Below are 144,179 nucleotides of genomic sequence, written 5' to 3'. Positions count from 1 at the left end.
TAAAAGTTCTCATTATGAGGAAAATATTTTTTTACCTACATGAGTTGATGAGTGTTTATTATGGTAATTATTTGACAATATATATGTATGTCAAGTTGTTATGCTATACACCTTAAACTTACACAGTGCTATATTTAGTTATATCTTAATAAGACTGGAACCAAAACGTGCTCACATGCTCACGAAAAGTGAGAAATGAGATCCAGTCAAGACCCAGCTGTGAAGCTGTGTGAGAGGACCCATAGTAAAGGCCGTGGAAACCCAAGATCTAGACCAAATGGCAGATGCAGCTGAGTTTCAGCCAGAGAGAGAGCTGAAGTAATTGCAAAGTCAGTAGGGGAAGCCACAGAGTTCTCCAGAATCACAGCCATTCCTGAGACAATGCCAGCATCCAATGTTGTCATCAGTGCCACCATGAGCCACACACACATTTCCAACCACAAGGTGGTGCATAAGCTAATCCCAGTGGAAAGATAGACATGGTGAACAGGAGTGCAATAAATTTGACTGCGTGCCCAAAAGAAACAGAACTCTGAATTTTTTTAACGGGTGAATTATCTAAATTTCAAGGTTAAGCTTTCCCTAGATAGAAATAAGGACTCATGAGCCAAGTTTAGTTACAAGAAAATAAATTTCCATTTCCGCTTAACCAAGCTTGTGATTGTGAAAAAAAAAAATCATACATTAAAGCTTTGGCCACTTCTTTGAACATGAAAAACTTGCAAGTTTTAAGAAGAGCGCCTTCTATCCCTGGGAATTAAGAAAGTCTTAGCCATGCCAGACATCACTAAAAGGGATGGTGAATATCTCACTTTGTGGTCTCCATGGAAGCTGAGGAGTCTTCATAAGTGATTTAGTGGAATGAGGGAGATGTGGTTGAGTACCATGTATGTGAAAGAGGGAGGAAGTTGGAGAGAGCACTGAGGGCTAAATTCAGTAAATTTCCAGCTATGTATCTTTCCATCAATGCACGGTTTGCAGAAGTTATGCAAACAACTTGAGTCATTGACCAGTCATGGCTCAGAAAAGCATAATTGTTTGAAGCCATGATTAAAAAGTGGTGTGTTTGTTCACAAAATAGAAGGATAAGGCAATTGACTTAAAATGTCCCCAAATTGGGGCTTCTTGTAAGATAGTGGAGTAGGAGGATCCTAAAGTCACCGCATCCCACAGACACACTGAGATAATAGCCATATCAGTGCAAGATTGAAAACAAACTGAACACTGGCAGCACAGACTGTCCACAGTTAATTGTCCAAATGAGACCACATTAAAAAGGGGAGGAAGGGCAGAGCTGCAGCTGGGAACCAAACTCCCAAGGAATCTAACTACAGATGAAAGGTAAACCACAAGCATTAAGAAGGGAAAGAATCAGACCCCATACTAGGTATCCCCAAGAATATACTTATCCTGATGAGCACTGAGAAATGTATAGAATTGTTGACTCATTATATAGTATACTTGAAACTATAACACTGTGCATTAATTATTCTTCAGTTTAAAAAAAAAACTGTAATAGGGGCACCTGGGTGGCTCAGTTAGTTAAGCGTCCAACTCTTGGTTTCGGCTTAGGTCATGATCTCACAGTTTGTGAGTTCGAGTCCTGCATCAGGCTCTGTGCTAACCATGTGGAGCCTTCTCGGGATTCTCTTTCTCCTTCTCTCTCTGCCCCTCCCCCACTCGTGCTGTCGCTTTCTCAAAAATAAATAAACTTAAAAATACATATAATAGACATACAAAAAATAGAGAAAGAAGTCCAAGCATCACATTAAGAAAGTCATCAAACCACAGAGGAAAAAAGAGAAGAAAGGAATGACCAAAAAACACCTACAACACAGTGAAGAAAATGGCAAATGTACATACCTATCAATAATTACTTTAAATGCAAATGTGTAAATGGTCTAAATTCTCCAATCAAAAAACATGCTGACTGAATGGATAAAAAGAAAATACCCATCTATATGCTGGCTATAAGAGACTCACCTCAGACCTAAAGACACACACAGACTGAAAACGAAGGGAAGGAAAAAGATATACCATGCAAACAGAAGCAAAAAAAAAAAAAGCCAGTGTAGCAACACTTATATCTGACAAAAGACACTTTTTTTTAACGTTTATTTATTTTTGAGACAGAGAGAGACAGAGCATGAACGGGGGAGGGCCAGAGAGAGAGGGAGACACAGAATCTGAAACAGGCTCCAGGCTCTGAGCGGTCAGCACAGAGCCAACGTGGGGCTCAAGCTCACAGACTGGGAGATCATGACCTGAACTGAAGGTGGACGCTCAACCGACTGAGCCACCCAGGCGCCCCCAAAAGACACTTTAAAACAAAGACTGTACCAAGACACAAAGAAGGGAATTATATAATAAAAGATCAATCTAACAAGATGATATGACAAATGTAAAGATCCATGCACCCAACGTAGGACCGCCAGATACATAAGGAAAATATTAGCAGACATAAAAGAAGAAATTGATAGTAATACAATAAAGAAAGAAAATATAACAGACAAAGAAGAAATTGACAATAATACAATGACAGTAGGAGACTTTAACACACAACTTACATCAATGGATAAATGATCCAGACAGAAAATCAACAAAGAAATAGTGGCTTTGAATGATACATTAGACCAGATAGACCTAACAGATATATTCCTAAAATTCCATCCAAAAAAAAGAAAAAAAGAACCTACATTCTTTCAAACACACATGGTACATTTTCCAGAAGACATCACATGTTAGGCCACAAAACAAGTCTCAATAAATTTAAGAAGACTGAAATCATATCAATTATCTTTTATAACCACAACAGTATGAGACGAGAATTACAAGATAGAAATGGGGAAAAAATGCAAACATATGGAAACTAAACAACATACCAATCAACCAATGGGCCAACAAAGAAATCAAGTAGGAAATTGTAAAATACATGGAGACAAATTAAAATGAAAATACCATAGTCCAAAATCTTTGGGAAGCAGCAAAAGCAGGTCTCAAAGGGAAGTGTATAGCAACACACATCTACCTCAAGAATCAAGAAAAATCTCAAATAAACAATCTAAACTTAAAGTAACTAGAAAAAGAACTTACAAAGCCCAAAACCAATATAAGAAAGGAAATAATAAAGATCAGAGCAGAAATAAATAAAATAGAGACAAAAAAAACCATCGAAGAAATTAATGAAACCAGAACTAGGTTCTTTGAAAACATCAATTAAATTGGTTACCTTTAGCCATAAGCATTAAAAAGAGAAAGAGAGGACTCAAATAAAAGCAGATATGAAGAGAAATAACCAACACCATGGAAATATAAATGATTATAAGAGAATACTATGAAAAATTAGATGCCAACAAATTGGACAAATTAGAAGAAATGAATACATTCTTAGAAACATATAACCTTCTAAAACTGAAGAAGGAAAAACAGGAATTTGAGCAGACTGATGATTAGCAATGAAATACAATCAGTAATCAAAAATTCTTTAAAAAAATAAAAGCCCAAGGACCAGATGGCTTCACAAATGAAGTTCTACTAAACATTTAAAGAACAGGGGCGCCTGGGTGGCTTGATCGGTTAAGCGTCCGGACTTCCGCTCAGGTCATGATCTCACGGTCGGTGAGTTCGAGCCCGTCGGGCTCTGTGCTGATGGCTCAAAGCCTGGAACCTGTTTCAGATTCTGTGTCTCCCTCTTTCTCCGCCCCTCCCCTGATTCATGCTCTATCTCTCTCTGTCTCAAAAATAAATAAATGTTAAAAAAAATTAAAAAAAATAAAGAACAGTTAGTACTTATTCTTCTCAACCCATTCAAAAAAAAGAGGAAGGGAATCTTTCAAATTCATTCTATGAGGCCAGCATTACTTGATACCAAAATAGATAATGATAAAGACATTGCAAAAAAGGAAAACTACAGGCCGGTATTTCTGACGAAGGTAGATACAAAAATACTCAACGATATGTTAGCAAACAAAATCCAACAATACATTAAAAAATCATTCACCACAATTAAGTTGGATTTATTCCAGGGACATAAGTGTTGCTCAATATTTGTAAATCGATCAACATGATGCATCACATTATCAAGAGAAAGGACAAAAACCATTTATGATAATCTCAACAGATGCAGAAAGATAATTTCCTAAATAAAAACATCCATTCACGATAAAAAAAAAAATCTAAGCAAGTTAGGTATAGAGGGTGTACCTCAATATAATAAAGGCCTTATATGAAAACCCATAACTAACATCATACTTCATGGTGAAAAACAGAGCTTTTCCTCTAAGAACAGGAACAAGAGAAGGATTTCCACTTTCACCACTTTTATTCAACATACTACGGTAAGTCCAACCCACAGCTACCAGAAAACAAAAAGAAATAAAAGGCATCCATATTGGTAAGGAAGAAGTAAAATTGTCACTATTTGCAGATGTATATAGAAAATACTAAAGACTCCACCAAAAAACTACTAGAACTGATAAGTGAATTCAGTGAACCCACAGGATACAAAATCAATATAAAGGAATCCATTGCATCTCTATACACTAATGATGAAGTAGCACAAAGAGAAATTTTAAAAAAAAATCTAATTTACAATTTCACCAAATAAAATAAAATACCTAGGGATAAACTTAACCAAGAAGATAAAAGAGCTGTATTCTGAAAATGTAAAACATTGATGAAAGAAATTAAAGATGACCCAAATGGGAAGATATTCTATGTTCATGGATTGGAAGATTTGGTTTTGTTAAAATGTCCATAATACCCAAAGCAATCTACACATTCAATACCATCCCTATCAAAATACCAACATCTTTCACAGAACAAGAACAAATAATTCTACAGGAACCACAAAGACACTAAATAGCCAAAGCAATCTTGAGAAAAAGAACAAAGTTGGAGGTATCACAATCCCAAATTTCAAGATATACTAGAAAGCTGTATTAATCAAAACAGTATGTACTAACAAAAAAAGGAGACGCATAGATGAATGAGAGCCCAGAAACAGACTCACAGATATATGGTCAGTTAATCTAGAACAAAGAGGTAAGAATAAACAATGAATAACAGATAGTCTCTTCAACAAATAGTGTTGTGAAAACTGGACGGCCACATGTGAAAGAATGAAACTGGACCACTTTCTTACACCACGCACAAAAATACACTCCAGTTGGATTAAAGACCTAAATGTGACACTTCAAATTATAAAATTTCTAGTATAAAACAAAGAAGATATTTGCAAATGACTTATCTGATAAAGGATTAGTATGCAAAATATATAACTTATAAAACTCAACACCTCAAAAATGAATACTATAATTAAAAACTGGGCAGAAGACATGAAGAGACATTTTTCCAAAGACATTCAGAAGGCCAACAGACACACGAAAAGATGCTCAATATCTCTATCAGGAGGGAAAGGTAAATCAAAACCACAATGAGATATCACATCACACCTGTCAAAATGGCTAAAATCAACAATACAGGAAGCTTCAGATTCTGTATCTCCCCGTCTCCCTCCCTCTCTGCCCCTCCTCTGTTCATACTCTGTCTCTCAAAAATAAATAAATGTTAAAAAAATTTTTTTAAAGAAATATTTTTCTAGATATGTCTTCTCAGGTAAGGGAAACAAAAGTAAAATTAAACTATTGGGACTACACCACAATAAAAAGCTTTTTACAGGGACAAACCAAATGGCAACCTAGTGATTGGGAGAAGACATTTGAAAATGATATAAGGGTTAATATCCAAAATATATAAAGAACCTACACAACTCAATACCATAATAATAATAATAATAATAATAATAATAATAATAATAATTCAATTTAAAATATGGGCAGGGAACCTGAACTGAAATTTTTCCAGTGAAGACATACAGATGGCCAACAGATTCATAAAAAAATATTCAACATTACCAATCATCAGAGAAATACAAATCAAAACCACAATGAGATATCACCTTATACCTGTCAGAATGGCTAAAATGAAAAAACACAAGAAATAAGTGTTGATGAGGATGTGGAGGAAAAGGGCCCTCATGCACTGTTGATGGGAATGCAGACTGGTACAGGTGCTGTGGAAAACAGTGTGGAGGTTTCTAAAAAAATTAAAAATGGAAGTACTGAGTGATCCAGTGTTTCCACTGTTGGGTATTTATCCAAAGAAAATGAAAACTCCAATTCAAAAACATATATGTACTCTTATGTTTATTACAGCATTATTCATAAGAGCCAAGATATGACAGCAACCCAAGTGTCTATCCACAGATGAAAGGTAAAAGGATATGTGATATATACGTGTGTGTGTGTGTGTGTGTGTGTGTGTGTGTGTGTGTGTGTGTGTACACAATGGACTATTACTCAGCCATATAAAAAGAATGAATTCTTGCCATTTGCAACAGCATGGATGACCTAGAGGGTTTTATGCTAAGTGAAATGAGTCAGAGAAAGACAAATACCATATGATTTCACTCCTATATGGAATTTAAGAAACAAAACAAGTGAGCAAAGAAAAAAAGAGACAAACAAAAAAAATAGACTCTTAAATACAAACTAGTGGTTGCCAGAGGGGAGACGGGATGGAGGATGGATGAAATAGATATGGGGATCAAGAGTACACTTATCTTGATGAGCACTGAGTGATGTACAGAATTGAATTATTATATTATACACCTGAAACTATAACACTGTATGCTAATTATACTTCCATTTTAACAAGCACATAAAATGTCCCAAAATTGGATGCAGCTGAGATTACACTGGCATTTGTGGAAAAATTTCAGTGGTTTCACTGGGGAAAGGCAAGAGAGTTTTGTTATGGATTTAGTTCCGTTTTTAGTAGGAAAAAAAGAAATTGGAGAATGAAGAAAATAGAGACGAAAGAAAGGCTGGGGTTACCTGTTAGAGACTGTATTGCACTGGGTAAAGACATATGCACAGGTTGGATACTTTCAGTAGAGTCAGAATGCATAAGTTCTAAAAAAGCTAAGTATTTTTTATGCGTATTCCCGAAGTCATACAAGTTAATGACCTATGGTTTCTGATGCTAAGAGCACCTAACTGAAATCACAGGCTGCCGGCAAAGGCCCGCTAAGGCTGTGCATATGCTGGTTATCCTCCGCACCTTTAGAAAGATTTCAGGGCCTCTGGGAAGACAAACTCAGCATCCTTTGTCTTAAGTAGTTTTCCTAAAGGCTGTTTTCAGGTAACTTCTTCCTCAGAGATTAGGTTGTTAAACAGGATTTAGCTTGTTTTGAGAGTATTTATCACTAAAGATCTTTTCTTCTGCCATAAAGTCTGCTTATAAAGGTGTTAAAATGGATGTTGACTTTAATTAAATTTCTTTCTAAAATAGTTCTTCAAATACTAAGCCTAATATGTGACAAAATCAAAAGACATATTCTCCTCTTGAGTAAAAAATTTTTATTTTCCACCTAGTTCTGCCAATACACACTCTTAATATATGTATGGTTAATTAAGTTTTTTCCTTTCCAACCTAAGGCCAGGAGGATCATAAGCAGAGCTCTCTGGCACATGTAAAGTTTATTCACTCCTTTACTTCCTCCATAGAACAATCACATTACCTCTACTGGAGTGCATAAGCCAAGAAATAGCCATTCAGTGGCTATTAAATTCGTATCTATAACTAGCTATTTAGCTATCAAGAGAGAGGGAGAGAATGTGGGAGACACTATATATATGTTGACTATTTCTGTATGTACACACATATGCACATATATATACATATATGTGCACATATATACACATATATATGCACATATATACACACAAATACAAGCATATATGTATGTGTATATGCATATATACATATGTGTGAGTGTTTCAGTGATATGAAAGAAATTTTGTTAGCCTTTTGTGGGTAAGTTCCTGAGATGCAAAGGAAGTTATTGTCTAGTGGAGATAAAGATACACAATGATCACTTAAACTGATTCTGGCCTTGTCTGCAAAAGGTGAATGATCAATGGTTCAATTCATCATAAGGTCATGAGAGTTATATGGTCTTATTAGTGTTTTAGAAAAACTAATCATGGGGAAGATTAATTTGAGGAAAGCAAAAATTAAAGAAAAGCTGAAAGATCATTATAGAGACATATTAGTTTTCTATTGCTGCTATAACAAATTATCACATACTTGGGGGCCTAGGCAACGCAAATTATCTTACAGTTCTAGTGGTCACAAATTTAAAACTCAGTTTCATCAGCTCTGCACATCTTCTGGAGGCTTTGTAAGAGGAATCTGTCCATTGTATGTTCCAATTTCTAGAACCCACCTACATTTTATATCTTCTTTGGAAAAATGTCTATCCAAGTCCTCTACCCATTTTTAATTGTGTTAATTTTTTTAGTTTTGAGGGAGATCTTTACATATTGTGAATATCAACTCCTTACCAAATATATGGCTTGCAAATATTTTCTCCCATTCTATAGGTTGACTTCTCATTCTGTTGGCTATCTCCTTAGATGTGCAGTTTTAAAGCTTGACTAGTCCATTTTGTCAATTTTTGCTTTTGTTTCTTGTGCTTTTCAGTGATATATCTAAGAAATCATCACCAAATCTAATGTCATGAAGATTGTCCCCAATTTTTTCTTCTAGGAGTTTTATAGTTTTAGCTCTCACATTTAGGTCTTTAATCCATTTTTAGTTAATTTTTTATATGGTGTAAAGTTAAGGGTTCAACTTCATGTTTTTGCATATAGCTATCCAGCTTTCCCTGTGTCATCTGTTGATAATATTGTCCCTTCCACATTGTGTGGTCTTAGCAGCCTGTTGAAGATCATTTGACCATGCACACAAGGGTTTATTTCTGGGCTGTGTATTCTGTTCTAGTGTTCTATATGTTTAGCTTTATGCCAATATCACACTGTTTTGAATACTGTAGCTTTGTAATATGTTTTGAAATCAGTGAGTAGGAGACTTCCATATTTGTTCTTCTTCAAGCTTGTTTTGGCTACTCAGAGTTCCTCAAGATTCCATATGTGTTTCCTCTATTCCTGCAAAAATGCCATTGGAAGTTTGCTTTGAATCTGTAGATTTGTTTTGGGTTGTATGGACATTTTACCAATATTATGTCACCCCCATCCATAAACATGAGATGTCTTTCCATTTATTGGCATCTTATTTAATTTCTTTCAGCAATGTTTCGAAGTTTTCAAGTGTAGAAGTCCTTCTCATTCTTGGTTAAGCTTATTCCTATTTAATTCCTTTTGCTGCTATTGTAAATGGCTTTTCTTAATTTCCTTTTTGGACTGTTCATTGTTAGTGTGTAGAAATACAACTAATTTTTATTTGTTGATTTTGTACCTGGAACCTTTTCTGAATTTATTAGTTCTAATATGTTTTATCAACTCGAGTTTTTTACATATAAGATCATATCATCTGTAAACAGAGACCATTTTACTTCTTCCTTTCCAACTTGATAACTTTTATTTCTTTTTCTTGCCTGACTGCTCTAGTTTGGCTTCCAGTACTATGTTTTTGTTTTGTTAAGTTTATTTCTTTATTTTGTGAGAGAAACAGAATGCAAGTGGGGGAGGGTTGGGGGGGGGGAGAATTCCAAGCAGACTCTGCACTATCAGCACAGAGCCCAGTGTGGGGCTTGAACCCACAAGCCATGAGATCATGACCTGAGTTAAAACCAAGAGCTGAATGCTTAACCAACTGAGTCACCCAAGCACCCCAGCTTCTAGTACTAGAAGCAACCAAGGTTGCTAATAAAAGAGGGGAGACCTTGCCTTGTTTTTGATTTTGAGGCAAAGCTTTCAGTCTTTTACCATTGAGTATGGTAGCTATAGACTTTTCATATATGGTCTTCTGTGTGTTGAAGTACTTTCATACTATTTCTACTTTGTTGAATGTGTTTATCACGAAAGGATATTAAATTCTAATACTTTTCCCACATCAGTTGAGATGATCATGTGGTTAGTCCTCAACTCTTTTAATGTGGTGTTTTACAGTAATTGATTTTGTAATTGGTTGATTACATACATCGATCTTCACATGTTGAATCATACTTGCATTCCAAGAATAAATTCCACTTGACCATTTGTATAATCTTTTCATATGATGTTGAATTTGGTTTGCCAGTATTTCTTGAGGATTTTTTGCATCAATATTCATCAAGGATATTGGTCTATAGTTCCCTGGTAGAGTCTTTGTCTGGCTTTCATATCAGGGTAATATAGAGACTCATAAAATAAATTTGAAAGTATTTCCTCTGAGAGGAAAGTTTGAGGAAGAGTTTGAGGAAGAGTTTGAGGAAGACTGATGTTGATTCTTTGAATGTTTGGTACACTTTTCCAGTGAAGCCATCTAGTCCTGAGCTTGTTGTTGTTGGTTCTGGGAGGTTTTTCATTCTGATTCAACCTCCTTACTAGTTAGAGGTCTACTGTTGTATTATCATTATTTCTTCATGATTCATTTTTGGTACGTTGCATGTTTCTAGGAATTTACCATTTTCTTAGATCATCCCGTTTGTTGGTATATGATTGGTCAAAGTATTCTCTTATAATTTTTTTTATTTCTGGAACATCAGATGTAACGTCCCCTTTTCATTTCTGGTTATGTTTGTTTCAAGTTTTTAATTAAATTCCGGTTAGTTAACATACAGTGCAATATTCGTTTCAGGTATAAATTTAGTGATTCATCACTTACATACAGCACCTGGTGCTCATCCCAACAAGTGCCCTCCTTAAGTGCCTTCAGTGCCTGTCACCCATTTAACCCATCTCTCCACCCACTTCCCCTCCAGCAACCCTCAGCCTGTTCTCTGTAGTTAAGAGTCCATTTTAATTATTGAGCCATTTCTCTTTTGTTCTTAACCTAAGGATTTGTGAATTTAATTAATCTTTTCAAAAATCCAGTTCTATTTCTCTTACTTTATCTCTACTCTCTACATTGTTTATTTCTCATCTCATCTTTATTATTTCCTTCCATCTGCTAACTTTGGGTTTCATTTGTCCTTTGTTGTCTAGTTCTTTGAAGCATAAAGGTAGATGATTTTAGATATTTCTTCTTTTTTAGTATCAGTATGTACCACAATAATCTTTTCTCTTAGTGTTGTATTTGCTGCATCCTGTAAGTTCTAGTATGTAGTGTTTTCATCATTTTCATGTGTCTCAAGATATTTTCTAATTTCCCTAATGATTTCTTCTTAGACCCTTGGGTTAAGAGTGTGTTTTTTACCACCTATGGGTAAAAATTTTTCTCATTTTTCTCATGGTAAATGAGAATTTTTCCTCATTTTTCTCATTTACCATTTCTCATTGGTAAAAAATTCATGTTTCTCCTGTTATTAACTTCTAGTTTCATTCCACTGTAGTCAGAAAAGATATTTTGTATGATTTTAATCTTCTTAAATATGTCAAGACTTGTTTTGTGGCCTGATTTGTGGTCTATTATGGACAATGTTCCATGTGCACTTGATAAGAGAATGTGCACTTGAAAAGAACAGCAGAATGTTCTTAGGTTCTGTATATATCTGTTAGTTCTGCTGTTCTTAGGTTCTGTATATATCTGTTAGTTCCAATCAGTCTATAATCTTAGTCATATCCTCTGTTACCTTACTGATCTTCCGTCTGGCTGTTTTATCCATTTTTAAAAGTGGGATATTATAGTCTCCTACTATTATTGTGTTTCTGTCTATTTCTCCTTTCAATTCTGTCACCATTTGCTTCATATATTAATGAGTTGTAGTGTTTGTCAGTTGTGTAACTTTATATTTAAATTTATATTATAATTTTCATTATGCTTTATAATTTTTCTGGTGAACTGACCCTTTTATAATTATGGAATGTTCTTTGTCTCTTATGACAATTTTTGACTTCATCTATTTTGTCAAATATAAATATGGCCAACCCCACTTTTTATCAGCATTTGCATGGAATTGCAAATTTCTATTCTTTCATTTTCAGACTATGGGTATTCTTCAACCTAAAGCTGGCCCCTTGTAAAAAGCATATAGCTGGTCTTATTTATTATCCATTAAGCCATGCTGGGTTTTTTGGGGGGTGTTTAATCTGTTTACACTTAAAGTAATAACTGACAGGGAAAGAATGACTATTCCTAGTTTGTTCATTGTTTTCTGTGGACCTTGTAGCTATTTTGACCTTCATTTCCTTTCTTACTATCTCATTTTGTATTTTGTTTCTTTTCTGTAATGATGGTTTTATTCCTTTCTCATTTTCTTTTGTGGATCTCCTACGCATATTTTCTTTGTGGTTATCAGGTGTATTGCATAAAATGTATTAAAATTATAACAACCTACTTTAAACTGATAACTTCAATTACATAAAAATATCTACTCTTAGATCTCTGCAAATCCCACCTTTATGTTATTGATGTCACAATTCATATCTTTTTATATGGTGTATTCATTTATACAGGTTTATATTGTACTTGCTTAGCTTTTAAATTCTGCATCAGAATTAAAAGTGATTTATACACCATCACAAAACTACAGGATTCTGTATTTGTCTGCGTATTTACTTTTATCAGAGATCAATATACTTTCATATGGTTTTATGTAGCTGGCTACCATCCTTTTGTTTCAACTGGAAGGACTCCCTTTGGTATTTCTTATAGGGCAAGGGTAGTGGTGCTAAATTCGCTCAGCTTTTGTTTATCTGGGAAAGTTTTGCCAAATACGACATTTTGGGTTGGCAGTGTTTTTCTTTCAGCACTTTGGATATATCATCCTGTTCCCTTCTGGCCTGCAAGGACTCTGATGAGAAATCTGTAAAAAGTGGACTTTTATCTTTCAGCTTTCAAGAGCCTCTCTGATGTGACTTTTGACAGTGAGATTATAATGTCTTCGGTATGGGTCTCTTTGGATTTAATTCTAATTGGAGTCTACTAAGCTTCCTGAGCTCTTTCTTCCCTCAAGTTTGAGGCATTTGGGCCATTATTTCTTTAAATAGGCTTTCTGTCTCTGCCTCCTCCTCCTACGACCCCATAATTCATGTATTTTTGTCCTTTTGGTGGTCTTTCAGAAGTCCCTTAGAGCCTCCACACTTTCTTTTTTTCTGACTCAATACTTTCAAAGGTCTTATCTTCAACTTCAGTGGTTCTTTCTTCTCCTTCATCAAGTCTACTATTGAACCCCCTTTAATGGATGTCTCAATTCAGAAATTATATTCTTCAGTTCTAGAATTTGTTTGGTCTTTTTTATAATTGCTGCCTCTTTGCTCATATTCTCACCTTGTTCACGCATCCTTTTTTTTTTTAGTTGTCTCTGTTCTAAGTGAACATCTTTAAGATGGTTATTTTGAATTCTTCATTAGACCATTCATAGACATCAGCTTTATTAGGATCCGTTTCTAGAAATGTGTTTTGTTCCTTTGATTGGGCCATGTTTCCCTCTTTGTTTATATGGCTTGTGATCTATTGTTGAGATGTGTATGATTTAAAAAAAAAAGGCACCATCTCCCAATCTTTACAAACTCATTTCATACAGGGGAAGACCTTCATTAATCAACTTAGCTAGAGATTCCAGGCATTTGTCAAATCCTTTGAGGGATGTGTCTTTGGGTTTGCCCCTATTTCTTCTCAGGAATCCATAATTTCTTACTCTCTCTGCTGCCTGATTGCTGTGCTTCAGTCTCTCTTGTTCTGTAACAAGCCCCAGTGCTTCTATTTGTCTTCAGCGGCCCCCAACCTGGCATCTAATATACACCACAGTATCCATCAGTTCTCTGAGTCAGGCAATATGGAAACCGGCCCTTTGGACAGCCCCCTACAAAGCCAGAATGTTGGACACATATTCAATTCTTTTCTTCCCCTCTCAAGGAAGAAGTCAGGTGTTGAGAGTTTTCTCCCAATAGTGCCATGCTCTACTGGGAGAGGAATTTGGCCAGGCTAAAAGTAAGTAAATTTCCTGCCCATTATAATGTGACTCTTCTTGGCTTTGTATTCACTTGGGATGCTGAAAGATCTTGACTGGTTTCTGGAGTTCAAACAAAAGCAATTTTGTTCATATTTTGCTGTTGAGTCCATGTATCCATGGGGGAATGTGGACTTAGGCCTCAAATTCCACCATCTTTCAGACATCACTTCCTAAATTTCCTCCTTTTTATAAGAAGACAGTCCTATTGAATTAGGACTCACCCTAAGGATCTCATCTCAACTTGATTGCCTCTTTTAAAAACCTGTTTCCAAATAAGGTCGCATTCTATGGTACTTCAGGTTAGGACTTCAACATCTGAAAATGGAGATAATACAATTCAACCATAACAGATGGGAGGAAATAACATTTGAAAATTACTTGAACAATATAATCTACAGGTCTTGTGATGGTAAAAGTAGTGAAGGAGATAAGTTGAATGACAGATATAATGGTATGCCATTAAAAGATAAGAAATGCAGGGCACCCGGGTGGCTCAACTGGTTAAGCATCTGACTTAGGCTCAGGCATGATCTCATGGTTCATGAGTTTGAGCCCCACATGGGGCTATCTGCTGGCAGTGCAGAGCCCACTTTGGATCCTCTCTCCCTCTCTCTCTGCCCCTCCGCCATTCACATGCACACGCTCTCTCAAAAATAAATAACCATTTTAAAAAAGGTAAGAAAAAGGGGCGCCTGGGTGGTGCAGTCGGTTAAGCGTCCGACTTCAGCCAGGTCACGATCTTGCGGTCCGTGAGTTCGAGCCCCGCGTCAGGCTCTGGGCTGATGGCTCAGAGCCTGGAGCCTGTTTCCGATTCTGTATCTCCCTCTCTCTCTGCCCCTCCCCCGTTCATGCTCTGTCTCTCTCTGTCCCCAAAAAAAATAAATAAACGTTGAAAAAAAAATTTTTAAAAAAAGGTAAGAAATGCATTAAACCACATCACAAAGCTACAGTAATCCAAACAGTATGGTGTTGGCATAAAAACAGACACATAGATCAATGAAACAAAATAGACTGGAAATAGACCAATGCATATAGGGTCAATTAATTTATGACAAAGGAGCCAAGAATATACAATGAACAAGACAGCCTTTTCAATAAATGGTGCTTGAAAAAGTGGACAGCCACACACAAAAGAATGAAACTTGACCACTTTCTTACACCATACATAAAAATTAACTCAAAATGGAGTAAAGACTTGAATGTAAGACTTTAAATCTTAAAATTCCTAGAAAAAAACAAAGTATGCTTGTTGACATCAATTTTGGTCATGATTTTTTTGGACTGACACCAAAAACAAAGGCAACAAAAGCAAAAATAAATTACTCGGGCTAGATAAAACTAAAAAGCTTCCGCAAAGCAAAGGAAATCATCAACACAAAATGAAGAGGCAACCTACCAAGTAGGAGAAAATATTTGCAAACCATATATCTGATAAAAGATTAATTACAGATATATAAAGAACTCCTATAACAGCAAAAAAATCCCCCAACAACCCAATTTAAAAATGGGCAGAGGATGTGAAAAAACATTTTTCCAAAGAAGACATCCAGATGGCCAACAGACACATGAAAATATACTCAACATCACTAATCCTCAGGGAGATGTTAATGAAAACTATAATAGGATATCACCTTACACCTGTTAGAATGGCTTCTATCAAAAAGACAAGAAATAGCAAGAGTGACAAGGATGTGGAGAAAAGGGAACCTTTGCACTCTGTTGGTAGGAATGTAAATTGGTGCAACCCCTATGGAAAATAGTATGGAGGTTTCTCAAAAATATTAAAAATATAGCTTGAGGAGTTAAACTGGCAGAGAAAGTGGGGGGACCCTGGGCTTTTCTAGTCCCTCAAACACAGTGTATTGAGGTAAGATTACTTGGAACAACCAGGAAATTGATCTGTGGACCGGCAGAAGTATCTCCACTGTTGGAGGGAGACAGCGTGGCAAGTGCAAGGTACATGGAAGTGAATTGGGAAGGAGAAAAATGGCAGTACCTTGGAGGGGAGGGAACTCTTTCACTGGGGAGACAAAAAGGAGAGAAAGAGAGAGGGCTGCCGAGAGTACAGCATCGGGTTTGCATAAAAGGAAAATTCATCTGGACTATGGACTGGAAAGCAAGAAGTACTGACTGTCGCAGTACTTTCATTGTTGTTGTTGTTTTGCATACAGCATTTGGAACTCAAACTCTGAGGTTTGGGAAGTGCATGACTTTCTCCACAGCAGAGCTGTGGCATGTCCTCCTGGGGAGGAGGGAGCTGGCCCTGGAGTTCAGAGCATGACATAGAGATCTCTGGGGAACATTGGGAGAGAATATTTCCCCACATGGAGTACTTTTGGAAGAGGGCATACTGCCCCTCCAAGGACAAAAGACCCGGCGATCACCAGCAAAAGGCCTTTCATCAGCAGGGGACAGAGGGAATATAAGCTTTGCTGCTTTTAGTGGTGCTACACTATAGATCCCATGCACCGCTCCGGGGTGGGACTGTGGGTGAGCTGACTGTCCTTGCTATTCTGTGAGGGCTGCCTGAACAGTGGGGGATGTGAGATTGGGATGGCACCGTTTTCCCCCCAACACCAATCTAGTGGTGGCGGGACATGCTTACGCCAAATGGCACCCTCCCCACCCCCATGCCTGGCAACTGCCTACTTACTGGAGCAAGACTGACTCTGAGGCAATGCAGCGGGCCTCTCCTCCAGAAGACCCGCACAGCCAGCACCCTGCATACATCACGTGTACTGAACACCGAGACAGTTCTGGTGGAAATAGGACTGGGCTCACTTTTTTCTCTTTCTCTTTCGACTTTTTTTTCTTTCGGCATCTGGCTCATTGTCTTTGTTTGTTTGTTTTAATTTTCTTTTCTCTTTTTTTTTTTTTTTTTTTGGATCAGGCTTCTTTATTCTTTTCTTTTTCTTTCTTCTTTTTTTTTCCCCCTTTTTTATTGGTGGGAATCAGTCTTATAGTGTTTTGATGATCTGTTTTGGTTTTTTGTTCCCTTTCCTTTTCTTTTTTTGAGATCTGGGTTTGGTCCCCCCCCCCTTTACCAGGCTTATTTTAATGAACAAATCTAACCACACCTAAGCTAATTAAAGGTCCAAATACTACCCACTGCAAACAAGGAGGAGCTCTGCAGAGGACTCATCAGTGACGAAAAACAGCCAAAACACAACAGCAGAGTGCACACAGCATACACCAGAAACACTTCCTAAAGTGCCAGGCCCCGGAAGATGTATTACCCCTTTTTAATATAGTAATATTCTCAGGTACAAGAAATATAACAAGCTTCTAAAAGATGCCAAAGACAGCAACTTAGCCAAAAATGACAAGATGGAAGAATTCTCCCCAAACAAAAGGTCAAGAAGCAATCACAGCCAGGAACTCGCTCAAAACAGATCTAAACAATATATCTGAACAAGAATTTAGAACAACAGTCATAATGCTATGAGTTGGGCTTGAAAAGAGCATAGAAGAGGCCAGAGAAACCATTGCTGCGGAGATCAAGGACCTAAAAACTAGTTACACGGAAATAAAAAATGTTATAACTGACATGCAAAACTGACTGGATACACTCACAATGAGGACTGAAGAAGAAGAGACAATAGGTGATATAGAAGACACAATTATGGAAAACAATAAAGGTGAAAAGAAGAGGGAAAGGAAACTGTTAGATCACAAGCAGAGACTTACGGAACATAGTGATTCTATAAAATGAAACATTATCCATACCATAGGAGTCTCAGAAGAAGAAGAGTGGGAAAAGGGGACAGAAGTTTTATTTAAACAAAGTATCGCTCGGGGTGCCTGGGTGGCGCAGTCGGTTAAGAGTCCGACTTCAGCCAGGTCACGATCTCACGGTCCATGAGTTCGAGCCCCGCGTCAGGCTCTGGGCTGATGGCTCGGAGCCTGGAGCCTGTTTCCGATTCTGTGTCTCCCTCTCTCTCTGCCCCTCCCCCATTCATGCTCTGTCTCTCTCTGTCCCAAAAATAAATAAACGTTGAAAAAAAAATTTAAACAAAGTATCGCTGAGAACTTCCCTAAACTGGGGAAGGAAACAGGCATTCAAGTCCAGGAGGCACAGAGAACTCCCCTCAGAATCAACAAAACCAGGTCAACACTGCGAATATCATAGTGGCACTTACAAAATGAAAAGATAAAGAGGATTCTGAAAGCAGCTAGGGACAAAAAGTCCTTAACCTACAAGGGTAGACACATAAGGTTAGCATCAGATCTGCCCACTGAAATTTGGCAGGCAAGAAGGGAGTGGCAGGAAATATTCAATATGCTGATGGGGAAAATATACAGCAAGAATTCTTTATCCAGCAAGGTTGTCATTCAGAATAGAAGCTGAGATAAAGAGTTGCCCAAACAAAAACTAGAGTTCATGACCAATAAACCAGCCCTGAAACAAATTTCAAGAGGAACCCTTGAGTGGAGAGAGACCAAAAACAACAACAACAAAATCCACCAAAGCAACAAAAACGACGAGGGACCAGAGAACATCACCAGAAACACCAACTCTACAAGCAACACAATGGCACTAAATTCATATCTTTCAATAATCACTCCGAATTGGACTAAATGGTCCAATCAAAAGACATAGGGTATCAGAATAGATTTTCGAAAACAAGATCCATCTGTATGCTGCCCACAAGAGACACATTTTAGACCTAAAGACACTTGCAGATTCAAAAGTGAGGGGATGGAGAACTATCTGTCATACTAATGGATGTCGAAAGAAAACGAGAACTGCCATACTTATATCAGACAAACTCGATTTTAAAACAAAGACTGTAACAAGAGATGAAGAAGGGCAAGGTATCATGATTAAGGGGTCTAGCCATCAAGAAGATCTAACAAGTGTAAATATTTATGTCCCCAATATGAGTGCACCCAAACATATAAATCAATCAATCACAAGCATAAGAAACTCACTTATAATAATACAATAGTAGTAGGGGACGTTAATACTCCACTTACAACAAGGGAAAGATCACCCAAGCAGAAAATCAACAAGGAAACAATGGCTTTGAATCACACACTGAACCAGATGAACTTAACATATATTCAGAACATTTCACCCTAAAACAGAATACTCTTTCTTCTCGAGTGCACATGAAACATTCTCCAGAACAGATCACATTCTCGGTCACAAAGCAGCCCTCAACAGATACAAAAAGGTCAAGATCATACCATACATATTTTCAGATCACAACACTATGAAACTTGAAGCCAACCACAAGAAAAAATGTGGAAAGCCCTCCAATACATGGAGGTTAAAGAACATTCTACTAAAGAATGAATGGGTTAACCAGGAATTAAAGAAGAAATTTAAAAATACATTGGGGCGCCTGGGTGGCGCAGTCGGTTAAGCGTCCGACTTCAGCCAGGTCACGATCTCACGGTCCGTGAGTTCGAGCCCCGCGTCGGGCTCTGGGCTGATGGCTCAGAGCCTGGAGCCTGTTTCCGAATCTGTGTCTCCCTCTCTCTCTGCCCCTCCCCCGTTCATGTTCTGTCTCTCTCTGTCCCAAAAATAAATAAATGTTGAAAAAAATAAATAAATAAAAATACATGGAAACCAAATGAAAATGAAAACACAACAATCCAAATCCTTTGGGATGCAGCAAAGGCAGACCTAAGAGGAAAGTATTACAATTCAGCACTATCTCAAGAAGCAAGCAAGGTCCCAAATACACAATCTAACCTGACACCCAAAGGAACGATAAAAGGAGAAGCAAATAAATCCTAAAGCCAAAAGAGGGTGATAATAAAGATTAGAGCAGAAATAAATGATATAGAAACAAACAAACAAAAAAGCAGAATATATCAACAAAACTAAGACCTGGTTCTTTGAAAGAATGAACAAAAGTGATAAACCCCTGGCCACACTTATCAAAAAGAAAAGAGACAGGACCCAAATAGATAAAATCATGAATGAAAGAGGAAAGATTCACAACCAACACCACAGAAATATAAACAATTATAAAAGAACACAATGAAAAATCAGATGCCAACAAACTGGGCAATCTGAAAGAAATGGACAAATTCCTAGAAACATAAAAACTACCAGAACTGAAGGAGGAAGAAATAGAAAATTTGAACACACCCATAACCAGCAAAGAAAATGAATCAGTTATCAAAAATCTCCCAACAGGGGCGCCTGGGTGGCTCAGTCAGTTAAGCGTCCGACTTCGGCTCAGGTCATGATCTCACAGTTCATGGGTTCAATCCCGGCATTGGGCTCTGTGCTAACAGCTCAGAGCCTGGAGCCTGCTTCAGATTCTGTGTCCCCCTCTCTCCCCTCACCCCTGCTTGTGCTCTGTCTCTCTCTTTCAAAAATGAATAAACATAAAAAAAATTTTTTTAAGAAAGAAATAAAAGGCATCCAAATCAGCAAGAAGGAACTCAAACTTACTCTTCACAGATAACATGATACTCTTCACAGATAACATGATACTCTACATGGAAAACCCAAAAGACTCCACTAAAAAAAAAAAAATGCCAGAAATGATATATGAATTCAGCAAAGTCGCAGGATATAAAATCAATGTACAGAAATCGGTTGCATTACTACACAACAATAATGAAGCAGCAGAAAAAGAAATCGAGGAAATGATCACATTTACAATTGCATCCAAAACTGTAAGATATCTAGGAATTAACCTAACCAAAGGGGAAAAGATCTATACACTGAAAACCATAGAAAGTTTATGAAAGAAGTTGAAGACACAAAAAATGGGAAAACATTCCATGCTCGTGGATTGGAAGAACAAATATTGTTACAAATATTGAAAACTATTGTTAAAAAGTCAATACTACCCAAAGCAATCTACATATTCAATGCAATCCCTATGAAAAGAACAGCAGCATTCTTCACAGATCTAGAACACACATTTCTAAAATTTGTATGGAACCACAAAAGACTCTGAATAGTCAAAGCATTCTTGAATAAGCAAACCAAAGCTGGAGGCATCACAGTTCTGGACTTCAAGCTATATTACCAAGCAGTAATCATCAAGACAGTATGGTACTGGCGCAAAAACAGGCACTCAGATCAATGGAACAGACCAGGGAGACCCATAAGTGTATGGCTACCTAATGGTAGCCATAAGTGGACCCATAAGTGTATGGCAACCTAATCTTCGACAAAGCAGGAAATAATATCCAATGAAAAGAGACGGTCTCTTCAGCAAATACTGGAGAAACCAGACAGCAGCATGTAGAAGGATGAAACTGGGCCACTTTCTTATACCATACACAAAACTACAAGTGGATGAAAGGCCTAAATGTGAGACAGGAAACCATCAAAGTCCTAGAGGAGAAAACAGGCAGCAAAGTCTTTGACCTCAGCCAGAGCAACTGCTTTCTAGACATGTTTCCAAAGGCAAGGGAAACAAAAGCAAAAATGAACTCCTCACCAAGATAAAAAGCTTTTGGGTGCCTGGGTGGCTCAGTCAGTTGAGCATCAGACTCGATTTCAGCTCCGGTCATGATCCCTCAGTCATAGGATCAAGCCCCATGTCAGACTCCACGCTAAGCATGGAGCCTACTTAAGATTCTCTGTCTCTCTCCCTCTGCCCCTCTCCTCTGCTCATTCTCTAATTAAAAAAAAAATTTTTTAAGATAAAAAAACTTCTCACGGTGAAGGAAAAAAATCAACAAAACTCAAAGGCAACCAATGGAATGGGAGAAGATATTTGCAAATAACATCAGATAAAGGGTTAGTATCCAAAATCTATAAAGAACGTATCAAACTCAACACCCAAAAAACAAATAATCCAGTGAAGAAATGAGAAGAAGACATGAACAGACACTTTGCCAAAGAAGACATCCAGATGGCAAACAGACACATGAAAAAATGCTCAACATAACTCAGCATCAGGGAAACACAAATCAAAACCACAATGAGAGACCACCTTACACCTGTCAGAATGGCTAAAATGAACAACTCAGGAAACATGTTGGCAAGAATGCAGGAAAAGTGTAACTCTTGCACTGTTGATGGGAATGCAAACCGGTGCAGCCACCCTCGAAAACAGTATGGAGGTTCCTCAAAAAAATTAAAAATAAAACTACCCTATGATCCAGCAATTGCACTCCTAGGTATGTATCCAAAAACTGCTGCTTCGAAGGGTCATGTGCATCCCAATGATTAAAACAGTGCTATCAACAATAGCCAAATTATGGAAAGAGCCCAAATGTCCATCAACTGATGAATGGATAAAGAAGATGCAGCATATACACAACGGAATATTATTTGGTGATCAGAAAGAATGAAATCTTGCCATTTGCAACAATGTGGATGGAACCGGAGTATATTATGCTAAGCTAAGTAAGTCAGAGAAAGGCAAATATATGATTTCCCTCACATGTGGAATTTAAGATACAAAACAAATGAACATAGGGGAAGGGAAGGAAAAATAAGAACATAGAAGGAGGTAAACCATAAGGGAGTCTTAAACACAGAGAACAAACTGAGGGTTGCTGGAGGGGAGGTGGGTGGGGGGATGGGCTACATAGGTGATGGGCATTAGGGAGGGCACTCGTTGGGATGAGCACTGAGTGTTGTATGTAAGTGATGAATCACTGGATTCTACTCCGGAAACCAAGACTACACCGTATGTTAACTAACTTGAATTTAAATAAATAAATTTAAAATTAAAAAAAAGAAGTGAGAAGATAGGGGGAAAAAATTAAAAATACAACTACCATATGATCCAATAATTCTACTCTGGGTATTTATCAGAAGGAAAATAAAAACCCTATCTCAATAAGATCTATGTACCCTATGTTCACTGCAGCATTATGTGCTTTAACTGAGACATAGAAGCAACCTAAGTGTCCATCAATGGATGAATGGATAAAGAAGATGGTGTGTGTGTGTGTGTGCATGCGTGCGTGTGTGCGTGTGTGTGTGTGTGTAGTTCCAGAAAGAGGAAGGAGGGAGGAATATCATTGAGCATTACAGGAAGAAAATCTTACCATATGTGGCAACATGGATGGACATTGAAGGCTTTATGGTAAAGAAATAAGTTAGAGAGAGACAAATACCATAGATCTCAGGTATAGGTGGACCTAGAAAGTGAAGGTGGTAAAAGGGGGAAAAAAAGGAAAAAGTTAGAAGCGCAAGAGGTTTGGTATGGAATGTTTCTGAAGAATAAAAAGGAGAGGAAATCTAATTAGCTGAGGAGAGCCGCCAAAAGTGGATATAAGGATGATAGGGAAGGGCAGAAATGGAAACAGTGAATATGGGTCCTCACCCACTTAACCCACTGAAAAACTTAAGACTGAGACAGTTATGAGAAGCCTTTCAAGAATAAACCTCTCCAGAGTCAGTTTATGTTCCTCAGCTCTACAGCTAACAGAGACCAGGAAGCCAGTCTCCTGTATACTTCAGGAGGGCAGAAGCAAGTCTGATATTCATGAACTTTGGAGGATTGACCCAACCCAGCTAATGGTTTACAGACGCTTGTTTTGGAGTTCTCAGTTGTGTCTATCATTTTTGGCTTCAAGACCGTGAGGTCTAAGGTTCTGCACAATCAGCCTGCAAAAAAGAAAACCAAAAAACAAAAACCAAAAAAGTCCCGTCTACCACAAAACCATAATGCACAAAACCATATTTAAGGTACTTCTGAACCTTACATAGAAAGGTGGGAATGTTTAGGTGGTTCCATAAGGACTCCGCTACGGTAGCCTGTGAGAATAAAAATGCGATGCTTAGCACCGTGCTGATGTGCAATAGGAAGGTAAAGGTATTAGATTTGGTGGAGGAATTTGGCTTTTATTCTGCACAAGATAACAGAACTGTAAGCTCTTTCTCCACATGCAGAACACAGCCCCTGGGTAGCTCTGGTCTCACACAGAGTTCACTCTCTAGTCTAGCTAATTCCCTCAAAGTCTGGACCAGGCTTTGGGAGTAAAGGCCATGTAGTCTGGAGCACATCCCTCTGTCCAGGGATTTTACTTCTTTTCTAAGACACTGGGAACGATGACTTATCGTCCTAAGAGTTTGGGCTGTAAAGGAATAGCTTCTGGGCAGAAAACTACTAAAAAGACTGCCTGTTTGAAGATAATAGTAAAAGTCTATGAATATTATTTTTCTATTGAGGTGTAATGACATGTAACATATTAGTTTCAGGTGTACAACATAATGATTCAATACTTGTATACATTGTAAATGATTACCAGAGTAAGTCTAGTTACTCTCCATTACCATACAATTGCAAAATATTTTTTCTTGTAATGAGGACTTTAAGATTACTCTCTTAGCAACTTTCAAACATGCAATGTTATAGTATTAACTATAGTCATCATACTGTACAATTACATCCCCATGACTTATTTTATAACTAGAAGTTTGTACCATTTGCCCTTCTGTGAATTTTAATTACTTTCTAAGAGGTGGTATCATATAATGGCTGGTGTCCAGATTCTGGGCACTAACCAGGATCAAATTTTGTCTCCCTAGGGATGCCTGGGTGGCTCAGTCGGTTGAGCGTCCGACTTCTGCTCAGCTCATGACCTCGCGGTCCATGAGTTCGAGCCCCGCGTCAGGCTCTGTGCTGACAGCTCAGAGCCTGGAGCCTGTTTCGGATTCTGTGTCTCCCTCTCTCTCTGACCCTCCCCCGTTCATGCTCTGTCTCTCTCTGTCTCAAAAATAAATAAATGTTAAAAAAAATTTTTTTTTAAATTTGTCTCCCTAATTTACGTGTTCTATGACCTTGGGAGAGTTATTTAATTCTCTGCACACAATTTCTTTACCTGTGAAATGGGTCTGATGCATTTAGGAAAGATACTTAATATCTAGTTAAAACATAATGTTACTTATCATGATTATCATTATCCATTTTGAATGTCTCTTGAGAGAAAAAAAATTTAAATATATGCATACTTGTTCGTATTTGCATAAAGAAACTCCGGAAGTATATATAAGAGATTCTTAAAAGTGGTTACCTACAAAGGTGGGGTGGAGGATGAGAATTGGGTAGGACCAAGCATATGTGTACAAATACATACATACACTGAACCATGTGAAGATACCTAATGTTTCAGTTTTCTGTGTTTATCTAATAGAGATTGAAATTTGATCTCGGTATATACCAAAGGATGCTCACAGTTTAAAAGGTGGGGTTGAAAACTTAAAAATTTTTAAAACTCCTCTACAATGCCACATACATGCGCGCTTAATGCTGCCCCCTAAAAAATTGGAATGGGATTTTTCTTGGTACATTCCAACTTATAGGTGGGATTCAAACCTCTCTCTTCCCCTTCCTTTTCCCTTTCCCTCCCTCCGCCTCCTTTCCTCTCTCACTGTCCCCAGAGAATGTGTAGGATCAAGAAGACTGATAAATCATGGACCTAGAAATTTCCTCTAACTCTAGATATCCCTCTTTAAATTGCTTTCTCTTTCCCTTATTTAGATAGAGTAAGATCGCTCTGGGGCCCGTTGAGTATGGACAGCTGACATAATAATGGCTTCCATTACAAGCTTAGAGGCTTGACTAAAAATATCTACCTCCTCTAATCCTCAGCTCATGAGGCAGGTACATGATGAGGAAACCAAGCCACCAAGAGTTCAATATTGCAATGATAATTAGTGCTGAGCCAGGATTAGAACAAGACTGTCTCCAGAGTCTGAATCAGTTAGTCTCTGTTACCTTGGCTTAGCCCTAGGCATTGGGTATGAGGTACTTGCCTCACTTGTTCGCCTCAGCCATTCTTCCTCACTGTCAGAGGTATAAAATCCATGATTTGGTATTAGGGAGAGGATCTTGAAGGCTCATGGCTTGGTTTCAGTGAAAACCATGGGTTAGTCTCTCATCTGTATGTCTTCCTCTCCATGTGGTCCTTCCTGTACTACCATCAGGAAATGGCACTGGGTGGGGGGGGGGGGGGGCAAAAACTTCATATACGCAACATGAACATTGCCTAAACATTCCCTTTGCCCATCTTCCTCCAGGAGTGGTGGCTCAAGCTTCAGAGCTCCTAGGTTCCAGGCTATCAGAACCTCTTCACCTCTAACACTGATCTGCACAAGGACATCATCCAGGTGACATATCAGAGCTGCTTACGAGACTCGGGTAAAGATGCCAAATAAAGAAATATTGGCTTCTATTTCAGTATTTGCCAGAATCTTTGTATTGAATTCTTTACCCTGCTCCCACCAAACTTGGATTTCTAGATGGAGAAGGTCGGAGAATCCTTCCCAAAGGATATGGCTCTGGTATTCTCTCTTTGTAGCCCGTTTTGGCAACCCTGATCGTATCCCCTAGGCACTTACCATTTCCATGCATGCTGCTCCAACTTCAAGTTCCCAATTCCTGCAGTCTCTGCCTGAGAGCAAAAAAAAAAAAAAAAAAAAAAAAACCAGCATGCCTTGGTTCCATGAGTAGCCAGTATGGAACTGTGACTGATGGGTGGTGAGACCATTCTAAGGCACACGTTCTGTTTCCCAGAGTTCCCCAGCAGAATTAAGCTCTCTTTGCCCACAGTAGAAATGTAATTGTTTATACACCCTTTATCAGCTTCCTTCTCCTGTCTAAATTATCTACTCTCCCTATGCTGTTTCCTGAGATCACGTCCCAAATAATGATTTGCAATCAAAACCTTATCTCAGGGTCTGCTTCTGTGGAAACACAAACTAAGATACTCTTTCCATTTCAAGCAGACTCAGTACAGCCGTTACCAGCCACATCACCTGCCATATCCACCCCAGGTAGAATATATAATACACCTAGCCCGTGTCTAACATGTAACCAGTGCTCAATAAACATCATTGGATACAATCAGGCATGCGCACTGCATTCCTCTACAAATTTTACAGACATTCATTATAGAGTATATACAGCTTTCGTTTTCTGGCGCTATAAGTAACCACAAAAAGGAACGCAAGAGTTTTTTGTACTTAAACAAAAAACAAACGAATAATTCTGATGTATTCCATGGTGCCCTGACAAGGAGAAAAGGGATCAAATACATTAGGTACTTGATCACTTGCCTGGCCAGTCTTTGAACAGTAAGACAAAACACAAAAAAAACAAAAAACCCACAAACAAACAAAGGGAAAACTCATTGCATGTCAAGCTCAGATTGTTAGATTAGACTTTCCATATTTGACCTCTCCCTCTCCAGGCTACGTTTGCTAAAGCTCACAAAATGCAAAGGAAGCTTAACGCAGGTTGTCAGGCTATGCTTGGTTGGACTTGGTATGCTGACATGGCTGAGTGAGCTGTTAACGTCAACATCACCAAGTTAACTCTGTCTTGGCCCTCCAGGGTTCAAAACACTCAGGGATTCCAGTTTAGACAACAGTGAAAAGCACCCTAGTTACCCTAAAGGGTTGAAACTCTGCAAGAAAATCAGCAACGCACAGCTCTAGAGAAACTAGAAGAGAGATAGTAGAATAAAGCCATGAAATGAATCAAGAACAACTTGGTATCTTCCCAAAGGGAAAGAAGGAAATGGGGAAACATGGTCATTGTTCTATTCTACATCATTCGATTTCAACTGACCACGAATCATACCATCCTATATTTGTACAGTTCTGTAGGCTCTCAAGGCGCTCTTGAGTCCATTATTAGACTTATTCTGACAGCATTCTGTCCTCTGCTTGTCATGTCTCCATCATATTTGCAAATTATACATATTATGTAGCAAGTAAATTACATATATCATGCATTCCATTTTCCAATCACCCCATAAAGTATATTCTAACAGAATTTTCATTTTACATGTGAGGAATCCGCGGTTCAGCAAGGATTGACAGTTTTCCCAAAACCTCACAACCAGAAAATTGCAGAACTGCCATTTAAAGCCAACTCGGCTGGCTTCACGTGCTCACTTTTACCACTAAACGCACCATCGAGTGGGGCGCATGGGCAGATCAGTCAGTTAAACATCTCTCCAGGTTCCTGAGTTCAAGCCCCATGCTGGGCTCGGGGCTGGGCTTTAAGGCTACTTAAAAAAAAAAAAAAAAAAAAAAAAAAAGTCACCATCAACTAAGCATACACACAGTGCCACCTTCTAGCTGGGTCACTTTAACTTCTTAAACTTTCAGTTTCCCGTCTGTAAGCTGGGGAAGCTGCATGTGATTTGTTCTGACCTTGCTCTAGCTCTAAACTTCTATGATGTCACCTAACATGAGGAAGAAGGTGCAGGAAGCAGAATGGCAGGAGCCTTAGAAGATATTAATGTAATTTCAGAATGTGGTCACCAGGTGACAGCATTGTACTTCATCTTGACGTAGCCCTCAAGGACATTTTGCCACCAAGAAACTCCACCCATGTGCCTATTGTGAAAACAAGTATCTTTCTCCTACAGGTACTCTGCTTAGCACAGATGTATCCAACACGCAGACTGTCTATAAGCTTGGGGCCAAGTAGTACAACAGCCCTCCAGGCCTCCTATTTAATTTGATCTCTCCAATTAAAAAAGAACACCCTAGGGTGCCTCGGTAGCTCAGTCAGGTAAGCTTCTGACTTTGGTTCAGGTCACCATCTCACCGTCCGGAGTTTGAGCCCCGCATCGGGCTCTGTGCTGACCGCTCAGAGCCTGGAGTCTGTTTCAGATTCTCTGTCTCCCTCTCTTTCTCCGCCCCTCCCCCACTCACGCTCTGTCTCTCAAAAATAAACATTAAAAAATAAAAAATAAATAAATAAATAAATAAGAACCCTTTAGGGACACCTGGGTGGCTCAGTCTGTTGAGCATCCAGGCTCTTGAGTTCAGCTCAAGTCATGATCAGGTTTGTGGGTTCGAGCCTCACATCAGACTCCGTGCTGACCGTGAGAAGCCTGCTTGGGATTCTCTCTCTCTCTCCCTCTCTCTCTCTCTCTCTCTCTCTCTGTCCCTCTCCCACTCATGCTCACGCTCTCTCTGACTTTAAAAAAGTCAGAACTTCATCGACTTCCCTACACTTATTTTGTCATTTATTTCATCTCAATTTATATGTATTGGGGTTGGGTATAAAAATATTTTTTCTGCTTAGGGGCCTCAGTCTGACTTTGTTGTTGGAGTCAGAAATCCCTTATAAACCAAGGGACTTATAAACAATGCATATTTGCATATTTTTTGATATTCATGAATGATCCTTTCGGAAATATTTAGTAATAAAAATGGTTTATTATTTTGAAATGAGTAGTTTTCTCAGTCTTCCTTTTGTAGACAAAACTGTGAAAATACTTTTTACTCAACCTAGCTTCTCAAACCTCTCTTAAAAGATCCAAGACTTTCAACCCTATGAAACTTTTCTCTTTAAAAAAAACATTAATGTTTGCTTACTTTTGAGAAAGAGAGAGAAAGAGAGAGTGCAAATGCGAGAGGGGCAGAGAGAGAAGGAGATGCAGAATCTAAAGCAGACTCCAGGCTCTGAGCTGTCAGCACAGAGCCCAACGCAAGTCTCAAATTCACGGACGACAAGATCATGACCTGAGCTGAAGTCAGATGCTTAACCAACTGAGCCACCCAGACACCCCTCCCATGAAACTTTTCTGAACAGAGACCCCTTCTTTCCCTCAAATACCATATTTTTTTTCAACGTTTTTTATTTATTTTTGGGACAGAGAGAGACAGAGCATGAATGGGGGAGGGGCAGAGAGAGAGGGAGACACAGAATCGGAAACAGGCTCCAGGCTCTGAGCCATCAGCCCAGAGCCTGACGCGGGGCTCGAACTCACGGACCGCAAGATCGTGACCTGGCTGAAGTCGGACGCTTAACCGACTGCGCCACCCAGGCGCCCCTCAAATACCATATTTTTTTTTTCTCTGTTTTCAATTCTAGACTCTAAAACCTCCAGGTCTGGGCAATTTCCACATCAGAAGTAGGATCCCAGAGACCCTCTTGCTTGCCGTCAGCCTGGAACACTGAATGTGAAGACAGTCGGCCCCTGCAACACATGCTTGGTTCTCATTAAGGTTAACAGGTGCTACTCACCCACAGTGACCCAGAGAGGTTGGACCCAAACTTCATGCTGCACAGAAATTCTCACCATGAATGTAGGCTCTGAGGTCCAGGGTTTATTTAATTAGAAGAGAAATAAAACCTTAAATGCATTTCTCACTGAAAAATGTTAAGTGACCATACAAGGAGGATAAGGAACATATACGCAATGACACAGGGAGTGCTACTAAACAGGGCTCCACCTATGAAGAACCATGAGAACAAAGTGTCATTTCACAGTCTCAAATTTCCTTTCAGTGAGGGAACCCAAGGGAAAAAAACCCACAGGAAAAAAAAAGGATAAAATTTATAGGAAGCTATTTAAAGAGTGATCATTAAAAATACCAGTGACAGTGACACATTATTTCTAACATCTCTGGGGCTTCCTTTGGATCACGAACACACACAGTAGAAAAACTTATTTGTCACTAGGAGAGAAGGATGCCTGCTCTTTGCATTTGAAAATTCTCTTCAAGCTAACTTGATAGGATTGAGAAGGGCAGGAGGCAAATGAGATCTCAAAATTTCATGACCCCTACAGACCTCTTCGATTCCGTCTTTCGCTTGACCTGACCTACGGGATATATTTATTTTCATGACCCTAGCACACTCGTGTTGGATTTATTATTACCTTCTCTCCTGGATTAAAGATAATACAGCTCTTATGTCATTACCTCACTGTCTGGTTTTCAAGGTAGATAACCAATTACCATTCTCCCCTTCTTGGAGAAAGTATCACATACCCACAACCTTGACACTGTAGTGATTTCAAGCCAATACTTTAATTTTCTTCAGAAGGCACAACCCCCAATAATCATAACCAAAGAGAGTTGTACTGTGAATCTATCAAGTAGGTGATTCAGGCACATAAAATGATCCCTAGAGAACTGCTTGGGCTGTAGACAGGTACTGCCTAGTGTAAATTGTTTGTCATGTTTAAATGAACCACACACACCAGAATTTACTAACTCAGAATTTCTGATCATTCCAATTGCATAGAGCTGCCATACGTTTATTCATTCAAATTTTCATTCAACATCTAGTGCCGGCACTCTCCTAGCGATTAAGAACGAAGTTGTGCCATTCGCAAGGTGGGGGAACTAGAGGGTTTCGAGCTAAGCGTAGAAATAAGTCAGTCAGAGGAAGACAAATATCATATGATTTTACTCATATGTAGAATTTGAGACACCCAACAGATGAATATAGGGGACAGGAAGGAAAAATAAGATAAAAACAGAGAGGGAAGAAAACCGTAACAGACTCTTAAATACAGAGAACAAACAGGGTTGCTGGAGGGGAGGTGGGAGAGGGGATGGGTTAAATGGGTGACTGGCATTAAGGAGGGCACTTGTTGGGATGAGCACAGGATGTCCTATGTAAGAGCTGAGTCACTGGGTTCTATTCCTGAAGCCAAGACTACACGGTACGTTAACTAACTTGAATTTAAATAAAAAACACAACAAAAGAACAAAGTGGCGAGTAAATCCAATGCTCACTCATGTGGAGGTTAGAGGCTGCAGTTAGCGTCCCTGGGAAACATCCAGGGACTTGTTTGAGCCTGGGTCCACGGAAAAGAAGAGAGGTGGGAAAACAGGAGAGATATTTAGGAATTCACATTGGCAGAACTCAGCAATTAGACACAGGGCTGAGAAGAATGTGTCAAGAACACGTCCTGTCTGCTTTAAATTTACCTAATTAACTTGAGAGTGTAAAACATAACAGAGACAGGGTAACTCAAGTCACCACGATTTTTAAGAGGACTTTGAAGACTACTGATAAACATAAAAATATAGTGGAGCATTTGCTCATCATGTCAGGAAACTGCCTGCTTGGTATTTCTGAAGTTTAGATTTCTTAACATGAAAATAACATACCACTTTAGAAAGACTCTTTATGGCGTGTGTTTGACGTGATCTGATTTCTGCCCAGTGCTCTGAATGTCAAAGCGAAGAAATTCGATGAAGCGCAGGTAAATGGCGGGAGTAACTACAATGCGCTTAAGGTAACCAATTGCCTCATCATCTAAACAGAAAGACTCTTTAGCCCATAAGCCAATGGCGCGCAAAAAAAAAAAAAAAAAAAAAGAGAGAAAGAGATAAAAGTATAATTGGAATTAAGATTTGCAAAGTCTTTTGTTTAGTACAAATCAATTAAAGAAAGTATTGAGTATAATCAATTCATATCGATTAAAATAAAGGGCTATACTGCGAATAAACAAAAACCATGTGGTATTCCAAATATTTAATACTGTAATGAATACATTTTAACATCATTTTTGCATAAAAAATTAAAATTATTTTAAAAGGTAAAGAAAACTGTAAAACATTTCCGGAAATTTTGTTCTGGAAATCTTGTTTGACCTGTGAGCAGGTGTGGCAAAAATCACCATCAGAAGTGATCTTTGAAAAGATCCACCAACGTCTTCTGCTTACCCTAGCTGTATCTTCCTTTACAAATTCTGTTTGACCATACACCTGGAATATCTCTTGCTCCGGAGTGAATGACCTTGGTTCCATGTGATTCATAAGATTTCCATAACATCGAACAACATCTGACAGGATCATTTTTCATAGGTCTATCGCAAACACCTCCACACCATCTGGATCACAGATGGACCGCTGGGACATTACCGCCACCCTATTGCACAGCCTGGAACACCACACTATCGTCGTGCCCTAAAGCAGACTGCCCCTCCGTTATTTTAGCAGCGTAATTACAAAATGGATGACCATAACAGTAAGATTCTTTTAGAACCATCCTGAGGTTAGGATGCCTCCGGCATTTGTCTTGCCAAATAAACAAACTTCTGCACAGCAACAGGTATTCTACTGAGAGCACGTGAGCTCAACGCTGAGAAATGGTTCCTGTCCTCGGAGAACTCACCATCTATTTGAGAAGCAAAGACTAATGTGCGGAAAATAGCAGCAAAGCCTTCTAGATACGCTCAGTGAATCAGCAGGGCCTTTAAGTTATCCGGACGTTCAGGCGGACAGACTGGGCCGCCAAGGATACTTCACCGAAGGCTAAGTTGTGAATAAAAACAATAGAAAAATCCATCAAGAATAAAACAGGAGGGAAAGACTGGTCCTAACTTTCCCTCTCCAAATCTATACATACATACATACATACATACATACATACGTACATACATACAATCCAAGGCACCAAAGAATGGTTGAAAAGAGCTCATGAGAAAGAAGCAGGGTGATTATGAGGAATCAATGTAGGCTCATCCACAGTAACAAATGTACTGGTGGGGGTTGCTGGAAATAGGGGAGGCTATGCAGGCGTGGAGGCAGAGAGTGTATGAGAAATCTCTGCCCTTTCCACTCAATTTGGCTATAAACTCGTAAGTGCTCTTAAAAAAGTGAAATTTAATTTAATTAAAAAAAAAAAAAAAAAAAAAAAAACCTTTCTTTAAAAACTGTGTCCCTCCAGTCCCGGGCCGTTCAGACAACCTGGAATGCTCTCTGCTACCACGTAGCTGGCTTTCTGGCTCCAGGCAGGGCCCTGACCCATCTTCTGCTCCATTTCCCCGAACATCACAGTGGTAATTCTGTGTGTTCTACTTACAGGAAGTTGGCCCGCATTTCCCAGTCTTCCCCTGTGTTTTTCTCCTGATGAACAGTGGGTGGATTTGTGAGGAAAGCATTCTGTCTGTTTCATTTGCACTCCGTGAAAATGTGCTCGCGGCTAGGCCAACACGAGCAGCTCTAATTGTTCCGAGCGGGTCCACACAGTGTTACCCAGGGGGTAAGAGCAGGGGTTGTCTGAGAGGACTCTGCTAGCTCAAGAGCAAGCTCTCTGCTATCCAGCACCTTGATATGTCTGGCAATGTTACCACAACAAAGCCTGGGAGCGGTCTAAAGGGGGCCAGACTTCTAAACTCGTGACGGCTTGTTTGTATGCCCGGCTTCCAAAGAAGACAGTCCTTTGGTCCAAGGAGTGTGTCGTGTTCTGAAAATGGAGTCCCATCACCGGCCATGGCTATTTTATCAATTTGCCCCATTATACAATGCTTAGCATAACGGATGGAGAAACGATCCACTTTGGCCTCTGTCCCAAAATAAATAGGACATTCAGCGCCACATTTATACATGTTTGGAATGGAGGAAAAATGCCCTGCCAGCGAAGGGAAAACGTTGAAATTTTCAATCCCAATCCAAGAAAGAATTACTGCCCACAGTTTGGACCAGAAGCTTATGGAGATGGCCATTTGGCCCCTTCTGTTCAGGTCCCAGCCCACAGGATCCTTACTCAGAAGTGAAGATGCTAAGACATAAAGACTGTGTCTACAGAAGAAAGGACAAGAATTAACTAATCACTCATGCAACCCATCTGACCTTGCCTGCTGTGAGGGGCTGCATCCTCCAGGTTCCCCCAACACTTCACAGCATTAGAGTCCCAGACGAGGGAGGTCATAGGCTTTTAGAGATCACAGAGTTGGGCAAAAATCCACAGGGCCACCCTAAATCCTTGATGCTCTAACTCCTGCTTAATGGGGATGAAAAAGGAAAGCAGACTATTTCCTCAAGCGGTGGAAAATCCTTGCTGTGCCGCAAGTCCGGAATTTATCCTTAAGAGACATACATAAGGGAATGCTTTGGAGGGAAAACAAGAAAAGAGGGTAGAGAAACAGTGCCATTTCTCTAAAGAACCGTCTTTCCTGGTGGTGGTCTGCCCTAAAACAGTGCCCCAGTGGTCATTCTATACGCCATCATTAGCCAGATCTATAATACATTCTGTCATATCTAGCAGAGAGATCAAGGAAAGGAGATTCAACCAGAATAGCCTTCAATTATTAACGGGTACTGGAAAAGTACCTGTCATTGTAACACCTTTGAGTTTTTAACAAGAAATACCGTATCAAATAACTGAATGAACGATGTGAGCATGGATAGGACCCTATTCACATTTGGGGGATTGTGAAACACAGATATGCTGTCTATCATCAAGGATCCTTTAGAATACATACACGCCAGCACTGAGCCAGATTAAGGATGAGACATGAAGGAACCTCCAGTTAGAGAGGATGACACAATGGCTCAGTTAGAATATAATGTGTTCTGTGAAGTGATAGAGACCACATGTAGGAGATAATAGGGGCATAAAGTGGGGCATCTGACCCAGGGTTTTCAAAGAATTCGTTCCTGAGTTATGCTCCATGAGCAGAGAAGGAAGTGGACCTTGGAAGGGTTCAGACCATGGTACAAAACCTGGCTCTTCCAGGTACTCCCGGTACTCTGAGTGAGTCACTTAACCTTCCTAGGCCTCGGCTTTCTATGCAAAATGAGGCTAATAATGCCTACCTTTCAGAATTATAAAGAATATGGGGTGAGCAACTAGCTCAAACAGGGAGTACTTAATAAATAGGAGCTATCACTTAAGGGTTTAGCAAGATGAAGGCTAGAGTGGAAGAAATACATACAATTTAAATAGAAAAAAAATGGAAAATGCAATGGGGTGATCTAGTAAGCTGAGACTTGAAATGTGCGTTTGACTTTGGAAATGCGAAGCCTTTGAATACCGCTGTGAGAGTGGTTTTAGTCAGGTGTTGCTCCTAGAAGCCAAATGCAACAGATTACGATGAATGAGAACAGAGAATGGAAACAAGTTCTGACACGTTAATAGATTGGGAGAGGGGTACGCAGGGTCAGGAAAATGTAAGTGTTTTAGACTGATGAAAAGCGTAACCGTTCTAATAGTTTATGAGGAAGAAAAAGATGAGAGGCAGAAATAGGACAGAAAAGAAGCCAGTGATAAGGCAAGATTCTGGAACAGAGAAGAACTACAAAAGCAACCAGAAATTAACAAAACGGCAATAAGTACACATCTATCAATAATTACTTTAAGTGAAATGGCCTAACTCTTCTCATCAAAAGACACAGAGTGACTGAATGAATAAAAAGAAAAGATCCATCTATATTCTGCCTACAAAAGACTCACTTCAGACCTAGACACATGTATACAGACTGAAAGTGAAGGTTTCAAAAAAGATATACCATGCAAACAGAAGTGGGGGAAAATAAAGCCAGGGTAGCAGCACTTGTATCTGACAAGAGAGACTTTATTTTAATTCATTAATTGCTTTATTTATTTTGAGAGGGAGTGTGTGTGTGTGTGTGTGTGTGTGTGTGTGTGTGTGTGTGTGTGTTTGGGTCTGGGAGAGGGGCAGAGAGACAGAATCTTAACAGGCTCCAGGCACAGAGCCTGATGCGGGGCTCAATTCCACCACCCTGAGATCATGACCTGAGCTGAAATCAAGAGTTGGGCACTCAACTGACTGAGCTACTCAGATGTCGTGGACAAAAGAGATTTTAAAACAAAGACTGTACCAAGACACAAAAAAGGGCATTACAAATTGATAAGGGATCAATCCAGTAGACGATATGACAACTGTAAATATCTATGCATCCAACATAAGAGCACCTAAATACATAAAGCAAGTTTTAACAGATGTAAAGGGAGGACTTGACAGTAACACAATAATAGTAGGGGATGACTTTAAACCACCACTTATATAATCTATAAATCATCCAGACAGAAAATCAACAAGGAAACAGTGGCTTTGAATGATACATTAGACCTGATGGACCAAACAGGCATATATAGAACAGTCCACCCCAAAATAGCAGAATACATATTCTTTTCAAGTGCACATGGAATAGTGTCTGAGATAAATCACATTTTGGCCATAAAACAAGTCTTAATAATTTTAAGAAGTTTGAAGTCATATTAAGTATCTTTTTGAATGCAACAGTATGAAACTAGAATTACAAGGGAAAACATAGAAACAAAAACACAAACACGTGGAAGCTGAACAATATGCTACTAATCAACCAATGGGCTAAAGAAACCAAATATAAAATGTTTTAAATACATGTAGACAAATTACAATAAAAACGTCACAGTCCAAATCCTTAGGGCTGCAGCAAAAGCAGTTCTAGGAGGGAAGTTTATAGCAATACAAGCCTACGTCAAGAAGCAAAAATCTCAAACAACCAAACTCTACACCTAAAAAAACTAGAAAAAAAAGAACAAAGCTCAAAAACAGTAGAGGAAGAAATAATAAAGATTAGAGTGGAAAGAAATGAAATATACACTAAGAAAACAATAGAAAAGATCAATGAAAGCAGAGCTGGTTCCTGAGAAGATAACCAAATTGAAAAAACTTTAGTCAGATTCATCATGAAAAAGAGAGGACTCAAATAACTAAAATCAGAAATGGAAGGGGAGAAATAACAATTGATGCCATAGAAATATCCAGAATTATAGACTATTAGGAAAAACTATATGCCAATGGATTGAGCAACCTACAAAAGATGGTTAAATTACTAGAAACATACAATCTCCCAAAAGTGAAATCAGGGAGAAATAAAATATTGGAACAGACTGATGACTAACAATGATATGGATTCAGTATTGAAAAAAAAATTTTAAGACCAGATGGCTTTACAAGTGAATTACACCAAACATTTAAAAGAATTAATACCTATTCTTGAAATCAACTCAAAGTGGATGAAAGACCTCAGTGTAAGACAGGAAGCCATCAAAATCCTCGAGGAGAAAGCAGGCAAAAACCTCTTTGATCTTGCCCACAGCAATTTCTTACTCAACATGTCTCAAAAGCAGAAGTGAACTACTGGGACCTCATCAAAATAAAAAGCTTCTGCACAGCGAAAGAAACAATCAGCAAAACCAACAGAATGGGAGAAGATATTTGCAAATGACATATCAGATAAAGGGCTAGGATCCAAAATCTATAAAGAACTTATCAAACTCAACACCCAGAAAGCAAATAATCCAGTGAAGAAATGGGCAAAAGACATGAATAGACACTTCTCCAAAGAAGACATCCAGATGGCCAACCGACACATGAAAAAATGCTCAACATCACTCATCATCAGGGAAATACAAATCAAAGCCACAATGAGATATCACCTTACACCTGTCCCAATGGCTAACGTTAACAAGTCAGGCAACAACAGATGTTGGCGAGAATGTGGAGAAAAAGGATCTCTTTTGCACTGCTGGTGGGAATGCAAGCTGGTGCAGCCACTCTGGAAAACAGTATGGAGGTTCCTCAACAGGTTAAAAATAGAACTACCCTAGAACCCAGCAATTGCACTACTAGACATTTATCCAAGGGATAAAGGTGTGCTGTTTCAAAAGGACACATGCACCCTCATGTTTATAGTTTATAGCAACACTATCAACAATAGCCAAAGTATGGAAAGAGCCAAAATGTCCATCGATGGATGAATGGATAAAGAAAATGTGGTGTGTGTGTGTATATATATATATACATATATATATATATATATATACACACGTATATATATATATATACACACACACACACACACACACACATATATATACACACACACACACATACACACACACACACACACAACCACACACAAATGGAGTATTACTCGGCAATCAAAAAGAATGAAATCTTGCCATTTGCAACTACGTGGATGGAACGGGAGGGTATTATGCTAAGTGAAATTAGTCAGAGAAGGACAAAAATCATATGACTTCACTCATGTGAGGACTTTAAGAGACAAAACAGATGAACATAAGGGAAGGGAAACAAAAATAATATAAAAACAGGGAGGGGGACAAAACAAAAGAAACTCATAAATATGGAGAACAAACTGAGGGTTGTTGGAGGGGTTGTGGGAGGGGAGATGGGCTAAATGGGTAAGGGGTATTAAGAATCTACTGAAATCATTGCTTCACTATATACTAACTAATTTGGATGTAAATTTTAAAAAATAAAAAATAAAGTTAAATTAGAATTAATACCTATTCTTAAACTATTCCAAAAAATAGAAGAGGAAGAAAGCTTCCAAATTCATTCTGAGGCCAGCATTACCTGGCCTGATACCAAAACCAGCATTTACCTGATACTATAATCAGACAAAGACACTACAAGAAAACTACAGGCCACTATCTCTGATGAACACAGGCATAAAAATCCTCAACAAAATATTAGCAAACTGAATTCAATAACACATTTACAAAGTCATTTACCACAATCAAGTGGGATTTATCCCAGGGATGCAAAGGTAGTTCAATATTTGCAAATCAATCAATGTGAACATCACATTAACAAGAGGGAAGATAAAAACCATATAATCATCTCAGCAGATGCAGAAAAAGCATTTGACAAACTACAACATTCATTTATGATAAAAATTCTGAAAAAAACTGGGATTAGAGGGAACATACTTCCACATAATAAAGACCATTTATGAAAAACTCACAGCATACAGCATACTCAATGGTGAAAAACTGAGAGCTTTTCCTCTAAGATCAGGAACACGATGAGGATATCCACTCTCACCACTTTATTCAACATACTACTGAAAGTCCTAGTCACAGCAATAAGACAAGAAAAAGAAATAAAAGTCCTCTGCTAAAGAAGAGGTAAAACTGTCACTATTTCCAGATGATATGATACTATATACAGAAAACCCTAAAGACTCCACCAAAGAAATCACTGGAACTGATAACTGAATTCAGTTGTCACAGGATACAAAATTAACATCCAGAAATCTGTTGTGTTTCCAAACACTAATAGTGAAGTAGCAAAAAGAGAAATTAAGAAAATGACCACATTTACAATTGTACCAAAAAGGATATAAACACCTAGGAGTAATATTAACCAAGAAATTGAAAGACCTATGCTCTGAGAAATTTAAGACATTTATGAAAGAAATTGAAGACAACATAAACACATGGAAAGGCATATCATGCTCATGCTCCTGGATTGGAAGAATAATATCATTAAGATGTCCATACTACCCAAAGCAATCTACACATTCAGTGCAATCTCTATTAAAATACCAATAGTATTTTTCCCTGAACTAGAACAAATATTAAAATTTGTATGGAACCACAAAAGATCCCAAATAGCCAAAGCAATCATTTCTTTTTCTTTTTTTTTTTTTCAAGTTAACTAACATACAGTGTAGTCTTGGCTTCAGGAGTAGATTCCAGTGATCCATCACTTACATGTAACACCCAGTGCTCATCCCAACAAGTGCCCTCCTTAATGCCCATCATCCATTTTCCCCACACCCATCAACCCTCAGGGTGTTCTCTGTATTTAAAAGAGTCTTATGGTTTGCCTCCCTCTCTGTTTTTATCTTATTTTTCCTACCTTTCCCCTATGATTATCTGTTAAGTTTCTCAAATTCCACATAGGAGTGAAATCATATGATATCTGTCTCTGACTAAACTTTAATGTTTAGCAAATTACCCTCCAGTTCCATCCACATTGTTGCAAATGGCAAGATTTCATTCTTTTTCATCACCAAATGGTATTCCATTGTATACGTATATCACATCTTCTTAATCCATTCACCAGTTGATGGCTCTTTCCATACTAGACTATTGTGGATATCGCTGCTGTAGACATTGGGGTGCATGTGTCCCTTTGAATCAGCACTCCTGTATCCTTTGGATAAATTCCTAGTAGTGTTATTGCTGGGTCATAGGGTAGCTCTATTTTTCATTTTTTGAGGAACCTCCACACCGTTCTCCAGAGTGGCTGCACCAGTTTGCATTCTCACCAACAGAGCAAGAGGTTTCCCCTTTCTCCACATCCTCACTAACAGCTGTTGTTTCCTGGGTTGTTAATTTTAGCCACTCTGACAGGTGTGAGGTGGTATCTCCATTTGGTTTTGATTTTTATTTCCCTGATGAGCTATGTTGAGCATCTCTTCATGTGTCCATCTGCCATCTGGATGTCTTCTTTGGAAAAGTGTCTATTCATGTCTTTTGCTCATTTCTTCACTGGATCATTTGTTTTTCAGGTGTTGAGTTTGGCAAGTTCTTTATAGATTTTGGATACTAACCCTTTACCAGATATGTCATTTGCAAATATCTTCTCCCATTCTGTCTGATTGTTTCTTCTGCTGTGCAGAAGCTTTTTATCTTGATGAGGTCTCAATGGTTCATTTTTGTTTTTATTTCCCTTGCCTTCAGAGATGTGTCAAGTAAGAGTTGCTGGAGCCAAGGTCAAAGAGGTTGCTGCCTGTTTTCTCCTCTAGGATTTTGATGGCTTTCTGTCTTATGTTTGGGTCTTTCATCCACTTTATTTTTCTGTATGGTGTGAGAAAGTGGTCCAGTTTCATTCTTCTGCATGTGGCTGTCCAGTTCTCCCAGCACCGTTTGCTAAAGAGACTGTCTTTTTCCCATTGTATACTCTCTCTTGCTTTGTCAAAGATTAGTTGGCCATCTATTTGTCGGTCCATTTCTGGGTTCTGTATTCTATTCCATTGATCAATGTGTCTGTTTTTGTGCCAATACCATACTGTCTTGATGATTACAGCTTTGTAATACAGGCTAAAGTCCAGGATTGTGATGTCTCCAATGATTTTCTTTTTCAACATTACTTCCGAATAGCCAAAGCAATCTTGAGAAAGAGCAAAGTTGGAGGTATCATAGTTTCAGACTTAAAGATAAACTACAAAGCTATAATAATCAGAACAGTATAGTACTAGCACAAAAATAGACACATAGGTCAGTGAAACAGGACAGAGAACCTAGAAATGTATGCACACCTGTATAACCAATTGATCTATGACACAGGAGGCAAGAATATACAAAGTGGAAAAGGCAGTCTCTTCAACAAATGGTGCTGGAAAAACTGGACAGCTAATTGGGAAGGAAGGAAGGAAGGAAGGAAGGAAGGAAGGAAGGAAGGAAGGAAGGAAGGAAGGAAGGAAGGAAAAACAGCAAACCACTTTCTTATACTACACACAAAAATAAACTCAAAGTGGATTACAGACCTAAACGTGAGACCTGAAACCATAAAAGTCCTAAAAGAAAACATAAGCAGTAATCTCTTGAATATCAGCCTTACCAACATATTTATGGATAGGTCTCCTAAGGCCAGGGAAACAAAAGCAAATATGAACTAGTGGGAATACACCAAAATACAAAAGTTTTGTACAGCAAAGAAAACCATCAACAAAACAAAAAGGCAACCCGCTTAATGGGAGAAGATACTGGCAAATGATGTATTCCATAAGGAGTTACTATCCAAAATATATAAAGAGCTCATGCAACACCAAAAACACAAACAGTCCAGAGGATCTGAATAGACATTTCTCCAGGGAAGACGTAGAGACAGGTAACGGACACATGAAAGGATGCTCAACATCATTAATCATCGGGGAAATGCAAATTAAAACCAGAATGAGGTATCATTTTATGTCTAAGAATGGCTAAAATCAAAAACAAAAAAGTAACAAGTGTTGGTGAGGATGTGGAGGAAAAGGAGCCTCATGCAGCCCTCAGCGCTGTAATGGAATCTGCTTTGAACCCTCTCGTCTACTTCTTTAGATTCCTTTTGCATTTCTGGCTACTGTCGCTCTTGTGGCTAAAACAGTGAAATCAATCCACAGTTCTCTCCTCTTGCTTGCCTTGTTTTTCCTGCCACACATGCTTTTCTGGCTCCTTTTTCAGGGTGTAGCTGCTCTGTGCAGTATCTCCACAGTTTGCTTCTGATGCCTGTCCCTTATCCTATATTTAGAAGCTTATTCTGATCAATACATTCCACTCCATGACAAAACCAAAATGAAATGCTTGAGCCTTCTTTTTTTTTCTTTTTTGGTGCAATAATAAATACATTTAAAAAATAAAAATAAAAGTAAATAAAAAATAAAAACAACTTCTGCCTTCTCACTCATGTTTCCCTTCCCTAAGTTTAGAACTCATGAGAGAGAGAGAGTTCAAGATCAGAAAAACCCAATGACCACAAATGAAAGAAAACACACACACACACACGATGGATTTGACCACATTAAAGTAAACAACTTCTGTTCATTAAGAGAACCACAGAGTTAAGAGGGCAGGGGAAAGGGCAATAAAAGAAAAAGGACCCCTTGTGTCCTGCTGGTGGGAATGTAAATTGTGGAGCTGCCATGGAAAATGGTACGGAGGTTCCTCAAAAAATTAAAAATAGAAGTAACCTATGATCCATCAATTCCACTCCTGGGTACTTACCCCAAGAAAATAAAAAGCACTAATTTGAAAAGATATATGCAGGGGCGCCTGGGTGGCGCAGTCGGTGAAGCGTCCGACTTCAGCCAGGTCACGATCTCGCGGTCTGGGAGTTCGAGCCCTGCGTCAGGCTCTGGGCTGATGGCTCAGAGCCTGGAGCCTGTTTCCGATTCTGTGTCTCCCTCTCTCTCTGCCCCTCCCCCGTTCATGCTCTGTCTCTCTCTGTCCCAAAAATAAACGTTGAAAAAAAAAATTAATTAATTAATTAATTAATTAAAAAAAAGAAAAGATATATGCATCCCTACTTTATTGAAGCATTACTTACAATAGCCAAGAAATAGAAGTAACCCAAGTATCCACTGATAGATGATTAGATAAAGAAGATGTGGAATATGTATGCAACGGGCTGTCACTCAGCCATAAAAAAGAATGAGATCTTGCCATTTGCAACAACATGGATGGAGCTAGAGGGTACAATCCTAAGTGAAATAAGTCAGACAGAGAAAGTCAAATACCATGTGATTTCACTTACCTGTGGAATCTAAAAAAAAAACAACAAACAAATGAACAAGCCGACTCAAATACAGAGAACAAACGAGGGTTGCCAGGGGGGAAATGGGAGGGGGGATGGGGAAAACAGATAGAGGGGATTAAGAGGTGCAAACTTCCAATTATAAAATAAATAAGTTATAGAGATAAAAGGTGCAGCACAGGGAATATAGCCAACAATATTGTAATAATATTGCGAGGTGACAGATGGTGACTACACCTAGTGTAGCGAGCAATGAGTATTGTCAGATCAATGTATTGCACCCCTGAAATTAATATAACATTGTATGTCAATTATATTTCAATAATAATAATACTTCAAGTATTCCTGTCCAAAGAAGACAGTTATTTGAAGGAAGTTGATGGACATTTGTATTTGAGATTGCTAATTTCATGACAGTCTGGAGACCGATTGGCAGAATAATAAAAATAAAATCCGAATGAAGTAAATAAACATGTGATGGAGAGGGATGTCTAATACAGGCAGCTTTCTTAGGAAAGGGATATTAGAAGGGGGCTATGATGGTTAATTTTGGGTGTCAGCTTGACTAGGCTATGGTGGGCAGTTGTTTTTTGCTTTGTTTTGTTTTTGTTTTTGTTTTTGTTTGTCCAAAGGCTGGTCCAGATGTTTGCTAGGAAGGCATTTTGTCGATGTGAATAACAGCTGCCATTAGTTGACTTTAAGCAGATTTTCCTCAGTGTGGATGGGCCCCATCCAATCAGTCGAAGGCCTTAGGAGCAAAGATTGAAGTTTCCTTGAGAAAGAATTCCACCTCAAGACTGTGATATAAAAGTCCTCCTTGAGTTTCCTGCCTGTCAGCCTACCCTACAGATTTCGGACTTACCAGCCCACATAATAATGTGAGCCAACTCCTTAAAAACAAATCAATCACTCTCTCAATCACCCTCCTTTTCCCTCCCTGCCCCAGCTGTTGTCTCGCTTTCTCCCCCGTTGGTTCTATTTCTCTGGAGAACCCTGACTGATGTAGGGATTAATTCAATTAAAAGGAAGTAACTAGAAGGATTTGAAAATAATGTAATTTCATAAAACTAAGAGATGGCGGGGGGAGTCTAAGGGGAGACTGGCTGGCTCAGTCAGTAGAGCATGCAGGTGAGCTTGATCTCAGGGTCATGAGTCCAAGTCGGGCGTACTCTAAGAAATCTGTCAAAAAACTGACCCGGACAGGAATGAGTTAGGAGCATCAGTTGGCGGGATTTGCTTATACGACAAAAGAAAGCAGTTCACTCATCAGTTGGTTGAGCTCCAAGAGACAGTTTGGCCACGAAACCGGGCGGACGTTCTTGCAGCCCAAAATGACAGAAATGAGCAAAGCCTAGGTGCGGATCCTAGAATTTAATCCCTATCGAGCTAGATTCAGAATTAAGCAGGAGACTTCCAAAAGAGCCACGAAAATAGGTGCCAGCTGCAATGCCCAGCAGAAACAGTGATGCCAGGTCCGAACCGTGGGTCGCCAAGGATCTCCTTGTCATAGTTCACCTGTCCTGTTGGTAAGGACTTGGACACCATCTGGGGATGCTCAGACATCCCTGAAGTGACTTTGTAGGAGGTGAGGAGTCCTGCACGAGCTGGCCGGTGGTGTAGGTTATAAGGCCATAAAACGGTTTTCATAGAGTTTTGTTACTAAACCAAAATCGGCCGAAACCTGCGGAGGTGACTAGTTCCTGGTGGGTCCACTGTAAGCTTAAACATTATGCTTGGTATAGAATTCCCATGTGCTTATTCATTATTCAAGACATCAGTCGCCACAGGAGCTCCGCATGAGCTGGTAGCACGTAGATCAGCCTGTAATGAGGTTTTCCGTCTTGCAGAGTATGAATACGGGAAGACCCAAGTGACACTTATCTTTTTTACTGCCCCCAGAAATCCAGCCCTTGAGAATCGTTTGCTCGCTTTAACACTTAAACAATTTCAAAGCCTTCACAGGTTTAAACACAAGCAACCGTGTAGGGCCCAAAAAGAAAAGTCTGGTTTCTCAGTGGTGACTGCTGTGGCTAATTGAGCGCAGATTAGGACCCTTATGCTTCCAAGTCTGGGCTGGAGAAGGACAATGTTTTGCAAGCCACTTTACCTACCAAAGCGGTAAGAACTTTAGTAAAGAGTGTATTTTGGAGTCGCTATTATTTCAAGTCTTTGCCCAAATTGGGTCATTGAAAATCAGATAAAAATTATAGGGGCACCCGGATGGCTCAGTCAGTTAAGTGTCTGACTCTTGATTTCGGCTCATGTCATGATCTCACAGTCATGAGTGAGACCCAGCCCTTCGTCAGGCTCCATGCTGAGCTTAAAGCCTGCTTAAGATTCATTCTCTCGCTCGCTCTCGCTCTCTCTTCCTTCTTCTCCTCTCTCATTCACACTTACTTTCTTTACATTTTTTTTAACGTTTATTTATTTTTGAGACAGAGACAGACAGAGCATGAATGGGGGAGGGTCATAGAGGGAGACACAGAATCTGAAACAGGCTCCAGGCTCTGAGCTGTCAGCACAGAGCCCGACGTGGGGCTCAAACTCACAGACCGCGAGATCATGACCTGAGCCGAAGTCGGACGCTGAACCGACTGAGCCACCCAGGCGCCCCCACACTTACTTTCTAAAATAAAATTTGAAAATAAAAAAACATATTAAAATTATAGAAAAGGTTGAAAATGGCATTGCTACAGACATATACACACAAGCTAATATCAGCCTTTACAATGTGCAAGATCCCTCTTTTTTTTCTTTCCTTCTCTCTTCTCTTCCTCTCTTCAATCTTTCCCTCCTTCACCTTCCCTGTGCCCCCACCACGTACCGTTCTCACCTTTCAAACCCCCTCCTGTCCGTGAACACCACCAAAATAGAAAAGAGCATCAGCAGCTGATCCATTACTAAGTAGAGAGCGAAAACATCACCCAGCTCACCCACTAAAATAGGTGGGATTCCAATGGCTAGGAGGGGGGAGCAGGTGACAGTCACCTTCCGTTTCTGGAGCACTGCTGCCTCTGGTGCTCTCTGCGTAAGAGTTACAGAGGAATGCCCAAGATATCATGCTGTAGGAAGTTGTATCCTTGCTGAAAACAGCATGCACATCTGTGGGTCATAAATCTTGGAGGAAGAGTTGACATTTGGGATTCTCCACTGGTAGGTATCCAGCAAGAATCCCTTAAATCCATCCAATTGTCTAAACAGCCCCTACAATATGCCGGCCATTCTGTCAGATGTTACATAAACAGGATGAACGAGATAAAGAGGTCCCTGCCCGAAGAAACAGACAGCATTTGGGCCTAATCATGGCAAAAAGTTCTACACACAAATATCTGTAACTTGCTGAATATTTTTCTCCATTGGCTCATGTCCTAAATGCCCAAGTAACAACTACTGTGATTTAAAATGTCCTAATGTGAGATGTAACTCCAAGCATCCGATGGCTGCTTCCCGGGGCCTTTTCTAGATTCAGTTATATTGTGCACTTTCAGGCTTTAAGTTCTTTAACAATGCAGAACTTCTGGGTTTTCTTCCCTAGAATTAGCCCCTTGGCCTCTCAGATACAAGGAAGATAAACAGTGGGGATCTGGAGAGCAGAACATACGTTTATTGGTGACACCCCGCCCCATTTGCCAGTGTTTGGGACCTGCCATCAAAGCCCTACTGCCCCTGGCTTCCTGTTCATGGTCCAGGCACATCATGTGGAAGCACGTGTTCCCAAGTTCAGGTACCCATTCTTCTGTAAGCTCCTTTCCTCATCATTTTCTTCTATAGGTAACTGGAGTAGTTATTATTCTCTCTACCAAAAGCACATCCCGTTTTCACTTTTTCCATGTAACACAACCCCTCTGCCTTATAATGAAAGGGCGGGCCTACGCCGGCCGACTCCATCTTGTTCTGTGTCCTTCACCTTGACCACGCCTCCTCCCCTTGAGTAACCTCCCGCTCACCTGCCTAAGAGGACTGGGACCCTTCCCCAGCCAATCGGCTGAGGCCACAGCCATTACCTCACCAACTGCCCCTAGGCCCCAATAAAACCTTTGTCCTTTTAAAACCTGCTTTCTCTCCCCGGTATCTCACCGCTGCATCGGTGCAGGTAGGGGATTGAGCTCGAGCTAGCTCGAATAAAGGCTCTTTTGCTTTTACATCGGATTCGGCTCCCTGGCGGTCTTTGGGGATCACGAATTCTGGGCGTAACAATAGCTAACCCCACCGTGAGCTTTAGGTAGCTTCACCTCATCACCGAGTGCACAGGGAGGCTTGTGATCCAGGCACGGCCAGAGGATGCTGGTAAATCACTGACCACAGTGGTTGGTACAGGGATGGGCACAGGCTCTGAACCTGACTCATCAACACCTTCCCCAGAGCCATCAGGAAGGAGTCGCTGTCTTCTCTCTGGGATCACTATTAACTGGTAAATTCACTGGTCACCTACAGCTACCGGTGGGACCTTCTCTCGTTGGTGCTGTTTTGCCACCTAATTAAGACAGGCCTGGGGCGCCTGGGTGGCTCAGTCGCTTATGATATAAAGTCAGGTGGACGCTTCGGTGTCCAACTTCAGCTCAGGTCATGATCTCACAGTTCGTGGCTTGGAGCTCTGCATTGGGAGCCTGGAGCCTGCTTCAGATTCTGTGTCTCCCTCTCTCTGCCCTTCCTCTGCTCGTTTTCTTGCTCTCTCTCTCTCTCTCTCAAAAATAACAAATAAACATTAAAAACCATTTTAAAGACAGGCCTCTGACATGCAGCAGCAACATAGGAAAGCAGAAACAAATTAAGGAGAGAGAGAAAAAGATTCTCTCCAGACGTATTCTCTCTAGAGAGAATATCATCATTAGATTCAACACCACCATTAGATCCAGATTTTGCTGAAACTTCAACCTCTTGACTTTCTCTTTAGGTGAGCAATGCATTTCTGCTGTGTTCATACTAGTTTGAATGGAGTTCTGTCATCCGATAACAAGAGATTCCCAACTAATGCATCTTTTATGTACTTGTTTCGATTCTCACATTTTATTATAAATATATATTGCTTTAGTAATCAGATACTGACAGCATATTTTCTAAGGTAATTATATAGGCAAGTCAAAAATTCTGGTTAGAATTGTACTGACAGTATTACAGCTAGTCTCCTGCACCTTTTGCTTACTTCTAGTAGGTAGCATCCTGTGAGTCTCTTTTCTTTTTTTAACGTTTTATTTATTTTTGAAAGAGAGAGACAGAGCACGGTGGGAGAGGGGCAGAGAGAGAAGGAGACACAGAATCCGAAGCAGGCTCCAGGCTCTGAGCTGTCAGCACAGAGGCCAACGTGGGGTTCAAACTCATGAACCATGTGATCGTGACCTGAGCCCAAGTCAGATGCTTAACCAACTGAGCCCTGCAGGTGCCCCTGTGAGTCTTTCTCTTATAAATGACTCAAAAGCATCAAAGGAATAAACCAGACTTTCCCCTACAGGGGGACAGTCTCCTAACTTTGACTGCAAGGCAGAGAGCTCAGGTGTATGACTCACAGAGTCATCCTGGTCCCACAGTCCTTCAGAAAGGTAGGATTTTCAGAGATCGTCGATGCCCCTCCCACAGCTTTATCTGGAGAGATGATCAGGAAGCCAAGAATGATGTCCGTGTCTCAACTTCCACAAAGCAAATAAGGAAAGAAAACAGACTAAATCAATTTAAAGATTTATCTTCTTACCAATATTTCAAGTCACTTTTTTAACTCCTAGAAAACAAGGTCGGAAAAAAAACTTGCAGGAGAAAAAAAGAAAGATTAAAGTCTACAAGGATGCTTGGAAAAAATGATAGAAACATAAAGTCAGCGGGTCCATATGGCACAGATTCCAAGATAACAAAAACAACAACAACCTAATAAGTCAGTTTACAAAAACATTTATGATTTATTGCAAACAATCATATTGAATAATATGGTAAGTTACAAAAAAGAGAGAAATCTCATTTTCTCTGAAAGGAAAGAGACGGTCCCATAAATCTGCACTGCGAGAGAGAAATCTTCAAACACCTCTGAAATGGCCCTGTCGTAAGGAGTTGAACCGTAACTAAATTAAGAATCTATCATGGAAGAAGAAATTTGTGGCCCTTCTACATTAAGAGTCAGTTGATCAGGTTCAAAATCAATAATGGAATACGTACGAAGATTTTTTAATACGTGCATACATTTTGACCTGGTAATTTCACTCATAGGACTTTATCCTAATAAGCTGAATTAGAAGAAAATAAAACTTTAAGCACAGAGACACGCATTTCTGTAAACAATTGGAATTAAACCAGTCCCAACAAGAGAGGTAAGGAAGCTGCTTCGGGAATTGGTATGTCCCATCCAGGTCAAATTTAAGCTAACTAATACAAAAGCCAACTCCCAGAGATCTGCCCTTTTGGAAGGGAAACTCAACACCTTCTCAACATCTGATAACCCAAGAAATTAACCACTTGTAGCAATCGAAAGAAGTTTAATAGCACGAGGCTCCTTACAGCATCCTGGAACCAAGCTTTTTTTCTCCAGTATATACAAACAGGCCCCAGGGGTATAGTACTTAACAAGATGAAAATAGACCAATTGAGCTCGATTTAACCCTGCCCCACAGATCATCAACACAGGGATAATTCATAAACAGGAATTTGAAAGTTTATGTTCATTATTTGATAGAAGACTACAAGTAAGCTTTATTTATTTATGTTGGACTTTACCGCTGAATTCAGACTCCTCAGATTTAAGATCTTTCAACCTGGGTATTTTGGTCGATGGTTTTTGCCTATTTTAGGTTTGTTTGTTGTTTTGTTTTGTTTCTTCCTTCAGACTCACGCGCATGAGAGGGAGAGGAAAACGAATACTTCCGAGAGTAGAAAAACCAGAAAGGTAGACAAAATAAGGCAGAAAGGGACTTATCTGATTAAGCCAGACTAATAGTGCGGCGACAGGGTAGTCAGAGAGGAGAAAACTCAAAGTAGAAAAAAATGAGAGTAATCATCACTAAAGATTAAGCAGAAATTAAACCTACGTGTTTCCTCTGAAGACCTTCCAGGTCTAAAGAAGGCCTGAAAATCCTTTTCAACAGCTACAGTGACACCTAGTGTCCAGAAAGAGAAGTGAGGCCGTTCTCAAGTTGAGAGTTGACTGAAGGTTGCTTCAGATCCTTCTGCCAACGATTAGTTACAATGGACCACTTTGGGCTCCTGACATAACAGAAAGTCACCAGCGTGGACAATGGTAAGAATCATGGAGAAACTTAACTCTCCTAACCAGACAGCAAATTATTTGCTGAATTATTTGCAAATTCAGATTAAAAGTAGACAAAATTAGTAGAAAGGTCAAACGATATCCACAGATAGAAAATGGACTAAATAGGGGCACCTGGGTGGCTCAGTCGGTTAAGCTTCTGACTCCCGGTTTGGGCTCAGGTCATGATCTCACCATTGGTGAGTTCAAGCCCCACACTGTCAGCACAGAGCCTGCTTGGGAGTTTCTCTCTTCCTCTCTCTCTGCCCCTCCCGCATTCTCTCTCAAAATAAATGCATACACTTAAAAAGGTAGTTTAAATAAAGTTAAAATGTTTAATGATATGGGGAAAACACTTAGGATATCCTGCTGGTGAGGGGAGGGAAGGAGCTACATAACAGAGAATGCCCCAACTTCGTAAAAAATATTTTAAAATACATGTACTTTTACATAATACCCCCAGAAGTTAATAACAGTGTTTGCCTTTGAGCAACAGGATTAAAGGTGACTTTTCCCCCCTTTTTTGTAAATGTCTATTGCCTTGGCAATAAAAATACAATTACTTTTTTTTTTTTTACCAAGGGCAAAAATCTAAATTAGAAGAAAAGTGGAAGATGCCAAAATGTCATAAATCAGATCAATAAAAGGGTGATTGGTTTTTACTAAAATTGGAGAGGAAATTACGCATCAAATCGGGTAGGAAGAAAGTGTTGGTAAGTATACCATTTATAAACTATGTCACATTACTTCCTGCTGCTATTTTCATTATCTCACTACAACTGGGTCTATTTAAACACTGCCCCTCCTGGCTCTGTACAGCAGATACGGGGGGCCGAGTTGGCAACTCAGATGTCTCAGGGGTCAGGAGCACATTGAAAATGCGTGAATACAGCCACTGTAGGAAGCAGAGAGGGCTCTGGGGTCTGAGGAGGGCATACTTCATCAGAAGACACACAAAATCAAATGCCTTCGCATCTTCTCTCTGCCATCCAAATGCATGGGAGGCACTTGTCTCTTGCATCGGACTGAGACCTCCCGAAAGCAAATACTAGTTTTAATTCATTATAGCCCCGGTGCTTAGCACCCTTCCTGAAAGGTCAGAACGTGATAGCTGAGTGAACGACACGGCCTACAGCCGTGTACTTGTTTTGTTTAGCTATCCTGGGCGGTCAGAGTCAATGTCTTGCCGGGACACTTTTATCAGAGGACAGCATAGCCAGAACCTGGCCAAGTTCCTGGATTCTGGAGGCAACCCACTCAGATCTTCAACGAGTCCTTTAACCTCCCTGAGGCTTCGCTCTCAAATCCGCACCGTGAGGACAATGGTAATATTTCATACGGCTGTGCTGAGGATGACTTGAAATTATACTTTGGAAATACGTGGAACAGCAGAAGCTTCAGGAATGTTATCTACCACCACGTGGCTGTGCTTCCTGGAGTCGGCGGTTTGCCCTCCGTCCTGCTTCAAACTAAGTACGACTCAGACGGTGCCTGGTTGAAACCTGGGACTGGGTCCCCACCCTCACCTTCCCCACTCTTCCTCCACCCACTCCTTCCTCGGGTTTCACCAGGCTCCTGCACCTCCATGCCTCAACATTTCACAGGGAGTGCAACCCTCCGGGATGCCACGTTCTTCCCTTTTCAGAAAGAAAGCTTTTCTCCACGGCCCACCGTCATCGATAATTAGTGTAGGAAGAGTGACACTACTCAGAGGAACGCTCTGGACCTGTAAGCATATTGTACCTACTCAAAGCTGCTTGGCTTTGAATTGTATTCCTCCCTAGGCTTCCTGTCTTCTCACTAATAAACATCATTTGAGACTAGGCCCTGCAAATTCTTCTTTTTTTATTGCCAGGATGTGGGCTCCCTCGGCTTTGATGTACCTTTAGAGAAGTTCTACCTTAAGAATTTCACCACCACACTTGGGGCGCCCGGATGGCTCAGTCAGTTAAGCATCTGACCTCAGCTCAGGCCATGATCTCACGGCTCGTGAGTTTGAGCCCCACATCGGGCTCTGTGCTGACAACTCGGGAGTCTGAAGTCTGCTTCAGATTCTGTGTCCCCTTCTCTCTCTGACCCTCCCCTGCTCCCACTCTGTCTCTCTCTCTTTCAAAAATAAACAAACATTTAAAAAAAAATTTTTTTAAGAATTTCACTACTACCCAGATATGAATCCCCTACTATTTATACATGGGTGATTTTCTGTTTTTTAACTCAGATAATATCAGCATTGTATTAATTTTCCTTTTTATTGGGGAATCAGGACACTAATGTGGGCAATGACTCAGGAATTAATCCCACTGTATGAGTCAATTTTTCAGAGTAAAGTCTATAAATACTACAGAGTTAAATGTAAATTATGGGCAATATCATAAACAAAAATATTGAAATACTTGTTTTCTATCTAAAGCTCCAAAGCCATCGTACAAGTATTATGTATTAGGTTAAATAATACACCATTAACGTTGTTGTATACAACTAGTAGTAAACAGAAATAAAACTTATCTTCCATTTCTTTCTTTAAGAAGGAGAAGAATTAGGGGGTGCCTGGGTGGCTCAGCTGGTTAAGCGTCCAATTTTCGCTTAGGTCATGATCTCATGATTTGTGGGTTCAAGCCCCGCATCGGGCTCTGTGCTGATGGCTCAGAGCCTGGAGCCTGTTTCAGATTCTGTGTCTCCCTCTCTCTCTGCCCCTCCCCAGCTTGTGCTCTCTATTTCTCTCCCCAAAATAAATAAATGTTAAAAAAAAAATTTTTTAAAGGAAGAAGAATTACAAAAGGCAAAACAAAACAACAAAAAAAGGTCAAAACAAGGTTGAAGGGGAAAAGAAGTCAGATTGTATAAGGTAATTGTATCAGAGTACCTTGTTGCTGACAAAGATTTTAAATAAAAACCAGATGAATCAGATCATGAGACTGGAAGAGGTGTTTACAAAATCATTATCAATCATCTTCGGGAAGGCAAGACAAATGAAAAAGATATCAGAGGGTTGAAAATTGGCAAATATTTCAAGTTTCAGAAAGTATCGACTACAGATTAATAAACTTGATATTAATAACCAGCAACATTTCACAATAGGTTATTAAAGAGATGGTTTATGAACCATTTTTATGGTTATGAAAAAATCACTAATTAGTAACCATATGTTGTCTAAAAATCAATCATAACATCTACATTTTCTTTTCTTTTTGGTAAGGACATTAGCTAGCTGCAATAGATTGGGAATCAAGATGCATGAGTTTATATGGCCCTGGGCCAAAATCACTTGACCTGGGACTAAATATCCCCAAATGTGTTCCCTGTAAGTCCCTAATAGCTCTTTGTCTAGAAAGGTTCCATGGTGAAATACACTGCAGAAGGATTCATTTAAACAAAGATCAGTAAGATCTTTGTTACAGATTGTTACAGAATTCTGTCTTGAATAAGTTCACAGTGAGTGCATAGTCAATTTCCAAGAGTGAGCTATTGTGTGCAGGGTTTCCCAACTTGATTGCATAGAGAACAAATTTTTTCCAGAGCATCTTATAAGACAAGGCTTCTGCAGAACTCTGAGAAATGCTATGCTCAAAATCCCCTCCAGTTCTAACTTATTATGGTTAATTATAAACTATTAATGTCAATATAGTCACTGTTGCTATAATTAAACCCCATGGTTTAGAAATGTGTCAAATTTTCACACACACACACACACACACACACACACACACACACACACACACACACTAAAAGCTGAAATATATATTTGTGAACTCTGGAACTTATACATTAAATGATTCAAAATCCAGTCTCAAACTAAATTTTAAGGCAACTTTAGATGCAGTTAAACTTATTTTCCTATTAGTTTTTGTTCTGGGAGCTATTAAAGTTTATCTCCTGATAGGCTATCATTCATTTCATTTAAATTGCATGTTAATTCACTTACACAAAGAAGCAGGAGGACAGGGGAGGAGGGATGGAGAGATCAGCTGCTTTATAATTCAATTAGGTAATCCTGCATCCGTAATTAGATGAGTAAAACCTTTTAACTCTATCCCATATTTGAAAGAAACCCTGAGATATGTTCCAGATACAGCACAAAAGGAATAAGCTTTGATAAACAGTATCATTCTGTAACAAAAACCTTCTCCAATCACATTTAAACTACAAATATGCTCTTTAAGTCTTATTTAAAAAATACTTTGTAGGATTGATGAAGACTTTCTAAGGCCAGTTGATGTCTATGATCTATATATGCATGTATATGCATGTCGATTCTAGATGCACCGGTCTCTATTTTAAAAAACAAACGGATGCCTCCTTTTTTGATTCCACATCCTACAGCCAGTGCCCTTGACTGGCTAATGTTTCCAGGGAAATCTCAGGCTCCCCAAGCCCTCAGGTTCCTCAGTTTAGTAAACTCTAAGAGAAGGCAACCTCTCCCTTTCCTGCCTACAATCCAACTCCCAATTCTCTATTTACCTAGCATTCCAGAAATACATTTACTTCTTGGCCAGACATTTCATAATCACCGCGGTCTTAATCTAATCCTCACGCTAATTAGATTGTCACCCTCTACATTTACCAGTGAGGACACCCAGGCTAGGCTGGGAGAGGTCATACACACAATAGAAGGAACAAGGACCTTGCTTTCTGGCCACTCCCACCCTGCCTCATGGCTCCACAGTAGCCTGTGGTCACAACTTGCAAACAGCAGGATGCTTTTCTATAGATTCTGACCTATTTATAGAGGGCAGCTATAAGTTACTTCATTTCTCTAGATCTCAAATTCCCCAACTATAAAATCGGCATATTGTTGCACACACTTTGTAGAGAGACAAGGATTGAATTAGTCAGTGCATGTAAGAAACTAACCATGGATTTGGGTACCTAATACATGCTAATTAATTACTTAAAGGGCCTATCGATTACTTAATTCATTTATCCATCCAAAATGTGTAGAGTGCGCCAGGCAAGGGAGTCACGGGCATTGCCCTCGTGTATTTTATAGCTATTTTACTATAATTATTTTCATTTGTAAGAGCACTTAACAGAGAAAGAAACCAGAAAGCTGAAGACTAAGTAATGCTAATACCCCATGAAGCAAGAATAGTACTGTGTGGTAGGGGATATATGTAGGTAGGCCAAAGTATTTTTAAATAATAGCAACAAATTAGAAAAATTAAGTTTATAACACTTTTCAAAATGTAGTCATACCTCTATTTTCCAAAACTTCTATTTACCTCTTCACACTGATTTCCTAGAAGCAGAATTTCAGTCAGCACATAGATTTAAAGAATACATGGGGCTTCCGAGGGGCTCAGTTAAGCGTCCCACTCTTGATATTGGCTCGTGGCTCAAGCCCATGGGATCAAGCCCCACATCAAGCTCTGTGCTGACAGCACAGAGCCGGCTTGCGATTCTCTCTATCCCTCTCTCTCTCTGCCCCTCCCACTGCATGCTCGCGCACTCTCTCTCTCTCAAAATAAATGGACTTCTGTGCTAATGTTTATATATTTTTGAGAGAGTGAGAGAGAGACTGGGGGAGGGACAGAGGATCCCAAGCAGGCCCCATGCTGACAGTAGAGAGCCCGATATGGGTCTCAAATTCATGAACCGCGAGATCACGACCTGAGCCAAAATCAGACACTTAACCAACTGAGCCACCCAGGTGCCCCACCTTTTTTTTTTTAAGAATGTTACTTAAACCACTATCTCCAATTCTCATTTAGAGAAAAAAAAAAAACTCAAGGGACACCCACACGCTTGGGAAAATACTGCAAGGAAATCACAGTCTTTAAGTCTTGGGTGTGCAGGTACAGCTTTTCTGAAGGATTCAACAAACTTGTTTCCATTCAGCCTCGGTTGGCCTCTGGAGGGTCTTGTTGTAAATCCCAACCGAGACTCTCCCTCCTGAGCCCTTGTCACCTTTCGTTCAGCAGTCATGTTCTTAAAGCTCTCAGAACACTTGAGGGGGTGACTTTTAACAGGAGCGGAAGAGACGTGGATAGGTATGCACTATAAAAAGAGCTGACATTACCGACATGATACAAGGAGGTAGACTTCTTATAAGATCGGAGGCTCTTCTGAAAACCCTCCACGTGGCTGCCGAAGAATTGGGAGCCAGGTCACTCTCAACCACAATAATAAACAAAAGCGATTATTTCTTGACAACAGACATGAATACTGGCATTTTTCCTGAGAGTTCTCTGATTCGCAGATGCAAGGAATGGCTTCTTTTGACCACCCCTTTGGCGTTAAGTCATTCGTGGCACAAGGAATGTAAATCTTAATCCTCATTACACCTCTTGGCAGCTGCCAAAGATCGTTACGATGAACAGGAATAAAATTCCCTCATCTGTTTCATCACACACGCAAAATAAAGAGAGTCCAGACTGAGGGGGCTCCCTCTTCATCTGTGCCACATCCCTAAAATGCAGCACAGCTCAGAATATACACTGGGAAGTCAAAGTACAACTCATCTCCGTATCTACTGGGTACAAACCATATTCAAGGCACTAGATCATGTGAGTATAAGGATTATGATATGGCCCCTGCCCTAGAGACACTCATAATCTACCAGCAGAGACGGACACTTCAGCAGACAACTGTAAGAATACGTGGCAGATACTAAGAGAGTGGCACCCCGGGGACCGTTGGACACGCAGGGGACTGTGTGTAGACCAGTCTCGTTGGCTGAACGCAAGTGTAGAGGTGTGAGAAATACTTTGGGGACGATAAGATCCCTGAAGGGATTCTTAAAAGTAAATAAAAGATTCTGGGGCACCTGGATGGCTCGGTCGATTAAGTGTCCCAACTCTTGATTTTGGCTCAGGTCATAATCTCAGGGTTCGTGAGACTGAGCCCCACGTTGAGCTCCATGCTGACAGTACGGAGCCTGCGTGGGATTCTCTCTCTCTACCTCTCTCTCTCTCTCAAAATAAATAAATGCACCTTATTTTTTTTTTCAACGTTTATTTATTTTTGGGACCGAGAGAGACAGAGCATGAACGGGGGAGGGGCAGAGAGAGAGGGAGACACAGAATCGGAAACAGGCTCCAGGCTCTGAGCCATCAGTCCAGAGCCCAACGCGGGGCTTGAACTCACGGACCACGAGATCGTGACCTGAGCCGAAGTCGGACGCTCAACCGACTGAGCCACCCAGGCGCCCCAGGAGTAATTTTTTTTAATATATTTTAGGTAATGAAGATTTAAGAGTTTGAAAAAATTATTAATAGTCAAATGGAAAAACACCAAATGCTGCAATGACCTAAGACTACTTTTTTTTTTTAACATTTTTTTAACGTTTATTTATTTTTGAGACAGAGAGAGACAGAGCATGAACGGGGGAGGGGCAGAGAGAGAGGGAGACACAGAATCGGAAACAGGCTCCAGGCTCCGAGCCATCAGCCCAGAGCCCGACGCGGGGCTCGAACTCACGGACTGCGAGATCGTGACCTGGCTGAAGTCGGACGCTTAACCGACTGCGCCACCCAGGCGCCCCAAATACACCTTATTTTTTAAAAAGAAATAAGATATTCTAAGAGAAAACGTTGGGGAAAGTGTTCTAAGAAGGGTCTCTGTGATCACAGATACTAAGGTGTGAAATCAAAGAGAAACGGAAAATCATTTAGAACAACTACAGCATAAAGGTTTAGGCAGAAAGTGGCAGGAGAGAGACCTAAATGGGTAGAAGAAGGCTACGATGTACAAAGTATTTTTGATATCCAAAAAATTAAAGAGAATTTAGAAATTCTATTTAAAACAATGACTTTCCCTTCCTTTTTTCCACTTTTCTAGTCTATACCTATTTCTACTGAAATACCCTTTCCTTCACAGAACTGCTCCTGCTCCCCTCACCATTTTGTATCTATCTTAATAGACCTAGTTTTATTTTACATTCCATCCATTTGCACAAACAACATTTTACCTCCCCTCCCTTTCTTACACGTTCTTTTTTTTTTTTTAATGTTTATTAATTTTTGAGAGAGAGAGACAGGGCGTGAGCAGGGGAAGGGCAGAGAGAGATGGAGACAGAATCCGAAGCAGGCTCCAGGCTCTGAGCGGTCAGCACAGAGCCCGACGCGGGGCTCGAACTCACACTGTGAGACCGTGACCTGAGCCGAAGTCGGAACGCTTAAAGGACTGAGCCACCCAGGCGCCCCTCTCTTACGCGTTCTTAAGAGCATCCTGCAAATCAGAGTTTTCACACAGTGCCTAGCATCCGGTTTCCGACTGAATGAATTTGTGTGGTACTTTGAAGTCACTTAATGAAGTCTACTCATTCAGGCATGTTCTTGAACTAATCCTCCGAAGTAACGTTAATAGCACACTTTTCCCTCTAGAGGGAGCCGAGGAACTTCCTTCGGCTCCACTCGTGTGTGTCAAGGACAAAAGGAAATGCTCATACGCCTAAATCATTAACCATGGGATAGAGCTTTGATGGGCAGTATAAATAGAATTGGATTGGAGGAAAAAAAACTGTATTTTCTTGGAACCCTTTTCCGCCCAGGACCAACCTTCTAATGGTTCTCACTCACACACACGGTATGAAAAGATTACTCCTATCCTTGGAAGAAAAAATGAAGAACGTAAGAACCCATACACAAGGGGGATGTACAGCAAGATGCTCAGGCCTTTTACTAGTCCAGGTAAAAAGATTCTGCTTGTTACACGCAGTTAAGATTCCACATAGTGCTCTTGGCACAGATGTCTATCTAGTATTGAGGAACTCTCCATTCATTCAGGTCTTGGGATCCCCAGGACTGAATTTTTTTTTTTTTACATTTATTTATTTTTGAGAGATAGAGAGAGACAGTGTGAGCAGGGGAGGGGCAGAGAAAGAGGGAGACACAGGATCCGAAGCAGGCTCCAGGCTCCGAGCTGTCAGCACAGAGCCCGACGTGGGACTCGAACCCACGAACCGTGAGATCATGACCTGAGCCGAAGTCGGACGCTTAACCGGCTGAGCCACCCAGACGCCCAGGACTGAATTTAATGATACCAACATTCAGACACTGATCACGTACTGACCTGATAATAAGTGGAATTGGTATAATGATCCTCTTTCTCTGAAATAATAAAAACAAACACTGGGAAGATAAACTCATTTGCTTAGGGGCATGAACCTAATTAGCTTTGAACAAACATCAGCACCAGGGTGATTTATGATGGTTGAATAATTATTTCAGACTGAATTCTAATTTCCAATAAACTTTTAACTTAATCAAAACAAGCATAAGTTATTTAAGACAGATTAGGATATTAAGCTGCTCCAAAAGGAAAATATTTTCACAACACGCCGAAGAGTATTTTTGTCGCTTGTAGGGTTTTTGTTTCGTGTTGTTTTCCTAAAACAGTAGGAAGGCTCTGAGTTCATCATTCAGTTTTAATGAAAAACTTTTCTTTGGAAGTTTGGGCCAGAAAATTTTGCTTAAGTTAATTGTAAACGTGCAGGTTTGGAGTTCGGACACAAGCCTGCCCTAACGCATACAAACACGCTCACACACATGCTTGCACGTGGACACACACACACACACACACATGCAAATTTGCTACCCTGAGCACAAAGCACACTCTTTGCCTGATTTATCTTAGCCTTCTTTTTTCCCTTTTTCCCTTCTCTCTCTCTCACCTTTTCTCCTTTCATAGTTGGATTCGAAATTAAGGGAGGACGATGAAGCAGAAGCTTGGTGGAGGGAGGGCAGAGATTATTGTAGAGGGTACGAGGGGTTTACAGAACGTTGGACAAAAAGAGACAAGAGATGAAAAGAGTTATCGAACAGCACCGGATTTCTTTATTACCCACTCCAAGCATAATTTTAAGTGACTTCGAGCCTATCAAAATTCGCTCAGTGTGAACCATTGCACATGAGCAAGGTCATCAATAGAGTAAGCAGGTCCTCAAGATTGCTTCCAGGGTTACGATTCTAAAACAAACGAGGGCCAAAATCGGGGGTTCATTCTTCTCTTTGATCCCAGTACTACAAATGGGATGTGTGACTGGTATGATAGTACTGGGCCCAACGTGTCTGGATTCATAATTCACAGAATCAGAGGATTTCTGCTTCTGGAAAGGAAGCTGACACTAGCAGCATCTAGGAAAGAAAGGATGAATCACAAAAAGCATACCTTAAGGAAGGCAGCGTGCAAGGATGCCGTGGGAACTCCACGAACTAGAATTTCAGATTAGGGGAAATCTTTCCAGGGTGAGCTATCACCAACTGTCTTCTTACTGGGGGCAGGTAGCTGGCTGGTTTTAGGTGAGGACTGGAGGAAAATGAAATCCGCAAGGATTTTGGCAGCCAGATGGACTGAATGGAAACTTGAAGTATCCAAAATGAGGCCAGTTTCCCACCCTTCAAAGGACTCTTGCTGAATTCTGGAATTGCAAGTAGGAGGTTGGGGAACCAAAGGCTTTGAAAGGCAGAGTGAAATTTGCCATAGTCTCTTAGAACCCATATACTACTAGGAGGAGGATAGCTGAGTACTATTGCACTGGAAGCCTCTTTGGCAGAATCCAGTAAATAAACACATATTATCACCCAGTAATCCAATTTCTGGGTATTTACCCAAGGGAGACGGTATTGTATACCCCCTCCCCAAAGATTAGCACAAGGATGTTTACGGTGATTGGGGTGCCTGGGTAGCTCAGTTAAGCATCTGATTCTTGATTTTTCCTCAGGTCATGATCTCCCAGTTTATGGGATTGAGTCCCACATCGGGCTCTATGCTGACAGTGCAGAGCCTGCTTGGGATCCCCTTTCTCCCTCTCTCTCTCTCTCTCTGCCCCTCCCCTGCTCGTGCTGTCTCTTAATGAACTTAAAAAAAAAAATGTTTAAAGAATATTTATAGTGATTTTATTGGTAATAGCCAAAATTGAGGGAAACCCCTAGAACTGATAAATAAATATTGTTATATTTATACACAATAATACACAGCAAATAAACAAAACAAATCACCACTCTTTACACCAGCACAAGTGAATCTCACTGACAAAGTGTTCACGGAAGAAGACCAAGGAATAATGCATACTGTGTGACTCCATTTATATGTAGTCTAAAAATGAACAAGGGGTGCCTGGGTGGCCAGCCGGTTAAGTCTCCAACTTCAGCTCAGGTCACGATATCTCGGTCCATGAGTTCGAGCCCCGCATCAGGCTCTGGGTTGATGGCTCAGAGCTCAGAGCCTGGAGCCTGCTTCGGATTCTGTGTCTCCCTCTCTCTCTGCCTCTCCCCCGTTCACGCTCTGTCTCTCTCTGTCTCAAAAATAAATAAACGTTAAAAAAAAAAAATTAAAAAAAAAAAAGAACTAGAAAGAAGTTTAAGGATCACCGTGACCAGCTCTAGTCTACACACGAGGAAACCGAGGTTCAGAAAATCCAAATGTAACCTTGCAAATGGCCTACAGGTAATGTACTCGTTTGTTCAATAGGCAATTAAAGGGCACTTGTCGAGGCTGTACTAAGACACAAGTTACACAAGACAGATGCATGACTCGCTTTCATAAAGCCAACGATTTAGCCCCAGAGACAGAAATTAAAAGAGATAACCTAAACACTAAGTATATAATTGCATACTGTGATCCATATTGTGAAAGAGTGACACAAGGCATTTTTCACAATCGCCTTTGGGACTAGCACCCAGCTCACCTGGCTAACAGATTAGCTTGACTTCAACAACATTGCCTTGTTCCATAAACTGAGCTCTTTAAAAACGAGGAGCCAATCATAGATCTACATGAATTTGTTTCTCCAGATTTAAAAGGCAACCTTTAATTACAAAGCATCAGCCAAACAGTAAATACATTTTAAGGAATGATTCCCTCCTGAGGCTTGCCAAAGAAAAGACCCAGTGTCATCAGACAAGGCACTGACAAAATCATCGGACCTAAAATTTGTTTCCTGTTGGTTAAATCCCAGTCCCTTAGCTTCATAAGGTTTGTGGCCTGGCAATGGTCTCTCGACCACTTTCCCCTAGCAGAGCAGGCTCTGATGCCCGTTTATTTGGTGTCTATCTGGATCCAATGGTTAGACGTTAGCCAACTCAGAAAACAGAACTGAGATAACCCAATCTGAAGACAACCAGGATATCCGTAATAAAATTAAAATACACAACACATCTGACATCTTAACCAACTCACGGTCTATTACTTGGGGGATTTGTTCTGAAAGACGCCAGCTACTGCTCACTATCTGCTGGGAGCAGATCGTCTCTGCGGAAAGGCTGGTCCAACTTTCCTGCAACAGAACAGAAGCCGTTAAGGAACCTCAGTTTTCTTTGCTACGAAACAGCCGTAATACCACTGTCTTAAGTCTGGTTCCCTGAGAAGTAGACCCTGAAACAACGATTTGAGTGAAAGGAGTTCATTTTGGACCTTACCCTAGGAAGCCCCCGTGGGAAGGAAGATGGTGGAGAAAGAGAGAGAAGGCAAGAGCTGTGCACACCTGGGACTCATCAGGCTGGCAACCACGAGGAGACTGCGTGAGTTGGCCCACCTGAGGGGCGGTGGGCTGGGCTACATACGCACCAGCTCCCAGCTATCATCATAAGAGGGCTGCTGGGGGGGCAGTGGATCCCCCATACCTCCAGCTGCCCCTGTGTGGACCGAGCACACAGCTATAGCCAGCCAGAAAAAGCCCACACGCAAAGAGTGACAGCGATTTGCACTAAGAAGTCATCTGGGCACAGGGAAATGGCAAATGCTGAGAGCGTACGGATGGCCACCACCAGCGTCAGCTAGACACGTATCTCAATTAGTGGAGCATGCAAGAACCTGGATTCTTGGGCACAAGTGTAAGACATTTAGGAAAAGCACTGGTTAATCGCTTAAGTAGAAATCAGGTAGGCATCTGTTTACAATAGCAACTTGCTTTAAAAAGAGAAAACCAGGGGCACCTGAGGGTGGCTCAGTAGGCCAAGCATCTGACTTCGGCTCAGGACGTCATCTCACAGTTTGTGAGTTCGAGCCCCGCATGGGGCTCTCTACTGTCAGCGGGGAGCCCGCTTCAGATCTGTCTCCCTTTCTCTCTCCGCCCCTCCGCAGCTCGCGCTTTCTCTCTGCCTCAAAAATAAATAAAAACATCAAAAAAAATTATTAAGGGCACCTAGGTGGCTCAGTCGGTTAAGTGTCCGACTTCGGCTCAGGTCATGATCTCACGGTTGGTAGGTTCGAGTCCCATGTCGGGCTCTGTGCTGACAGCTCAGAGCCTGGAGCCTGGTTCCGATTCTGTGTCTCCCACTCTCTCTGTTCCTCCCCTGCTCTCACTCTCTCAAAAATAAATAAAGATTAAAAATTTTTTTTTAATTTTTTTAAAATAAAAATTGAAAAACACCATAGGAATAAAGCTATTCTTTTCTTCATTTTATTACTTAGACTGTGGGACATCTATGTGGCCTACATCTAATGATTAAAGGAATTACTTTTCTCAATAGTAAGATCACCCTGGGTCTTCACAAGCTGCTAGAATCTTCCTGCTTAGCTTCAGTGGAAGAATGACCCAATAGTGGTCATGTATGGCATTAAGGAATTTCAATAGATGATAAATAGATAATGATAGATATGAGATAAGCAATGTATATACTATATATATATATATATATATATATATATATATATATCACTTATTTTTTTTATTTAATGAAAGAAAAAGAACCTAAATGAAACTAAAGGTATTGTTAACTTCAAATGCATCTTTATCATAATATATTATTTTCTAATACATTCCTCTAAGGTTAAGAAAAGGAATTATGAAATCAATTAAGAATTTTGTAGCATTGGGTTTTTAACTAGATCATTCAACTTAAGATCAGATCAATTCTCTTTTCTCTGACAGATGAAGTCATTAGTATGATGTCATTTCCCTTGTCCCACCTCACGATTTTTCTTATATTTTCATACTGTCAAGATCTAACAATTTACGGTCTTTTCTATGGCCTGATTTTCACAACTGTGCAATATTTACTTGATATTTAAGTGAAGGCACTGCTCCTCACCCTTTCCTGTAGTAAAGTGACATTGCTAAACTCTATTTTATCTTTTAGTTTGACAAAGTTCATGGCCAGTTTTTTCAAGAAGGGCCCTTGAGCACCAGGAAACTTTAAGACAGATAGACGGCTGGAGAGGTGCCTGGGTGGCTCAGTCAGTTGAACATCTGACTCTTGATCCCAGGGTCATGGGATTGTGCCCTGTGTCAGACTCTGCACGGAGTGTGGAGCCTGCTTGGGATTCTCTTTTTCTCTCCCTCTGCCCCTCTCCCCAACTCACGTGTGTGCTTTCACTCTCTCTCAAATTAAAAACAAACAAACAAAACAGATTTGTTTATCTGTTCTTGCCTTTATTCTAGAGTGACATCTTGGCTAGGAATAATACCCTTACTTCATACTTTCCTTTTCAGATCTACCTTGTAGCCTTTTCTTCCTTAAGTTATTGACTATTGCTCTGAATATTTCATGTAGAAATGTCAAGGATTTTTCTCTTACTCTGAAAGTACTGATATTGAACATTTTGCATCCATTTTCCTAGAATATGATGAGGGGATTATTTTGATTATGCGTGTTTCTTTTTCTTTCTTTCTTCATTTCTTTAAGGTAAGGTTGTCCCTTCTTTGTGAGAGAAACACCTTCTCCTATTTTTCCCATTTCCTCCTAAGAGCCATTTCCTCTACACCATGGTCAATGAACTACAAAGTCACCCATGGCATTCGTCTCTCTCCTCAAGTGGGACTCACCACGGTGGCTCTGAGGAGTAAAGTGAAGTCACCATGCTCTAGGGTGGTCTATTTTGTTCCCTCTGCAGTTTCCTTTTTCTTTCCCTAGCCACCACTTTTTGATGCTAATGACATTGAACTTTTTCTATTGATGACGATTTTTTGGGCCCTTTACTATTTTTGTTACATTTCTGGCTAGAAAGGTATTCTAAAAGGGAATTTTAGTCTTTGATCTTAACATAGATGTCTCCCGAATTTATATTTCTTAAGCTCCCTAGCTAATTCATATGCTCCCCGTGGTCAGGATCAGTGGTTCATGTACTCCTGTGCCCAACAGTACCTACTATTCCTCACTTAGGATATACTTAACCTCTCTGAGACTCAGTGTGACTTTATCTGCAAAAGGAGAATGAGATCTTCCCAGATGCAACGTATTGCAAGGTTGTGGCAATGACAAAAATGAATGAATGTGCACTAATATATTTCAGAACACTTTCTCACATTCAAGAGAAAAGATATTGTGGTTTCCACATTCTCCTTACGTGAACTGAAGAATTTGCTCAAGTGTTTAGTCGTTGACCTTTTGGGGTACAATAGTAGTTATAATAGTTACCAGATTTCTCAGAGACTTTATTCTCTATTGTATTTTATTGGAATGGCTGTTACAGTGGATAAATTCAAATTTTCCTTCTTTTAACATTTTTTTCACAGAGACCTTAACACCTTGAAAATAGATATTCATTCCTGATTGGCATAAATAACAATGTTTATTTTTAAATGGTCCATTCATTTTTTTGTAACCTGAAATAAGATAACACACCATACGAGAATACAAAGCAGCTCAAAAAGAGAGAGAAGAAAAATAAAGCCCAGGAAGCAGTATGTTTTTTTGTATCTATTTATACTGTTCACACTGCATAGATTAATACAGAAAAGCCACATAAAAGGACTTTTCTCTTTGGTCCACTCCAGAGACAGGCAAAGTAAAAGATGAACGGCTGATCACACAGAGCTGGGAGGCCCATGTATGCTTTATCATGTCGTAAACCAAGAAGATAAAATTCCCAAAACCAAAAGCGGTGTGCTGGTTTATGACAACAAGCAAGTGGAAGCCCACCTTAATCCTATGCCACATGAGGATCCATAGGCTCCTTTCAAAGCCAATAACTTTATACTGACAGAGATCGGCAAGAGTTTGACAGATGGGTTTATTTTTACGGCTGAGCTTTCTTAGGATTCTGCCAATACGGCACCGATCTACTGAGGGCAGGGATTGCTTAACCTTGTTTTCTTCTTCCAAGAATTCATCGATATCTCTGTTCCTCCTTGTAGAGGTTCCATCTCAGAAAGATAATGAAAGACATTCAACTCTCCGGATCCACTCACCTTCACTTCCTGAGATCAAAGGGTCACTTCTTACCACTGGTCCTTTTCTGCCCAAGCCTCAGGAACCACCACCCCACAGACTTACAGTAAAGGCCCATGGAAGGAGCACTCTCGGGGTCATGACATCTAGGGGTTTGGTAATCTTGGGGTGCCTCATGGTCCCATACGAATGTGAGGTCCACAGATGAAATGAGCCAAACAGTAGGGTGTAGGAAACTTGGCTTACAATGACAACATATTTCAAAGCTGGGGATGTTTTATTTACAAATAATATTTAGATACAGAGGTTAATCAGATGTTCTCAAAGATCCCCACTGGGTTAGCACAGACACACCAGAGAGGAAAGATGATACATTTTTGTGTTTCTGCCACACGATAATGACAGCGAGGTCCAGGGGTGGTTATGCCCAGACATCTCAGTAGACATGGTCCCAGATCACTTGCAAACTACAAGCATTGGGTCTATTTTTTTATTATAGATCCTTCCGAATAATTTCCCTTAAGACCTTCATTCCCAGTAAGTACACGGTACAATTATATATCAATTATATGACTTCAGACCAACTTAAACTCCTTCTTCAATTGTCATGAGTTCATGACACAAAAAATATCTATGAATAAATCGCATTTAAATTTTAACCCCCTCTGCTCCCTCTCATCGCCATTCTCCCTGTGAATTTATTCCATCTGTGCATCATACGAGATAGCCCAACAGTTGGTAAGAGATTGTTTTCGTTCATTTACTATCATCAATAGTATCCATTCTGGAAAGTGTAGCATACTGGAATTCTCTAAGTAGATCTTAATATCAGTCATACCATATATGCTAATACTGGCTTTTTAAAAAAACTATTAAACGTAGACATCGATATTCTAAAGCCAAAGGATTTTTTACTAAAGGTCAAATTCTCTCTCTGTCCTCAGTAGCACCAACTCAGTAACTGTGGTGAAACCCAGACTATGGGGTTCTAATGACTTCCGAAAGATGTGCATTATCCACATGGGAGTGGAGCAGAAGTCATACTATGGCAATGAAGATGGCTTTTTTCATACACACGTAGATCTCTATACTGCATTGCCCGAAACAGTTACTTTATTGTTCCCACCGTATTGTCATGCTTCAGAGAGCTGAAAAATGCTTTTCCCATTTGCAGGGTTATTTGTTCCTGATGTGCATGATTTTTATAACTCAAAAATGTAATTTTAATTTGTGGAGAGGAAAAGAAAGGCTCCCACTAGTAAGGTACTATTGCAAATGTGTAGCCCAATGACAACATATAATTTATAAAGCCCCACAGCTCCTTCCAAGGACAATGCACCCCATAATCAGACCCTAGTGTATCCCCAGCATGGAATCTGTGGGTCTAGTGGCTCTTCACGGGGCTGCTAAAAAACAGAGTCATGGGCAAGGCATGCATATAGATCTATCACTTGTCTTATTTTGACATGGAAAAAGAAATCTGTATTTCCCAAGGATTTCTGCAAGAGGGTAAACACCCCGTACCAAACACTTGAGAGAACTGAGACCAAAAAAACTGAGTTCTTGAAAAGTTAAACTCCTCCTTTTTAAAAAGTAATATAAATATATGCCTTGTAAGACCTGAGGGACTAAGCCATAAAATTTGCCTCTGCTCAATTTGATCTGAGACCTGAACTCAGTGAAGCCTTTAATTCCATATTTGAAGGTGACAAACTCCATTCCTTCACTTCTCCAGCATGTCTTTTTCAAATATTATAAAGGACACAGTACTTTTCAGCAAAAAGGATTGCTGGTTAGATTCACAGAAAGATGCATCAAGGGCGAAAGTAAACAAACAAGACAGAATCTTTAGGAAAAAAAGAACCTTAAAAATAAATTGTGTTGCAAAACTACTTTTGCAATTACAGTGTTGTATTTGGCCCCGCTATGTTTCAGAGGCACTGCCTTAATATAAACAGAATCTTCTAATGCACGTTTTCAAAACAGTGCTTCTCAGCCAAGGACTAGCGCGAATTCATTCTACTGCTAGGTGCTGATGACACTTTGGTTTGCTTTACTGGCAACGTTTTGGCAACGCATCCTATACTAAGAGGAAGGCTGGTAACCAGGCATATGACAAGAGCCAGATCCACTGCGTTACTTCTTTTCGTGCTTCTTGGTTAATTCCCCCACGCCCAGCTGGAAGTTGCCCTGGTTGTCACCGGTTCTGTCTTCCCTCTGCCGGCTCTCCTGGGACACTTGCTGAACAGCTTGCAGGATGGCATGCTGCACGATCTGTTTGCTGGCTTTCTGCAGCTTCACCTCTTCAGGCTCATTTCCAGGTTTCTCACCTAGCAAAGAGTATGGAAGGGAGGTAAAAAGAACAAAATTAATTTCAGGAGCTGTTATAGGAAGGGGCATGCAGGAAAGGTGAGACCATTGGACTTCAAGCTGTAGTACAAAGCTGCAATCATCAAGACAGTGCGGTACTGGCACAAAAACAGACACTCAGATCAGTGGAACAGAATAGAGAACCCAGAAATGGACCCACAAACGTACGGCCAACTAATCTTTGACAAAGCAGGAAAGAATATCCAATGGAATAAAGACAGTCTCTTCAGCAAGTGGTGCTGGGAACACTGGACAGCGACATGCACAAGAATGAACCTGGACCACTTTCTTCCACCACACACAAAAATAAACTCAAAATGGATGAAAGACCTAAACATAAGGCAGGAAGCCATCAAAATCCTCGAGGAGAAAGCAGGCAAAAACCTCTTTGACCTTGGCCGCAGCAACTTCTTACTCAACACATCTCTGGAGGCAAGGGAAACAAAAGCAAAAATGAACTATTGGGACCTTATCAAAATAAAAAGCTCTGCACAGTGAAGGAAACAATCAGCAAACTGAAAGGCAGCCAACGGAATAGGAGAAGATATTTGCAAACGACACATCAGATAAAGGGTTAGGATCCAAAACCTATAAAGAACGTATCAAACTCAATACCCAAAAGCCAAATAACCCAGTGAAGAAATGGGCAAAAGAAAGACACAAATAGACACTTCTTCAAAGAAGACATCCAGATGGCCAACCGACACATGAAAAAAATGCTCAACATCACTCATCATCATGGAAATACAAATCAAAACCCCAATGAGACCTCACACCTGTCAGAATGGCTAACGTTAACAACTCAGACAACAACAGATGTTGGCGAGAATGTAGAGAAAGAGGATCTCTGTTGCACTGTTGGCAGGAATGCAAGCTGGTGTGGCCACTCTGGAAAACAATATGGAGGTTCCTCAAAAAACTAAAAATAGAACTACCCTAGGGCCCAGCAATTGCACTACTAGGCATTTATCCACGGGATACAGGTGTGCTGTTTCGAAGGGACACATGCACCCCAATGTTTATAGCAGCACTATCAACAATAGCCAACATATGGAAAGAGCCCAAATGTCCATCGATGGATGAATGGATAAAGAAGATGTGGTATATGTATATACCACATATATATATAATATATATATATATATATATATATGTGTATACACACACACACACACACACACGCACACACACACACAATGGAGTATTACTCAGCAATCAAAAAGAATGAAATCTTGCCATTTGCAACTACGTGGATGGAACTAGAGGGTATTATGAGGACTTTAAGAGACAAAACACAAAAAAAAACACAAAAAATAAAATTAAAAAATTAAAAAAATTAAAAAAAAATTAAAAAAAAAAAAGGGGCGCCTGGGTGGCGCAGTCGGTTAAGCTTCCAACTTCAGCCAGGTCACGATCTCGCGGTCCGTGAGTTCGAGCCCCGCGTCGGGCTCTGGGCTGATGGCTCAGAGCCTGGAGCCTGTTTCCAATTCTGTGTCTCCCTCTCTCTCTGCCCCTCCCCCGTTCATGCTCTGTCTCCCTCTGTCCCAAAAAAATAAATAAATGTTGAAAAAAAAAATTAAAAAAAAAAGAGACAAAACACATGAACATAAGGGAAGGGAAGCAAAAATAATATAAAAACAGGGAGGGGGACAAAACAGAAAGACTCTTAAATATGGAGAACAAACAGAGGGTTACTGGAGGGGGTGTGGTGAGGGGATGGGCTAAATGGGTAAGGGGCACTAAGGAATCTACTCCTGAAATCACTATTGCACTATATGCTAGCTAACTTGGATGTAAATTTAAAAAATAAATTAATAAAAATAAATAAAATAAAGTATGGAGAATTAAAAAAAATAAAATAAATTAAATAAATTTTAAAAAAAAGAAAAGAAAGAAAGATGAGACCATAACGAGGTGCGAGAGTGGCCCAGTTAACTGTGAGGAGCCCTGTACAGACATATTGCTACTGTCTCCCTTTCCAACAGGATCTCCATTTGTTTGCCCCACTCATGAGTCCAATGTATGTTCTCACCATCCCAGAATGCTCTGCTGCTGGCAGTTGTCATGAGAATATAGTTGTGGCCGATGAGAACCCGCGGGAAAGTTTATGGAAAGGGACAGACTCATGCCCCTTTTGGCCTTTGACACTTACTCCTTCTTCCTATGCAGGACGCAGACATAATGCCTTTAGGTACCACAGGCAACTTCCAATAAGCAAGGAGATGAAAGCCAACATTCTGGCCATGGCCGAGGGAAGAAAAGGAGTCTAGTTTTGAAAGCATTATTCAGCATCCACACCAGCCCTGGACCTTGTACTTCCGGACTTCTTCGTATGTGAGATGAATAAACGCTTCTTTGTTGAATCCGCTATTAGTCAGGTTTTATGTTACTTGCGACCAAATGTATGACTAGTAGACTTAATTTCACTGGGGCTGGAGAATAGATTATTACTGAATCTATAATAGGTTCAACCCTGCTCCTCTAATAGCCTCCCGAGGAATGAGGTCATTTATGTATCAGAATCTGTCCTCCATGTTCTAGAACAGGGGTTGGCAAACTTGTTCAACAGGACCAGATGGGAAATATTTTAGACTTGTAGGCCATACCATCTCTGCGACTACTACTCAGCTCTGCTTTTTGTAGCATTAAATCAGCTCTAGACAATGTATAAATGAACGCACATGGTTTTGTTTCAATAACTCGTTACTTACGAAAAGTAGGCTACAGGCCAGATTTGGCCCACAGGCCATGGTTTGCCAACCCCTGGTCTAGTTAGTGAGAATTTTCTAATTATAAGGCAGGCAGTCTACCCATCATTGATGCTTCCCCTTCATCCTTAGTTAAAAACAATACAAAACCTTGATTTTATTTGGGCAGCTGTGTAACCGGGCATGGCGAAGTTCTGACCAATGAGGTGTAAGTTCATTTAGTAAAAAATTCTAAAAAAGGTCTTTAAAAGGAAATAGGCAGATAAAGGCCCTTTGCCCTCCCCTCATCCCACTGCCTGCAACTCTCACACACTGGCTATCACCACAGGGGTTTTTGCTAACCATGAGGGAATCTTCCGAATGGAAACCATTTTCAGGGATTTGCAAAGACAAAGTTAGAAGGAGCCTGAAAACCCAATGACCGAGAGCCACATATCATCCCTTGGCTGCCCATCTCCAGGCCTCTTTCATGTTAGAAAAAAAATATATGTATCTTATTTGAATCACTGTTACCTTGAACTTTCTTTTATTATGCAGCAAATGTATTACTAACTCACGCATGGCAGAATGATCATGAATCGAACATTTGACTAAAGTGCAATCGTGAGAATTTTTAATTCCACCTGCTTATATTTAGGGTGATAAATAGAATGGGCATCATTCCTCATTCAAAATCATCATTTCAGATGTTTCCTGTATTCGCATATGCTGCTGCCATGAAAATGGACTGAAAACGGGGGGGGGGGGGGGGGGGGGGGGGGGGGCGGGGGGGGCGTTCACCAGGATTGATTCATTAACAACAGAATTGATACACCCAGGAAAAGGATGTCACAGAAGAGAATACGGAGTCATTCCGGAAGACCAAGCAGCTCTTATCCCTTGAGACAGATAGTTGTCACTTATTCAGCAGCATTTGTGTCACTAGCACTATTTCCTGAGGGATTTAGAGTCTAGTAAACAAGGTAAGAAGAATCTATTCAAAACAAAGGGACAATCCTCACCTCCCTCCCCTCAAAACAAACAAATACCCAGAATACAATGAGAAATCTACACCAGACTAAGCAGAGAAGGCATCAAATGCTACAATGTGTGCGACATGACACTTACTCGGCACCCCCGTCTGGCTCCTGAGTACTTAGTGGCCACCATTGTGTATTGGTTAGGGCATAGACTCGGCCTTTGTAACAAAGACACTCAAAAATGCACGAGGAACTCACACAAGAAAGATATTTATTGCTCTCTCGTGCATCAGTCCAGAGGTACTCCAATGTGTAGGCGGCTCTGCCCCACCAGGTTATCTAAGGGGTCGACATCCTTCTATCTTCCTGCTCTGCCATTTCCTACTATATTGACCTCATCTGCATGAGTAGAGCTGGTTAACCAATATCCCATCTGGGACTGGAAGATAGCCAAAGAGAAAATGGAGGTTGATAAAGATGATTTCCTTTAACAAAATTTTTTTAATGTTTATTCATTTTTGAAAGAGAGAGAGAGAGAGAGAGAGAGCATGAGCGGGGAGGGGCAGAAAGAAGGAGACACAGAATCCAAAGCAAGCTCCAGGCTCCGAGCTGTTAGCACAGAGCCCGACACTGGGCTCAAACCCACGAACTGAGAGATCATGACTTGAGCAAAGTCAGCTGCTTAACTGACTGAGACACCCAGGTGCCCCAAGATGATGTCCTTTAAAAGAGTAATCATATAAGTTGCAAACATCACTCTGCTCACATGTCATTGGGGGAAACTGAGTCACACGGCCACACCTAGCCACCTGGGAGGCTAGGTAGGAAATATAGGTGCAAACTGGGCAGCCATACGCCATACTGAAACTCAGGGACGTTCTAATGCTAAAACAAAGAGGCAATTACAGGTTTTTGAAGTTACTTCTGTGTAATGGCCAAGGCTAATTCGAAGAGGAAGAGTACATATTTATGGCAAGTCAAATATGATACGCAGCTCTGTCCACTGTCACTACAGAGCATAAATGTGTAGACAAACAGAATAGTTTAAAAGGTTCATGTTGGCTCCTGGAAAGAGTTTCTTAGCCAGACTACATATGTGCTAATTCTAAAACATCCCTGCTATACAGCTATTCTTCTGTCTTTGGATGGCGGAAGGGGGAATGTAAGGATAAGAGTAAGTTGATTCCTTAATAGGAGAGAGAGAGAGAGAGAGAGAGAGAGAGAGAGAGAGAGAGAGAGAGAGATTCTACCCTAAATTTAGCTGCGACCTAATATCTGAGCTAAATCATCACATCTTCTTCTATCCATTATGAAGATAAATTGATTAAAAAGTCAAAGGCTGGGGCGCCTGGGTGGCGCAGTCGGTTAAGCGTCCGACTTCAGCCAGGTCACGATCTCGCGGTCCGTGAGTTCGAGCCGCGCGTCAGGCTCTGGGCTGATGGCTCAGAGCCTGGAGCCTGCTTCCGATTCTGTGTCTCCTTCTCTCTCTGCCCCTCCCCCGTTCATGCTCTGTCTCTCTCTGTCCCAAAAATAAATAAACGTTGAAAAAAAAATTTAAAAAAAAAAAGTCAAAGGCAGCCCATGCCGTGTTGTGTCTAGAGTATCCCTTTGGTGACCTGCAAGGTTGGTGACCCTCGTGGCCCTCATCACCACTTTGCTCTGGGTCATGAATATCTGTAGTGAAGAGTATGGGACAAAGTGGCAACTAGCTGGAACGGGAAAAGTGGGGAACAAAAATGAGGCTAAAAGCCATGCAGAGCACTTAGACAATAACAGCAAAATAAAAAAAAAATTATATAAAGCACCCAAAAGACCCCAAATAGCCAAAACAATCCTGAGAAAGAAAAAGCAAGACGCATCACACTTCCTGATTTCAAGCTATATTGTAAAGCTACAATGATCAAAACAGTATGGTACTGGCACCAAAACAGACATACAGACCAATGGCACAGATTGCGGGCCAAGAAATAAACCCATGCATGTATGGTCAACTAATATTGGACAGGGGAGCAAAGTATACTCAATACTTTTCAGAAGAAAAGCCAGTATGTTCAATAAATGGTGCTGGAGAAATTGGATACTTACATGTAAAAATGAAACTCTCTTATACTAGTCACAAAAATTAACTCAAAATGGATTGAAGACTTGAAGACCTGAAACCATAAAACTCCTAAAAGAAAATATGAAAAAAACTCCTTGGAATGAATCTCGGCAACAAGTTTGGGGATAAGGCACCTAAAACACAAGCAACAAAATTAAAAACAAATGGGACTACCTCAAACAAAAAAGCTTCTACACAACAAAAAGAATGATCAATAAATGAAAAGGCAAGGGCGCCTGGGTGGCTCAGTCAGTTAAGCATCCAACTTTTAATTTGGGTTCAGGTCATGATCTCATGGTTCATGAGTTCGAGCCCTGCATCGGGCTCTGTGCTGACAGTGTGGAGCCTTCATGGGATTCTTTCTCCCTCTCTCTTTGCCCCTCCCCTGCTCTCTCCTTCTCGCTCATAAAATAAATAAATAAACATTTAATATAATTTTAAAGTGAAAAACATTTTTTAAAAAGGCATTCTACCAAAAGGGAAGAAAATATTTGCAAATAATATATCTGAAAAAGTTACTATCCAAAATACATTTTAAAAAAACTTATACAACTCTGTAACAAAAAATAATCTAATTAAAATGGGCAAAGGACCTAAATAGACATTTTTCCAAAGAAGATATACAAATGGTCAACAGCTACATGAAAAGGTGCTCGTTAGTAATCGTTAGGGAAGTAGGAATTACAAACACAATGAGATATCACCTCCTATCTGTTAGAATAGTGAGCATCAAAAAGCTAAGAGACAAATGCCGGTGAGGATGTGGAGAAAAGGGAGCCCCTGTGCACAGTTGGTGGGAATGTAAATTGGTGCACCCACTGTAGAAAACAGTATGAAGGTTGCTCCAAATATTGAAAATAGGGGGCGCTGGGTGGCTCAGTCAGTTAAGCGTCTGATTTTTTATTTCGGCTGAGGTCATGATCTCCCAGTTCGAAAGTTTGAGTCCCACCTAAGGCTCTGTTCTCACAGTGCAGAGCCCGCTTGGGATTTTCTATCCCTCTTTCTCTGCCTCTCCCCCACTCATGCTTGCTTGCTCTCTCTCTCTCTCTCTCTCTCTCTCTCTCTCAAAATAAATAAATAAACTTAAAAAAACTAAAAATAGAATTATCCTATGATCCAACAACTCCACTTCTGGGTATTTCTCCAAAAGAAACAAAATCACTATCTTGAAAGATATCTGGACCCCCATGTTCATTGCAGCAGAATTTATAATAGCCAAGACATGGAAACAACTTAAGTGTCCATCAACAGATGAACTGGATAAAGAAAATGTGGGGTGTATATATATACACACACACACACACACACACACACACACACACACACACACATATGTGTGTGTGTGTGTGTGTGTGTGTGTGTGTGTGTGTGTGTATATATATATTATATGAAAGAGAAATATCCTGCCATTTGTGACAACATAGATAGACATGAGGGCATCTCACGTCTGTACTAAGTGAACTAAGTTAGACAGAGAAAGACAAATACTGTATGATCTCACTTAGATGTGGGATCGAAAGAAAGAGAAAGAAAGAAAAAGCAAGAAAGAAAGAAAAAGAAAGAAAGAAAGAAAGAAAGAAAGAAAGAAAGAAAGAAAGAAAGAAAAAGAAAAAATAAAGAGAAAGAAAGGAAGAAAAGGAGAAAGACCAAACGTGTAGGGAAAAGATCAGAATTGTGGTTACCACAGGTGGGGAAAAGAGGATGGGGGTATTGGAGGAAGGGGGTTGAAAGGAACAAACTTCCACTTAAAAGACAATTAAGTAAATAGAAAAAAGTTTTTTCTTTTCTTTCCTTGCATCTATATGAGATGATGGATGGTAATTACTTCACAATACATGGAAGCCAAGTCACTGTCCTGTACACCTTCAACCTTTACAGTGACCTATGTCAATTCTATCTCAATAAAACTGAAAGAAAAGAAGGAGTTAGGGAAACCACAGGTGTGTACCGGGTCGTAGGCTCTTTGGCGCGCAAGGAAAGATACTCTTCTGTTACCTTAAGTTTGGAGGTCTCTTGGGGAGTGTGATTACTATTGGGATACACGCGTCCTAACCAGACATCATGAAAATTTTTGGCTGAGTCTCACATTACAATTCAGAAATTGGAATCATCCAGTATATCTCTAGTAACTGGACTATCTAGATCATTCTCTGCCATTTGGTAGTTTCAACTCTCCCTCAGCTGCTTCCAGCCAACAGCTCTCCTTTTCTTCTGGAGTCTCCCTGACTTCGTGGCATTTACTTACCCCTGTTTCTGCTTATTCATCGCTACTTGTAGGGCTTCATGATTTTACATGCTGCCTTCTTTCTGAGGGCATTTTAGCTAAAGTTCTACTTCTATCTGTAACTGCCTGATTCTTCACATATCTTCAGTTGAAGTTCCTGAGAAAGATACTGAAAGACTCAGCCTACTACGCTATCCCTGAAAACAAGGACTTTCATGCGAGGCCACCTCCTCCTAGGCCAGCCATTGATGGAAGGCCTGTGGCTCATTCTGGCCGCATCAGCTGTGGCCTCACAGTTTGGATCAGTGGTGAGAACACATCTGCATAGGAGGAAGGAACCACCTAGGCCCCCCACCTGGGTAAGGTGCCCAGGGCACAGCCCGCACTCACACGATTGGCTTCATCCGATGTAAAAACTGACTGGTGCATCTATGGAATCCACTGGAAAGGATGTGGCATTTGAGAACATCCTGGCAGAGACCCGTAATAAAAATGCAGCATGAAAAAGTGCCTTACAACCCCACAGAAGGCAGAACCAACCAGAGAAATCCTCAGAGTCTTGCCATTTACTTACGTGCACTACATTTACTTGAAATTAATGAATCACCTACATGTTGTAACATGGCCAATTGCCTAATTTTAAATGATGCAAGTGTCCTCTATCCTAATTAGCATTTACAAAATCATTCGGGTATTTCACAAAAGATGATGAATCGATTTAATTAGCTTTAAACTCTAAATGCCCAATATAAATACACCCAAGTCAAGAATGTGATGTAACTAAATTTGTCTTCAGTGTCTTTCCACCTCAAATCATTACCCACCCACATGCACACACACACATAGGCATCCCCATGGTCATGCATCCCTGTGACACCCAGCCCACTCCCTGAGGACCAGTCTTCCACAGATGACACTGAGCTCAGAAGCCCTCCTCTGCTCCTCAGTGGAAGGTGTCGGGAACTCGACGCAAGTGGCTAATAATTGGTCTTAATTCTGTATTTATAGCCATTAAAACCATGCTTCTAAGGACCAGAGGAAGATCCTCCTGGTAAAAATTCACAATTTTTTCCTCTCTAACGACCTATGTGCGACTGGCCTCTATTACATTAACCCTATTATATTCCAGTGGGGTTGTGTTTTAGAAAAGGTCAGTGTTTCCATTTCGAGGCAGAATCTGATTCGTGATTTTCCTTCGATCACCCGGAGAGTGTGGCAGACGTTGTATCCATAAGCAGCGTCTCTATCTCTGGTCTTTTCTCACTAAGTGTGCAAATTACAGAAGTCCCTGTCAGGGCAGGCTAGGGCTCCGTCACCACAGCCTGCCCACACTCTCCAAAACGCACGGTGCCCTGATGGGGACCGTGGAGCCCATTTTTTATCTTCCCCTCCGATTGCTTGAGACTATAAAGACAGCATTATCATTCATCAATGACTAGCTTGTGGAACACAGAGAACAAGAACTAATTCGGGTCCCTTTATTAATGGAATGATAGTCTATTTTCCAGCTCTAAGTACAGGAATTTTCCATGAAGGACCAGATGTTAGCTCTCACTCATTTATGCCAACTGCTAACAAAGTTGTCCTGGCTGCCCTGCTTTACCACTGAGCAAGCCAAAGTTGTATGACTTCCCAGCAATGGAAAGTCACAGCCTCTGGGTTTCCGGCTTGCTGCTAACACCCCCAAACCGATGCTGCTTTCCTATGTACTCCAAGCAAATCAGAAGGAACATTTTAGAGTTTCTAAAAGCTGGCGTTGAGATACAGAAGGCAAGACAGGTATTCGCAGGTACAGGACACTTCTAAGTCATATTTGAGTGATGCCCCACTATCTCCACCATCACCCACATTAAATCAAGAACAGGGCATTAAGAAACACCCCTGACTGTGCCTGCAGTGGCCAGGCTGGTCATTTTGTAACGTGGCAAGCTACTGCCATAAACTACACAGAGCTTTTTATTGAAATGTCCTATAGAAGATGATGAGATAGGGGCGCCCGGGTGGCTCAGTCAGTTGAGCCACCGACTTCGGCTCAGGTCATGATCTCACGGTTGGTGGGTCCGAGCCCCGCGTCGGGCTCTGTGCGGACAGCTCAGAGCCTGGAGCCTGCTTCCGATTCTGTGTCTCCCTCTCTCCCTCTCTCTCTGCCCTTCCCCCACTCGTGCTCTGTCTCTCTCTGTCTCAGAAATAAATGAACATTTACAAAAATTTTTTTAAAAAGAAGATGATGAAATAAAGTTATTTACTGAATATCTGTATGCAGGGTCCTGTGGAAAGTAACAGAGGCCACTAGGCCAAAGCGTTTCATTCACGCATGCATTCATTCCTAAAAGGATTATGGAGCACTTCCCATATGGCAAACACTAGATTAGGGACAAGAGACTAAAATGTTGAGCAAAACAGTCATGGATCCTGCTTTACCGGAGTTTACAATATACTGAAGAGTCAAGGGTTGATGAAACAATCAAACGGGTTTATAATTTTGCACTGGGGTACGTGCCATAAAGGGGCCCAGGGAGCCCACTGTAAGAGAAACTGATCTAGTCTGAGGTCAGGGAAGGATGCCCCGGAGAAGGGAAGTTTGGAGTTAACAAGGTATTCACCAATGAAAGGAAGGTAGCAGGAGCAGGAAGGGAAGAACATGTCAGGCAGGAAGATGGATGAAACCCAGGTGGAAATTCCCCCACGTGTGTGGAGCGGGGCCCAGTGGGGAACTGAAGGCAGCCTCGGTGTCCCGGTGCCCAGGGGGGAAAGGGGACACCAGAGACAATGCCTAGGAAAATGGGCCGGCCAGGTGCTACAGGTCCTGGCAGGCTGGGAGGTGTTGGGCCACAGACAGGGTTTGGGGCAGGCCTAGAAATACAGACTGAATTTGGAAAGGCCACTGGGAAAAGAAAGAGAATTCTTTCCCTGGCCTCTGAGGGCAGGACAGACATGTGACTCGCTGACTCAGTGTCCTAGAAAGCTTTTTACCTTGTAGAGCTACCTCCACCTCATTATTTTAGAACATAATTTAGCTGATTACTGGGCTGCAATGTGTTATTTTTAGGAAAGCCATCAGGAACAGTGCCAATAAAACCTGAAAAGGAAAAGACAATTTTAAACCAGGAATGAAACTTGAGTAGGTCGGCCCCAACAAAGGTTAAGTAATTCGGAAAGTGTGAGACTGATACAGGAATGGAAAAATTGGCCAGCGAAATAGAATTAGAAGGCCGGCAACAGCCCTCCATATTTGAGGTCACTTGATTTGTGAAATAGGACACCGTAGTACAATGAGGAAAAGACAGTATGTTCGGGCAATGGAGTGGAGCCAGGTAGTTATTCACGTGGCAACAATAAGGAGCTTTGGCTATCCCATACTATGCGTAAAAAAAAAAATCAGTTCCAAGTGCACTTCCTATCTGTACTTGCAATGTAAAACAATCTGGAGCACGGAGGCTGTTTAGGACAGTGAAGCTACACTATGTGACGCCGTAACGGCAGGAACAAGTTATTCCACATTTGTCCAAAGCCAAGTCACGTACGACATCAAGAGTGAGCCCTAACGTAATCTAGGAACCGTGGGGGATAATGATGCATTGGTCCAGGTTCAGCAATTGTAACAAACGCACTAACCATGGTCCGGGACATTGATAACGGGGGAGGCTTTGGTGGGGTGCATATGGGAAATCTCTGCTCCTTCCCCTTAATTTCGCTGAGAACCTAAAACTGCCCTAAAAGAAAATAGGCTTTGGAAGACTATCAAGCGTTTAGAAGAAAATCTCAAAGAACATCTTTTAAAAAATTTTTTTTCAACGTTTTATTTATTTTTGGGACAGAGAGACAGAGCATGAATGGCGGAAGGGCAGAGAGAGAGGGAGACACAGAATCAGAAACAGGCTCCAGGCTCTGAGCCATCAGCCCAGAGCCTGACGCGGGGCTCGAACTCCGGGACCGCGAGATGGTGACCTGGCTGGAGTCGGACGCTTAACCGACTGCGCCACCCAGGCACCCCAATCAAAGAACATCTTTATGGCGTGTAGGTAGGCAAGGATTCCGTAAGCAGAACACAAAAAGCGACAACCATAAAGGGAAACATTGCTGAATCAGACTAGACTAAACTAAGTGGCTTTTGTCAGGGAAGCATAGACATGGAAAAAGGCTTTCCGCTTCAGGAAGTCGATGTGAGGAAAATGTTCGTGAAACGCCTTAAGTGTCTAATTTTCTGAACACCTGGATAACAAATAACCAAGACTGGGTTATGAGTTCAGAGAGACCCGAAAGGCTGTTCTCACCACCACGTAGATTTCAAGGCAAAAGTTAGCTACAGGTTTCCCTCCTTTCACCCCAGAAGACTAAGGAAATCAAACTTCTCCCCAAGTCCCGAGTTTCTTGCAGTCACGGGCAGCTCTAGAATTTCCATCAAGGAAAGGATTTAGGAACGGCAATCCAGAGGAAGGAGAAATGAAGAATGTGTCCCGGATCTAGGGCATGCACAGCACTTTGCACAGGACTGAGAAAATGTCCAGTTGCCATATCAAACAACAGTAGGTGCGACAGAGGAGATGGGGCCCGGCCACCCTGTGACAGTGATTGCCTGTCTCCTCATCCTTCCTAACCAGCTTACTTCTCCAGAGCGGCTACGTCACGCAGTGCCCATTCTCCCCTCCCGGAGCCACCAAACGAACCCAGCCCAGACTCCCAGCTCTTGGCAGGGAGAGTAGGTGGGGACAGCACGCCCCGATAGCCACTCTGGAGATATGGGAGTCAGGTGTTATGGGGACAGAGGAGGTAAGCACCATGTGAGCCTCTGTCTTGAAGAAAGTGACAATACTAGACCTGAACAGAAAGCAAAGCAAACCTTGGAACCCGCGGGATCACGTGCTCTCTTCCCACCCTCAGAACTAGGTCTCTGCCCCCAGCCTCATACCTCCACCCCCAGGGCTCAGCTTCCCCAGCCACCACCTGCCCGGCTGGGCCCTCGCTCAGTTCTGCAGCCTCTGCTGCCCCTTGGTGGCGACTCCGAGCACTGCCGCGGACCCAAGGACAGATCTCCTTTGGCAGACAGCTGTGAGCCCTGGTTCCTGGATAGCCTGTGCGTGGGTGTGGCGTGCGTGTGCGTGCACAGGGGAAATCCTTGACTCAAGAGACAAGACGACATGACTATGGTGATTTCACCAAACACATTGAGGATAACTGGCACGCCCGTGGTACTTTCTGACCACAAAAACTCTCATGCGGCCATTCCCAGATTCATGCTCCCAAGGGTTCTGGAGCAGCTGCAGATATAGCCCAGAAGTTTCCTGTCCTTGTTCAGGTGAAAATTGCTTGACTGAATGACCAGATCTTTTCGGTATTTGAGGAAAGATTCTGAGTTCCTAGGCAAAACTAGTCACAGGCTTTGCCTTCCTACCCATCACGGAAAAGGAGGGAGGGAGGGAAGGATGTTAGCTCTCTGAATGAGTTTAGAGGAATCTTTAAAAAAAAAAAACAACCAAAAACCCTCTCACACTGTCCTCCCTAGAAAACAAACAGGCACCATTTTCCGCCAAAGAAGGAATCAAATTCCCAGCTGTGACAAGTCAAAAGTCAGAAAGCACAAGTCTAGAATTTAACTAAATAATCTCTCAAAAGTAATTCTCCATCCCTGGAGGATATGGGTATACAGGAAGAACCCCAGAGGGCTAACCAGAGGACCACTGCACTCTGACATCAAGTAAACTCTTGTCTACTCTCCTCGAAGGAGCAGCTCCCAAACTTCAAAAGATGATTTCTTGGCAACGTCAAAATAGTTCACATATCCCCTCTTGACACAATGACAAAAAAGAGGCTATGAATTCAGTAATGCTTTTAGATGAATTTGAATGTTATTAATCACAACAGCCTCCATGTACATTTGAAAAATTGCAGGAGTTCTGTGAGACTGTGTATTTCGCCCACAGAAAGAGTGCGGTGCAAATGTTCCTCCCCTGTCTCTCGAAGGAGCCTGCTTGGCCCCTAGGGTCTTTCTCGGTCCTCACCTCAGGCTAGAGATGTTAGAAGCAATAAAAGGCAAGCAGATGTTATAAACTAATTCCTAATGATGGAATGCGGGTGGCCCAGGGCACGGTGTGGAATTAGAAGCCTTCCACCCACTCTCCGCAAATGCTACCCTCTCCCAAATAGTTACTCAGGAAACACTTATTAAATGTCTAAATGTGCCAGGTTTGCACAAGACAGACCAAGTTTTCACCTTCAGGAAGGAAAGGATGGCTAAGAGTTCTCCCCGTGTTTAAGTACCCCAAAGTATTTTAAGACTTAAAAGATTAACAGAGACTGGGGCACCTGGGTGGCTCAGTCGGTTGAGCATCCAACTTCGGTTCAGGTCACCATCTCATGGTTCGTGGGTTCGAGCCTCGCGTCGGGCTCTGTGCTGACAGCTCGGAGCCTGGAGCCTGCTTCGGATCCTGTGTCTCCCTCTCTCTCTGCCCCTCCCCTGCTCGCACTCTCTCTCACTCTCTCTGTCGCAAAAATAATACACAAACATTTTTTTAAAAGATGAACAACCAAGAATCAATTCTCAGTTTTGTTTGTCTGTTAGTTTGTTTTAAGTAGAAAAAGGGATATTGTGTGGAGTCACTCGGGCTCTTACTTTGTAAGTCCCGGAGCTGGGACTAGAACCGCATGCTCTGGAACCTTGCCCTGACACCCTCCCGCTGCTGCCCAATCTGCAGGAAGGCAAGGAATCGGCAGCTAGGAAGAGGGCCCAGAGACTCTTCCCTTCTCTGCACAAAATGGAAAACACATATGCCGTTCTTGCCTAATTGTTTCTTTTTTCCATATCAAATAATTGCCCCATCATTACACCTTCTGTTTGTCCTTCCACTTGGTCCCTAAAGCAGCCAGCGTAAAGTTTTGAAAAGGAAATCCAGTGCATCACCCAAGTGCTCCAAATCGTCCTTGGCCTCTCACTGCAGGTGGGAAATGAATGAAAGCTCAGCCTCTCACCATGGCCTTCAGGGCCTTGCTGACCAGGCACCTGCCTCTTGTCCAACCCACACCCTCCCTCCGCCTCTCACTCGGCTTTGTATTAGACTCATGAAAGATGAGATGTAGTTTTGAAAGTATGACTAGCCTGTTAGCACTTACTCTGTGTCTCCATGTGCTCACGCGACTATAACATGAACACCATGGACTGAGCGGCTTAAACATCAAATGTATTTCTCACGGTTCTGGAGGATTAGAAGTCCAAGAGTAAGCTGCTGACAGACTGAGTGTCTGATGAGGGCCAGATTCATGGTTCACAAATGACCATCTTCGCCCTGAGCCTTCACACCGTGGAAGAGTCGAGAGATCTCACGGAGGTCTCTTTACTAAGAAACTAACCCCATTCAGGAGGGCTCCGCCCTCATGACCCAATCACCTTCCAAAAGCCCCACCTCCGAATCCCATCACCTGGGGGTTAGGATTTCCACATGGGAATTTGGGGAGGACACACATATTCCATCCGTAACACCGTGGGAAGCTGGGCAAGCTAATTTTTCCCCTATAAAATGGGGACAACAACAGCACCTCCAGCATCGGACTGTTCGGATTAAATAAGTGAATATATGTAAAGCGCCGGGAGCCATGACTTGAAGTGAGCAGTACCTAAGTGCCTGTTAAAGAAATAAAAATAACAAAAGCAAAAGGAGTCTGGATCCATATAGTTTCCAAGCAGCCTATCTTGGTCTAAGATTTAAAACCTTTACACAGGGATTCGACCACTGTAGCGATACTGCATTTAGCTTTCTGACGTTAGTACTGAGAAGAAAGCCTCACATCGGCAACACCCGGCCCAGAAATCTCTCCTTAAGAGGGAATAAACATAGGGCACCTGTGTAGCTCACTCGGTTAAGCCTTGGACTTCGGCTCAGGTCATGATCTCGGGGATGGTGGGTTCGAGTCCCATGTCGGTTGCCGTAGCTTGAAGCCTGGAGCCTGCTTGGGATTCCGTGTCTCCCACTCTCTCTGCTCCTCCCCGCCCCCCCCCCCATACTCTGTCTCTCTCCCGAAAATAAACATTACAAAATTATTGAAAGAAAAAAAGAAGGGAACAAAGTTTCTGCAGCTGCCAGAAATTCAACCCAACACATCCCGTCCACTGATCACACGGCCTGGGCTTGGCTGGGCTTGGCTGGGCTTGGCATCCACCTTCCCAGCCGGAGCGCCGGCTCCCTAGGACATGAGCCGGGTCTGTCTTGCTCAGCGTTCTGCCCCCAGGACCCCAGCACAGCACTGGCTCACGGCGGACACTCGCTGTTGGTGCAAGGAATTATGGTTGCACTAGTTTTCCGGTTTCCGTTTTCCAATCTGTCCCGGCTTTCTTTCCCCTCTCCCTCTGCCACCATTAATTTCCTGCTCTTGGCCTCCTTTGCTCCGTTTCGCTGCTCCCCTGCAATTAGAGTTCAAGCTCGGGAGGAAACAGCTGAAGAGATGCTCTCTTGGCGTGTGAACAACAGTGCAGCAAGCAGCCGGGAGTAAGAATATCAGAAAGGCTGCTCCAATTCCCCGGCCACGTGTAACTAGGCCAATTAGCATTTAGAAATTTTACAAGGCCATCTCTCTTTCCCTGTCTCCCTGCTCTTCTCCACACTCTCCTCCTTTTGCATCTCTACAAGCCCCTCCAAGGGGTCAGTTCTAGTTCCCTCCGTTTGATTTCAAATACTTATCAGAAGTGGGCAGTGTGAGAACAGCTCCCTTCGGTGGGGTCCGGGATGGTGCTAGGTGGTGCAGTTCCTCCTGGGTGACCAAACACTCTCCATGTTTGTAAACTCCCTGGGCCCTGCACACCTCGGGTCCACGGGCTCCCGGAGGCTCCGTGGCCATCCATTTGCGCTGAGGGAACCCCAGTCCTAGAGGTGTGTGTGAATCTCATCTCTGGGCCGTTCTGAGTTTGCCTGAACAAGCCTCAACTTTCTCATACATTTTTAAAAAATTTTTTAATATTTACTTATTTTTGAGAGAGAGAGAGAGAGAGAGAGAGAGAGGGAGACATAGAATCCGAAGCAGGCTCCAGGCTCTGAGCTGTCAGCACAGAGCCTGATGTGGGGGCTTGAACCCACGAACTGTGAGATCGTGACCTGAGCCAAAGTTTGACCCTTAACAGACTCAGCCATCCAGGTGCCCCCTATATATATACTTTTTAAAGTGTATTTATTTATTTTGAGAGAGAGAAAGCACATGAGCAGGGGAGGGGCAGAGAGAGAGAAGGAGAGAGAGAATCCCAAGCAGGCTCTGCACTGTCAGCGAAGAGCCGGACAAGGGGCTCGATTCCACGAGCCATGAGATTATGACCTGAGCCCAAATCAAGAGTCCGACACTCAGCGAACTGAGTCACTCAGGCATCCCATCTTTCTCATATTTAAATCATATCATACGCGTGAAATGGCTAACAAGTGAAAACGTTTCATTTGTTGTTGTTGTTATTGTTTTTAATTTTGAGGCAGGGAGGGGCAGAGAGAGGGAAACAGAGGATCCAAAACGAGCTCTGTGCTGACAGCAGGCAGCCCTATGTGGGGCTTGAACCCACCAACCCTGAGCCAAAGTCAGACACTTAACTGACTGAGCCACCCACGTGCCCCCATTCATTTCTCTAAACCAGAGGAATGAGGAGGCAAGTCCCCATTGCTTCTTCAAATTGGACAGAGACATACAAAATTTCTTCTACCATGAGTTTCCTTGGGCAAAATTCTATTATGCGTGGCTTTTCTCGTATTACACCTTTTTTACGTAACCATGAGAATCTTGGATCTCGTTACTGTGTTGGGGTTAATTAGAAGAAAAGAACAGGTGGCTGGAAATAGAAAAGGAAAGGAAGAACAAGATCAGATATTTTATGTCTTTTTTTTTTTTTTTTTCCCAGTGATATTTCAGAAGGAGAAAGAAGCTGAAGGAAAATACACGCAGACTTCGGGCATGTGTGTCAGGGCTATGTTGACAGGAGGCTCCTCTCGCGGGTCCTTCCCTGCGTCTCGGGGCCCTGTGGCTGCCGGCAGCACAGGTAGTGAGCATCCGTCTAAGATCCAGTTGGGGAAAAAGAAGAAAGGGAAGGAGGGAGAGAAAGAGGCAAGGAGGAAATGAGAAACAGTATCTCCAAGAAGGCAAATTAGCTGCCCCCAAATAAAATCAAATTACGTGCACCTAAGGGAAATGGTAGACGGTGCCTTTCAAAGTGTCAAGCAAGCTATGGCCAATAGAAATTAATTATACAAGACACATTATAACCAGTTTAAGATGTAAGGGTTGACACTGACATACTTTGTCTTTTTTTAAGGACTCTTTTTAATGTTTATTCTTTTTTTTTTTTTAATTTTTTTTTTTCAACGTTTATTTATTTTTGGGACAGAGAGAGACAGAGCATGTACGGGGGAGGGGCAGAGAGAGAGGGAGACACAGAATCGGAAACAGGCTCCAGGCTCTGAGCCATCAGCCCAGAGCCCGACGCGGGGCTCGAATTCATGGACCGCGAGATTGTGACCTGGCTGAAGTCGGACGCTTAACCGACTGCACCACCCAGGCGCCCCAATGTTTATTCTTGAGAAAGAGAGAGAGAGAGGGCTGGGGAGGGGCAGAGAGGGACGGAGGCAGAGGATCGGAAGCAGGCTCTGATGTCAGTGCAGAGCCTGAAGCGGGGCTCGAACTCACAAACTATGAGACCATGACCTGTGCTGAAGTAGGGCACTTAACCGACTGAGCCACCCAGGCACCCCAGGTACTGACATACTTTTTAAAGAGTTAACTGCTCTCATTTTGCCTTATTTAGTGGAAATAATACATATGCATGGGTTTGCCCAGACAGACCTATAGACGACCGTTCCTCTCACCTTACTTTTCTCATGAAATCTCAAGTTCCTCAGCCACAGATTCTTCCACCAGGATTTTTTAGCTTGTTTAGCCATCATTCCATATAAGAACTAGGCACTAGTGGGGGTCTCCGCGCCCACCGAGTGCCCTCTCCAATCACACCCTCTCCCTGCTAACGGTCAACAATTTCCCGAACTTTCTCATAATTATTCTCTTGCTTTTCTTACTTTTTAAAGTTTATTCATTTTGAGAGAAACAGAGAGTGTGAGCAGGGGTGAGGCAGAGAGAGAGGGAGAGGGAGAGAGAATCCCCAGCAGGCTCTGCACTGTCAGCTCAGAGCCCGACATGGGGCTCAATCTCATCAACCAGACGCCCTTATTCTACTGCTTTTCTTTAATAGTTTGCTATATATTGTTACCCGTAGCTCGAGCTTGATCATCTCCACTGCTGCATAGCAACCCATTTAACAATTAGATCAAAGTGTTTATTCTCCCACTGATAGCACTTGGCTTGACTCCAGTTTTTAACTATTACGAATGATTCTGCTGCAAACATTCTTGATTTGGCCTATGAAGGCACATGTACAAGAATTTCCAAATCTTGAAATCTTTCGAATAGACTTCCGGGTTGTAGACGGTAAGCACGCTCAAATTCCCTAAGCATTGCCAACTTGTTATCCGAAGGAATTGTACACATTTACACTCCCAACAGCAAGGAATGTTCCCACTGTTCAAAATCCTAGTCAATACCTGGTATGTGTCATATTTTTTTAAAATTCCCAACCTGGTAAATGTGTAATCATATCGCCTGGATTTAATTTGCACTTCCCAGAGACCTAATGAGGTTGAACATCTTTTCAGAGACTATTATGATTTCCTCTTTCATGAAGCACCCATTCTATTCACCTATTCGCCCATTTTCCACTGAGTTGTTTTTTCTTACTTGCTTTGTGTATATTCTGGATACAACCCCTTTGTCACTTACACGTGCGGTAAATATTTTCTCTCTCTCTGTGTGCCCTTTTTCCTTTTCCTCTTAACTCTGTGGGTTCAACAGAAATTGTTTATTTTAACATAGTCAAATCTATCTCTTTTTTTTTTTTTTCATTTCCATTCAGTGATTTCTTTGGGGGTTTGAGCTCACTCCTGAGTGTACCAAGTTCTTTTGGTAAAGGGAAACATGAATGAGAAGCCAAACTTTTTTCTTTCAATGTGTTTATTATTGCCTTAGAGAAAAGAAGGCACAAGCATTTCATTTTGTTTTTGTCATTGAGTGGCATGGACTAGTCAGAACGGGATACAGGATATAGGGGAATATAGGATATAGGATAAAGGACAGGCATCAGAAGTAAACGCTGGAGAAATTGTGCAGTTCCACTGTATTTTGAAAAGTGAGCCACACAAATAAGTGTGGCAGAAAAGCCAGGCAAGAAAGCAAAGACAGAGGTTAATTGGTTGATATTATTTTAACCACAAGAGTGCTAGCAGCCAGAAACCCCAAAAGGAATCTAACCAAATCGACTAGAGTACCCATAGCAGATTGCCCTTAGACCATGAGGGCTGCCTTGACATAGGACCCCAATTTATAGTAACAGACTTATAATGAGGATAGTCACAAGCAAATGAAGGAAATGATAATAAGCGATGGAGCCCTTGGGGTGCCTGGGTGGCTCAAACTTCTGACTTCGGCTCAGGTGTTGATCTCACGGCTCGTGGGTTCAAGCCCTGCATTGGGCTCTGTGCTGACAGCTCAGAGCCTGGAACCTGCTTCGGATTCTGTCTCTCTGTCTCTCTGTCTCTCTCTCTCTCTGTCTCTCTCTCTCTCTCTGCCCTTCCCCCACTTTTGCACTCTCTCTGTCAAGGATAAATAAACCTTATAAAATAGAAAGAAAGAAAGAAAGAAAGAAGAAAGAAAGAAAGAAAGAAAGAAAGAAAGAAAGAAGAAAGAGAAAAAGAAAGAAAGAGAAAAAGAAAGAAAGAAAGAGAAAAAGAAAAGAAAAGAAAGAAAGGAAGAAAGAGAAAGGAGAAATCTTTAAAAGAGAGAGATGGAATCCCTCATGTTTTGGGAAGGTCTGGGCGGGGGTTGTACCAGAGACCAAAAGAAAAAAGTTATGTTATAACCAATATGGAAAGGACTTATGTGGAAAAGGGCTAACCTCAGTCTGCACCCTCTGAAGAGATTCTAGGGACTGAGGGCAAAGTGCGCAAAAATAACAAATTATGTAGTTTCACAGCTACATTGTCTCACCTGACCTATTTGCTAGCAACTTCACTTAGAAACCCCAGGAATCAGGAACACGGGGCTAGGACAAGTGGATCTCATCTCCCAGCCCCGTGTGTGTAAACATCCAGAACAATGAAGGCAAAGAACCCCTTGCTCTGATCGCTCTTTCTGCCTTTGCCCTGGGGGCTTGGGCCCGCTGGAAGAAAGAAGTGATACAGGGAGTCATTCAAACATTTATTGAGCACTACAGTGTCCAGGCCATGTGCTAGGCATCAGGGACATTGAAATAGTCTCCATTTTCTGGCACTCAAGATGTTCACAGAAGACACAGGATATAATCTGGTTCTATGAACAAGCCTTTTAACTCCTTAGCCTGGTTTGACTCCTCTTTCCAATTAGAATAGAAATGCCTTCCCAGGTAGATTTCATTGCGCAAATATGAGGGTAAAAATTTATAATATTCAAAGGCTATAAAGAGTTGGACGTGAGGGGCACCTGGGTGGCTTCGTCGGTTAAGCGTCTGACTTCGGCTCCCGTCATGATCTCACGGTCTGTGAGTTTGGGCCCCACATCGGGTTCTGTGCTGACATCCCGGAGCCTGGAGCCTGCTTCAGGTTCTGTGTTTCCCTCTCTCCCTGCCCTTCCCCTCTCTGCCCTTCTCTCTCTCTCTCTCTCACAAATAAACATTAAAAAATTATTTTAAAAAGAGTTGAAAGTCATATATACATATCACATCATGAATATATTTATATATAAGGCTGAAGGGCTTCCCTCGAATTCTGCCATGAGTTTGAAATTCTCTGGCACAAAAACAGACACATAGACCAATGGAATAGAATAGAAACCCCAGAACTAGACCCAACTCATATTTGACAAAGCAGGAAAGAACATCCAATGGAAAAAAGACAGCCTCTTTAACAAATGGTGCTGGGAGAACTGGGCAGCAACATGCAGAAGGTTGAAACTAGACCACTTTCTCACACCATTCACAAAAATAAACTCAAAATGGATAAAGGACCTGAATGTGAGACAGGAAACCATCAAAACCTTAGAGGAGAAAGCAGGAAAAGACCTCTCTGACCTCAGCCGTAGCAATCTCTTACTCGACACATCCCCAAAGGCAAGGGAATTAAAAGCAAAAGTGAATTACTGGGACCTTATGAAGATAAAAAGCTTCTGCACAGCAAAGGAAACAACCAACAAAACTAAAAGGCAGCCAACGGAATGGGAAAAGATATTCGCAAATGACATACCGGACAAAGGGCTAGTATCCAAAATCTATAAAGAGCTCACCAAACTCCACACCCGAAAAACAAATAACCCAGGGAAGAAATGGGCAGAAAACATGAATAGACACTTCTCTAAAGAAGACATCCGGATGGCCAACAGGCACATGAAAAGATGTTCAGCGTCGCTCCTTATCAGGGAAATACAAATCAAAACCACACTCAGGTATCACCTCATGCCAGTCACAGTGGCCAAAATGAACAAATCAGGAGACTATAGATGCTGGAGAGGATGTGGAGAAACGGGAACCCTCTTGCACTGTTGGTGGGAATGCAAATTGGTGCAGCCGCTCTGGAAAGCAGTGTGGAGGTGCCTCAGAAAATTAAAAATAGACCTACCCTATGACCCAGCAATAGCACTGCTAGGAATTTATCCAAGGGATACAGGAGTACTGATGCATAGGGCCACTTGTACCCCAATGTTCATAGCAGCACTCTCAACAATAGCCAAATTATGGAAAGAGCTTAAATGTCCATCAACTGATGAATGGATAAAGAAATTGTGGTTTATATACACAATGGAATTCTACGTGGCAATGAGAAAAAATGAAATATGGCCTTTTGTAGCAACGTGGATGGAACTGGAGAGTGTGATGCTAAGTGAAATAAGCCATACAGAGAAAGACAGATACCATATGGTTTCACTCTTATGTGGATCCTGAGAAACTTAACAGGAACCCATGGGGGAGGGGAAGGAAAAAAAAAAAAAAAAAGAGGTTAGAGTGGGAGAGAGCCAAAGCATAAGAGACTGTTAAAAACTGAGAACAAACTGAGGGTTGATGGGGGGTGGGAGGGAGGAGAGGGTGGGTGATGGGTATTGAGGAGGGCACCTTTTGGGATGAGCACTGGGTGTTGTATGGAAACCAATTTGTCAATAAATTTCATATAAAAAAAAATTTAAAAAAATAAAACCAAAAAAAAAAAAAAAAGAAATTCTCATTTTCACAGCTGTCTCTCTAGAAAGGCCTGAAAGCAATGTACAGGGGTGTAAACAAAGAAAGGGCTTCCCCATCATGGCGCAGGCGGTACAAAAGAACAAAGTGATCAAGACGACGACCTGGTACAGGAAAGATCAGGCTGCAGGCAGGTCAGTGAGCGTCTGGTTTGTTGTTCTCAAACTCTGGCATCACAAGCACAGCCCGGGACTGATAGATATGGCAAAGAAGCTATGGAAAGCAGCACAGGAATTTGCATACTTAACTGCGACTACAGGTGACTCCGATACAGGTTTCAGGTGGTCCGCCCTGTCATTTAAAGCTCGCCTTCAGGGTCGCCTGGGTGGCTCAGTCGGCTAAGCGTCCGACTTCGGCTCAGGTCACGATCTCGCGGTCCGTGAGTTCGAGCCCCGCGTCGGGCTCTGTGCTGACAGCCTGGAGCCTGTTTCGGATTCTGTGTCTCCCTCTCTCCGACCCTCCCTCGTTCATGCTCTGTCTCCCTCGGTCTCAAAAATCAATAAACGTTAAAAAAAAAATTTTAAAGCTCGCCTTCAGTCTATATCTCCAGAGCGTGAGGAAATTAAATGCCTAAGTGATTGTTCACAGTTTAGTTACTTAATGGGGACAACCGAACAGATGATACAACCCAATGTGCAAGGTGGCCTTTCCCACTTACTAAATTAGCTAACTGCCAAATCAGTGCTGTACTTTGGAAAACAAATCAGGCGTCAATCATCCACAAGGTTGTAATGATTAATTTCAAAATTCTGGTACTTCATCTCCCCTTTCTCTGGGTCTCAAACCAGGGTTATGGAAATTAGCATTATTTTCAATTTAGTTAGCAGCATTTTCAGCATCAATTATAGTTTAATTTGTCAAAGCACTCAGGTTGGTTTTTTTTTTTTTTTTAGTTTTTTAAATTTATTTTGAGAGACATGGAGCACCCATGTGGGGAAGGGGCAGAGAGAGAGACAGAGAGAGAATCCCAGGCAGGTTCTGCACCATCAGTGCAGGGCCCCAAGCAGGGCTCCAACTCATGAACTGCAAGATCATGACTGGGGCCAAAGTCAGATACTTAAACGACCGAGCCACCCAGGTGCCCCACAGCACCCAGGTTTATTAACAATAGAAGAAACAACCTTTTGTGGAGGGGAAATGGAACTGCTTCTCTAATTGTTTGGATCACTGAGAGACAGAAATATTTCAAGTGAAAAATACTCAAATTCTACTGTGTTGTGAGGTCAAAAGCATCACTGGCTGGAAACAACCTCAAATTAGAAGGTTTTTTTAAGTTTATTTATTTATTTTTGAGAGTGGGGCGGAGAGAGAGAGAGGGAGAGAGAGAATCCCAAGCAGCCTCTGAGCTATCAGCACGCAGCCTGATGCGGTGCTCAATCTCATGGGAACCATGAGATCATGACCTGAGCAGAAATCAAGAATCAAACACTTAACAGACTGAGCCACCCAGGTGCCCCTAGAAGTTCTTATCTATGGAAAATTTTCCTTTCTTGTAAATGCACTAAATTCTTTGAATGTTAAACTAAAGTCATATTGTCTTCTTGTCAGCCTTCAAGGTATTTATCTCAGCGCCTGATTGGAGTTAATAGGTATGAATTCAAATGGGTTCCAAGAAGTATGAAAATTAGAAGACACACTTCTAAATCTCATGAAGCATTCACAGGTGAATCAATCTAGAACATTTGCAAATCATAAAAAAAAAAATGCTGGCAGATAATGTTATCAATATGTGTGTTCAGAAGGCTGAGCAGTATGAGTCAGTATCTTTTGGATCCATCTGGTAAACTTACGTAAATCACATAATGTACTGGGCAGTTTATTTTAAAAATTCAATAGTACAACAATCATGCCTTTTTAGAAAACAGGGGGTTGTAATTCTAACAGATGAACAGAAAAGATCACTACACATTGGAATACATATCATAGGCGGTGATCGCACCTGTACAAAAGTGCCCCCCTTGGGGCGCCTGGGTGGCGCAGTCGGTTAAGCGTCCGACTTCAGCCAGGTCACGATCTCGCGGTCCGTGAGTTCGAGCCCCGCGTCAGGCTCTGAGCTGATGGCTCGGAGCCTGGAGCCTGTTTCCGTATCTGTGTCTCCCTCTCTCTCTGCCCCTCCCCCGTTCATGCTGTGTCTCTCTCTGTCCCAAAAATAAATAAACGTTGGAAAAAAAAATTAAAAAAAAAAAAAGTGCCCCCCTTGTCCGTGGTTTCATGTTCCACAGCTGCAATTACCCACGGTCCACCATGGTCTAGGAAATAGACGGTTCTCTTTTTCTCTTTTTTTTATTAATATTTGAGTTTTAGGGGCGCCTGGGTGGCTTGGTCGGTTAAGCATCCGACTTCGGCTCAGGTCATGACCTCACGGTCCATGAGTTCGAGCCCCACACCGGGCTCTGTGCTGCCAGCTCAGAGCCTGGAGCCCGTTTCAGATTCTGTGTCTCCCTCTCTCTCTGCCCCTCCCCTGTTCATGCCCTGTCTCTCTCTGTCTCAAAAATAATAATAAAAAAAAAAGTTACAAAAATATTTGAGTTTTAAGTAATCTCTACACCCAATGTGGTGTTCAAACTCACAACCCCGAGATCAAGAATCACATGCTCTCCCAACTGAGCCAGACAGGCACCCCAGATGATTCTCTTTCTGATGTGGCCTCAGAAGGTCAGTAGCAGCCTAATGCTACATCACAATGCCTACACCATTCACGTCTCTTCATTTCATCGGATAGGTATTTCATCATCTCACATCACAAGGAAAGTGACTACAGTACAATAAGGTATTTTGAGAGAGAGGGACCACCCTCACATAACTTTTAATACAGTATATTATTACAATTGTCCTATTTTATTATGAGTTACTGTTGTTAATCTTTTACTGTGCCTAATTTATAAATGAAACTTTATCATTATCTATGTATATAGAGGGAAAAGCATAGTATAGAGAGAGTTTCGTATTATCTGTGGTCTCAGGCATCCACTGGAGGGGTCTTGGGATGTATCTTCCACGGGGCACCTGGGTGGCTCAGCCAGTTGGGCGGCTGACTTAGGCTCAGGTCACGATCTCACAGCTCTCGAGTTTGAGCCGCACGTGGGGCTCTGTGCTGACAGCCTGGAGCCTGCTTCAGATTCTGTGTCTCCCTGTCTCTCGCCCCTTCCCTGCTCTCATTCTGTCTCTCTCTGTCTCAAAAATAAAATAAAATAAACATTAAAAAAAATTTTAAAGAGGGGCGCCTGGGTGGCGCAGTCTGTTAAGCGTCCGACTTCAGCCAGGTCACGATCTCGCGGTCCGTGAGTTCGAGCCCCGCGTTGGGCTCTGGGCTGATGGCTCAGAGCCTGGAGCCTGTTTCCGATTCTGTGTCTCCCTCTCTCTCTGCCCCTTCCCCGTTCATGCTCTGTCTCTCTCTGTCCCAAAAATAAATAAACATTGAAAAAAAAATTTAAAGAATGTATCCTCCATGGATAAGGGGGAACTCCTCTATTTGGAAAATACTCTCTAATCATGTGCAGAAAATCTAGATCAAGATGAAAACAGGATGGTAAAAAAAGAAAAAAAAAAACAACTCGTATTTCAATTTAACACGCACATGGAAGTGATTTTATATAAAATCATGCTCCCGTAAGGGAGGGGATAAGTTAATTCACAGCAAGGTGATAAAAGATGAAAAATATACTCTATTAGTACCTTTCTAACCCATTAATTGAATAATTTTCAACTCATCATTTAAACTACAACTCCTAGGGGCGCCTGGGTGGCTCAGTCGGTTAAGCATCCGACTTCAGCTCAGGTCACGATCTCGCGGTCCGTGAGTTCGAGCCCTGCGTCAGGCTCTGGGCTGATGGCTCAGAGCCTGGAGCCTGCTTCCGATTCTGTGTCTCCCTCTCTCTCTGCCCCTCTCCAGTTCATGCTCTGTCTCTCTCTGTCCCAAAAATAAATAAACATTAAAAACAAAATTTAAACTACAACTCCTAGTATGTACAACCGTTGTCTCTAAAGTATTTATTTGAATCCATCACCCAGATAGGTTATAGAGCATGAGATCTAACTGAGGAAATATGGATCAGTGCAAAGGGCCCACTAAAAAAGAAAGACGAGCCCAGCGAAACATTTTATTGAAATGTTTCAATCTGTGTGTTGCACTTATCAAGGGAAGACGCCATCCAAGACTTTAACTGGTACCTGATACAAGCAGATAAAACGGGTCATCAGCTACTGGCTCCTCCCCAGGCTCAGCTCCTAACTGGAGAGTGGCAAGGTCTGCCCAGCAGACACCTGTCCACACTCCAGGATGAGAGGGAGCAAGTTGCAACAAAGCACTTTGCTTCCTTGTGCTCTGTCTCCTCGCTGTAATTACAGGATGAACTTAAAGTCAGTATGACAATAACGACATCCGGGGGCTGCATCCAGTTCAGATTAAGCAGAGAGGAGGGTTCTCAGAGATGGGACGCGAGGTGTTTTGATCCGAGCCCTTGTTCTCCCCCGTTCATGTGGTCCTTCAATCTGATGGAAAGAGCTTCACCGACACGTCCAGCGAAATGCTTCCCATACCAGCTAAGAATATCTACAAGCTGGTGTCTCTAAGGAAAAGAAAGGCGGAGCATGGGAAGAGCAAATACAGGCCTCACGCCTCTCCAGTTCTCTTTCTTTCTCAAAAAAAATTTTTTTAAATGTTTATTTATTTTGAGAAAGCGACAGAGCACAAGCAGGGAAGGGGCAGAGAGAGAAGGAGACACAGAATCTGAGCGGTCAGCACAGAGCCCGCCGTGGGGCTCGAACCCACAAACTACGAGATCGTGACCTGAGCAGAAGTTTGACACTCAACCATCTGAGCCACCCAGGTGGCCCAGTCCGAGCCTTCATGTCACTTGTAAATAAGGGAGCACAGCTGACCCTCAGGAACCTTCTCCACTCAGTGATCCAAACAGCCCCTGTCAGTTACCTGCTCCTCGCAGAAAAGAGCCCGCAGTTTCGAGATAGCAGACCCCACACCGGGCTGAGAAGTAGTCAGCTTTACCACTGGCCCACCGAGTAACTTGGACAATTCACTTGACCTAGACGGCTTCAAGCATCCTCTCCTAAGAATGAAAATTCCCCTAACGTTCAACATTCCAAAATGTGCTGTGCAATTATTGTGATATTATTATTTTCACGGCTTTTAAACTATCTCATTTTTACCAAATTAATTAAAATGCAGACAGCTTCCAGAAAGATCATAAGCATCTATTGGTGAGAAGGTTCCCTGAACTAAATAACAAATTACCTAAAGTGTCGTGTTGTTATCAATCTGTAAGCCCCTCTCCAATTCATTATGATATTACTGATTATGAGTAGGAATTAAAATGCATCTTGGTGAGCACTGCATAAAGTATAGAAATGTCGAATCACTATGTTGTGCACCTGAAACGAATAGAGCATTATTGTATGTCCACTAAAATTATAATTTTTTAAGACTCCTCAGGCACTAGTGAGTTGCCGACACTTCCCCTCTTGTTTTGCCCCAGGAGACAGAGACAATGTCTTTGCTAAACTCCCTTATTTTGCAAGCCCACATCAGGCACATAGAACTGGGGCTCAGTGCTGTTGCCTGGGGCAAGGCACCGTGTTGTGTCCCAAAACAGAAAATCCAGTTCTCGGCATCACCACAATCACCACATACTTCATGGAGTAAGAACTGTATTTAAACCATATCTCCGTGATAAACTAGAAGACAAAAGTTGCTGATAAAAATCAAGTCCAGATAGAAGAGTCTGCTCAACATGAAGGAAAAGAAGATCAGAATCTGATTTTGTTGCTGGTTCCTATTTCACTGTTGCTCAAAATGACATTTGAAATTGTTTTCTTAGAAATTGGCAGAGCATGATTTAAGGTTGCAAGAATGTTAATCACAGTGAGCATCTTGAGGAACTCTAAACCAGAGTTCACAAAAACATGGGAGCATCTGTTTCCTTTCGAATCGGTTATAGGCACTTCTTTTAAATATGCCTCTGCTCCTAAAGTCACATCTTCCATAATGTTTTTCACCATCTGCAAAACGTAGCACATGATTGGCTTAGGTGACAGTGACTAGTAATTTGCTATGTTAACATGCGTAGATGTGCTAGTTATTAAAGAACGGCTCCCGAGTCTTTATCGTATTAAAAGAGTGAAAAGAATTGCATGATAGAGGAAGGACATCCTGGGTGATTTTCATTCCTGAATGCTAAAACATTTTTAAAGTTACATAATAATTAAAGCGGTATGATCCGAGCACCAATGTAGACAGATGAGTAAATGGAACAGGTTAGAAAACCTGGTACCTGGAATTTGGTAAAGATGGTAATTCAGAGCATGAACGGGGGAGGGGCAGAGAGAGAGGGAGGCACAGAATCGGAAACAGGCTCCAGGCTCCGAGCCATCAGCCCAGAGCCCGACGCGGGGCTCGAACTCAGGGACCGCGAGATCGTGACCTGGCTGAAGCCGGACGCTTAACCGACTGCGCCACCCAGGCGCCCCTAAAGATGGTAATTCAAAGGAGCAGAGAAAGGTACGGAGAAAACTGGATAAATTTTGTTTCAATTTTAAATCTCTAACTCCAGATGGAGAAAAAAATGATGAATTTTTTTTTTAATGAAGAACATACATCATATACACTAGAATTGATACGTGTGGCTGGAGAAACGCCATGGAGAGAAATAGCTCTGGGGGTGGAGGAGGAAAAAACAGAAATAACAAAATAAAAAACAGGGGCTCTACACGAGCCGATAATGATGTTACGTCATGAACTAAATGATGTGTTTCAGTAAAATTCAGCACATTTGAGGTCAAAAGGAAAGAAGAAAGGAAGAAAGGGAGGAAGTGAGGATCAAAAATAGATGATGAACATATATCTGATCTTGGGAAGAAAAAGTCCTTTTCAGAATAAAAACAAGGGAAGAAACCACAACGAAGAAGATTGGTAAATTTTACGACACTACAGTAAAATGTGTATGTCAAGAAAACCGTAATAATTTCAAAAGGCGATCAACTGGAGAAAACATCTGCTCTATCTATGAAAAGAGGCTGATATCTTCATATGTAAATGGGTCTCGCCAATCAATAACAACCCCAATAGAAATATGAGTTATTTATATAATGAGTTAATTATAATGAAATGCAATGAATATAATTATAATGAATGAATAATTTACAAAAGAAATAGTCAAATTGATCAACTAAGCACAAGCATTAGCCTGTGTACCTTCCAATGTATAAAAATACAAAAAAGGAATGCACTCGCAACCATGAAACTGAAGGCACCAATAAAGAGAGCTCTACCAATTTCTGGAAGAAGAAAAGCATATGGGATTGAGTAGACATGGGAGATAGAAAAAGCCGGAGCCTGGAATATACCAGAAGAAGACTGCCAAGAAAGTGAGGCTGCAGTCAATCCAAAAGAGCAGAGAGACTCTGGGATACACATGGGATCAGAACGCTCGGTACTGTGGAGGCAGAAATACGAAGTAGGATTCAACAGACAGAATGATGGAAAACACCACCCGGCAATATGCATTCATCCTCCTTCTTCAGCCCGGTCCTCATCCAGAATAAAAACATGATGGTATGCCTTTCTCCCTAGGCAAATATAAGACAACAACAATAATAATAAAATGATAGCTATTCTCTGCCTCATGTCCACAAGATGGCTGCAATAGATCCACGTATTGGATCCTCATAAAGCAACATTCAGAGGCAGAAATGTGGATTCCTTCCTCCTAATGACTACCACCACGAGGTAAGAATTTTTTACTAGGTGCCTTCCTCCCTTCCCCTCGCTCTCCACACAAATCTCCACCAGCAGGCTGTCTTTCTTACCTCTTTGGTTGTATGGCCAAATCAATCGCTGGCAACAGTAATGGGACCATCATCGTGGCCTAGACTAGTCAGCATTTACCTGAGTCAGATGGGTGAAATCAAGACTCTTGTACACAGGTGAAGAAGACATGCTTTTGTGTAGCCACGTCAATGTTGCGAGCTTTGCAGAAATGCTAGGCAACATCATCCCATCAAGAGCTTGTAACAATTGGGGGTGCCTGGATGGCTCAGTCGGTTAAGCATCCGATTCTTGATATCGGCTCAGGTCATGACCCCAGAGCTGTGGAATCAAGCCCCGCATCTGCTTAAGATTCTCTCTCCCCCCCTGCCCCCCTCTCCCACTTGTGCTCGCTCTCTCTCTCTCTCTCTCTCTCTCTAAAATTAAAAAAAAAAAAAAAGAGTTTATAACACTTGAATTTACAACAGAAGTGGTGTTTTTCAGGGCAGATTCCCATAAACCATTGCCAACAGTGGTAAAAAAAAAAAATAAAATAACCATATAACTGTGTTTTGAGTTTTATGACACCGTTCTGGCTGTACGTTAAATGTTATATTTTTCACTAGTCCCCAGTGCAAACTTTTTCTTCAGTCTGGTTGGTGCCAGAATACACAGCAGGTTTATTTCCCCATCCAGCCTTCTTCCATATTCTCACCCATCTGAAGTGCTCTATGCCAATCTTTGCAATAAAATTGCTGCTGATGCTATTTCCAGCCAACCTTTACTGAACAGTTGCCATGTTCCCGGCACAGGTAAGCACGTCTTGTGCCATGCGGGCAGGATAGGGTCACATGCACAGCTGACTGCAGAGGAGACCACTGTTTCCCTGTCCCCCCAACCCAATCCCAACATGACTTCCCTGCATTGAGGTTGCAGCCGGAGTTGTGTCACATGTGCTTTTTTTTTTTTTTTTTTTTTGAGAATTGTTAACACACCGTGTTCACGTCAGTTTCAGGTGGGCAACTCAGTGAGTCGACAAGTTTCTAAGTTATAAGCCACAAGTGTAGCTGCCACCTGTCTCATTGCATGACTATTACAACATCATCGACTGCATTCCTTATGCGTACCTTTTATTCCCGTGATCTATTCGTTTCACAACCGGCATTTGGACAACATGGGTAACGTACAAGTACCCGTATCTCCACATGAGGGAACTCTCAAAAAGGTGGGGTGGGGAAGGACTACATAAAGGACCTAAAGGGGATGTATTAGTCAGGGTTCTCCAGGGAAACAGAATCAAATAGATGGAGATATAGAAATAGATTACAAATAGGGATAGGGATGGGGATGGTAATGTGGCTAGGGATACGGATACGGATATGGATATGGATATATCCGTAATAAACATTCACCACTTTGGTCTCACGGCCCTGGTTCCTCCATCGGATGACTGTGCAACTTAACCTCTGGGCTTCAGTATCCTTGTGTTTAAATTAGGAGTTAGACTGGCAACTCTAGAATTCTGAGAGGATTTATACAGCCCCCTAGCACATCTCACAGTCTCCATAATAACACTAGCACATTCATTTATTATTTAATATGTGCTCAACATTTTATGTATAAGTTGACTCAGAAGTTTGTATTTTCCAAAACTGACCACAGCAATAGCTCTGGTCCCCCGTGTTCTTTGGAAACTTGCCATCAGTCATCAAGAGATGGAGTCTATTTCTCTTCCCCTTGAGCTTGTGTAAGCATTTGTGACTACCTCAATTAATAGAATATGGGAGAAGGGACATGGCGTGACCTCCAAGGACAGGTGATACAGCTTCCACCTGGCTTTTTCTCCCTGAGGATGCTTGTCTTGCAAACTCAGCCACCACACTGTATGGAGATCCAGGCCACATGGAGAGGCCATATATAAGTGTTCCCACCAACCGCATCCATCTAAGATCTTAGCTGATGGCAGGGCACCTTAGTGGTTCAGTTGGTTGAGTGTCCGACTTCGGCTCAGGTCATGATCTCACTGTTCCTGGGTTCAAGCCCCACATCAGGCTCTGTGCTGACAGCTCGGAGCCTGAGCCTGCTTCGGATTCTGTGTCTCACTCCCTCTGCCCCTCCCCCAGTCACGCATATGTGCTCTCTCTCTCCCTCTCTCTCAAAAATAAACATTAAAAAAAATAAATAAATAAATAAAGATCTTAGCTGATGGCCAGTCATCGAAGTGAATGCACCTTCAGATGATTCCAGCCCAAAGAATTCAAGTTATCCCAGCTGAGGCCCAGTAGAGCAGAGACAAGCTGCCCGCGCCGACCTCCCTAGCAAACCTGCCATGACCCAGATTGAAGATTCATGACCAAAAGAATGGTGCCATGTTGTTAAGCTACTAAGTTTTGTGGTGGCTTGTTACGCAGTAATAGGTAACTAGAACACGGTTGATAATGGTTTATCTACATTTTGCAGATGAAGAAACGGAGGTAAGGAGACACTGTAAATTGCCCAAGCACACAGCTCGTACATGGAATTTGACCCCCTGTAGCCCGCCTCCACAGGCTTGGCTCTTAGACATCATGCTATCCTTCCACTTAATAAGTACTTCTGAAAAGAATGGTTTGTCATTGATTCATAGCCCTACTTACCCCTTGTGATGTTTCACAATGCATCTCACTTAACCAAATTATTTAATATTACATCTATTTTTGTTTGCTTGTTTTGAGAGAGAGAGCAAGCGGGGGAGAGGCAGAGAAAGAGATAGAAAATCCGAAGCAGGCTCTGTGTTGTCAGCACAGAGCCCGACGCGGGGCTCAAACCCACAAACTGCCAGACCATGACCTGAGCCGAAATCGAGAGTCAGACACTTCATCAACCGACACACCCAGGAGGCCCTTATATATTTTAAGTAAGTTTTATGTAATTGTATTTCCTCCAAGAAATCATGTTACCATTTGATAACAAATATCTTAGAAAAAAAACTATGTTAAAAAAAAAAAGAGGGTTTTTTGGCCTCTTCTATTTATATTTCCCAAGAACATAAGATCCTGAAATTTTACTGCTGGGTGAAGCAATGTTTATGCAGTCTGACTCAATTTCTTTGTATCATATCTGTAAAACTCCCTCTGAGGGAAATATTAAGACTATAAAGATCAGGATCATGCCAAAGAAGGAAAGAGTTACCAGACAAGTGAAAAAAAAGGGTGGTATCTAAATTATACACTTTTTGTTTTTTTTTAAAAAAGCTACTTTTTAAAAAAAAAAATTTTTTTAATGTTCATTTATTTATTTTGAGAGACAGAGACAGAGCATGAGCAGGGGAGGAGCAGAGAGAGAGACACAGAATCCGAAATAGGCTCCAGGCTCCGAGCTGTCAGCACAGAGCCCGACGCGGGGCTCGAACTCACAAACCGTGAGATCATGACCTGAGCCGAAGCCCGACGCCCAACCGACTGAGCCACCCAGGCGCCCCTACACTTTTTGTTTTAAAGTTTACAGCATAATTAGATATTTTGAAGCAAGATAAATGATTTGGTGAAAAGTTGTACTTAAACATCTCCTGAGTTAAGATGGCAGGAAAAATATTTCATTTCATAGTTGGTTGAAAAGTATTTAATCATTAAAATACTGCAAGTCAATATTGTGATGTGCAAAATAAATAAGTGTAATAAACCATTTTAATGACTACTAACCATGAAAATGCTCAAATCCATTCCCCAAGAGAGAACTTGCTTTAACTGACCAAAACACCGCTGCATAATACATGTGAATGCCCTTGGGACTAAATGAACACAATTGCTAAAAGATTTGCGTTTAGAAATAAACAAAACGAAAATTAAATATCAGATCATGGGGCACTGTAGTTGTTTTTCTGCGTATGCTGTATTCTATTTTGTAGCTTTCCCAATCTCTGTGTATTTTTTCCCCAAATCATTGATTTAAAACACTGACATTTTCCCCATGTCCCAAAAGAACAGCCATCAGTGACATGGAAGTCCAAAAACAGCAGCTGGCAACTCTACTCTGAGCCAAAAAAATGATGGATTGACTTTTGTTATATTCTAGTTGGACTAAAATGATGCATTTTCCCTTGGAGGGGAAAACCCAGTCAAGACCACCGGTAGGTGTTGTTTTTCTAGACTCTGTGCCTAAACACGCGAGGGCCCCTGAGGGTAGGGGTCACGTCTGGCTAGCTTTAGCCCAGGTCTGGCACATATATTTGCCTAATAAATTATTAATTAAAGCTCTGTTATGGATGAACCAAGCTCTGTTGCGGACGCTGGGAATCCAGAGATAAGGTCCAAAGAACCATCCTGAACTCCAGGAGGACAGAAGCAGAGTGGAGCTGGGGACCACACGACACTTGACTACAGGAGCGGTGGGAAGCAGCAAGCACCTGTCCCACCTGGGCCTTCCTTGGCATGAGCCCTCCTCTGCCGTCTGCTGTGCATACTTAAAGACCCAGAAATGGGATTACAGCCAGAAAAAGGGGGGTGCAGGATTACTTCTAAACTGCCTGCTACGTTTTGTTCATCCACTCCTACACTCATGCCGGCACAGGAAGACCAAAATCCAAGAAAGATGCTCCAAGGGCTTGCCCAGAGCCTCCCCTCACCACTGCATTTATCCCGTACCTGATCTCTGCTCCCTACCCTCGGCTTCCTGGCTGTGTAAGCCAGCTTTTCTCCCACGAACTTTTTTTAAACTTTCATACTTGCGGGGGAAGTTGCATTAGCGCTGGAAACTCTCGTGTTAGAGAGGACCTAACCTGGCTAAGACCCCTCAGGATCCGTAGCATAACGAAGTCCAAGCTCTTGAGGGCTGCCGCTCCCAGTGGGCAGGCTCCTAAGAGAGACCAGTGGTCTGAGGCTTCCCTTTCAAGGGGGGCCCTGCCTACAGAAACACGGAGGGTCATGTACTACGTCCGGGAGCAGTCAAGGTCCACCTTGGAGAACTTGTCTGACCTCGTTAGTAAACTGACAGCAGAGAGCGGTAAGCAAAACTGCCTGCTCAGATGAAGCACCAAGGGGCCCGACCGTTGCAGAGTAGCATGCCCCCCAAAGAGCAGGAAGTGGTTGTCTTAGGTGCAGTGACCATGACATTATAAAACACAGAGCAGCCCCACCATGGGAAAACTCTACTGAAAAGGAGACATCTGGCCTCGTGCGCAGGCCTCAGATGCTTTTCAGGGACGGAATTACCAACCTTTCCAGCAGTGCTTTGATGTGGGGGGCTGTTCTGGACACTGTAGGATGTCTCCCAGCATCCCCCGCCTCTAACAGCTGGATGCCAGTATCCTCACTGCACAGGCACATGACTGGTACAGTCACACAGAGCCCCACATTCCCAAGACGGCCATCTTGAAATTCTTTTTTTTTTTTTTTTAATGTCTATTTTTTGAGAGAGAGAGAAAGAGAGGGGGTGCATGCGCATGCATGGGGGAGGGGCAGACACAGAGAGGCAGACAGAAGATCTGAAGCGGGCTGTGCACTGACAGCAGAGGGCCCAACCTGGGGCTCAAACTCACGGAACCGAGAGATCGTGGCCTGAGTTGAAGTGAGACAAACAGACTGAGCCACCCAGGCGCCCGCCATCTTGAAACTCTTCACAACCTTATCGTTGCATCTGCGTTTTGTGAGTGAAGTTCCATGGGACAGTGGAGCATGTGCCTGGGCAGAGATGCACACAGCGTGTCATCCTTTGCCACTCCATGTGCACATCCGTATCACTCTAGCAGTGAGTGAGCACGGAATTCCAGAGGTTCATGAGTTCAGAGAGCCTCAAAGCCTCACAGTAAGTATAAGCGTTAAGTCTACAACTGAGGGAGGGCTTGGGAGGCAGCCACACTTAGAACCACAACTTACTTAGGACACAGAAAGAAGGCAATGGAATTCTAAGAAACATGAACAACCAAGGGGCCCTATCATATTCTTACTTCCTCCCTATATTAGCTGATCACTTACACTGGAAATAATGAGATAGAAAGAAGAAAAAGAAAAGACGGGCGATCCCAGTTGCCTGACTCTCAGTCCTTCCTGATTCATGGGTGAGCCAAAGTAGAGCATGTTGGCAGATCATGCGCATTTTAAGAAATAAAAATGGTCCGTCAGTTTTGTGCAGAAACAGAAATGCACGTACAGGCTATGAAATTCTAATTGCGCACTTTCACTGATTTGGCGTATATTTAATTGAAAAATAGTATTGCACAGTATTAAGATGAATGGTAAAATTCATGCTCATAATTTAAATTTTTAATTTTCCTTGACTGAGGAAAACACTATGTAGCAGCAAATCAAAAACATGTTGAGGGAAGGACAGGGGGAAGGAGACCAAAGAAGAAAGAAAAAGCTTTCTATTTTTGGTGCCTTTAATGACCTTTAGTGTTGCTTTTTAAACAAGGGGCCCCACATTTTCATTTTGCACTGCGCCCTGCAAATCACGTAGCTCGCATTGCCAGGAGTACCCTTCAGTCTCAACAAGTAAAAATGCCTCCACAGCTTGCCAAGTGTCCCCCTGGAAATGGGGGAAGGGAACACAATCACCCCTGGCTAAGAACCACCGCCCTAGACAGCACGTGTTTAGTAAAGACTGGCAGTGCTATGAAACCTCATGTTTTAAATTCTGTACGCCAGGGTTTCAGGGTGGCTTGGTCGGTTGGGCATCCGACTGTGGCTCAGGGTTTGGGGTTTCGAGCCCCAGACTGGATTCACTCTTCTCAGGGTACAGCCCACTTCAGATATCTTCTGTCCCCCCCCCCCCCCCCGCTCCTCCCCAACACTTACTTGCACACGCACGCCCTCTCCCTTTCTCTCTCCCTCTCTCAAAAATAAACATTTAAAAACAAAATAAAATGAAGTCTGTAGACTGTAGGAGCCAAGTGCTGGATAAGAGGCTAAAACTTAAAATCTTTTCCTGTTTGGTGACTCCAGGGTTTTTTTCATTTCAGGACATTGTAAGATCACGGGAGGGTGAAACATAGCGTTTTCTTTTGTATAAGGAGAAGAGGGCAATTGTGGAATTAGTAGCTAGATGGTGGTTTCCCAAGCAAATCAATTTGGAAGGCATATATTTAAAATAATGACATAGAAACTGATCTCCTTAAAACTCTCCTCGGCACCACACCCGCCTTGGAAACTCTTCACATACTTCTAAGGGACACCTCTAGCTCCACTCAGAGACCAGTTGTGGCCTCAGGGTATGTTGGTCTCAACAAGTCTGCAAAATACAGCAACTCCCAGAGGCCAGCACCAAATGCAGTCAGGACCTCAGTTAGTTGAGGGGCAGCAGAGAGCTCATCAAAAGATGGAAAATGTTTACAGATACCATGAGACTTTTTTTCTTACAGATTCACACAAGGTGAGCCTCTCATTAAGGTTAAACATTTTTTTTTTAATTTTTTTTTCAACGTTTATTTATTTTTGGGACAGAGAGAGACAGAGCATGAACGGAGGAGGGGCAGAGAGAGAGGGAGACACAGAATCGGAAACAGGCTCCAGGCTCTGAGCCATCAGCCCAGAGCCTGACGCGGGGCTCGAACTCCCGGACCGCGAGATCGTGACCTGGCTGAAGTCGAACGCTTAACCGACTGCGCCACCCAGGCACCCCAAGGTTAAACATTTTTAATACAAATTATAAGTCAAATTTTTATGTGATTTATCATCTAAGCATATTTTAAGTATTTTCTCTGTAAATTACTGTTGCAACCCTACATGATAAAAAAGATTCTTATTGTTACTATTGTATAATTAGGTAAACTCAGGTTCAGAAAGACTAAGTTAACTTTCTCTGAATCACATTGCAAGTATGTAGAAAATTCTGGTATTAAAGCCAAGTTTCTGAGTCTAAGCCAAGTGATGTTTCCCAACGCCATGTGACCTGAACACTTTATATGTTAACTTTGAACTGTATTTTCCTAGGGGCACCTGGGTGGCTCAGTCAGTTAAGTGTCTGACTCTTGATTTCAGCTCATGTCATGATCTCAAGGTTCATGGAATCAAGTCCAGTGTCGGGCTCTGGGATGACAGCATGGAGCCTGCTTGGGATTCTCTCTCTCCCTCTCTCTCTCTGCCCCTCCCTGACTCATGTGCATTCTCTCTCTCTCTCTCTCTCTCTCTCAACATAGATAAACTTTAAAAAAATGAATTATATTTTCCTAAAAGATTTGAAGACTAATAATTTTAAGGATTAAATATATATAATTGCCTTTTATGGCAGTCTAATAAAACATTTAGGCAATTCAATCCCAGGATTCCCAAAACAAAGTAGGACACTTAGCTTATTAAATAGCATTAAAAATGTATTTCTAGGCTCATGCATTATATGTAATATCTATAAATAATAAATATACTATTCTTATTTTACCACATATAAATTGCTTCTAAGTTAAATTATATAACAAAACTAGGTCTTAAGCCTAAAGGGAAATTGATTTCATTATATACTTACCTTGATTCTTTTCTTCAGTGTTTGAAATTTGCAGTAGTATGACCTTCTGAAATGTGGAACCAAGAAAAACACCCCATTTTTCCATTCTACCCAGATTATTGGAGGAACATTAAAAGCTACCTATAACGTCATTGGAGAGGATACAGAATCTATACTGCTGGGAGCAATCCCCGGCACATATATCACGGGCTCTTCCCTATTCCATCCTCAAATGTGACTTTGAACCTGCCTCAGAGACCTGCCTGCAGGTACACCGCCAAGGCAAGAGGGATATCACCCCCAAGGCCCTCAGTGCAAATCCCTGGTAGATGTCCCTCTGGGGCCATATACTCCTGCCTTGTGCCCTATACTGGAAGATGATGCTAACTCAACTTTGACCCCTAGCCTAATCACAGTAGGACGCATCTGCCTGTGGATATACAGACCCTCCTGCTAATCAACGTGTGGAATCCTGGTTGTATGGCTGCTATGATCATTGAGTGGTTGAGATCTCACCAGGAACAAGTGAGACGAAACCACCACTGGTTTTTAAGCAGTGACAAACCTACAGTCTTGTCAATAACCAGAAGAGGTATCTTCCTTGAACCAGGTCAGGGCCTGGGTGGAGAGGCCCCAGGTGGGCAGGAGAGTTAGAATCTTCTTTTGGTTTTTACTTCAATGAGATGACTATGAGGTGAAAAGTGGGATGACCATTTGTTCATCCATTCATCCATTCATTCATCCATCCAACATGTACAAAGCATTTGCATGTGCCCTGTTCTGACAAGAGAAGACACATGAGAAACAGGAGAGTAAGGAACCAGGCAAGCTGCCTCCCTGTTGTGTTTGCCCTTTGAAGTTAGACCAGTGCCTCTCAGCCCAAATGCACTATCAACCACCTAGAGAGCTTTTAACAAACACTTAGGCCTAGGGCACACCATTAGAGATTTTTACTTTACCAGACTGGGTTGGGCCTGGATAATCGATATATTTTAAAAGCTCCCCGGGTAATGTTCGTGTGTAGCCAGCATTGAGAACCCCGGAGCTACAGCACAGACAGTGATGGAATGGGCAGGAACAGGGACCAAGAAGTAAATAATCTATAACCAGATCAAAATCCTGACCCCTTTAATATGTTTATATGTTAACTTCCTTTGGGTTTTCCCTGAGTAAAAGTCTGCCTTGGCTATGCTTAGAAAACAGGAAAAGACATGTCTATCCATGCTTGAGGTAACGCTTTAAAGGGAGCACAGCACACCCTCATCTTGTCCTGGTGGTGGCAGTGGTCATTGAAGGTTGATGACCCCCAGCAAAGATAAACTTTGGGGACCAGAGTCAGGCCCAGATCAAATATATCTGCTCCTTGTAGAGAGTCTCCTTTCAAGTGTTTAATATGCTCCTGCCTTGAGGGCACCCTTTTATCATTTCAAAGTCCCAGTGCCCACCACACAGCAGGGTGCGTGGCTCAGACAAGACAGTCGGTGAATGTCTGTTGAATAAATGAGTGAAAGTATCTAAAGCATTTATACCCCCTTCCCACTCGCTTATTTATGACCTTTCCTGGTATCCCCAGATCTACTCCCACAAAGGCTAGGCTGGACATGACCTTTACTGAGAGATCTGCTCTGGCCAAAAGTGCTGCGTGGAGAATGGGTCATACTCATTCTTTTTACTCAATTCTGGCCTAATGGACATCAGCTCCGCCCCACTAGCATTGCCCTCTAGACCCAAGAAAAAATGGCAAGATAAATGAAGCTATAAAGGTTGTCTTTCTTAACATAAGTTATTTTTAGAGCAAAACAACTATTATTTATTGACTGGTACAGCATGGCCTGATGATGTCGTGAAATAATCTATTCTGAAGCATGAGTCAGATTGCAATTAAGGCCATAGGGAATTTCATTCTAAATTCCCTGGTTAGGGGTGATCGAAATCTCATTTATGGTATTGCAAGAAACATACATTTCCACTTTTCATTCCCACAAAAATGTAAAATTAAAATGGAGAAGCAGAAATAAGTGCACAAGAATGTTAGAAATAAATTCAAAATTAACAACTTCTGTCAGAAACACAAGACGTGGATGACACGGAGATTCCCTGTCTAAATACCAAACAGACCCATCATACGGGGCTCACGTGAGGTGTCCAGAACAGAGATGTTACTCTCGTAATTTGAGTGTATTTCTCAAGCACTATTTTTCTCGTTTTTTTAAATGTTTTTTAAAAATTTTTTTAACGTTTATTTATTTTTGAGAGACAGAGAGAGACAGAGCACGAGCAGGAGAGAGGCAGAGAAAAGGGGAGACACAGAATCCAAAGCAGGCTCCAGGCTCTGAGCAGTCAGCACAGAGCCCAACACAGGACTGGAGCTCACAAGCTGCGAGATCATGACCTGAGCCGAAGTCAGACCCTTAACCAACTGAGCCATGCACGTGCCCCAATTTTTTTCTCATTTTTAAAGAAAAACATTTTAAAGGAATGGGGGGAAAGCACTGCATTTTTGCCTCCTAGTTTCAGCAAATAGATCGTCTGTCACTGTTTGTAACATGAAATGTCAGTTTAGCCACAACTTAAAGAAAAACAACTTGGCATTTACTTTATAAAGTTGTTCTTTGCTTTAAGAAAAATGCAGGTGAGGCGCCTGGGGGGCTCAGTCAGTTAAACCTCGACTCTTGATTTCAGCTCAGGTCATGATCTCATGGCTTGTGAGATCGAGCCCCACATCGCGCTCTGCGCTGTCTTGGGATTCTCTCTCTCCCTCTCTCTCAGCCCCTCCTTTGCTCTCTCTCTTTCTCAAAATAAACATTTAAAAAAAAAGAAAGAAAGGAAGAGAAAAATGCATGTGACGCACATAGCACACAATAGGCGTTCTACAAATGTAGCTCCCCTGCCTTTTCTTACATTTATCTCCTCTGCCCAGTAAGTGTGTGTCCTGAGAGCTAAGATATTAAATCTCCAAGACGTTAAGGGTGACTTTTAGACAACGATTAGGAAAGAGACACAGGAAGCAGGTTAACTAACTCCAAGTCACATTGCAAGTCAGAAAAACTTTTGAAGGAAAACTCCAGTACCTCTCCCTATCTCCCATGACTATGTGGTTGTTTCACACACAAAAAAGTATCTTTGTAAGAAAAAGGAAAAAGCTTTCAGGGCACCTGGGTGGCCCGGTCAGTTAAGCTTCTGACTTTGGCTCAGGTCATGATCTCGCAGTTCATGAGTTTGAGCCCCACATTGGGCTCAATCCTCTATCCCTGTCTCTCTCTGCCCCTCCCCGGTTCATTCTCATTCTCTTTCTCTCTCTCTCTCTCTCAAAATAAACATTAAAAAAATTTTTACATAATAATAATTTCAGAAAAAGAAAAGTAAAAAGCTTTCTTCCTAAGAAAATTCATGAAGGACTGAAGATAATATTCAAAGAATAGTATCTAAGAATGTATGTGTGTCTATGACACAAGACCACAGAATGGGAGCTTACGTCTCAAAAAAAAAAAAAAAAAAAGAAAAAAGAAAAAAGGCAAACAGAACATGAAACAATACTTCAAATCCAAAATACAAATCTACCCCAATTAAATAATATTAAAAACATAATGCTTTACACTCTCACCAGAAAATCATCATTCAGCTTTTAAATTTAGACAATATCAGAATTATTCAGATCAGCAAGATGGCCATCTGCTTTCAAGCATGCAGCTGCTAGCCTTTAAACAGCAACTTTTCATGATTCATAACTTATTCATCCCAGGATGCACTTAGACATCTGCTTTATCATCAATTCGGCTTGTCATAGCATTTGGCTTTAAAGTTTCACAACCTCGACCCAGGTAACGGATTGAACCAGTAAATCAGTCCTCTTCCACAGAAAGAAAATCAACTGTATAGCCCTCTCCAAGACAGATGGCCCAACATTAAAATCATATACATGCATATGAATCTAAAAACATATTATTATTCATTCCCTTTAAAACAATAACATTAGCGATAGCTACCATTTAGCCTACTATAGGCCAGACACTTCATCTTTATCTTCATTAACACTCTGGAAATTAGATCCTATGAGCTTTGGTTCACAACGCAGAAAATCAGCAAGATTTTGGGCTTACCCAATGGCACGAAGTGTGGACATGGCAGAGGTGAGCTCCTTGCACCCAGGCCTATCTGTCCTCAAATCCACGCTTCTGCAGAAACCAACTTTGCCTCATATTTGAATGGCCCTGGAATAACTTAAATATTGTCATCGGTTGTTTAGAGGAGCAACTATACTCATTTCAATGCCATTTAGTTTCAATTCAAAGACTATCTCACATATGACATCCAGTTAATATAAATGCTCTGAAAACTATCAAGCGCTGTGTAAATTTCTTGGCTCTTTTTTTTTTTTTTCCAAGTCAACTCTGGACAATCTTGTCTGTCCATTCTTTCACTCTCACTAAGAGCAGTAGCCTGGAGAAGATGGAGAATCCAGGGAGGGTTCAAGGACAGAGCTCATTTCTGTGTGGTTGAGAGAACACTTTGTTAAATTCTAATTTGGAAGAAGGCATTCTCAAAATACAGAAGATTTTCTCCAAAGGAGACTAGTTTTATCTCTTGTTCTTTTTTTTTTAATGTTTTTATTTATTTTTGAGAGAGCACATGTGTGCACACATGAGCAGGTGAGGGGCGGGGGGGGGGGGGGGGGACAGAGGATCCTAAGCAGGCTCCGGGATGACAGCACAGAGCCCAGTGTGGGGCTCAAACTCATGACCAGTGAGAACATGACCTGAGCCGAAGTCAGACAATTAACCAACTGAGCCACCCAGGCACCCTGTCTCTTTTTCTTTGTCTCTAATCTTAGTGTGCAAATTATTTGTTGCCTGCTATTTATTTAAAAACTAGGTGGTATATAGAAGATAAGTGGATCCAATAATATCAAATCTTGGTTCTGAAACCTAATATTGGCCTTACTTTCGTCATCTGTAAAAATGGGGATAATGACACCATTTGCCCTATGTCTTCTTTTTATATGATATGTAGAAGACAACGGAATGGCATGAAAAGATGATAACAGTACATTGTGTAAAAAAATATATCAAGAAGTAATATGCATAGTCGGGATAACGTTTTTGTTTTAAAAAGTGGAAGGTATATTCATAGAGACGAGGTCTGTGAAGTTATATATAAAATACTAACAGTGGTTACTGATGAATAAAATGTGATTTTTGTTTTCCTTTTGATTATCTACGCTTATCAAAATTTCTAAAACTCTGACAACAAACATTTTCCAGTGGTGAAGTATTTTTAAATTTTAAACAATAACGGGGAATTAGAAAATGCAATAATTATAGGAGAAAGATAAGCAGGCAGTCTGGTTAACTTCAACCACCTTTAAAACTACATATTTAATTAAAAAGCAAGACCCAACAATATGCCGTCTACAAGAAACCCACATTGAATACAATGATCAAGGTGGTTTAAAGGTTAAAGAATGGGAAATAACATACAGTCTATTCTCATTATTCACAAAACATATGTTCTATAAAGTAGCTGCAAACATGGAACCATCGCTCCCAAAGGAAATACAGGGTTGGGTTCTTTTTTTTTTTTTTTTTTTAATTTATTTATTTTTATTTAAAAAAATTTTTTTTCAACGTTTATTTATTTTTGGGACAGAGAGAGACAGAGCATGAACGGGGGAGGGGCAGAGAGAGAGGGAGACACAGAATCGGAAACAGACTCCAGGCTCCGAGCCATCAGCCCAGAGCCCGACGCGGGGCTCAAACTCAGGGACCGCGAGATCGTGACCTGGCTAAAGTCGGACGCTTAACCGACTGCGCCACCCAGGCGCCCCTAAAAAAAATTTTTTTTAACATTTATTTATTTTTGAGACAGAGAGGCAGAGCATGAACAGGGGAGGGGCAGAGAGAGAGGGAGACACAGAATCCAAAACAGGCTCCAGGCTCCGAGCCATCAGCACAGAGCCCAACGCGGGGCTTGAACTCATGGACCGTGAGATCATGACCTGAGCCGAAGTCGGACGCTTAACCGACGGAGCCACCGAGGCACCCCCAGGGTTGGGTTCTAATAAGCCTCTGATCATAACATTTTTGTCAACTGTTCAATACAAAACCTTGTTTTATGTGTGTTTCGGTTTAAAGACACTTTATTTACTATACGTTGTTGATTCATTAAAACTGACCTTACACCAATAGCACAGCCAATAGCACAGCCGATAGCACAACCTAACTCAGGTTAGGAACTTACCTAACAATCTCCTCCATAAGGCATGTCACCACCTTCTCCTGCTTCGAAACACCAGACAACACCTTAGCCCTACATTGAGAGCCATGGTAAACAGCTAAATCACCAACAAAAAGCAAGCACAAATGTGTGAAAATCCAAACCGACCACAAAAAGCATACTTGTTTACAGTGTGAGAACTGAAACAAGAAGACAAAGTGTTGCCTTGTTCAGCCTCAGCTGGGAACATGCATGTCAGGCAACTCAATTGTTCTGTCATCCTGTGCATGTCCTTGAATGACAGAAAAAGTATTTCAAGTACTGAGTTTTGATTGATCTATTTTACAAACAGATTTTACTGAGTAGGCAAATTTGCAAATATGGAATCGGTGAATAATGAGGACTGACGGTACCATACAAATATTAATCAAAACGAAAGCTGGAGTAGCTATGTTATTATCAGTCAAAATAGACTGCAGAGCAAAAAAAAAAAAAAAAAAAAAAAAAAAAATTACCAGAGATACAGAAGGATATTACTTAATGATAAAAGAGTCAATTCAGGAAGACATAATAGTCTATTAGATTATTGTCTCTTTAATAAGAGAGCTTCAAGATACATAAAGCAAAAAAGTGTTTAAACAAAAGGAAAAATGAAAAAAAATCCACAATTTTTGCTGGAGGCTTCAGCACTCCTTACCTAACAATCAGTAGACCAAGAAGGCTGAGTATGAGCTAGGATATAGAAGAAATGAACAATACTAGCAACCAACTATATCAAGATGACATTTATAGACCATTCCACCCAAAAAGAGAAGAATACACATTTTTTTTAGTGTACATGAAACATTCAAGATAGACAATATTGTCTCCTAAACATACCTTACCAAATTGAACACACTTAAAATCATAGAAAGCTTATTCTCCATCATGGAATTAAAGCAGAAATCAGTAATAGGAAGATATGTAGGGAATCCCCAAGTGGTTGGAAACTGAACAATACATTTCTAAATAATCCATGGGAAAAATAAGAGGTATCAAGGGAAATTACAAAGTATTTTGTACTGAATGAAAATAAAAATACAACATTAAGATATGCTAAAGAAATGCTTACATGGAAACTTATAGCATTAAATGTCTATATTAGAAAAAAGAAAGATCTAAAATAAACAATCTAAGTTTAATTTTAAGTCTAGGAAAGAAGGGCAAAAGAAAGCTAAGAGAAAGAAGAAAACAATAAAGAGCAGAAATCAATGACATTGAAAACAGGAAAAATAATAAGGGATATCAATGAAACGAAAAAGACATCTTTGAAAAGACAAAAAAAAAATTAACAAACCTGTAGCCAAACTGACAAAAATAAACAAACAAAACCCCCCAAGTTACCAGTATGAGGAATGAAAGGGAAATACCGCTATAAATCCCACACATATAGAACAGATAATAAGAGTATTACAAACAAATTTACTCATATAAAACTAGTAAGTTAGGGGGCGCCTGGGTGGCTCAGTCGGTTAAGCGTCCGACTTCGGCTCAGGTCACGATCTCACTGTCCGTGGGTTCGAGCCCCACTTCGGGCTGTGTGCTGACTGCTCAGAGCGTGGAGCCTGTTTCCGATTCTGTGTCTCCCTCTCTCTCTGCCCCTCCCCCGTTCATGCTCTGTCTCTCTCTGTCTCAAAAATAAATAAATGTTAAAAAAAAAATTAAAACTAGTAAGTTAGATAAAATAAACCAATTTTTAAAAAAACTACCAAAACTTATCCAAGATTAACAGAATAGTCCTGTATCTATCTATTAAAGAAATGGAATTCATGTTTAAAGAGCTTTCCACAGAGAAACTTCTAGGCCTTCATGGTTTCACTGATGAATTCCACCAAACATTTAAGGAAGAAATGTTTATGCCAGTCTACGCCATCTCTTTCAGAAAACCAAAGAGACAGAAATACTTCTCATCTTATTTATGAGGAAGCATTACACTGATATCAAAACCACACAAAGATGGTGTGTGGAAAGCAAACTATAAACCTATATATATTATGAGCATGGAGCAAAAAATTCTTCAACAAAATACTACCAAATTTAATCCTTCAGCATATGAAAAGAATAATGCATCATAACCAAATGAGTGTTAGGAATGTAAGGCTGGTTCAACATTTGAAAGTCAATCAATGTAACCCATCCTATTAGCAGTCTAAAAAAGAAAACCCACATTATCATATCATTAGATGCAAAAAAAATCATTTGATGATATTCAATGTCTACCGATGATAAAAATTCACAGCAACCTTGGAATAGAAAGGAGCTTCCTCGACCATATAAAGAGCATCTGTGAAAAATCCTATGACTAACACCGTACCTAATAATGAAAGATTGCATGCTTTCCCCTAAAGATTAAAAACAAATCAAGAATATCAACTCTCACTACTTCTACTTAATATAGTGCTATTAGTTCTAATACAGTGCTAGTAGCCCTAGCCAATGCAAAAAAGGAATAAAACTGGAAAAGAAATGAAATGATCCTTATTTACAGACAACATGATTGCCTAATAAAAACTCCTAGAAATCCACAAGATAGCTCCTACAACTAATAAGAGAGGTAAGCAAGATCACAGGAAATGAGGCCAACACACAAAAATCAACTATATTTCTGTAATGAACTTCCAGAAATTGAATTATTTTTAAGTACCATTTAGAGTAGCTCCTCCCAAAAGAAATATTTAGGTAAAATCTATCAAAATATATATAAGATCTGTATGCTGAAAACTACAAAATACTGATGAAAGAAATGAAAGAAGAGCTAAATAAATGAAGAGATATATCATGTTCATGGACTGGAGACTCAACATAGTTAAGATATTAATTCCCACAAACTGATCAGTAGATTTCATGGAATTTCAGTTTTATGTAAATATAGGCAAGCTGACTCTAAAATTTATATGGAAAGTCAAAGGAACTATAACAGCCAAAACAATTTTCAACAAATGGTATTAGAATAATTGAACATTCATATAAAAAAAAAAACCTTAACCAATAATTTACAACATATCCCAAGTCAAGTTGTTACAAACTGAATGTTTGTGTCTTTCCAAAATGTATTTGTTGGAGCCCTTACCTCCAACGTGATGATATTAGGAGGTGGGGCCTTTAGGAGACAGTTAGATTAGATGAAATCATGAGGGTAGGCATCTACTCTCATGATTAGATCTAAATGTAAATTTACAAAAGTTCTAGAGGAGAACATGGGAGAATATCTTCCTGATCTTGGGTTATGCAAAAAGTTCTTAGCTATGATATCAAAAACAAGATCTATAGAAGAAAAAATTTCTAAATTACACTGCATTAAAATTAAAAACTTTTGCTCTGAAAAAACGTAGTATTAAGAGAATGAAAAGTCAAGTCACATTCTGGCAGAAAATATTTGCATATCACATATCCAACAATGGGTTTAAAACCTCAAAAGAACTCTCAAAACTCAACAATATGAAAACAAACATCACCCCAACCAAAAAAAAAAAAAATGGGCAAAAGATTTGAACAGACACTTTACCAAATAAGGTATACATGTGGCAAATAAGTTCTTGAAAAAAAAATTATCAAAGCCATTAGTCATTAGGGAAATGCAAATTAAAATGACAATGAATACCATTCTATACCTATCAGAAGGACGAGGATGCTGAGCAACGAGAATTCTCATAAGTTGCTGGTGGTAATGCAAAATGATACAATATTTCTGGAGAACAGTGAAGCGTATACTTACTATAAGATCAGCCTATATTCATACAATATGTACAAGTTGGTTATCACAGCTTAACTCGTAATCTAAATATCTTTCAGTGGGGAAAGTGATAAACAACTGTTGGTACATCCATACAATGGAAGGCTACTCAACAATAAAAAGGAATGAATTCTTGATATATGCAACAGTATGGATGAATCTCAGTGGCATTTACTGACTGAAAGAAGCCAGTCAAAAGGTTACATACTGTATGATTCCATTTATGTGACATTTTGGAAAAGGCAAATCTATAGGAATGGAAAACAGATCAATAGTCACCTGATAGGTGGGGAGAAGTGTCTGAATACAAAGGAGTAGCAGAAGATTTTTTGGTACAATGGAACTGTTTTTTGGTCATTACACAACTTTATGCATGTGTTATAACACACAGAATTATACACCAAAAAAGTCAATTTAACTGTATGTGTTTTTTAATAGTAAATTAATAGAAGTAAAAAAAAAAAATACTTATGCTAACAGAAGATAATTTATTTGCCCAAGTTGGCAGATTGTAAACCTTAGAGTTAAGACAGTTTGTTATATAATTTATTTATTCATTGCTCTCTCAGGAATAGGTAAGAGGTTTATATAAATAAATAAAAATTATAACTACCTTGCAATAAATATTTTTTTTAAATATTTTGATAGCTCTCTGTAGAACTATTGTTGCTAAGTGTTTCTCAAACTAATCTTAGAAGTCAAGACTCTGGCTATATAATTGCTTACAATTATACCATTTTATTCCACCTTGAAATCCTTGTTATCATACCTTGTCTAATTCATGTAAAAGAGAAGAAAGATCTTTTTCTTGACAATATATCCCACTTGAAGGCAATCTAAACAAGTCAAGTATATATTTAGGCTATCCCCAAAGAGAGGTACATTAATTCCTGAAGTATATACCAGTCACTGGCTGTAGAAGGGGGATAGCCTAGGGATAAGGAAACTTCTGTCCTCACTTTCTACCTCACAGTCTATTCTTTATTAGCTCTTCCTCAGGGGAGAAGGAGTTGCTAATCTGATTATTCAGTCTAGAATTCTTTGGATGAAACCAGAGCATTGAAAAGCCATTTGAATCTGTGAACATACCCTTTCTCATCCTGGAATAGGTCAGGAAATATTCTGAAATTTTCTTGTGCTCTTTTTCACTTCTAACACCAATGTCTAGTGGTCTTTCTTCTTTCTTCCACTTTGACTTTGTCCATGAATTGGTAATAATGCCTTGATTTTCCTCCACAAAACCAGCAGCACCATATGGAAAGCCCAGATATCCCAGAACTTTTTTCTCCCAAATGGGAGCTTTTTCATAGCCACGGACTAAGTAATGTGGGTCAGTTTAGTATTCTGCAGCAGAGCCAAAATGTTTTTCCATAATGACATGTTACCCTCTTTCCTTTGGCAGGGGTAATATGCTTCGAAATCTTCTCACATTGCTCTACAAAGAAAGATTCCACCTTTAGTTTTGGGGAATGGAAAGAGGAATAGATAAAAGATTTAGGAAAGCAGGGGGCTTCATTTTGGTTTTTTGCCTCAGCCACGCACCCCAGCTTAGTTTAACCCATATTGAGGGACATATGGTACTTACAGAGAAATGAATATATTTACACTTTATTCCTCATTTAACTGTTATTAATTTTGTATCATTCCTTTAGAAGGAAGAATAAATGCATGATAGGCTTTAGTTATCTAATTAAATAATTCGTAGTCATGATCCCTTCTATTAAGGGGTTAAAATATTAAAATGCACAAAATTAAAATCCTCCTAAATTACAAAGTCCATGAATGGAATAAGAAGGAGGAAATTGAGTTGTATTCCCGATGTAAACTGAGAAACCACTCAAAGACTCTGCCCAACTTAAACCCTGTTCCTTACAATCTGTAGACTAATTAAAACAAGAGACTGCAAGGTTATTTTATACCATGTGATAAGAGTGAATCCTAGCTAGAGTTTTATAAATTCCCATTTATTTCTCCCTCATTACGTTGTACTTCTGGACTGAAATTCGTTTCCTGAATCTCTGTCACTTTTCACCTTTGCCTTTAAGGTAAGCAAAGAGGCAGCAGAATCATTCAAAGCAAGTCAATCTGCTGAGGCAAGGACAGAAGTAGACCTCAGGCTTCCTTTGTCCCTTTGCTAAAATCCAAAGAGCTACAATGTGTTTAGAAGGGCACAGTACCAACTGACCCAGTTTTATGAACAGTTCAATGTTAATTTCTTGTTATAGTCATTTTGTATTACTAATTTATTTTATTTTACTTTAGTAATTTTGGAATAATCATAGAACATGCCTCTGTTCCTCCTTTCCTGGGAGTTAGGTTGGCTCAGAGAAAAGGGTGGGGGAGTAGTTCCCTTGACTAGTACAAAACATCTGGATCTCCAGATTATAGAGATTTAGAAAAAGCAATAGTCCTAGAAATGAAACTGTAATGATAAAAACCTGGCAGAGTTCAAAAATAATTCACTGTTCTGATATTCTTTCAGAATAATAACACTCTATGAGTTGGAAGACATATGATCAGTAAATGAAAAGGTAAGCTAATATAATATTTTTAGCACCCTATTCTTACTGCCCCAAAATGCTTATGATTTTTTAAGAAAAACTCAACATTGAAGAAATGAGCCAAAAATGTTTCCCCACAGGCTTCTGTACATATCCTATTCAGGTCAATTTATGCCATCCCTGACAGTTATGAATAACGTCTACTTTTCCTATAGTGCAAAACTTAGAAGAAAAATGGAAAAGTAAAGCCCTGTCCCAGTAGTGGGATGCTTAAGCCAGTTCAGTCCACTCCAGGAATTACTCACTGCTCTTTACAGTCTTTCACCCACAGTCATGCCTTTAGAAAATGCCTAGTGAACGTCACTCATCAATTCTAACTCTGGACAACACTAGCCCATCCTCACCTCAGAAGTGGAAGGACATTTCCCTTTGGCTACACCTGACCTTGGACCAAAAAGCAGCTATCCCTGAAACTGGTAAGGCATTTTGTCAAGATAGGTTGTAAGGAATAGGAAAAAAGAGGTTCAGCGGAATCAGAAAACTCCAGCTGAGGCTCCTAAGACTATCTTAAATCAGCTTCCCTGCGGTGGTAAAAGAGAAACAATACTTCTTCAGAGGGTAATTTGAAGATCAAATGGCATAAAAGTCCTTTATAAAGTTGTAAGTAGTTTATAAATGCAACAAAGAACTATTGTTTTTCAACTTCACCAGATCCTGTGTTGACTGAATAAATGTTCTTCACTATCAGGACCAACTTTCCCCCATTGAATTATTTGGGATAGTCAGCAGAAGGGCTCCTGTTGTCCTCTGACTCAATGACTGCAGTGAGGGCCAGAACTGACAGAAACTCACTCCTGCCACTCAGCTACCATCCTGCTGGGGGTGGGGACCTTCCCCTTCTCAAGTTTTGTTATTTGAATGTGTTGAAACCCAGACTCAATTCTTCCCTTTTAAAATTGCATTATACCTTTCCTCCCCAGCTATCTGAGGTCCAAAGCCTACAGCAAATGCAAACGAACATTTCAAGCGAAAGAACCATAACAAACTTAAGAGTTTTAGTCCCCTCTACTCTTCCATTCTCCCCTTTCCACTCACCCCCACCCCCCACAGCAGTCTTTAATGAAAACAGAGGCTGTAGTTTGAAAGACCTTGTATCTAATCTACCAAGAGACAGCTTCTTAAGTTAGCAATGACCATGCTTTCCCCGCTGCTCAAATTACACACACATTACTCACATACACACACATGCACACACCAGTAAGCCGATCGACCGCAGGCAAATCTGACTTTTCACCAACTTGTAGCCACGGATAGCAGCAAAGGGACCAAAGTCCTTCACCGGCAGCTCCAAAAAGACACTGCAAGCGCCAGCGGCGCCGCAGTAGCAGCCTCTGCGCTGCAGCCTGCTGCCAGAGTTTCAGGTCTCATTCCTTGAGGAGTATCGCTCCTCTGCCTATAGTCCCACTTCCGTGGGCTTCACCCACTTCTTTCCTCAGGACATCGGGAGGAACCGGGTCACTCTGCCACTTTTGCAGAGGGGGAAGTGGCTGTGAAGAAGATCCCCACCGAAGTAGCCTGAAGCCCACGACTCCTGGCCGGATCTCTCCAGCCTCCCGCCCACGTAGGCGCCTGTGTGTCTGGCAAAGGTCCCAGTTCTCAAGGTGCCTGAGCTCCGGTGGGATGTGGAGGAGCCTAGCGGGAAGAGCAGTGGCGGGACTAAGGTTGGGGATGGGTAGAGGACAGAAGGGACGGGACCGGGAAGAAAAGCAAAGACTCCGCACAGGCACTCTCCCGCCCCTAGCTTACAGAGGGTAACTTCAAAACGCGCAGATAACAGGCAAGGAAAAGGCCTTTTCTCCCTATCCTCTCCCTTCTCTTCCCCGCTCCCCGCCCGGACACCTGGTGAAAAAGCAAGGTGCAGGTATACCTGGAGCGAACACCATGATTTCCTCCAGCCGCTACGCCCCTAGGTGAGGAGGACACAAAGGCAGACGGAGGGGTGGGAGAAAAGCCAGGACTTGGAGTGGTCCAGGGCAGGTGGGCGCGCAGGGCGCGGGCCGGGCCGGTCAGCACCTCGGACAGCTCCTCGCCGCGCGATCCCGGGGCCGCAGCTCCAGCCACCGCGGCGCGCTCAGCCTCCACAATGCACTGCTCTGCCGGCGGCCACCGCGGCGGCGGGAGGAGGAGACCGAATCCTGCTCAGTTCATCCCTCATTCCCGTGCCAACTCAGCGTACACTGCTGCTTAGGGAGCAAAACACTTCTATCGCTTCCACGGGAGAAGGAAGGACGGAAGAGGAAGAGAGAAAAAGGTAATTGCCCGGCTTCCCGGCAGGGGGACAACTAATTGCTTCTAATTACCTGCTGTCTCTAGCCCCCGTGGATATTGGACTGACATTTAGGATGGGCTTGCCCTTTTATATATATATATATAACTCAAAGAACTTTACTCCTGAGGATGACTCTAAGTTCTCCGGGTTGGATGGCTCTGAATAGAGGGGTGGGGCCTTAAAGTGAATAGGCCCTTGGGATTCCATGACTTCTCTCCGCCTCTCAATTTCAGTCTTCTAAGGTCAGAAAGAGAGCTAGAGGGAAGGACAGGGTGACTGGAGCATGTGAGGAGTGCTGGAGGACTGCTCCCAGGCAGCCAATCTGGCTCTGAAAGCTTCTAAACTTGGAGGCCCTCAAGGTCATCAGTTTAGAGAGAGCAGGACTGGCCAATGCAGAAGTAAGAGAACTCTGTGAAGCATGTTGTCACTGACAAATTCACACACTCTACAAAAGGTTAAGTCAACAGAGTTCCCTTCAAGTATGAGAACAGCTCCGAGACTGATCAAGAAACTTTAGTGCTTCCCCTCCCGTTTATCCAACTGATAACTGTGTCCCCCATACACACCAAGTTCTAAAGATACTGAGAGGCACCCCACACTCACTTCATGCTTCTAAGTCACTGCTCATTTTGAAATCATTATCTAGTCCCCCCAAGAAATGTTTGTGTAGTGTGGATAGCCCAGACTAGATGTTACCCAGCTTGAAACAAGTCCAGCTGGGTTACAACCCCAGAGCGAACGTGACACAGGATCCCCCAATCTCAAAGCAGATGTCAGTTGCTTTGGGTTTTATTCTCCCTGTTTGCAGCTGAATGGAGTTTTCCAAGAACAAACAGTGACCTGGGTCATCTCCAGTGTTTTATGGGGTTTCTTCACATGCATCTCTCCCTGGAAAATATAGCTATTCTGAAAATACAATATTTCTTAATAATTTGGTTGGTGGCCATAAGTTCTACACGCTTTTGCCAAATATAAAGCATTCAAATAGCCTTATTGGAACTGGTTTTGTTCAAAGCCATCTGATAGATTTCAAATGCAAACAGTTTTACAGCTCTTGAACTGCAGTTTGCATGGAGGCATATGGGCAGCCTCAACATAACACAATCAGTACTGCTCTGTGCACCTGGCTCAACACAGGCTTAAACAGATGGAACCTGCCTCAGCAGCAGCAAGATGCAGGTCAGCTGATGGGCAGGACAAAGTATGCGCATGACGAGATGCAGTCAGTCCTCTCACTTCCCCCAATTACTCCAAAAGCCAGGGACCAAGAGTACTTCACTCTGCCTTCTTTGCTTTATCACCAGAAGTGTGATACACTCTTCAAAATAATCTTTGAATGATTGGAAGGCCTCTTTCAAAGATCTCTTTCTAACCTTTATTTTTTCTGGGCCTTATTCTCTTAATGCATAAACAATTATTCATGATTAAATTCAAGGGAAAGCAATGTGGTGTTGGAAAAGAAAAAAGACTTGGAAATGAGTCAGACTCAAGTAGAACGTCTCCACTATACACTAGCTGCGTGACCTTGGATAAGTTATTTAACTGTCTCATCTGCAATATAAGGATTAAGGTGTTGTGAAGGTTTGTTGCAGGGATTAAATATGCTAATGAATTAGCCGATTAATTAAGAGAGAGCACAGCCCCAGTTAAACCCATTCTAGGAAATTGATGACACACTGGGAGTAGATGACACCCTACAGGAATGCGAACTAAGTATGTTAAATCGGTACATCTCAAATATTAATGTGCATATACATCCCATGGAGATCTTAAAATGCAGGTCATAATTCAGTAGATCAGGGTGGGGGCTGAGATTCTGCATCTCTAATAAGGTCCCAGATGATGTCCAGGCTGCAGGTCCTGGACTGCAGGTCCATAGCATACTGCTGGTCCATAGAACATATTTTGAGCAGGAAGGTGTTAGATATATCAGCATTTAAAAAGAAACCATTTATGCCACCTGCAACCTCAGAGGGTAATTTTTTCTAAATGTTAAATAAGGAAGGAACTCACATGGATTCCCACAGGCTTCCAACCTAGACAGAAGCCAAGATGGTAGTAGAAATAACGAATGCCTGAAAATGGTCCCACGAGGGTCTTTGATTAGTTTGTTATGGCAATAGCAGGTAATATGATCCAGTAAAATCCAAAGCAACAGGTCAAGGACAGAAGAAAAAACTCCTCAGTCCATCCTCAGCTCTTCTCCCTCTTCCTCCTGTGAACTCTTCATTTTCTCTACCCAACACATCATTGCTACCTAGCCAGAGGACAATATACTCCCAATTCAGTTTTTGCATCATAGCAGGAGCAATTAGTATTATTCCCAGTAAAATCCAAGCACTTTAATAATTTTTTTATTTATAATGATTTCATCAGTAAATTTTGTATTCAACAATATTATCTCCAATTTTTACTACTACTGGAGATATTGTTCTGTTGGTTTAATTTACATACCCAAATAGTGCTACTAGATTTTTTATATCTTAGTATAAATGATCAATTTAATAAGACTGTCTCATAGGAAAATAAGAATTTCCTTTTATTCTACCATAAGAGCCAGATTCTTTGATATATCCAGTCTTACTCCATAACTGAGGCTTAAGTTCCCAATATAGTCTCACTGTGTCTCTGTTTAAACGCTTCCACTCAAGGCAACTCATTCTCTAGTCAAACAATCCACTACATTTTGAAATAGCCATTTACCAGACAGGCAGCAGCCACTGCAACCACTACCATCTACCTCGTTCTAGCACCTTCATTTCTAGCCAAATGATGGGAATACTGAGAGGAAGCAAGACAGTGAACAAGTTGGACTAGATGCCACAACTTTCCTGCTCTTATGCTGAGCTTATCAAACTGGGCACCCCTACCTATGAATACTCGAACAAGGTGCTAGATGAACTGGAAGGCACAGAAGAAACAAAAAAGAAATAAAAGAAACACCTAATAGAATCAACTATTATAATTAAAATTGGGGAGAATATTTTTTGTTATTTTTTTTTTAAGTTTATTTATTTATTTTGAGAGAAGGGAGGGAGGGACAGAGAGAGGGAGGGAGAGAAAGAATCCCAGGCAGACCCCACGCTGTCAGCCTGGAGCCCAGTCCCCCAAACCATGAGATCATGACCCATGCCAAAATCAAGAGTCAGACACTTAACCAACTAAGTCACCCAGGCGCCCCAGAAACTTGGGGGAGTATTTCGTGCAAAAATGAACATGGACGCACTACAAGGTAGTGATTCATGTGACACATAAACATTAAATTAGAACCTCCAAAGAAACTAGGAGAGGCAGATTAGAGCTATAACTCTCAGACTTCCTGCAAGTTCCCATCTATTCCCTCAAACATTAATTTATTCTACTCTGTCTTTAGAGCTTGAAAAAATAGAAATTTTTGAAAACCCATCTTGAAATATCCCCCGTTTCCATTATTTGCAGCTCACCTTGGCTCGAGCCATACCCTGATTCTTCCCACTCCATACTTATTTTAATGCATTATTCAACCAACTATAATTTCAAAGAATTCTTAGTATCTCTGAGGACAGCTGAAATAGATTGAAAAGAAGCATTTTCATTATGAAGCATATTGACATAATTTTTTTTCCAAATGTCTTCCCCTATAAGTTGCAAATGATTACAGAAATGAAGTGCTGGAAAAGAACTCTTTTCATCTAAAAGCTGCCGGAAGTTGTTGAATTGTCTAAGGAAGGCCATAGAGGTGAATTCAGCAGGAATTTAAAAAGGAATGAGAGAATGTGGCATAGACATGAAAAGAGAAAAATTGAATGAGGAAGAAGACATTGAAAAACTAATCTTTTTGCTATCCAATCTGTGAAGATTTAAAGAAAGTGAAGTAAAAATACACCTAGAGAGGGAAATGGCATAAATTGAAAAAAAAAATGATGATAGAAGATGGAATAAAAGGGAAGGGAAAATAAGGACTATACTGCTGTAAGAAAAGAAATAGGAAATACTAAAGAATTTTGCAGGCTTAAAGAATATAGGACAGTGTCTCTGTAGGTTTGCATTTTATGAAGCAGTTTATGAGTCCTGTGAGATGCTTTAGATGGTCTATGAAAGAGCCATATTTTCTGAAAGGAAACATCAGCAAAACTTCTCTATTGGAAAAAGTAAATTAGAACAGTTAAAATTTTATAGCGTGCTCATGCACAATGAATATTTTCCTGAAAGAAAAATTCTAACATTGTTTGAAGACCTTCTTCTCCTACCAAAGGGTTATGTAGCCATGTCCATTTCTGTACTAAAAGTTCCCCAAGTCTTTCTCTCTCTCCCTCTCTCTCTCTCTCTCTCTTTCTCTCTCTCAACACACACACACACACACACACACACACACACACACACACACACGTGTGCACTAATTTTACTAGATAACAGGAAAGGGGGAATCAACTGAGAACATTCAAATTAAAACCAATTTGGTTAGTTTTTAAAAAGAAGCATAAAGCATTTAATTCAATATTCCACTCAGCTTCAATATTGTTAATAGACAATAGATTCTAAATGCAAAAATCTCTCTGTTTATATATAGGTTCCAAACTAAGGCAATTTCAGAAGGAAAAAATCAATGAGAAAAAAAAGACTGGAAAGACAAGAGGTGAAGAGAGAAGTAAAAGATAGGAAAGGAATATGAGGGGTGCCTGGGTGGGTCAGTTGGTTGAGCATCTACTTCAGCTCAGGTCATGATCTCATCCTGTTCATGGGTTTGAGCCCTGTGTCAGGCTCTGTGCTGACAGCTCACAGCCTGGATCCTGCTTCAGATTCTGTGTCTCCCTCTCTCACTGCCCCTAACCCACTCGCATTCTGTCTCTGTCTCTCTCAAAAAATAAAATAAACATTAAAAAAAATTTTTTTTTAAAAGACCATGGATGCAATGCCATGCCTACTCATGCACATGATTCTGAGTTTCATTTAAAAAAAAAAAAAAGGAAAGGAATATGAGAAGGAGAAAGAAAAGAGGCAGCAAATAGAAACAGAGCTTCCTGGGAAGAGCATCAATAAAGGAAGAAAGAGGGGAGCCTGGACTTTAGCTCAGGTCATGATCTCACGGCTTGTGAGTTCTGAGCCCCATGTAGGGGGGCTCTGTGCTGATAGCTCAGAGCCTGGAGCTTGCTTAGGATTCAGGGTCTCCTGGCCCTCTCTGCCCCTCCCCTCCCCTGCTCTCTCCTCCCCTGCTTGTGTTCTGTCTCTCTCTCTCTCTGTGTGTGTCTCAAAAATAAAGATTAAACAAAAGTAATAAAATAAAAAAAATAAAGGAATACATATACTAAAGACTGAAAAAAATGATATATTGAGAAATTCAAAAAAGCTTTAGAAAAAACAAGAAAAGAGTATCAAACTTCTTTTTAAGTATGATGACAAAGATTAGAGCCTCAATACAGTCCAAACTGAGAAACTGGGTGCTTTTCTTAGATCTGCTCACTTGGACTGTGTGTTTGGGAATAACTTTAATCATTGCCTTCGGAAATACTTATTAATTTTTATTGCCCAGCCATAAAAAAAAAGAATGAAGTTTTGCCCTTTGTCACAATATGGATAATCCTAAAGGATATTATGCTAAGTGAAAATAGAGACAAATGATTTTGTGTATACGTAGAATCTAAAAAACAAAACAAATAAACAAACAAACTAACAAAAAACAGAAACAGACTCATAAATACAGAGAACAAACTGGTAGTTGCCGGAGGGGAGGGGGTAGGGGGTGGGCAAAATAGGCGAAGTGATTAAGAGGTACAAACTTCTAGTTACAAAATAAGTCACAGAGATGAAAAGTATGGCACAAACAATATAGTCAATGAGGTATGGTGACAGAGAGTGACTATACATAGAGTGATGAGTACTGAGTAAGTATATAGAATTGTCAAATCACTACGTTGTACACCTAAAATTAATTTAACATGGTGTGTCAACTATACTTCAGTAATAAATATTTTTAGAAGAAAGAAATACTGATGAGTTTTTTAAGCAATTGTTCAAAGCTCTTCATCTCTATTCAAAGGTTCAATTCAGAATTAGGAGTCATAGTGCACTATGCAGAGATTTCAGTACCAGAAAATTATGTTAGGCCATGGTAGCTAAGAACTTAGCAATACTGACTCTTTGGCTGCTTTTTAACCGATTTTAAAAATCTGCTTATAACATGAGAGGGATCCTTTGCAAGCTTAGTGTAGGAAAAGATTTCCTAGATAAGACACAAGAAGCACGAATCATAAAAGAAAATAATTGATGAATGGGACTTTGTCATAATTTTTTTTTATAAATTTTTTTTCAATGTTTATTTATTTTTGGGACAGAGAGAGACAGAGCATGAACGGGCGAGGGGCAGAGAGAGAGGGAGACACAGAATCGGAAACAGGCTCCAGGCTCTGAGCCATCAGCCCAGAGCCCGACGCGGGGCTCGAACTCCCGGACCGCAAGATCGTGACCTGGCTGAAGTCGGACGCTTAACTGACTGCGCCACCCAGGCGCCCCGGGACTTTGTCATAATTAAATATTTCTTCTATCTGAAAAACACTGCTAAGAAAAATACAAGCTACAGACTAACAGAAAATACTTACTATATGTATATCTGACATCTTTATTCATAACTCTTGCAATAAGTCAATAAGACAACAACCCAACTAAAAACTTGCCAAAATGTTTAAAGAAACACTTCATAAGATGAATGTATTAGTAATGGCCTATAAGCATATGAAGATTTCTCAACACAATTAGTCACCCTAGAAATATAAATTTAAACCACAGTGAGATATCATTACACACCCAGGAGTGGGGCGCCTGGGTGGCTCAGTCAGTTAAGCATCCGACTTTGGCTCAGGTCATGATCTCGCGGTCCGTGAGTTTGAGCCCCGCGTCGGGCTCTGTGCTGACCGCTCAGAGCCTGGAGCCTGTTTCGGATTCTGTGTCTCCCTCTCTCTCTGACCCTCCCCCGTTCATGCTCTGTCTCTCCCTGTCTCAAAAATAAATAAACGTTAAAAAACAAACAAACAAACAAACAAAAACCACACCCAGGAGAATGGGGAAAATTTAAAAGACTGGCAATGCCAAGTGTTGATGAGATATGGAGAAACTAGAACGCTCAAACATTGCTGGTGACAATGTGAAAGGTTACAACCACGTTGCAAAACAGTCTCATAGTTCCTTAGGACATTAAAAATATACTTACCCTAGGACACATCTATCCATTCCACCCCTACTGGGTTACCCAAGAGAAATGAAAACTGTGACCATTCAAAGACCTATGCATGAACATTGACAATAGCTTTATTCGTCACAGCCAGGAAGTGAAAACAACCTCATCCATCAACATTGCATGGCTACACAAACTGCGGCATAGAGACACAACAACATGATAAACCTCAAAAACATACTCAGTAAAAGAAACCAGACACAATAGACTACATACTATACGATTCCATTTATATGAAATTCTAGAAAAGGCTAAAGAGCTGTAGTGACAGAAAGCAATTCAGTGGTTATCTGAGGCTTGGGGACATGGAAAGGTAGATTGGAACTGGCTAAAAACACAAACTTTTGGGGATGATGGAAATGTGCAATATCTTCACAGTTACTGGTGGTTCCATGGGTATACACATGTGTTAAAACCCACTGAACTGTACAACGATAATGAGTGCATTTTACTTTATGTAACGTATATTGCCATAACTGTTCTAAAAGAGTTTGTGACAATCTGATATTTCTAATAAATAGAAATATGGATAAGAATATCCTAAAATTGGAATATTTTGAGAACTAGAATCAACTATAAAACATGCTAACTCAATGTTACCTAATTTTTAAAAATACGTTAAATCAAATTTCACATTTTCTGTTCAACGGTTTTGAATTATTGTATTTAGTCAATATGAGTGACTGGAGAATGAGTAAATAGTTATAACATTTACAACTTATTTTCAAAATAAGCATTCTTTTCTTTATTCATTTATTCAACATGCATTTACTGATCAGGGGATCAATACTAAGAACAGGATCGGATACTAAAGATTCAGAGGAATAAGACACAGGTAAACTCTCAAGTAGCTTAGAGTCTAGTAGGAAAAAAAAAGAAGCAGGGGAAGGTAGGAGCAAAGGAGAGGCAAAGGGAGAGAAGAACACTGAGACACAGCTGAGGTCTGCAAATATTTATCTACAGAGGTTTCCAGTGGCATGGTTTCATGAAATCAGGGTACAGATGTGTTAAAAGATCTACAGTAAGCTTAAAATGGGAGTCGTGCATGCTAAGCCCCCATGCCCGCAGACCAAACCTTACCCAACTGTCTATGCTTGGCTCTCCCAGCAAAGGAAGGCCTCGGCCAACCAATCAGCGCTTGCCTGCTCAGCGCACGTTCCTTGGCCAGCCTCCAAGACTTCCCTTTGCTCCCTGCAAGAAAAGTGACCCTGCTGTAACCAATCAGCAAATGCCCGCTATGACTTCCTTGTTCCTGATCACGTTGGTCTATGAAAACCTCCTACCTTCCGCAGCTCTTCAGAGCTTTCTGTCTACTAGATTGGATAGCGCCCAGTTCAAGAATCACTGCATAAAGCCAGTATGATCTTTTCAACATTGATGACTGTTGTATTTTTCCTTTAACACGTGAGAATGCCACTATGTCCAATTTGGGGAGGTAAAGAAGTTAAGGCATGAGGAACTCTCTAAGGGAGACAGAAAAGAAGAGGTCATTCTGGACTCTAAGTTGTGAGGTTGAAAGGCCAGCACCAGGAGAGGGAGAGCAGAGTCTAATATATTGCAGGACTTTTTACCACAATACCTGGGATTCTTTGTTTCGCTGCTTTGAAGAAAGAAGAGGTGGACAGAAAATTAGCAGCAGGTAAAAGTTTCTTAGAGTTATAAGATCAGAAGGGAAGAATAGTAGGAAAGCTCTCTATACAGAGAGGGGACATGCCCCAGGACAATAGTCAAGGGTCCTTGTTAAGGTGCTGGTGGCCCTGCCCCTTCCCTCCCCCCTTGTTCCTTCTCAGGTTTTACCCTCACTGGCTGGATAACTCTAGGTGCTGGGTTGTCCATTCCTGATTGGCTCACTTCCACGGTCTCTGGCCAGACCAGTTCCTTTGGGGTCTACTTATTTTTAGTCAGGTCTTTTGTCAAATTCCTGAAGGAAACCTGAGGGGGAATTGCCTTGAGGGACTTTGCTCTGGCCAGACACTCCCTGCATTGTTCCCAAATATCTTTCCCCGCCCAGGGACCTCAGGTCCTAATCCCTTTCCCTCTCTGCCTATTTTATCCTATTTTTTTTTTTTTTTTCCTATCAGACTAACAAAACTCAGGCAGGATTTGGGAGTTTAAGGTGAAGCTGTTCTGCATGACAAGGTCTTGAGAGCAGCTCTGTGAAGTGACTGCTTGAGGGCAGAGGAAATGAAAGAATCCCGAGAGAGAAGTGTCTGGGCTATTGAAGTCTTCCTGGATGGTAGGTGCACAGAGGGTGGAGAAGATAGTGAGCCTCACAGCTTGGCTTCTATCAGTGGGAAGTTAGAAACACAGATGCCCCTTGAACCACAGGTTTGAAGTGCACGGGCCCCCTTATCCATGAATTTTTTACAGGACAGTACTGTAAATGTGTTTTCTTGTCCTTATGGTTTTCTAAACGTCTTCACTTACTTTATTGTAAGAAGACAGTATATAATGCATCTAACACACAAAATGTGGTGAGGCTTCCAGTCAACAGTAGGCTATTAGTAGTTAAGTTTTATTTATTTATTTTTTTTTAATTTTTTTTTTTAACGTTCATTTATTTTTGAGACAGAGAGAGACAGACCATGAACGGGGGAGGGTCAGAGAGAGGGAGACACAGAATCTGAAGCAGGCTCCAGGCTCTGAGCTGTCAGCACAGAGCCCGACGCGGGGCTCGAACTCACGGACCGCGAGATCATGACCTGAGCCAAAGTCGGACGCCCAACTGACTGAGCCACCCAGGCGCCCCAGTAGTTAAGTTTTAAAGGAATCAAAAGTTACAAGCCTCTTTTCAGCTGTGGAGGAGGGGAGGTTGGTGCCCCTAAAGCCCTATGTTGTTCAAGAGTCAAATGTACTGAGATGTTACCAGATAAATCTAAGGAGAAAATAGTTAAAAGTTCTTTGAATAAGCTTACAATGCTTTGGTAGCATGATTAACATTTGGAAATTGAAATAGATATTTTTCAAAGTTGGTAATTCCTTTTTGCACCAATTTACGTAGCGATGGTAGACATTAGGCTGATTCTTATTGCTTTAGAGACTGAAATGAGTTCAGAAAATAAACAAGCCAATTCTCAGCATTTGCATTTTAAAATAAGCGCCTGAAATGCACAGTAGGGACAAAAGTCCGGAAAGCCAAGGCTTTCAATTCATTGCCAAAGTGGAGGGGAAAAAGTTTTTTTTGAGTCCTAGCCTCAAGGACTCAAATTGTAAAGTCTGTAAAATAAGCAGAATTGGGGTGAGAAAAGCAAAAAAAAAAAAAAAAAAAAAAAAAAAAAAAAAGGAAGAAGAAGCACAGCCAGTTTGAAAATTCATTCTGGGCTTGGGGACAAGTTTTGTTTTTGTTTTGTTTTGTTTTGTTTTGTTTTGTTTTGTTTTGTTTACAAGAACAGATAAGAAACTACAGACTTAACAGGGTCTCCACAAAAGGAAACTGTTATCCTAAGTCTGCAATCCAACCCATGGATTGCATGGTCAGCCCACAAAGGGGTAATGCCTCAGAAGGGAAGTGACTAATAGCAATGATGAATTTGGAAAAGACCCAAGACCTTCGTTTGACTCCCAAGGATATATATAGCTCAGAAAGACCTCCAGCCTCTTGAAAATTTCCAGGCTGATGGCTGGAGGAATAAATACCAATAGCAGAGTGAGTTGTCCAGGTAGATAGAATTTAAGGCCCCCTCCTATGTCCTTCCTAACCCCAGCGAACTCTCATATGAATCTGTGAAAAAAAGACAACAGGCCCAAAATGGAACCACTTATGGCAAGCACCCAAGTGTTTGGCTTTCCCAGTGATGGCATCTTACACCAGTCAATCAGGAATTGCCTGATCAGCGGTATGTAGGTAATGTGCCTGACAGACCCCTGCTATCCCCTAAAGGAAAGTAACCTAGCAAAAAACTGTACGCTTTTTTGCCTCGTTGAACTTCCTTGTTCCTGCTCCCTTCTGCCTAAAAAAGTCTTTCATTTTGTACACCTCCTTTCTATCTGGTAGATACCTGCCTGATACCAATCAGGTTTTGTTCAGATAAACTCTTAAAATGTTTAATACGTCTCAGTTTCTCTTTTAACACATGGGAAGGATTGAACACATAGCCAGCTGGGCTCTTGAGGTCAGAATAAGAAAGGATCCCAAGCAAAGAGACCAAAGGCCTTGGTGAGACACAGCCATCTAAGACGATGGATCAGAGATCTAGTCCCACAAGCAAAGGACAAAGTCAAGTCCCAACTGAGTAGCTGCCAGAGAACAGCTGGTGTCTGAAAACTGGATATTCCACTCCCCCCACCCCTCCACCCCCCACCTCCCCCACCCCCTTACCCCCTATTAGTTTGGACACAACCTCAAGAGAAAGTCTTTTATTGGCTATCTAAAATCCTGAGTTTTACTCAGGTTTCCGAAAAGACAATAATCAGTCATTTTGACTGACCTTGCCCAGAAGTTACTGGATTAAGTGTTCTGCTATCAAACAACGTGATAAAAAATTAGCATTAGAGACAAATCTTTTTTTAGTGGCCCACGCATTTCTACCAAACTCTAACATTTTGGGGTGCCTGTTTAGTACGTTCACACAGCATTTCTGGCTACCTGAAATGTTATTACTTCCATTCCACACAGCTGCCTCTATCTCATCCAAGTTTAAATATTACTCCTCTGGGAGATTTTTCCTGTCAAACCAGGTTCAGAAGGTCCAACATCCATCCCCCACTACACACACACACACACACACACACACACACACACACTGTTCATTCTCTGTCAGGGTCCTAGATTCATTTCCTTTGTAGCACTTTTCTCAGTTTGCTATTTCATACCTATCTGTTTGATTACCTATTTAATGTCTGTTTAATTACCTGTCTAGTGCTACACTGTTATCTCCATACGGGCAAAACTGTTCCTGTTTTATTATCACAATACTCGCAGTGCATAGCATGGTCTTCACTGTATGACAGCCATTCAATAAACACACATTAATGCGCCAAGCTATATGCTGTTATTTGCCTAAATTTACTTAATCCTGAGATGCTGTTATTGTTCTCATTCTAAAGGCAAGGAAAATGAGCCACGGAGCAATTAAGTAGCTTTGGAAAGCCAGATAATGGTAGAGCCAGAATTTAAACCCAGATAGAAAGGAGAAAAAAAACAAAGCATGTCTGACTCCAGAACACGTAGCTCTCTTCTTTCTTACAGAACATTTTCTCTTTTCACTAACACAAAAGGCAATGGCCTGGGCCTCACCATCACTGCGGTACTGGGAAGACAATGACCAGTGAACCCACCCCAAAGCCAAGATACCGGGAGGTGGGCCAAACAGTTTCTACTTCGTTTCTAGAAGAGTTAATGAATGGGGGAACTATTCAGTCCAAGGGTATACAGGAGTTCATTGACAGAGTAGAGGTTTCAGGTGTTACTGCAGGTCTATAGGGCAACAGGCTACATGGGATGAGGGTGAGGTGGGGCATTTTTTGACACAGGGATATTTTGGCACAGCTTAAAAAACTTTTTTTTTTTTGAATAATGTTTTTTTTAAGTTACCTTACTTCAGCAGCCACCCTGTCCCAATCCCAAACTTCAGAACTTCCTGACCCTAAGGTTCGTGAATGAGATGACCAGTGGGCGGAGATAGGGGATTTTAGACTCATTTATTTAAAACTGAATTTATCAGCTTTCCTCCCATTTAACAGTCTCCTATGTTCTCTTTCTCCATTAGTGGTGGCATCTTAGTCTATGCTAGAAATCTACAAGTGACCCTTAACTTGGTCGACTTTATCTTCTAAATATTTCTTAATTTGACAACTACTCTCCATTCCTATCACCCCTCCCCTCATGAAACCCCCATTATCTCTTGCCTAGACTATTGCAATAGCATTGTAACTGCTCTCCTGCTCTCGTGTCTCCATATTCATCTGCTTATTTACATTCATCTGTTTCCTCATCTTTTTCACAACCACTCAACTCTGCCTTCAGAGTGGGAAAGGAGTCGTAGTGAGTAAATGAATGCACGTGGCTGTGTTTCAATAAAGCTTTATTTATAAAAGCACACGGAGGGCCCAAGTAACCCCTAATTTACCACATAGTTATCAGAGTTATCTGTAGAGAACGCAGCACTAACCATGTAACTATATCATTCCTCTCCTAGAAAACGATCAAGTATTTGGTAATGCCACATTGTTATAGAAGATCCAAAATTCTAAATATGGCCTATGAGCTTGATTTGGTCCCTGCCTACTGTCTTACATTATATCTCACCACTCCTTCCCTTTCATTTTGTGTTCCTGTAACACTGAGCAGGGAACTCTGTGTTCCCTGCACACAGAGACTAGAAACTGATGTTTCTAGTCTGATATCCTTAGCCACACTCTTCTTTCTGCCTGGAATGACCTGCTCACGTTTCCTCTTCACTTGGCTAATTCCTGTTTATTCTTCTGACAAGACCTGGGCCACCTTCTGGCAGCTTTCCATAATCCACACAGGAGCAGTGAGGTCCCCTGTCTCCCAGGAATCTGTTTATCTCTGTCATTGTTAGTACTGCACCTGACAACAATTATTTGCCTGTCTCCCTCTTAACTATGAGTTCCTCAGTGAAGGGTTCCTGTATCTCATTTACCTTTCATTTCAATGCCCAGTATTTTCTTATCACATAGTAGAAACTATAAATATTTTTTTAAGTGTATTTATTTTGAGAGAGACAGAGACAGCAAGAGCAGGGGAGGGGCAGAAAGAGGGAGAGAGAAAGAGAGAGAGAGAGAGAGAGGAGAGAGAGAGAGAATCCCAGCAGGATCCACACTGTCAGTGCAGAGCCTGACACGGGGCTCTAACTCATGAGCCGTGAGATCCCGATCTGAGCCGAAACCAAGAGTCAGACACTCAACTGACTGAGCCATCCAGGCTCCCCAGAAACTAAAAATACTTTTAAATGTTTATTGAATAAATGAATATTTTAATAAATGCGCTAAACTGACTTTTTAAAAGAGTTTATATAAATGAAATAATAGGGCTTATTGAATACTAGCATCCTGTTTGCCGTATACATCTTTAGTTATATCAATATGTGCATGCATGTGTGTATGTATCCCATTAGAAATTATACATATAATTTTATTATATATATTCATCTATATCTTATATTTATTATATATATTTAACATATGTATTATATATACAATTTTATTATGGAAAATTTCAAAGATTTCAAAGTCAAAAAGAACTATTTGTTCTTAATGAACTCCACCCCATCCACCACCACTGCTTACCTGGTGCCAATATATAATACTTTACGGCAAATCTTGTTTTACTGTACCTGCACCCACATCCCCAATCCTCCCACTTCCAGATATTTAAAAAAAAATTTTTTTTTAACGTTTATTTATTTTTCAGACAGAGAGAGAGAGACAGAGCATGAGCGGGGGAGGGGCAGAGAGAGAGGGAGACACAGAATCAGAAGCAGGCTCTAGGCTCTGAGCCATCAATCAGCCCAGAGCCCGACGCGGGGCTCGAACTCACGAACCGCGAGATCGTGACCTGAGCTGAAGTCGGACACCCAACCGACTGAGCCACCCAGGCGCCCCCCACTTCCAGATATTTTAAAGCTCATTGCAAATATATCATTTCACATAAAGCTATTTCATTAGGTATCTCTAAAAATTAAGAATTTAAACATTTTAACATAATCACTGCATTATCATGCCTTTAAAAAATGATTCTTAGCCATAAAGTTCATCCAAATCAGCATCTTCATCATCTTACCAACAGTAATATGTCCTTAAATACTTTAACTCTGATCCCACTCCTTTGAATGTATACATTATGAGCAACTAATATTTAAATTCCAGCCATTCTCCCCTAAAATTAGATATTATTGTTTTATAGAATCTATATTTCTTTATCAACATATATACAAATGGCTAGCTCGCTTTTATTTATTTTTTTTAAGTTTTTTTTTAAATGTTTTTATTTATTTTTGAGACAGAGAGAGACAGAGCATGAGCAGGGGAGGGGCAGAGAGAGAGGGAGACACAGAATCTGAAACAGGCTCCAGGCTCTGAGCCATCAGCCCAGAGCCCGACTCGGGGCTCGAACTCACAGACTGTGAGATCATGACCTGAGCTGAAGTCGGATGCTAACCGACTGAGCCACCCAGGTGCCCCCTAGCTCGCTTTTAAAATCCATTTAGTGTGAGATCTTTTTAGAATGAACTTTTAGATTGTCTTTATCTAAAAATGTCTGTATTTCACCCTTGTTCTTGAAGGGTAGTTTTATTACACAGTTTTTGGATTGATTTGATATTTTTTCTTCTCAGTTCACCAACCCTTCCTCCATCTTAGTTTTGGACAGGGCTGGATTAGACTGGGACAAGAACTCCATTAATTATATCAACCCTGTGCTTCCCATCTGCACCCCTGTAGCAGCAAATGTAGAAGAGGGCCTGTTCCCCACTCAGAATGGGCTCAGATTAAGCCTAAGGTTCAGGTAAAATCTTAACTCTGTCAAATAACACCAGAATCTGGGGCACCTGGGTGGTTCTGTCAGTTAAGCGGCTGACTTCGGCTCAGGCCATGATCTCATGGTTCATGAGTTCAAGCCCCGTAACAGGGCTGTGCTGACAGCTCAGAGCCTGGAGCCTGCTTTGGATTCCGTGTCTCTCTCTCTCTGCCCCACCTCTGCTTGAGCTCTGTCTCTCAAAAATGAATAAACATTAAAAAAAAAAAATTTTTTTTTTAAATTACCAGGATTTCAGTTCTTACCTAACTTAGATAAAACTGGTTAAATTAAGCGCTTTGAGCACCAGGGCCTTTAAAACAAAAGTCTATATCCAGGGACGCACTGGTAAAGACAGCAACTTGTGCACAATCTTCCCCTTTCTCCCACAGCCCTGGGATAGAGTTTTCTCTCCAAAAGGGCTCTGAGGTCCGGCTAATGCAGGAAGCAGGTACACTGCAGAATGAGTTAGCAGACAGTCATGGGAGCCTTGCCTTTTGAAAAGCAAAGTCAGACCTCAGGAGCAGCCTCTGGGACTATTGGGAGCCAGCATTTGTTACAGTTCAATTTCTAATGCTTGCTTCTTTGTCTCAGAAATAGCTGATGGGAATGCAAGCTGGTGCAGCCACTCTGGAAAACAGTATGGAGGTTCCTCAAAAAACTAAAAATAGAACTACCCTATGGCCCAGCAATTGCACTACTAGGCATTTATCCACGGGATACAGGTGTGCTGTTTCGAAGGGACACATGCATCCCAATGTTTATAGCAGCACTATCAATAATAGCCAAAGTATGGAAAGAGAATATCCATCGATGGATGAATGGATAAAGAAGATGTGATATATATATATATATATATATATATATATATATATATACACACACACACACACACACACATATACACACAATGGGGTATTACTCGGCAGTCAAAAAGAATGAAATCTTGCCATTTGCAACTACGTAGATGGAACTGGAGGGTATTATGCTAAGTGAAATTAGTCAGAGAAAGACAAATATCATATGATTTCACCCATATGAGGAAGATACAAAACAGATGAACATAAGGGAAGAGAAACAAAAAGAATATAAAAATAGGGAGGGGGACAAAACAGAAGAGACTCATAAATATGGAGAACAAACAGAGGGTTACTGGAGGGGGTGTGGGAGGGGGGATGGAATAAATGGGTAAGGGGAACTAAGGAATCTACTCCTGAAATCATTGTTGCACTATATTTTAACTAATTTGGATGTGAGAAAGAAAGAAAGAAAGAAAGAAAGAAAGAAAGAAAGAAAGAAAGAAAGAAGGAAGGAAGGAAGGAAGGAAGGAAGGAAGGAAGGAAGGAAGGAAGGAAGGAAAGAAAGAAAGAAAGAAAGAAAGAAAGAAAGAAAGAAAGAAAGAAAGAAAGAAAGAAAGAAAGAAAGAAAGAAAAAGAGCTGAAAGTCTCAGATTGTTCAGCTAAAATGTGCCAAGATCAAGGATGGCCCAAGACAAGGCATTTCCTAAACTTTCTGACCCTTTTACCTCTGGGATGTCTTTGTTCTTCAGGTTTATGTAAGAAATCCTTACTATGCACATTTTCCTGACACAAGCCATCTGGAACTTTGTTATAACTGCTCAACATTTTTTGATGTTTACTGCACTGCTCTGATATAGGACAAATTGAGCCATAAGTACGTAAGCAGATTCAGGTCTGTGCTTAAAGTGGAGGTATTGTATGATTTCATCTTTAACTTGCATTTAGCTTCAGAAGTTGGGTTGGCATAGCCCACTACCGAGGATGAAGCTTTTCTGTGAGCTGCTCTCTATCACACAAGTGGGATTCAGAAGGATGTATAGAATAATCCTTTAGCAATGTCAACATTGAACGGCGTGAGGGAAATAGCCTTCCCAACCACTGCTCCTGTTCCACCTAATTTTGAAAGCCTTTATCCTCAATTCTCAGCTTTTGTAATTACACCTCTCCTGATCTTGTTCTTTCCTTTTCTCTAGAACTCTTGAGAAAACAAGTTCCCATCATAAACACTGGCTTACTATAGCCACAAAATAACCTGGCTCCCAATCAAGGAGATTCTCTGTTTACCAAAACTACTACTGAGGTGAAAGAATAAAGAAAAATAGTAATAGTAATCATCCTTTTGAAAGAGAGATGAGATACTACCCTGGAAATAAGACTTTCCTTTTTATCTCTTCTCCAGACTTTCTTCTACCTACACAGCTTCACACTTCCATTGAATTAAATTGTAAAGTGGGCAGTTGTCACGGAAAGTGAAAGTTCACCGTGCTCTTGGGAATTTCCATATAGAAACCCAGAACCCAGAACCCAGAAATGAGCTACCCCTGGCCTCTAGCTTCATCTCCTCCCTCTTCCATACGACCCTCCAAAATTCATTCAATTTAATGGCATTTGCTGAGTATGTCTGTGCTGAGCCTTGGAAATAGAAATATGAACAAGGCTATCTTTGTACTCAAGAAATTTACCCTATGGTGGAGGAAATCAATTTTAAAGAAATAGTGATACAAGCATAAGAAGTACAATAAAGTGGTGACATAATCCACCATATCCAAAAACAGGGGCATCACTGTGGGAAGGAATGACTTATTCACTTTGTAAAGTTAGGTGAGGATCTGAACATGGGTAGCTCCACTCTTCTCATTTTGACTTCAAGTAGGAAAGGAGGAGAAAGGAAAACTCCCCAGAATGTCTTAACTGGTGCTCTTTGAACAGGATGACTAGACAGAATGCTAGGTGCTTTGTTGCCTTGTACCTAGACTCAATCCTAGTGGCAGCCCCTTCGGATGACCTGATCTTCAAATTTGATCTCATCCCTGGACACTTGGCTCTTAGATGCATTCCCACCTAGTACTAGTCTCTCCCCACCCTAGTGCCCAGTTCAAAGTGGACCCCAGTCACAGGACTGCATGCCAGGACTTCCTATTGTGTTGGAAAAAGGAATGTTTCTTCCCCACTCTTGATGTTTCCTTCCCAGGAGAAGCACCATAACACTTACTCACTCATTTATTCAACCAGCAAATATTTATTGACAAGTATAAACCAGGCACATTCTAGACCCTGCTCTCATAAAACTTACACTGTACAGACACTGCCTGTGGAGAATAGGCAAACAAAATACTAAGCATATGTGATAGCTGGGGTGATGAGTACTGTGGAGAAAAATAAAGTAGCATAAAGGGATAGACAGTTCTACGTAGAGAATCCTAGGTCTTTTACATAGAAGAGTCGGGAAAAGCTGCATGGAGAAAAGCACATTTTTTTTTAAATTTTTTTTTTCAACGTTTATTTATTTTTGGGACAGAGAGAGACAGAGCATGAACGGGCGAGGGGCAGAGAGAGAGGGAGACACAGAATCGGAAACAGGCTCCAGGCTCTGAGCCATCAGCCCAGAGCCCGACGCGGGGCTCGAACTCGCGGACCGCGAGATCGTGACCTGGCTGAAGTCGGACGCTTAACCGACTGCGCCACCCAGGCGCCCCGAGAAAAGCACATTTGAGCAAAGACCTAAGGAGGATGAGGTTCTGGAGTTCAAAGTATTTCAGTCTGGAAACATGAATTTGGGAATCATCAGTATCTAGAGCCATGAGACTAGAGGAGACCAAATGGAAAGAGAATAGGACAGATAAGAATTCTCAAGACTGAACCTTGAAACATTCCAATATTTAGAATTCAGGAAGATGTGGATAAATCAACAGAGGAGACTGCGAAGGAAGTAGTTTCATACTCTTGGCCTTTCTCTGCCTCTGTCTCTCGCTTCACCCCATCTGTATTTCTCCCTTAAGGAGGAGTAACTTACTTGATTGGTAAATCCAGGAAAGAACCTGATACTTGATGGCACTACTCCTTCCTCTTTCTTTACCTTTAGGGAGGAGGCTGCCTACAGAAAGCCTGTTCTGCTCGGTTTCCCTATGTGAAAATAATCCTCAGGGACAATATGAAAAGGTCTGCAATTTTCTGTGCTGCCTATGACTCCGGTAGGCAAGTCTGTCTCATTCTGGAATTCAGTATTTAAAAGCTCATGTCTATGTAGCTCTAAGCCATATTTTCCAATATCAGATTTATCAGTAATAAAGACAGTGGTTTTTTTTTAATTTTTGTTTTTAATGTTTATTTATTTTTGAGACAGAGAGAGACAGAGCATAAGTCGGGGAGGGGCAGAGAGAGAGAGGTAGACACAGAACCCAAAGCAGGTTCCAGGCTCCGAGCTGTCAACACAGAGACCGACACGGGACTCGAACCCACAAACAGTGAGATCACGGCCTGAGCCGAAGTCGGACTGACTGAGCCACCCAGGTGCCCCAATAAAGACAATGTTTTAATCTATGTCTGCCCGATTCCTTTGCCTTATCTCCTAATGGATTCAAAACTCTGGCCATCAAAAAATTTCAAGTTCATCAGATCCCCTTGAATGCCAATATCATGGAACACAAATTCAATTCAGACTCAGGTGATCTGTAAGTACACTCTCAACTCCCACTTCTAAAAGAAGTCTGTGGTTTACATCCTTGCCTGTCAGTTGGAAGCCAAATCTAGACTCAGAGATTTCTGAAGTGGAAAGAAAATAAGATCATCTGTTTGTAGCTTTTTGATGAGAAAACAGACCCCAGCGAGAGAGAAGCTAGCCAGCAGCAAAAGCCAAAACTGTGAGTCAGGTATCTTGATTCCCACCCAGTCCAGTAAGAACCACGGTCTACTCCATCTCATTCATTCCTGAAGGAGAAATAAAATGAAACAGACTAAGTGTCTTCCAGAGAGTTTTTCTCCAAACGATCCCTACTTCCCCACATGCATATGTTGACTCATTATATAGCCAAAAAAAAAAAAAAAAAAAAGGAAGAAGCGGCCATTTGGTCACTTAGGATAACACCATCTCTAAACTGCTTTTCCCTCAGTGAGCTTCGCTTAATCAAAGAAAAAGTCTATTATTTCCTGTCATCACCTAGGTGACTGAAGAACTGTTCACTGATGAGTCATGATCACCAACCTCAAAAGAACCCTTAACAGCGTTTCCTTGGTCTGTGACTTTCTCTTTGAACCGCTTTAAGCACCAGACACCTCCCTCATTCCTCCTCAGAGCAACCGAAGCACTCCGAGAGCAAAGCTCTCTCCCTCCCTGATGAAGTCTACAAACACAGCTATCTATGTGCTCAGCCTTTCCTTCATCTTCATCTGTGCAGTTACAGTAGAGAGGTAAAGCCAATCCTT

At 41.2% G+C, this 144,179-nt stretch overlaps 1 protein-coding gene and 1 long non-coding RNA gene across 2 annotated transcripts; both read right to left on the bottom strand.

Annotated features, from left to right (window-relative positions):
• Positions 1-60,188: 60,188 nt before the first annotated feature.
• On the bottom strand, positions 60,189-63,498 carry LOC123381185. The gene is made up of 3 exons (XR_006587902.1): positions 62,969-63,498; positions 62,730-62,826; positions 60,189-60,685 (listed from the first exon to the last, which is right to left on the bottom strand). It is a non-coding gene; the product is annotated as an uncharacterized LOC123381185 (long non-coding RNA).
• Positions 63,499-65,900: 2,402 nt separating this feature from the next.
• On the bottom strand, positions 65,901-126,211 carry AKAIN1 (A-kinase anchor inhibitor 1). Its single transcript, XM_019815043.3, has 2 exons — positions 122,873-126,211; positions 65,901-68,991 (listed from the first exon to the last, which is right to left on the bottom strand). Exons 1-2 carry the CDS (start codon positions 122,886-122,888, stop codon positions 68,798-68,800), a joined length of 210 nt encoding a protein of 69 aa, XP_019670602.1. The 5' UTR covers positions 122,889-126,211; the 3' UTR covers positions 65,901-68,797.
• Positions 126,212-144,179: the final 17,968 nt, after the last annotated feature.

This window comes from Felis catus, chromosome D3, assembly GCF_018350175.1.
Source record: "Felis catus isolate Fca126 chromosome D3, F.catus_Fca126_mat1.0, whole genome shotgun sequence".
Lineage (NCBI taxonomy): Eukaryota > Metazoa > Chordata > Mammalia > Carnivora > Felidae > Felis > Felis catus.
Note: the sequence above shows the minus strand (reverse complement) of the source record. Positions and strands in the feature narration are given on the sequence as shown.